General features: G+C 43.5%; 3 protein-coding genes across 11 annotated transcripts; all 3 read left to right on the forward strand.

Annotated features, from left to right (window-relative positions):
* The first annotated feature begins 387 nt into the window (after positions 1-387).
* Positions 388-31729, forward strand: syt3 (synaptotagmin III). 4 transcript variants are annotated; one of them, XM_035181876.2, is made up of 13 exons: positions 388-790; positions 5526-5675; positions 7467-7901; positions 13209-13613; positions 15163-15277; positions 15927-16103; positions 22102-22228; positions 25412-25630; positions 26661-26781; positions 28830-29001; positions 29712-29841; positions 30756-30849; positions 31304-31729. In XM_035181876.2, exons 3-12 carry the CDS (start codon positions 7754-7756, stop codon positions 30843-30845), a joined length of 1704 nt encoding a protein of 567 aa, XP_035037767.1. In that variant the 5' UTR covers positions 388-790; positions 5526-5675; positions 7467-7753; the 3' UTR covers positions 30846-30849; positions 31304-31729. The 4 variants fall into 4 exon arrangements, with proteins under 4 accessions (XP_035037767.1, XP_035037768.1, XP_035037769.1 ...); XM_035181877.2 differs by having other exon boundaries at positions 389-790; positions 15163-15271; XM_035181878.2 differs by having other exon boundaries at positions 389-790; positions 13209-13604.
* Positions 31730-39910: 8181 nt separating this feature from the next.
* Positions 39911-61055, forward strand: med25 (mediator complex subunit 25). Of its 5 annotated transcripts, none has more exons than XM_035181124.2 (20): positions 39911-40066; positions 41182-41331; positions 41424-41469; positions 41570-41694; positions 41807-41905; positions 42103-42223; positions 42393-42549; positions 45896-46020; positions 46170-46245; positions 46587-46849; positions 48618-48719; positions 51618-51703; positions 51789-51846; positions 51964-52071; positions 52696-52872; positions 57053-57166; positions 57385-57456; positions 59005-59175; positions 59288-59408; positions 60492-61055. In XM_035181124.2, exons 2-20 carry the CDS (start codon positions 41186-41188, stop codon positions 60593-60595), a joined length of 2271 nt encoding a protein of 756 aa, XP_035037015.1. In that variant the 5' UTR covers positions 39911-40066; positions 41182-41185; the 3' UTR covers positions 60596-61055. The 5 variants fall into 5 exon arrangements, with proteins under 5 accessions (XP_035037015.1, XP_035037016.1, XP_035037017.1 ...); XM_035181125.2 differs by having other exon boundaries at positions 57056-57166; XM_035181126.2 differs by having other exon boundaries at positions 51621-51703.
* An 8909-nt stretch (positions 61056-69964) lies between these two features.
* On the forward strand, positions 69965-105769 carry lrrc4ba (leucine rich repeat containing 4Ba). 2 transcript variants are annotated; one of them, XM_035179836.2, is made up of 4 exons: positions 69965-70177; positions 75223-75314; positions 98356-98900; positions 101592-105769. In XM_035179836.2, the coding sequence occupies exons 3-4, from the start codon at positions 98655-98657 to the stop codon at positions 103548-103550; spliced, it is 2205 nt and encodes a 734-aa protein (XP_035035727.1). In that variant the 5' UTR covers positions 69965-70177; positions 75223-75314; positions 98356-98654; the 3' UTR covers positions 103551-105769. The 2 variants fall into 2 exon arrangements, with proteins under 2 accessions (XP_035035727.1, XP_035035726.1); XM_035179835.2 differs by lacking the exon at positions 75223-75314.
* Positions 105770-119477: the final 13708 nt, after the last annotated feature.

Here is a 119477-nt window from a genome sequence, read left to right on the forward strand (position 1 = left end):
TAATCATTTTATGTGACCCCCCACCCCCAAAACCACCAACCCATTCCCAACAGCACCACCACCACCACCACCATCTCCCCAGGGGCATCTACAGAAGTATTATTATCTAATCAAAGCTCTAATAAGACCAAACAAGATCCTGGGGCCTTCTAACACACACACCCACCCTCCCAACCACCTACCCTCTGGGCTGAGAGTGGCCATTAAACATCCACCCCCTCCACCCCCTCCACCCCACCCCCCACCCCGGTTCCCAGTAACACACACACACACACTCCTTCCCTCTGCACGCCCCACATCAGTCTTCAGCACTGGCCGGGCTGTGGAGGCAGTGAGAGGAAAGACACAGTATTAGTATTCAGAGCACAGGGAGGAAAAATAGGAGAGAGAGAGAGAGAGAGAGAGAGAGAGAGAGAGAGAGGGAGAGAGGGAGGGGATAGTGAAATAGAGAGGAGGAAAAAACAGCAGGAGGGGGTAAAATATAAGAGAAGAACACAGGAAACGGGAGGGAGAAGAGGGGTGGGGAGAGATATCATATTGTTCATTTCTCCCTCCCAGTCTACACCATCTCCTTCTTCTTCTTCTTCCTCTTCTTCTCCTTCCTCTTCTTCTTCTTCTTCTTGCTCGGTGCGTCCTGGAGAGAGGAGCTCGAGAGGACGGCTGACAGAGGGACGGACAGGAGGAGGGCGGAATGCCCCTTTAACAAGCGTCGCATCTGACTAAAACAGCGGAGCAGCTCGTAAATCGGGAACCGGCCGGAGAGGGAGGCAGTGGTTTCTGCAGCGCCAAGGTAGGGAGACATTCCCCATGTTTTTTTGTTGTAGGCTCCTGCAGGCAGCGATGCGTCCGCGGCTCCGTGTTGCGATGCGCGTTCTTCGCGTCATCCATGTACCTGCTTCGATCCCGCAGATCCCGCAGATCCCGCACGGTGCACTGGCGCTGGATGTGCCCTGAATCCAGCAGCATGTGTGTGTTTTCCATCAATATTACATGTGTGTTAATTGTGCCTCCAACATTTTAGGATTCTGCCATTGGTGGCTACATGTCACGGGCACATATAGTGGACATGCATGTACAGTCAGTCCATATGGAAAGGGTGCACGAGCCTGTACAACACATAACATGTCTGCATTACAAGTGTATCAATGGCAGCTCTCCTCACTGGTGATGATGATGATTTAACTTTTCTTTTTTTTTCTTGATCCCACGCAAACGCTATTAGATGCATTCCGAACAGACAGTGGGGGGGGGTTGCGCGCACGAGCACGCGGAAAACACACAGAAGACAGGTTGACGTGCGTAAGACGTGCGTAATCCCCCATCCTACCTCCCCTCCCCATCCCCTGCACCCGCCTCTCCACCCACACCCCACCATCAGAGAGGCATCAGGTCCTCTGGTTCTCAAAAAGAGAAAAAAGACCCACTGAGACACACTGACTCACCGACTCTGACATAGCAGGAGGTGAAAAATGAAGTGAGGGCGGCCCGTTGTCTGTGTGTGTGTGTGTGTGTGTGTGTGTGTGTGTGTGTGTGTGTGTGTGTGTGTGTGTGTGTGTGTGTGTGTGTGTGATTACACTCCCTGTCTGTAAATAGGTCCCCCTCTGCAGCTCCATTGGCTGCGTGCAGGAGACAGGAAGAGCAGCACCAGTATCTCAGGGTTTTCCTGGCTGCACGGCCACTTGCTTTCTATTTCCGGTCTCATGTTATAGATAATTTAGACACTGGCAGCTCCAACAGGCCCAATGTGCTGAGAAGCTGTGAAAGCCTGAACAGCAACCTTTTTGAATGTGTGAATGGCTGTGCGATAGGAATAGGTGGAGATAAAAGATCTTGCTTGGATGTGAGTGCATGTCCGAATGCATGTTTATAGAGATATATGGTCTTAAACCGATATTACGGCCCCCTGTCTCCCATCTCATGTTATTTATTTGCCGAACGGGTGTCCAGGAGCTATTATAGGACAGGCTAAATTGGAACAACCTCGAGGCCGAGGCTCAGCAAAGCTATTACCTCTAGTCAATAGACATTAATATCCCCACGCTCAATCTTGGCCTCATACGGCGCCGTCTCTGTCCCGTCGAAACACAGCACTGCTCCACTGGAGTAACCAGAAGGATGGGTTGTAGTAGCCCGATCTGTTTACCCCTGTGCATCAATCCGTCACAGACGAATAAGCAGAGCGGAGCGATGATAGCATTGTGTCACGCAGACCTCGCTGTGGCCTCGAAAGGAAGTGATGCAAAACAAAAGGGAGGATATGTCAGAGCCGGTGGAGCGAGGTCATGACCTCCATGAATCAGGAGCCGTTCCGGAAAATGGCGGATGATCTAAGGGTACAAAAGTACATCGATTCGAGGTGGTACACAACATGATGCGGCTCAGCAGGGTGCAACAGAGCAGACAGCATCAAAGTCTGGAACAGAGAGGAGCGGGGTCACAGGGCCAAGTCGCCCGTCTGCGGCGTAGCAGCAGCACGGAACCGACGTGAATTTAAAGGGAAGACTGTTAATGTGAAAAATGTCGTGAAAGCACAGACATTGGAAGTGTAAAATTTGCTTAAACACTTAAGCACATTTGCAGACTTTATAAAAAATAACAAATAAAGCATTCGGGGCAAGGATGAGAGGTTCAATTAAAGATGACTTCTAGGTACAGATGGAAACAAAAGAGAAAGCGTGGCAGCAGATAAGAGGACTTGAAAGCAGGTTCAATGAGATCCGCTTGAAACATCCTATTAGGTATATCCAATGGATTAGTCTCCTTTGTCTACGGAAGCTTTATGTTCACACACAAAAACGAGTCTGACTGTTCTCAGTTAAATTTTGCAATTATGAAAGAGTTCTGTGTTCACAGACAAATTTGACTACGAACTAAAAGCCAGATGATGATATAGGGTTGCAATAGATCACAGGGCTGTGGTGAGCATCTTCTGCTTCTCATTCAGCAGACAGCAGCGTTTCAAATGCCTTATCACTGTAAATCCCAAACCAAGCTGAGGTGTGTGATTCATCCCTCGGAGACAGATTCCACCGACAGATTTCAGGTTTCCGGCGCGCTCTCTAACATGATCCTTGTTACTGAAAAAAAAAAAAGCAGCCCCTGTGATTTTTCCTTTTTTTTTAAATCGTATTCAGATTCGTGCCCGCTCGAGGATTTTTATTCTGTTGTGCCTGTTTTTGTTGGAATTTCGGAGCGAGGGAGAAAAACCAGTGGAATTCTTGTGTGAGGAATGCTGAGCCAAAATAGCCAAGAAATCCAATGCATCTACTCAAAGAAAGGGAGAGGGAGTGCATTCGATATTAGATAAATATTTATTGGTGTATGCCCAGGCAATAAGAATTAGGAGTACTGTGTCGAGTTTTTTCCTTTGCATTTTGGATGTGCTTCCTCACTCTAATTTGTATTGGATTTTGGGGATTTTATTTTCTCTGCTCTCCGTGCACCTGATGGCGGCTCCAAATCTCCCTGTCCTGTGCAAATACAAGAATGATCCCTTCATTATAAGGGAGAACAAACATAAACGCCTCATCTGCTTTATCGCCTGTAAACTAGATTGAGGATGTAACGGCTGGACAGAGCCATTAAAAATGAGATGTTTAGCTCATTCACTTATCTCTAAGTGATCAACAGGAGGGGCCGGCCAGGGGGCTCAGTGTCTTGCTCAAGGACACCTGTGAAGTGTTGAACTCGCGGCCGCTCTGACTTCTGAATTTTAGTTTTTCCATCCAGTGGGGCCTTGTTTCAGGTGTTTCCCTCAGATTTTTCGCTCGTGATCTGACCGACCAGCTTCTTTTCATAACACGACCTGCGAACACAGATTTGTCTTTCTCCGTCTTGTGATTACATGGTGACCTTGCACGTGGTCCTGTCTCATCTGCCCAATTGGACAGTGACCTTACTGGTCGACTGGTCTGTGTTGTGGCGTTATTTGTTCCCCGGGAGTATTGATCCCATCTGTGTATTGATGGGATCAATTATTGATCGAGTATTGATCCCATCTGTGGGAGGTTTAGTGTTGCTCTCAGCACTTCAGTTGAAAAGTGTGATTCTGGGCATGACGGTATCTAAGTGGAAAGTTTCGTCGACACGTGTGTCTGAAGACATATTTATCAGTAAATAACTAGCCAAGGGAAATATTTTGCCCATCGTAACTTGCATCCTCAAACCCCTGATTACCATTGTTGCTGTGTCACCCTCGCCGGCGGCTTCCTATTCAGTTTTTTTTCTGCCCATCTGTACTCCAATTTCTTTCCCTCCCTCTTTATCTGTCTCGCCACCAATTTAATGTCAGCATCTCTCTTATCCCTCCCTCCCCTTCTTTCTCGTCCTCTGTCTCTCTCCACACAATCTTTCTTTCTGTCCGTCTCGCGCATTTCTTCTTTTCCTCTCCCTCCCTTCGGATGCTCTCGCTGGCATTTGAGGCGGCCAGTTTTTGTGCCAGACAGCCATTCCTCAGATTGAGATATCCTGGGTTTTAAAGTCACTCAGACAGATTTAGTATCTTAATGGGGGGAGAGTGAAGGGTGGGGGGAGGGTTGCAGGGGGTTCAAGAGTAACGCCAGTGTGGGGATGTTGGGTGAGGATGGCATTTTTGATTCGCTTTTTTGGGATTCACTTCACTGCAGTAGGCTGTGCCGTGATGGACAGATAAACAGACCCTGCAATAAATTGAGTAAGACTGAGTTAGACTGACACACTATCCTAATGTGACAATCAGCCTCTCAAAAGAGACAAGGACGGAGCGGGAGACAAGAGAGGAGGAGTGTGTTTCTGTCCTCAGCAGGGGAGACAGAAAACTCTGAGGGGAGTGGAAGTATTTCTTGTTTCGGCTCTTGTTGGGAGTGAAATGTGTCTTTGCCTAATGTGGTGATTGATTGATGGCCGGAAGACAGATGGACACATAAGTTGGACATTGCTGGGGAGGAACTACTCAATGCACAAAGACTGACACTGACACCTCACAGAGCAACATACATCAAATGATCAATAGCCCTTCCCCTGTCGACCAGGCCCTTTGCTTGAGAAATAGGCCCGTCGCTTTACAAGGACAAAGCATCTCGGCGGAGAAGTGAGCTGACCTCTCACCATGAACATTGTTTTTTCCAGTGATTTATTCTCGATCCAGATCAGGGCATGTGCCAGACTCCTGGCAAGGCATATTCAATACAAGGATTTTTCTTTGCAACCAATCTGTATTATTAGACGCAACTTTGCATATACTCCCCTTAGACAAAGTCCCCCGAGCCTCACGGACTGTGAGAAACTGGAGTTTGGGCATTGACCCGCTTTTATTTTCGACAGAATGAGTTCAAAAATAAAGACAGTATGCTAAAGAAGTCTAGTTTCTCTTCGATGAAAGGACACGGATCACACACATTCAGACAGTCAGACTTAATGCGGTTAATTATTCCTTAATCTGATGTTTTAGAGGACTTTGTCGCTCTCAAAACGTCACTGTCCCTGCTGCTGTTTGTCTCTGCTGCACTTGTGTATCTTATTGATTCATTGATTTCCTTTTTTTCCAGGTGATGTTGGAGAGCTTCAAAAAAAGAGTCTCCACAATTCCACCGGTGACGCCAAATCCACGCTGATGAGACCGCAGAAAGCGACGAGTTCCGCAGTTTCCCGTTGGAGCTACACGACCAAGAGCTCGTCTGCGTCACCAACTTGTACAAGTGAGGAAAAACAAAAAGATCCTCTTGTCTGCAGGCGCCCGTTTCTGGACTGGGAAACATTTAGGAAAATAACAAGCTAAAGGTTATGCATGCACTGCAGGCATAACTCTCCATTCCGCAGCCAAATATATTTGGATAGAAAACGTTACATGTAGAGAGAGTCCCCGCTCCGGTTTGCAAAATCACCATTGCCCAGAACCTTGAGAGTCAAGCTCAATAAGGGTAAAACACACTAAATCTGGCTTTATAACAATATTTAAGCAAATCAAATGCTTTAAGTTGGATTTTTTTCCCCCTTTAGATCTACAGTAAATGGTGAAAATGTGGAGCTGAATCTGTGGTAGCTGGTGGTTCTTTCAGCCAAGACACTTAATCTGTTTCTTCTAATCTTTTGGATTTTGTTTGAGCAGCATGTGTCCCTCACTCTCACACGGTTTTGATTTGGTGCGTTAGAGACCGCTCAAAATGATCTAAATTACCCTGTAATTACAGTAAACAGTGCTTTGCGTGGAAATTTTACATAAAGTTTCAGGATGATCGACTCATTGGTCAGTTTTAGACACCAAACTCGTCACTGGTTCCACAGGAGGTCACTGCCAGTATGGCTCTGTGCAATTAAGTACCACACAGAGTGAGAACTGAATTATCTGCTGCTATTCAAAGTATGAAGTTTGACTTTTAATTATTAGTGAAAATGAGGCCTTTGCTATGAAATCTGTCCGTTAGTAAATTGGGAGAATAAATGATTAACTCAGTGTAATGTGTTTTAGGAAGGCTTGTGTTTGGAACGCTAGAAGAATCAATACACAACTGTGCATAACGGTGCAGCTTTCAGCCACTTTTAAATTCAGTTCGACTCAGAATACTTTATTTGTACCTCAAGGGGTAATTTAAGGCTCATTAGCTCATCGGTTTGGTTCTTCCAGCCACACAAAGACTGTATGGTGTCTTCATTTGCCCAAGAGCCTTATAACGCCAGCCCTGCACAGTGGAAAATGAAAATTCATTTTTGATTTGAAAAACGCAGAGGAGCAAAGCCGTGAGTGGTGTTTTGTTATTCAACAATCACTTAATCCATTACAACAAATCCACAGATCTCGTTGTCAATGTTGTTTAATCAGGTAGTATTTTCTACCAAATGTTTAACCACTGGTGTGACAAGTGGTTTGATAAGTTTCTTTGGATAAATTTGGGTGAACTGAACCAACCATTCATCCCTCCATTTTTTTATACAGCTTCTCCTTTTGAGGGTTGTGGGTGGAGCTCGAGCCAATCGCAGCTGACGTAGGGTGGAAGTGCAGGTCGCCAGTGTATCGCAGAGCTGACATACAGAGACAAACAGCCATTCACAGACCATTAAGAGTCTCCCATTAACATTAGCCCTGTCTTTGGACTGCGAGAGGAAGCTGGAGTACCTGGAGAACGCCCACGCAGGCACAGGGAGAACGTACCCCAACCCAAGCTGAACTGTAGCTTTACTGCAAATTTCAACAATCTCAGCAAACATCTCACTGACTTTCTCACACACCAGGAGACACGTGACTGCAACAAGATCAAATGTTCTCACCTTGTACTTGATGCCAGGCCCTGAGACGTACCACTCTTTATAGTGTATGCTAAAGCAATATTATGTAGCACTGAAGCCAATGATCTATCGGAGACACACCAATGGTTTTGGCATCAGTGTTCCCACTTTAATGGTTAAGGTGACCAATCTGCCAAAAAGTTGATTTGTACACTTTTATGTTCTTACACTCACGCTGCCAGTTTCTCTCCCTTTATCTTTTTCAGTGTGGGGGGTGGGTGTTGCTCAGTCATTCATGGGCACTTCAGTCTGGTGATTCTGTGATTCGGACCAAGACACCCTGCAGAGCTCCTCGTGTTCTTCCTCCATCGCTGCCGCCCTCCCTCAGCTTCCTCCTCCTCCTCCTCCTCCTCCTCCTCCTCCTCAGTGCACACATTGTAAAAGGTGGACGGGCCAATACTCCACTTACCCGAGCGCCGTCCGATAGGTGAGGGCGGCGAGGGCTGCGCTGTCATTGGCTGACTGCTGGTGAGAGTGCGATGCGGATTGGAGGATGTCGGGGGACTGGGATGAAGACCTGTGTAAGAAGGCGCTGGTGTTGGTGGAAGAGCTGTGCTTCAACTCCCCAAGGGGCTACAGCCAAAGCGAACGCTGCCAGGAGTTCAGCTACCTGCTGAGAGGTCGCAACAGACTGGACACAGGTAACTGCAAAGTACATCCACATACATAATAGTAAAGTTAAAGTGCAAACCCCCACCAGACATTCTAGTCCTCAACCAAACTTTCAAAATTACAAAGCTACAAAGTTAGTGGCACGGGGCCTCGTTAGGGGGTTTGTGACCATGGTGTTGTTCGAGTGTCCTGCATATGGCTAATAGATAGAATTCAAAGATGGGGTAAATGATTCAGGAGAATGACTGTTGATATTTGAACTGAAGACCAAAACAAATACACCCCTCTTTTCACTGCCTGGTCAGCCCCCCACATGCACTCTATTAACGTGCATCGCCAAGCCAATCACCGATCTCAAATAATTGGAATAAGCCACCACAAACCTTAGCAGATGGGAAAACACAATACTGAATCAAATTTAAGCAAATGAAAATGAATGTTACCGCCTGTCAAACAGAGACAGGAAACCTCTTCATTCACTGTTGATCGATGTTGTTGATGCAGCTTACAGATGTTCATGGAGGTCTTCATCCATTTGTTATTTCTTCTTTGGTTTAGCTGCAGTCTGTGGTGCTCGCACTTAGCATTTGGAGAAAAGCTGTGGAAATGACTGTGTGTATAACGTCTTGTGAGATAGCGGTGTTACGTAATCTGAAGCCACTTTTTCAGGTCGTCCTCCCATCCCCCAATAGTAGGAATGATGACATTCCTGTGTACGAGCACAAACATCTTTGTTGCTAATTGGCTGGAACATGTGTCATGCTGCTCGGGTATAGTCCAGCTTTCTTTGTTTTCGCAAAAACAGAGCTAGGGCTGTGTATTTAAACCAGATTTTTATTCCAGCGTACACACTGAATGTAGCTGGTGGGGAGATATTAGCAGACTTTGATAAATAAAGTATTAGAATAAAACTGCTAACCCCACCTTTCAGGTTCTCACAAAATTGTCATTGCTGTAGGTTTATCAGATTATCACAGAATATCAGCCCTTCCTGGGGCCCCCTCTTAGCTCAGGGCCCCAGGCAATTGCTTGTATGCGCATGTATCACAAATGTAAAAGGTGCTTTTATCGCATTTGTTTCGAAAGGATTCCACAGTTTGTCGATCTGGCCTCATCCTGCCTAAAGCAGTACCCCACTGTAGTAGTAAAGGGTCATCTCCTGCAGACTTGAAAGGTGGCTTATAAAAGTAAGTAGTTTCCTCCTTCACTCAGAACAGAGGCTGTGGTCAGCTGGATTCGTGTCAGTTGGATTGTCAGCTATAACAATGTAAGAGGTGTGAAAACGTCCAGAGGAGCTTGTCCAACATCAGTATGAGCTGCTCTGCGAGAAACAAAACCTTGAATTTAACAGACACCTTTCAAGCCTGCAGGGGGCGAATCTTTGATACCAAAAGATTTTGTGTATCGCTGTAACTGATCACTCAGGACTGTAGTCTGGGCTAGTTTCCCACCCTGATCTGAATTTAATGTGATTTTGTGGTGGAAACAATAACATTCAGAATACCCACACATAACGTGAACAGATCATTTTCAGGGTTGCCAGTTCTCTTGTGGAAACCCACTGCAACACGACTGTATGCTAGACTTTCAGGTATGAAAAGGAAAATGTTAAGGAGTGCTTATGTTTAAAGAGAGTTAGAAGAACTTTGCACTCAGAACAACAAACTATGAAATATTCATCTGTTAGATTGAAATGGCAACGGTACAAGTCCATCCCATTTCTTTTACGAGCCTCAAAAGAGTCTCAGTAGAACCCGGAGATTGTTATCATAGAGTTGGGTTACACACACATTTATCTACTGTAAATGTATGTATATATATATATTTATATATATATATATATATATTTATTTTTTTTAACCAAACTGAGCAGATGGATGTTGCTGCATTGTGAAGTGCACCGTGTGCAGGGTATTGTGTGGTTTCTCATTGAAGCATTTGGAAATGCAATGCACTGTTATGCAGATTAGCGTGGATATCTGTGGCTCAGTGTAGATTAGCCTGGATTGGCTGCGTGTTGCCTCTGGAGATTTGGATGGCTCTGTGAAGAAATGGCACACCGTGGTTTGAGGCGTTGCCCCCCTCGCTTGCCAGCTGTGATTTTTTTTCTTTTTCGGTGTTTGCTGACGGAAGTCTCTGAGCCCTCCGAGGACTGCGACCGCCGAAAGCTGTCAACGAATGGCTTGTGTAAGCAGCAGAGAAGTGTTTGATGTGGAGCAATGTAAAACTCCCAGTGGACTTGCATCAGTCGCTGATTGACAGGGAGTCTCGGTCGCTCTTCGCGGTGCTCTTCAGAGGCCTCCATCCCACCCACCTTCCCTCCCGCTGACTCGCTCTTTATGCTTTGTGGATTAGCAATGGATCTTTGGCAGGATCAGTGCTTGGGAAGGCACAGTGACTGCCCTAAAGAGCGACAAATGGAGGAGAGTGGTTTGGCCTCCCTGTGCACGTTTGATCACAGCCGCGTCTTATCAGCGAACCCTGATCTGCCAGCCGCATTCAACCTACTCCTCTGCCTCCTCGCTGTGTTTTACCCCCTCCAGATCAATACATTAACCTTTCTCATCCTTAAACCCCTCCCCTCTTTATGTTTTGCTCTAAATCACTGTCAAGTCTTTCGCACATGCTGTGGTAGTTGGATCGACTTTATCAGTCTTCCCCCCCTTCTTCCTCCACCTCTGAGGAAACAAGAAAAGGGAATAAACCCAGTCAGCTTATATGTCTGTTCCAACATGTGCACCAATCCATTTTCACCCCTCTTTTTCCGTCTATCCCAGCCCTGCAGGCCATTCTCTGCTTCGGATCGTTTTTTTTCTTTTCCTCCATTCCGATTCATCACTACTGTCCTTTCTTCCCTGATTGTTTTTCTACCTAGTCCCTACCTTCCTTTGCCCGCTTTTCCTTTCCTCGCGCTCCATCACTTCTCCCTCATCCTGTTTCCCGATCTCCATCGTCACGTACTGTCTTGCCTCGCTCTCGCTTCCCCTGTTCTCTCCTTTTCCATCTCTTGTTGTTCACTTCCCACCCCTCCTTGTTCTCCACCGCGACAGATCGATGTCCCCCATCGCCCATCCCCCACCTTCCCCCCCTTCCCCCAATCATATCTTTTGAACAAGTGCTGATTAATGACATACACAGACTGATGAATAATTCACACCAGACAGAGCGAAGAAAGGGAGGCAGCGGAGGTGGTGGAGAAGGTAAGGGTGACAAACAAAAGAGACGCCAGGAGAGGAATAAAGTCGGAGCGTGCAGAGGTAAAGAAATGACAGCGAGGAATGAGGGGTGTTTGAGGGGATTATATAGAGGAGAGTGTGAGAGAGAAAACAGGGAGGGAGGGACGTGTAAAGACGGAAGCGAACAAAATTCCAGAGGACATACCCAAGGGCCCGAGGGTTGACTGCTGCTGTTGTGTTTTTATTCTGTTACAGATACAACTTCATTCCCTTTGTGTATGATTTAACAATGTCGTTGTCATTCACTCTGAATTTGAGCAAACTGAAAAAAAAAGGGGTTCAAGAAAAGGAGGCATTTGTGTGAAACTGTCAAAGCGTGTTGTGGTGGTGGGAGGGAGGGGTCGGGAACCATTATCCTCTGATGTTAAGTACACTACAGCAATGATTGGCCTGCCCACAGACTGGAGGAATTGTTAATTAGTGGCCCCCTGGTCTGGTGGCGACAGGGAAAAATCCCCATTAGACGCTGTATCTGTATCTTGTCTTCCTGGTCTACTTACATAGAATATTCATGTTCAGGGCTATGTGTCTATAGTTCACTGGGGTCTATGATTGATTATTTTTGTAACATGCTATTCATAAAGAAAAAGGCTTCAGAATATTTATAAATATTTATAACTACTTTTGTTTGTAGTCGATTTATTTCTAAGCGTTCATGGAATGTTTTTCGAGTATTTACCAATTTATGAATTCATCATGCATTTACATATCACACGCTCCGACACATGCAGTCGTGTCCTTCTAAACCACAGAGGGAACTACAAAAAGTTCCCGAGCTCTGGCGCTGACGTGGACTCTCTTTCATTCCTGCTCCCTTTCTGACGGAGGCTGCTTCTGGAGCTGTCCGGCAGTCTGGTGCTGAAACGGCGCTTTTTTCTTTTTAGTAGCCTACTTTCTTTTTTTTTTGCCATTTGGATGAGTCATACTCCACCCTCACAAACACCCACATCACCACCCTCGCATCCACCCCCCCCCCGCCGCCCCACCCCACCCCTCAACCACAATCCTTGAGCCGTTACAGATTAAAATGCTCATAACCATGAGGAAATGCAGGCCGACATTGAATAGAGGCATCCCCGCGGGGTGTTAGTGTTTTTTTTCTCTTTATTTTAATTATTTGCAAAATCCCCCCCTCTGACTCACCCGCCTCACCTCCTCTCCTCCCCTAATAATATCCACTCCACCGACGTTTGCCCCCATTTTAAGCTCAGGATTTAAATGTGGGATATGAGCTCCTGGGGATGGTTGCATTATATGATTTTATACCCACTGCAGGCTCCCTCTCCTGCTCCACAATGTGTGATTTTTAGATCCAGTGGTTGTGGTGATGCGGCTGCGTGGTCTACAGTTGATTTGTCAGGCACATCATCTGCATAATGTTTAAATGTGTAAATACAGGACACATAGTCACTGGCAGCACAGCAGCATGGGTTGTGTTGTAACTCTGTCGACTGGTCAGTCCACCGCTTCGCTTCAGCTGGATGGATTGCCAGGAAATTTTAAACACTTATTCATGTTTCTGAGACGATGAAACTTGGTGATTTTCTTACTTTTTTCTTAACTCTGATCAGAAGTTTCACATTTGTGGTTTTTACACTGAACTCACACGTATGCGTTGCCTTGACGGTTGGCATTCCCGATGCTTGGTGCCAGTGGGATTGTCATAACAACAACTATCCCAGTCTAATGCTTGGGAAAAACCACAGCCAGGTTTCATGCTTACGTGCCATGCTAGCTATTAATGCTAAAGAGAAGTACACAGGAAATAAAATCCACAACTACAGCAGCTGCCTCTGCCTCCCCTTTCACAATAATGTACATTTTATTGGCTAGAAACTGTGTTTTGTTTGTTTAATATGGTTTGATTAGATGAGAGATAAATGAATATGTGAAACAAAAGCAACGCAGCCATTAGGGGATCAGACACCAACACAAGGCTCATTTGTGTGCATTGAAGGTGTGCACCTGAAATGCTGCTTATTCACTTGCCATCATGTTGCAGTTAGTTGCTGATCTGTTGCTGAGATTATTTTTCTGTGTGAAAATTTAATTTATTTTCTGTATTTCCTCTCCTTTATCTTCTTCACTGAACCTCTGCAGAAATCTCTGTCAGTCTGCTGTCGGTCATTGTGACATTCTGCGGCATCGTCCTCCTCTCCGTCTCCCTCTTCGTCTCTTGGAAGCTCTGCTGGCTGCCATGGCGGGACAAGGAGGGCGGAGGCCTGAGCCTGACGTCGGGGCTGCTGCCCGGAAGCGCCGGCGTCGGAAGCCTCGGAGGCAGCGGGGGGTCGTCGCTCTTGCCGCCTCTGCCGCAGAGGAAGGAGGGCCACTCCTCGTCCTCACTCTACCCCTCACTGGGCCAGCAGGGCCAGCACCACCCCCACTTCTCTGACCTGGTGGGGCTGGAGAGGGGGGAAGTTGGATGTGTGGCTGGTGGGCCACAAGAGACCCAGGAGCATTCCTACCTGGACATGGACTCCTACCCCAACAACGCTGGTGAGAAAGGTAGCTGACATTAGACACTATTAATCCCAGTCTGACTGTGAAGCTTTGGCAGATAACTTCTTGTTTTAATAAGCTCACAGCAGTGACTTCAGCACATTTATCCACATCCAGTAAAAGTAATTTATCTGTGCTGCACCACTGTGATGCATGCTGACCATTATTTTTCATATAAATGGGTTTTCTTTCAGTACATATACTTTCTTTCAGTACATATACATTCAAGTACTATCACTTTTGCATCTTACTGGTCTAGTTTCTCTTTACAGACACTTAGTTATGCAGAAGTAAAAAGTTTAAGCTACAACAAATATTGCCTACATTTCCATTGAAGGATGAATTTGTTTATTCCTTATAGCTGCATAATGAATTTTTGGAAATAAGGTGCAGCTACAGACTTACAGACTGATATATAATCGCCTCACAAGGTTGTTGGATAATGTGTTTGCAGCCAGAAGACGTGTGGACACCTGATGATTAGGGCCCCACCTTTCACTTTCCTTTCAGCTGTGCATTGATAAACTCCAGAGAAAATATGGCTCTTTAGCTACTAAACGTTTACCTTTCTTCACCATTTAGTTTTATCAGAGCTTGTTTGCAGAACACTGCTGCCTGCTGCCGCTGCTGGAAGCGAGGCTGATGTGAGCAGTGAAACTGAACCGAAGACTAAATGTGCCCGAACAATGAGCTCGCCAAAGCTGCAGCATTGGCCCATAATTCTGTGTGGGTTTGTTACTGCAAACAACCCCTCCACATTACACAAAGTCATTTGATGTAATCGTCAAACATGAGGAACACACACTCAGATTTATTGCTGCATTAGCTGGTGGACATCAAGCCGCTTCACGTCACTCATTCAACAGTTTGACCACATCTCAAATGGGAGAACTGGCTGCTTTCCCTTGTGTTACATGACTGTAAATTTTATATTATCTGTTTCTGAGCCGTTGTTTGGACAAAAACAAGACATATGATAATATCACCTTGGACTCTAGAAAACGTTTCACTGGCATTGTTCAGCCTTATAGACCAAATCCACAAAAGACCAAGCAATTAAATGAGTTAATAAGCATGTACATGTTGGCGTGCCACAAAAGTCCAACATCAACCACAATTACAGCAAAAGCAAATGTCACAGTAAAATGATGTTTTAAACAGATGGGCCCAGGCAGCAGCTCTGAGTTGATTCTGTTGTTGTATTTGTGCTGGCTGTCAACACCAGTGCAGGTTGTTTATCATCGCTCACAGTCAAATATTTGCTGGCTGTCTGTATTGCAGCTGGATGTTCGCTCTTTTCATGTCTCTGGGTTGTACTGCAGTCACGCTGGCTCATGTTCTGCTGCTGTAAATACGTCTGATCATTTCTCCCCTTCTCTGCGCTGTTAAATCAGTGTCTGTTAAATCAGTGTAATAAAATCAATGCGATCAATGATGCCGACCCCGGGTTACGAAAAGACACATTGCTTTTTCTGTTAGAGTCGCTGTAACAAGCGACTCCACAGCAGCGCTCACAAAAGAGGGCGATTTTATCTGTCTTTTTCCCCTGTGGTAGGAACTCTGAAGCTGAGTCAGACGTCTCCGGATGTGCCCAACACAGAGGGTGGAGCCCACCCACCAAAAGACCTGCCCAACGCTCATTCCCAGCAGCAGGTCACCCCACGGTCAGTGTATGTGTTTTAATCAAATCTAGCAGTTTCTAGTTGTTTGTTGTTTTTAAAGTCAGAGATGTAACAGCGAATAAAACCAGGGTTGGGCTTTAATCTCAGGCTCATGATCATTAAAGGGAAATCCATGGAAAAAGGCATGATTAAAAATAACATGAAGGAAAAATTACCTGGTAGTTGTTTTGTAATCATATTGCTTTTAGAAGATGCTGGCTTTAATCTTGCTTCCCTCTAATGAAGGCTTCTTTTTCAGGGTCTGTAAAAGCAAAACATCGCTTTTGTTTTGAGCTTCTCCAAATTGGTCTCATCTTGAACAACATATTATTTATATTTTCCGATTTGTTTTTAACCACAGCTTCAGATAATTCAACGAGGTCCATGCAGCACATTCTGCTGTTTTGTTCTGTGTTATTTGTGCTCAGAGCCAACATCATACAACTAACTCAAAGTTCAGTGCATGCAGGTGTAAAAATGGTGTGTCAACTCTTTTGCAAATGCAGTGTAAACAGTGGGTAAACTCATTTAGATGATTTTAGCCACTAGAGGATCTCTGATTAAGCTGCTGTATAACAGAGTACGTGTGTGTGTGTATGTGTGTTTGCTTTGCTCTTCATTTAATATTCACCCTCTGAGCTCTTATGTGTCTGTTTAGGCCCAAGCCCATGACTCACCAGCTCTCCAGTCCTGATTTCCACGGTGAGGAGAAGGAGCAGGTCACCAGTATTGGGCAAATCAAGCCGGAGCTCTACAGACCCAAGGGCGACACGGGCGAAGGCAAACAGGGCGACAACTGTGGCAAGATCAGCTTCCTCCTGCGCTACGCCTTTAAGTAGGTTTACACCCGAACAACCAACTACTCTGTAAAAATTGTAGGATTTGAACAAACATCAATAATAATAATAATAAATCATTGGCAGGAATAATTTTAAGATCTAAAGTTTTACCTGCAAAGATTGGGGCTGTTACAGCACCACCATGTTCGCCCAAAGGTGTGTGTAGTGAAAAAACCTTTCTGTGATGCTTATTCCCTTTTTCCCACAGGAGCTATATTGACAAAACAAGCTTTCATATATTTGAGGCCTGTAAATGTATTAGCCACCACAGAGTTACCAGACATCATGTTGTTGTCATTGCCAGGTATCCTCAGAGTTATAAATTGGAAGAATTATTTTGACTTGAACCGTTGCTGACTGTAGGCGACTTAAAAACACAACACCACTGCTGCTTTCCGATGTGCACTAATGTCCAGACATTTTCCTGTGATTTTCAGGAGGGGCTGTATGTGAAAACACAAATGTCTGAGTCAGTTGTTCTGGACATTTTGGGGAACTTTTCCTGCCAGCCCCCCTTGGTAAATTTCTGGAAATGTCACAGCGAGCAAGTGGGCGTGTTGATGACTTGTCCATCACACAACAGGTGCAAAACTAGAAGAAATAGCAAATATGTCGGGATGAAATGCACATATAAACTCAAAAGGAAGATGTCATCTTGGAAAGACAATGAGTTTCGAGAGCTTTTGGTGATAAGGTGATCGCCTGAATGTTCCAGAAGTTCTCCTACAATATGAACATGTCTGATCCAGATTATCTCCTGCTGTGTTCTTCATATGTAAAAGACAAAGTCAAAGTAGTTCATGTCTGGAAATGGCTTTAGTTTCATGCTGGAAGATACTCTTTTCAGCAGTTTGTCACTTTGGTGAAATACACTCCTGGGGTTACTAACTTTGCCACACATGAACAAATATGTGGTCGCCGTCAATCGATGTGTGATCTACGTTACTTGTTTGTTCTGGTTTTACTGAATAACACGAAGGCCATCCTGTACTTGTGGCAGATCCAATCAAGTTCGTTACATCTCTTTGGAATGACAGGAACAGAAAATGTCTGGAATATATGAAGCTGCAATTTACTGCAGTTTATGTCTGAAAAACTGCTTGGGAGTCTACAGGCGTGTTAGTGAGCTGTAGTGTGAAGCTGTGCAGCGGTGCTTTGAGCTAAATGCTCACATTAGCATGCAAACATAGAAACGACTCACTGGTTTCAGTATTAACAATTAATCATCTTTTAATAAAGAAACATGGGACCAATGTAATGACTCGATGGTATTATGTTCAGGCCACTAGTTTGAATTATTTCAATTAATTTTGGTACTACATTAGGATCTAATTATAATACTACCCACAAGCCTTTGCTGCCATTGCCATCGCAAAGAAGCCAGAAACTCGAATCCGAGCATTTGCAAATCTTAAAGACTCTGTTGTGAGGGTTGAGAAGGTAACATGGCACCAAGTTGAAGAATTCACCCACAAATGAGGCCAAATTAAAAAATTAACAGATTTAAGCAGCGTCAGTTTTCTCAGCAGAAGTCACATTCAGCTGTCGCTCGGCTTATCGGCTCATGTTGAAGAATTTTGAGCTCAGTGATGAGATGCACCTAGGGAGTCGCAGATAATGTTTACCTCTGTGTGTTTTTTATGTACACTCTAATGTACCTTTGACTTTTTATCACAGAGCCACATATATTCTATCGCCAATGCCTTCTGGCCGACACTGCCGTCCATGGAGTCGTAGCAGGCCGAGGAAAAAAAAAAAAAATCAACAAACAGATAGTCAGTATTGTGTGGGTTACAGTGATAGCAGAGCACTGTGAGGAGAATGTAAACCTTTAAACGAGACCTGAACACCGTTTGATGAATCCAACAATGGGTGTTACTGCCTACACTATAGCTCTGCACGTCTGCGGTGAATGTTGATGCATCTGTTTTTGCACCACTTTGATCACACTTCTTCAAGCGCTTAAATCAGAGGGTCTGCTAGCAGACACTGGTGTTGCTGTGTCTCTTTATGACGCACAACAGAGAGAGAGAGAGCAGGGTGCTTCTTGGGAAAATACCTTTCAGCGTGCTTATCCTCCGCACTTAGCTTTGGAGCGTTCCTCCTTACTCTGAAAAAGAGAACACAATGGTGGCATGAGATGTAGCTCAAATGGGATCTTGTGTGTTTGTGATATCAATGTAGAATTAGACAATCAATACAAGTATATTCAGATGAAAACGACTTAGAGCATGACAACAAAGAATTTGGAAAAAGGTTGTGGTGGATGTGCTGTAAACAAAACATGTCCTGTTTCATGTCCTGCCTCCTGCCTGCTCTACCCAGGCTCCACAACAATGTTCCTGATATTTTCCTGTTGAATGGCTGACCCGCACAATCTCCTGCTGCGTTCTTCATATGTGAAAGACAAAGTCTAAGTAGTTCATGTCTGAAAACGGCTTTTGTTTCATTTTGGAAGGTTATTTTTCACTGGTTCTTCACTCTGGTGAAATACACTCCTGGGGGTAGGTTTTGCAAAGTTTGCCACATCTGAACAAATGTGTTGCCTCCACTACCCATTGGCTTTTTCCTAGGAAATGTACACGTCAGATTTGATACAGCATGCCCTGCCTCTTGCATGCTCTACTTAGAAACCACCCCTCGCCTGAATGCTCCAGAAATGTCCCTGTCGTTGTGAACAGGTCTGACCAGGATAATCTCCTTCTGCATTATTCAATAGACACAAAACAAAGTTGAGTTTGTGGCACTGAGCATTGGATTCATAATCATTCTGAAAAACACATCTTAACGTGTTGATAGTATGAGACATGGCTCGAATGTGGTCTTGTGTGTGCTTGTGGTAATACAACTAAATGAATCAATGAATGTTTAAGTGTTGGAAAGTGGTTCTCTTAAATGTAAGTGACATGGCAGCGTTAATGTCTTTAATGTACTGTGTGGCACAGATTGCTGCAGTTCCTTTCATTTGGCTCCTTTGAGAATTCTCCGTTGAACATTCTCTGCTGGAGAATTTGGGTCCACGTAAGTAAGTAATTGGTTAGGTGCCACGCTGTGAGGACTGCGAGGATGTGTGTTCGCACTGTGAGCTGGGGCGGCTCGTGGGGAAGAGCGTGCAGCTCACTGTCTGCAGCTCAGCTGGCAGTCGGCCCTTTTTTGCCTGCCCCGACATGTAGAAACATTACAACAGGCGAAAGTGCTGATGGTCAGAAAAGAGAGGGAGCGAGAGGCCGTTTCAGTCATGAATTATAAATGGGGAGCCACTTTAAACAGCACCCCCTGTCAACACATAATAACAGCAGACTGTGTTATAGCCGGAGCTATACAGACACGGAGAATTAGCAGGAGGGTTGTATTGAGAGGGAGGGTAATGATGAAAACCATTCATGTGTCCTTTTTCTCCCCATTTATAAAGTCACAGGATAATTTATGTCGTGCTGTAGTTGCCTGCCATTACACTGGAGGGGAATCGTTTTAGTGAGAGGAGTAGGAGAGAGCGAGCGACTGAGGAATAAAGGAGAAAGGTTAGAGATGTAGCTGCAAGACGAGTGTGTGCTTATGTGTGCGGAGACACACGTGGAGGTGCGTTAGGGCCGGGACTGTGATAAGATTGGTATGCTAATGTGTGAAACCGCGCTATCGGGAGCAACAGTCACAACAACAGTGTCAATCTTCCTCAGCTCCTCAGGGAAAGGCATTTCTATTGACAATCCCATTAAAAGCTGACACATTTCCACCGTGGGAATAGCAGCTAGCTTCCGGGCATTGTCCACCAGGAATAAGGCCGTGAATTCCGCTCTGTGCTCGAGCAGTCACAGGTGTGTTCTGTGCAGCATGCCTCAGAGATTGTGTAAATACGTTGGCTTTGTTTCAGACTCCTTGTTCTGTAATGAGACACGTGAGTGCAGGGAAATCTGCAACCGTGTCTTTGTAAAAAAAACAACCAACAGCTGTAGGAAATTTCACAGTGATCAGGAGAGAGGTGTCTCTTTTTGTTGTGTACAAGCTTCCCGTCGTGTCGTGTTATTTTACATTGAGCACTGGTGACGGCTGAGTCTCCACAACCAACATGTCACGAAATTATACTGGATTAAATGATCATTAGACACGTAATTGAATTGGTCAGGGTTTTTTAAATAAAATATGTCTCTGGCTGAGCTGGAAATGTAATTTCCTGCTACAGTTTGCTCTGTACATCACCTCCCTGATTTGATGTGATTGCAGAGTGGGCATGTTTGTCTAATTGCCTTAATTGGATGTGATGCAGAGGTAAACGCGTGCCGCGATTGGCCGCGCTTGTTTTGTCAACAAGCATCTTATTTGTGGTCGGTGCTCGTGCACAGAAGACATTATCAGCGCCGGGGTCACTGTTGCTGTTTGCCCTGCTGATCCTTCCTCAGCCCCAACGTTCACGCGGCACTGCTGCAGCAGCTAATGAAGTGCTGACACACTGGTTAACACAGGGAGACACAGTCTAACGAGGTCTGATTAAAGGCCTCCGAGCCTTCTTCATCTTCATCTGGTAATTAAATACATAATAAATGGCGCGTGCGACACAGACATCAGTGTGGATGGAGCGGTCGAATGTAAACATGTGTGTGTCGGCCCGCTCGTGGGTGTATATGCAGGCAGACAGACTTGCAGTCCTGCTGCAGTGCCTATATGTGCTTTTGTGTATTTGCTTGTTGCTGTAAGGGACAATAATGCTGCTGTTATTTATTGGTAGTAAATGTTCACATTTTGCCCCTATATTTTCTATCTTATGGCAAAAATATGTACGTAATACTGTTGTAATGTTGGCTTATTTCTTGACAGTGAAACACGACATTTAGCATAAGAGAGAGTTTTGCTAATAATAGAAAATCTATTGGTTCTATCTTTAAAAAATGTAAATGCTTGATTTGATTTGCATATGATTCCAAACTGAATATCTCTGGGATTTGGACAAGTGTTTTGAGGATGTTGCCTTGAAAACTTCATTTACATTTGACATAGGTACAGTCGTGACATGTATGTTTACAATTAGAGTTTTGGTTCAGTCATATATAAGTACTTGGAGAACATACTAGACAAGGGATGAATGGTGTGTTGTACTGTAATTGGGTACATGAAATACTCATCAACATGCATATGAGATAGCAATAGTTCAAAATAAGTAAATATCAACAAGTAGAGCGCATAACTTAGCCAAGACCCAAGAGTCGCATTAAATTCAATCGAGCTGCACCAGATTCACACACTCATAGATATCAGTCCTCTAAATATGCCTGACTTTTTTTTCATCATGATCCATTTATTATGTTTTTATATCTAAAAAAAAAACTACTCCTTTGTGAAGGTACATGGCACTGATAATAAAAGGTAACTGGTAACCCACTTTTTACCCCTTTAATGACTTTCAGTCCTTTAACTACGTCTTCCACTTTCAGTCGAGCTGCTAGTTGCAAATAATGTCCTAATGAATCCTCCTTTTGTGATTCCCTTCTTCCTCGAGGCTCAAAATTAACCCACCATAATCAAATATTGATACCATTGATAATTAAATATTGGAAAAATAATTAACTGATGAACTTTCTTTTGAACGACTAATTAACTTCTTCTCATCTGCATTCTTACACGTTAACAGCTGTTTGCATGAGGTTCAAAGGGACGATAGAATAAGAGGTACCATGTTAAGGATTACTAATGAGCTCAGTTTCACCCAGACACTGTCTCACTGTCCGTACATCTATGCTTACATTATCATAGTGCAAGCATACAGCTGCAGGAATGACGCACACAATCACACAATAACTATTTTTGCTACTTCTTGGTCCAGAGACACAGCACCACCCACGCTATTATGTGTGCGTAAAGCCCTGCTCAGGTGTTTGTGAGTGTGGGTTGATCCTGTCTGGGTTGCATTTGTGTATTTTTGTAATTTTGTGCACCCCCTGCCTTTTTTTAGAAGCATGTGAGAGTCTGATAGAGTCTTCTATTTGTGTTTTTGCATCTCAGCACGGAGCAGTTGGTGGTGAAGATCCTCAAAGCTTTGGACCTGCCAGCGAAGGACGCCAACGGCTTCTCCGACCCGTACGTCAAGATCTACCTACTGCCAGACAGGAAGAAGAAATTCCAGACCAAGGTGCCTCCCACTCCCCAAACACTCACCTGTATCCTGGCTGTTAAACAAAAATAAAGAACCACACCTCTACATTCACATACTTTAACCGTGGTCAGCTGTGACTTGCTGTTTTCCTGTGGCATTGATGACCCGGCCTCCTCATGGAGGAATCATTACAGTTTCACCGGGGTAATCTAATATAATCTGGGGTATAATTTATTCAAGATAATGTGCTTCAGACTATAACAGGGCACTGATACTCAGCCCCACTGTGTTATTCTGGTGTTTGAGGACAGCTGAGTCAATATTTGAGTACTTTCTGGGATGTTCTGTACCAGGAAATGTACCCTTAGCCCTCAAAAAAAAAAAAAAACTCTCTCCAAATTTATTTTCTGCACAGAGGCTCAAGGCATATGAGCTCAGTGGCTTCTCAAATATGAGTTGTAGTGCTCTGCTGTATATCCATAAATAACATAGGGTGTTTTGTACAGCCTTCAAATAAGCCAGGGAGAAATCCTGAAGCTGAAAAGGGTCAGAATTGAACTGTAATGAAGGGAAGACTGTAAAGTGTCTTTCAGTGATAATGAAGCTGCACCAGTTTGAAATTCCTCCCTTTGGTTTTTATTTCCTCCTTTGTGCGACTGTCTCCTGTAAATCACAAAAGCCATTGAAAAGCATGAATGCCTCGCTCATTTGCATAACACGACTCTTTTTATTTTCGGAAATTTAGACGATTGTTTGACTTCAATCACGTCCTCATTAACATGGAATTCTTTCACCATTCATGCTTTTATCCATCAAAAGCGGCATAGACATCACCTACAAGTAGACGTTGGGGCTTTGTGTTTCTGGTTTCTAAAGGCGCCGCGTCTCCGTCAGCTGCTGTTTAATCCAAAGCTAACAAGTAATCATCAAGTGCTAATAAGCCAGAGTGACAGACCCACTTATGCAGCGACAAAAGTTGGATTTTGAATATCAAGTGTGTCACGCTTTAATTATCGCCAGCTTTATTGCATGACGGCATTTGCACCAAATGATTTCATGGCACCTTAATCCCACCAGTTAATCAGCAAATACGAAAAAAAAAAAATTGTGCAGGAGACTGAATGAGATTGAAGACAAATTTGCAAATGCTGTCCGCGACGTGCTTAAATATGATGAGTAGGAAATTATAGCAGCTTTCTTTCCATCAGGCTTATACCCTGATTTGAAATGATCCGTTTTATTTGACTTGTTATGGAGGCGACAGACGGAGAAGTCAGAAAAAAGGCACCACTGAGCCTCAATGAGGGGTAAACTCCTGTAGAGTAAACACAGTCACCCATTGGAAACATTGAGAAGAAAGAACGTCCTCACCTTGAACACGTCTAGGAAGGAAATATTGAGTTTTAAATTTACTTTCAGGTCTTTATTTCGTTCAAGCATGTTTGATTGGATATTTCGTCCCACACGAAAAGGTGAAATTTACTGTTCTCCCTGTGGCTGAGGAACAAGGTCAGCCCGTGCACTGAAGGTTAATTATGTTGCCCGAGGACATTTCAGTCGGCACGGCCGCGCTATTAATCAAAACCCTTTCCGGAATGTTCTGCATCTTGATATGTTTTGTCTCTGAAGGAAGGCTGCTCAGTCAATTTGAAATACACAGTCATGACATTTACATGTGATAATATCTCTCCTGCTGCTTCCAGCACAATGTGATTTATCCGGCAGTTAATCAAAGTTTTTATTTTCACATCGAGTGTGTGTTAAGGCTTTGGGATATGTGAGGAAGTGATGCCTTTCCATGTCCCCTATTTGTTTTGGATGGAACTGAAAAAGAGCTGGGTGGTTTACAGGAGCAGGAAACAGGAACAAATAAAAAACATCACTTGCAGCGATACAGATTCAGCAAGAGAAACATAACAGCAGAGAGAAAAGCATTTTGACCAACGACAGCTCTATTCTGTGATTCGCAGGTAAAGTGGTGTTTTCCCAAATGAGACTCTTGCATTGATAGCCGCAGACTTTAAAAAACTCCGGCAGCTCGTTTGACAGCCGTTACTGCGTTGGTGAAGACACGTCCAGGATCCTCAGCGACTCCTCGATTCTACTTCTATAAAAGCATCCTGTTTGTTTTGCTGAAGAAATGGAGACGAGAAATCTACTTAACTGCTCAGCAGATTAGGTTTTCTCCTCACACCAGCAAAATATCAACGTCTTTGAGGATCATGGAGTGTGTCTTCAAAACAGCATCGCTCACATGTGTCAATGCAAAAGTCCTGAATCTAAAAACAACAGTTTCACAAATAGGTGCTCGGCCATAAAATAAGAGTGGCAACTAATCGCTTTTGTAATTGTATAAAGAGTAACACAAAAATATTAATATCATATGTAAGTAGAAGGGAATAAGATACTGGTGTACAGTATAGATACTGGTGTATCCAAAGCAATGAATGATAGGAACGACTACAATTATAGAAGAATAAGATGATAAAAGAATGAAAATAAACAAATAAACAAAGAACAAGTTGTAAAAAGAAAAAATACTAATGATTGAAAAAGTGAGAGTATTTCATTTTATTTGATTCTTTTTTATTTTGTTTTATTAAGGACATAGTAATTACAAAGTGCATTAACAAGGCAGGAAAAACGTTTTTTGATGATATTGATTTTGCAAGTTTTTTAATATCGAGAATGTATTACCATTAATATAGCAGACATTATTGTTATTGCAGGTGCACAAATTCTGCAAGGAAGGGTTTATCTTTGTAGCTGTAGCTATGAACTGGTAATGTGTAAAAGGATGATAAAATAAAGTACCCTGAGCCAGCTTTAATGTTCTTTCTTATTATCGGATCATAAACAAGGGTCCACACATGCTAAAGATGAAGTTAAGTGGATAACATATGTTCATTAATTCAACAAATAAAATATTTATTTTCTTTTTGATTTACCAGTTTTTGAAACATATGTATGAGCAATTTCAGCTTAGGTAATACGCATTACTGTTTATTGACATAACTTCAGAGTCAAAAGAAACTGTTGTAGTATGCAGTGGGTGAGCTGTAAAGTGAAATTATGTCATTAACCTGCCCTTTCTCTGTAAAAATAATATTGCTGGTTGTTGCACCATGATTCCCTTTCCTAATGCCCCCATACCCACAAAGCATTACCCTGGTATGTTAGGTGTTATTTTAAATTGTCACCGTGTCCGTCTCCTCTCAGGTTCACAGAAAGACCTTAAACCCAGTGTTCAACGAGACATTTCAGTTCGGCGTGCCGCTGAATGAGCTACATTCCAGGAAGCTGCATTTCTCTGTGTACGACTTCGACCGCTTCTCCAGACACGACCTGATCGGCCAGGTGGTGGTGGACAACCTGCTGGACTTCAGCGAGGGCAGCGGGGACAAACCCGTCTGGAGGGACATCGTGGAGGGCACCGCGGTAAGGAGGAGATTCCCCGCTTTAGATTTGATTTGATCAAAAATGAATGAATGCTCAGATTGTTGAAGTTCAGCCACAAGATTAAACTGTCCTCACATTTTTAAACGGCAAAACTTAAAATGATTTTCCGGGGATTTTATGAAATATAGGCATTACTGTTTGTTGTGTTCAGATGGTGGATGTGCAAAGAGGATGCACATGATTTGTGCAGACTGGAAATTGCCTGCAGTGGCCAATGGATTAATTCAGCCTGCTTAGGTGAAAAACCAGCTCCGACAGATTAGTGGAAAGGCACTGCTGACCACGTTCAAACTTTATATCAAGCGTTGTCCAAGCAGATTTATATGAAATATTCATTGAAGGCTATTAGCAAATTAGATTAGAGGAGAGTCTTAAAATGTTTTGGCAATGGCGTTTCATTTATTAAATAAGTTTAAAACACTGGCGTCTCAGTGTATTTCAGTGTTGGGACATATTGATTAGTGAGGCTCAGAGCCACCGAGGAGTCATCACGCCGCAGTGTGACCCGAATATCACCGGTGTCATTACCGTGGTGGCACTGAGACCACAGGCGGGGGGGGAAGATCAGTAGATGGGAGCGGAGGGAGGGATATAAAAAGCCTGGAGAATCGTCACCTCTACTTAACACTTTCCTCCACTCGGGGCCATTGACAGATTGGCATATGATTCATTTACAGTGACGGCACCCCCCCCAAAAAAACACCCCCCTGCCCAAACACTGTGCCTGTCCACATTAGGATGCCTGCTGTCACTCAGCGTCAGTCACAGACGCACAGTAGCTCTTTTCAAGCAACACACAATCATTGAAAACCAAGGGATCTCTGCCCGTTAGCTTTTTATTTTTTTCAGCGTCTGTTTCTGATACTAAGTGTGTGTGTGATCGCAGTGTCCCTGCTCCATTTCTGAGCCCTAACTGTGTGTGTGTGTGTGTGTGTGTGTGTGTGTGTGTGTGTGTGTGTGTGTGTGTGTGTGTGTGTGTCTGTGTGTGTGTGTGCATGGTGACCCACAGGAGAAGGCTGATCTCGGGGAGCTTAATTTCTCGCTGTGTTACCTGCCCACTGCGGGCAGGCTCACGGCTACAATCATCAAGGCCACCAACCTCAAAGCCATGGACCTGACCGGCTTCTCAGGTAACGGATTAACACGCTCGTACACATCATGCTGCTGCCAGACCTTCAGCAAGTCATGACCAGAAAGTCATTTGAGGGTCAAATATGACAGAAAACAGCTTCAATGCTAATATCATATTCTGATTTATAACTGGACACATGCAGTAGAACATCTGGCATGAAGCTCTGCAGATATAGTTTTAAACATGTGTTATTATGGTGCCTGTTCCCTGGAATAAAGAAATACAACAAATAAAAAATTCACCATTCAACAACAAATAAAAAACCTTATTTTTCCCCCACCGAAAGCAGTCTCAATTAGAGTGACACTCAGTGAGCACACACCTCCGCCAAGGCCCTGTGCCCGAATGAAACCAAATTAAAAAAGGGATAGTTCACCCAAAGATGAAAATCCACTCATTATCTACTCACCACTCTGCTGATGGAAGGGTGGGTGAAGGGTTTGAGTCCACTTCAAATTTGACTTTGGAGCAGTATGGAGGCATTTTATGTTAATTTTTTTTTTACGTTTGAAAAATCGGTCACCATTTACTTCAATTGTATTTGGCTGCAACGGTGTTCACCCCTGAAAGTGTTTTGTGGACTCAAATACTTCACCCACCCCTCCATCAGGATAGTGGTGAGTAGATAATGAGTGAATTTTCCCTCATTCCCTTTAAATTCACTGGATCTGATTAAAAGTATTCCTGAATTTGTCCATTGACCCACATCTGCACCAAAATCTAATATCTTCTTCCTTGTGTCGTGCCCCACCCCTCCACACAATTTCATGGAAATATTTTGCGTAGTTTCTGAATAATCCTGCTAACAAACAAACAAACGCAGATGAAAACATAACTTCCGAGGCGGAGGTAATAAACCTGAATGCAAAGCAGATACAAGAAACCCAGCAAGTTGCTTTTGGCTTCAGGAATACATCCTCTCTTTTGTTGGAAGATTCATTTATATTTATTCTCATTATCATAACTGTTTCCTCCTTCCACGAGTAAAATCAACAAGTTTACAGACAAAACGAAAACTGAGAGCGATTCATCAAAACCTAATAAATCCCCAACTGAAGTAGAAGTAGACGAAGCATGATAAACAGAGGGGCAACAAAAAGAGTAAATTACTTTAAATCTTTGCTAAATAAATCCTGGAATGAACTGAGCATCAGAAGATTGATCATTTTGTAAGAGAATCTTGGGGTAGATTTTTCCTTCAAGAAATAGAAGTAGAGTTTATACATTATGAATGTATTACCCAAAGCTGTAAACTTCATTTGTTGTAAGAATGACATCCAGTAAAAATGTGCTCCCATATTTTGTTGCAAGCACAAGTAGGTGGAGCAGCAATTACTGCACGTCTGCAGAAATAGAGGGAGAAACATCGATAGTTCTACCCTTGAGACAGACACGGCTGCTAATGCTAATATTGAATTAACAATGTTGTTATATACAGGTTTTGTTCTTTAGTTACCTCTCACTTAAAGACTTGATGATTGCAACGGCAATGAATTCTCAGATGAAATTAGATCTCAAATGATGATGACCACACACTATTATTGCCACAGTGATCCCAGGATAATTGCAGCTGCTGAAAAATGCAGGATTGAAAATTGAGTCTATTGTGCGTGTGTGTGTGTGTGTGTGTGTGTGTGTGTGTGTGTGTGTGTGTGTGTGTGTGTTGTCACTGAGCTGCATATGTTGAATGGATAACTAAAGTGATTCAACCTGCGCTGCTTTTCTTCCTTTGTGCTCTTAATCCAGCTTTGCCAAGGTGACTTGATTTTCATGCCTTTTATGTTCCAGTCACAGAAACCTGTGAGCATGATAGTGAACAGTGTTTGCAGGAGCCCCCCCACCACCACCACCTTATCTTGTGCTCTGTCTCCCTCTCTTTTTCCTTCTCTTTCTTCTTCGTCGTCTCATATCCTATATCCCCTGTTCCATATTTTTTGCACACCACTCCCTTTTCTCTTCCATCCTCTTCATCCTTTTCTCTCTCTCTCTCTCTCTCTCTCTCTCTCTCTCTCTCTCTCTCTCTCTCTCTCTGTGCTTCTCCCTCAGACCCGTACGTGAAGGCCTCTCTGATCTGCGACGGGCGAAGGCTAAAAAAGCGGAAGACCTCCATTAAGAAAAACACGCTGAACCCCACGTACAACGAGGCGCTGGTGTTTGACATTCCCAATGAAAATATAGAAAGTGTATCCATCATCATTGCAGTGATGGACTACGACTGGTGAGTGTTATGATATTGTTGCATGCTCCGGGGACTGATCATTACTGTACGAGTGGGCTGTTTATTGAATGTGTGTTTGCACATGCAGCGTGATGTTTGCAATTGGATCATGCTCGTCAAATGTTGGTGGTGTTGCGGCAGTGTTGAACACTGCGAAGGGCCCCCCCTCATGAGTCAGCCTCCTGGTGGATCTTCCCTGTTTTACAAAGACGGGCACCTCATGAATAAGCATGGCTTATGCTAATGGTGTAAGAAGAAGATGTGTAACCCTGCCAGCGTTTGTCTGCCGCTCGCAGCAACACTTGGCTGGCTGATGTGTTTGTGTATAGATGCACCACCTCCCTATTATAGTCTGCCCTCCATTTGGCATCTCCATAGGTGTGTGCTTTTGTTATGTTTGTGCTTGTGCCGGCTCCCCCTGCTGACATCAAGCTCTTACACAGCGCTGTGTGTATTTGTGAGCTGCTATTCAATATCCTTCCTCAGCCGCTGTACTCTTTTCCTAATACTCAAGGTTGATAAATGAGATTCTCTATGCCTGTTTCTTACCAGCCCTGACTTCCTCTCTCTCTCTCTCTCTCTCTGCTTTTTTATATCCTCACTCCCTCTCCCTCTCCACCCCCTTCCCTCTCATACTCTCTGCTCTGGCCACTCTCTTTCTCTGTCTCTCTTGTCCATGCATCCATCCCTCATCCCTTGCTGCGTGTCAGTATTGGTCATAACGAGGTTATAGGGATGTGTCGTGTAGGCAGCGAAGCTGAAGGCCCAGGAAGAGAGCACTGGACAGCCATGCTGGCCAATCCACGCAAACCCATAGAGCACTGGCATCAGCTTGTGGAGGTAATCAGCATATTATCGTGTGTGTGTGTGCGTGCACCGCTCATGTGACATAAGTATGATCTCATACCACATATGTTATGAGGAGCTTGGTGCTGGCCATATAATCAAACTGATTTTATCATATGATTATCATTAGAAGTAGCAGCAGCAGTGATATTTGAAGAATAGCAGCAGTTGTAATGATTGTAGTATTGAAATATTGGAACAATGACATTAGCAGTGATGGATGAATTATTCACATGTTCACTTTATATAAGCATTACCAAAATCTTAAAATTTTTCACTAAGTAAAATTCTTGTGTTCATGTAAGGTAAAGGAAAATTACATCATATTAAAGGACCAGTGTGTACGATTTAGTGACATCTAGTGTTGAGGTTGCCAAATGCGACCAAGTGAATACCTCTCGCCTCACCCTATCCCACCGAGTGTGTAGGAATATCGAAGGTGGCCTTCAGGTAATTAAAAAAAAAGTGAAAAGCCCTTTGTAGAGCCAATGTTTGTTTTTTTCCAAAATGGGCTACTGGAGAAACATGGCGACATTGGGACGACCCAGTAGCTGAATGTTTGTACCACATAGGCCTATTCACCTTGAGCAGCAGGTCTTGGTTAGATTAACCATTTACTGCAGGTCATTCCCCTACTCTTTACTTTGCCAAGGAGGTTATGTTTTCATCTGTGTTTATTTGTCTGTTAGTTGTGTTTTCCGGGGGGCATTCTCGTTGTCATTGATTTCCCTCTGACTGTAAGCAGGATAATGCAAAATCTATAAATTAATATTATATTCCGTGTCTGATGAAAGATCCTACCTAATCCTACACACTGGTCCTTTATATTTGTCAGTGATTTCAGCCAAATAAATAAAAAGTGTTGTTGTTTGGAACTGACATTTATGAAATTTCTTCTTTCCCTGCAGGAAAAAGCGATTGGTACATTTGTGTCGAAGAGCACTACAGCGTCCTCGCCTAAGCCTCACATCGTCGTGGACAGTCCTCACTCCGATTAAAACTGTGAGCCTCCCCCCACTTTGGTGTTTTACAGCATTGGTTTTACACATTTCCAGTCGACAGTGTATCACCACTCTTCAAACGCTCCAATAGCGCCTTGATTTCTGCTATTAAAAAAAAAAGAGCAGTGTCTGAGTTGGAATCTGGAAGTACAGTAGGCATTCACGTAGTGAGCAGCAGATGCTCTCCGGTCAGATTGACATAAAAAAAAGTGGTGGAGCCTTTAAAAGCATGACCTGACTGTAAGTGTGTGATAAAGAGGAGGCTGTGGAGCTGTCAGATGTAGGAGCTCTAAGGCAGAAGCATCTGTATAATCTAGATATCATAGGTTACGTAATGCTTCGCCCCCTCCTCCCCCAAACTTACAGTGCTGCATACTGTTTATATATTCTCTCGCCCCCCTACTGTCTCTCTCTTGCTTAATCTGCCTCTTCTCCCTTATTCCCTCTTTCCTCAGGTCATTACCATCTCTCCAGCTCCAGACGTTTCTTTCTCTCCTCTCATCTGTGAATAATTCTCTCCATCAAAGAAAGAGAGACGTGGAGACACTGCTAGTGTCCGACTGCTAGTTGCTGTTTGCGCCTGCTAATGAATCCTCCACGTCCTGTGCCGGCTTTACCGAGGCGGAACACACATCTACCACAATCTACACTTTGCGCATCAGACTACACATTTACAAACACACACAGACCTTAAACGGAACATTGGGGCTGATATCAGGTGTAAATTTGGGATCTACCAAACACATAACTTACACACACACACACACACACACAAAAATTCAACACAGAGTTTGTAGTATGTGCGTAGTTCATGTGTGCTTCACATTAGTGTAGTTTTCATCTAGAAGGAGTGTGATGTGACAAACTGTTCTCTCTTCAAAGAAAAAAAGAAAAAAGAAAGCCATCATAGAATGGCCATTTCAACCAGGACCAAAGGTTCATGCCCTTGTACAGACTATAAAAGAAGAAAATCACTATGTCGATATTTTTCTTTGCAACATTGTTGTACAGTATATATGCCGTAATGTACAGGAAAGCAGACATTTTCCTGCACAGTACGGACAAAGCATCCATGGAGGATTCTCACGGCCATTTTGGACGCCTTCTCCAGGCTCCGTACCCTCTGGTTTTGGACTTATCTCGCTTATTTTCCCCAGAGGAAAGAAGACGAAGCATCCAGTGGTCTTTATTGATGTCAGAGGAGCGAAAAATGAGAACAGACTCATTGGTCTAAGCATGTTACACAACCTTGAAATGTGTCCCTCTTCGTCATGCGTTTTGTCCCGGCCCACATGGTGCTCATCGGCATCGACTTTTATTCTTTTGAATGATTTTGCTCCGTCTTTTGTGTCATAGAGAATAAATTCAACAGGAAAGGAGTTTCTTCATGTCATTTTTTAGTCATCCACTGAGGATGAGGTGGTGTAAGTGAGTGAGAGACATGGACTTATTTGATTCTGGCCAAAGTGGCTGACTTTTCCTAATGTAGATCTACACAGGTTGATCGCAGCCTGTGTTTAGCATCGGACCAGCATCTGTTTGGACTGCACTCGCTGGAGGGAAAAATCCCACAGGAAAGGATTTTCACCACTCTGTTTTATTTTTCTATCACTCCAGGACTTATCGATTTCTTTTCTCAAAAAGTCATCGTCCAGCTTCAACTGAGAAAATTGTAATCGTCGAGTCCACATCCTCATCATCATCTGACAAGACTTTAGAAGGAGACACACGTCTGTGTTGCTTTTATTAGTGTGTGTTTCCGTGTTTGTGAGCGTGTTTGTTTTGTATTTGTGTGTGTGTGCGTGTGCCTGGGTGTGTCACTGTGACCTTGTGTGTGACACGTTTCTGTGTTCCCCGCCTCCCTCGTCCGTTTTTCTGTCGTCGCCTCCCTCACTTCCCAAACTCTCCGGCATCCACAGACTGAAACGCTCGTCTCGGGGCCAAACGTGTCTCCTGTCCCGTGTCTTTACAAGGAGCCATTTTGTGTGTGCGTGTGCGTGAGTGTAAGTTTGGGAGAGAGAGCATGTGTGTGTGTGTGTATGTGTGTACTATACGTGCCTCATTGCACTAGGTGGGGGAACACTGTCTTTCATAGACATTAGTTTGTATTGTCTATGTCGTCTCAGCTGCCAATCATTCAACCCTCCTTTCCTCTCTTACCCTTTGCCTGATGTAAGTAACTGTGTTGACCGTGTACTTCTTTCAGTAATTTGTGTACTGTATGTGCGAGGGGAAAAAAAAAAACTGAAGGCACAGTTGGTTGAAAATTAAATTGTTGGGTGTGTTTTGATGAAAGAAGGAATGCAAAAAAAAGGAATATAAAAAAAAGCCTCATTTGTTGCGGCCTACAGATCATGACAAATTTAGTTCCCCTTAAAGCAAGACATCAGGGAGGAGGTGTTGTGAGAAAATAGGCGACTGGATCTTTCTGCACTTCCTGTGTGAACCGATACAGACTTATAAAGCCATGTCTGTCACTGCTACTACGACTACTACTGTAACCTCAGCAAAACAACAGTATAACACCTCACTACAGCTACTTGTATTGCTGTCGTTGCCCCTTCTCTCATCGTTTCACACGAAAACACACACCGTTTTTTTTTTTTTGTGTGTGTGTATGTGTGTTTGTGTGTGTGTTTGTTTCAGGGGAGGGATCCAGTTTATTTCTCTTTACCTTTGGAGGGTGAAAGTCCAGCGAGACTTACGGGGCGTGCTTGATCAGGTATTCGGGAGGTGACACGTCCCGCATAATACCCAGCAAGTATTCAGGGTGGGTTTGTCAGCTGTGGGGTTATTGATCTGCTTGTATAAGTAGATATGGTATTGATCCATCGGTCTCGAGGCCCCATAATTCTCTCTCTTTCCCCAGTCTCTCTCCGTCTCTGCTTTTGTCTACCCTATTTAGCCCGTGTGTTACTGCCTGGTGATAAATTACAGAACTCATAGTGGAACCAGCCCATTCCCTTATTCTCTCCCTCCCTCGGTCTGCCTCCCCCATCTCTTTTTCTGTCCGTCTGATTACTCTCTGATTACTCATTCTCTCCCCCAGCGATCCTTACCTTTCCTCCTCTCCCCTCACCTATTCCGTTCTCGCTCTATTTTTCCTCTCACCGCCATCCCCTCTCCCCCGCTCCCTCAACATCCCTCCATCTTGCCCTCTTTCTTTCTCTCGTTCGTTTCTCTGTGTCTCTCCCCTCCCTCTCTATTCTCTTTCTCTCGCTGTCTTCTCGTGTTAGTGCAGTTCCGAATGGTCATGGGGAAACATGTTTGCATGCTTATATTAACATGAATGATGTCAACTTGATGCAATGAAAAATTATATAAGTGATGCTTTAAGCAAAATCTGACAATGAACTTGATACTAATACTACTAATGACGACTCAATGGAGACCTAGCAATTGTTTATCTCTGTGGTCAAAAACAACAATGATGAAAAAACATTGTTTATGCTGTATTTATCTTTCTGGAATTGGTATTCTTTTTTGATCTTCAGTTGTTTTTTATATATGATTTATTCAAGAGGTTTACTTTTTTATTGGTTATTGCTGAGAATTTGAGTGAGGGGTTCAGTCGGGGGGGGATTGTTTCAGTCAGGACAGCTGTATCAGGTCGCAGGATGTTGGTGAATGTGTAAGTAACAGTGTGACTGAAGCAATGATAATGGAAATAAAGGATATGTATAATCCAGCCTTGTGTTTCTCGCTTCTTTTTTCGTCTGCTCGCTTTAGGAGGTAGAAAAGGTGGCGAGGCCTCTGTCACATGTGTCAGGTGGCGAGCTATATATATAATACAAAGCCGTGAGCGATTCAGACGCACATAGTCTATATGTGACTCAGGTATGGGAGGTAAGACACTCCTGGACAGAAATAGCATGAACTTGAAATTTCTTTTACCATCAAGCTCTGACTTTCTGCTGTGCATTAAGTCGTGGGTAATTATTCAGCCACTTCGTCATGAATTCTTTATTGTGGCCGCGTTTTTGCCTAAATGCAAAATGGAGCACGGAGGCCTGACCTGTGTGCTTTCCTCCAGCCCCCCCCCCCACACACACACACACGTGTTTCATCACCCTTTATTTTTAAACACTCTTATTATTATTATTATTTGTCATGTGGCTATTATCTCCTGTTTATGTGAGGAGGCCCAGTAGTAGCAATCCACACAGAGAGAGAGAGAGAGAGAGAAGAGGAAGACCAAGCTAAGATGTGCAGGGAAATGACAGAGGAGGAGGAGTGGGAGAGGATTAAACAAATGAAAGAGGATGAAGAGCAGGAGAATGCCAGTGAGGAGGTGGAGCAGGAGGAGGACACAAATGGGAAAACCTGGAGAGGAGAGGAGATGGCTGCATGCAGGATGTGAGTGGAGACTGGAGGTGGAGGAGGATAGGCTCTGTATATAGACACACTCATCATGGGGCACCTGCAGCATACTGACAGTGTTAACAGTTCAAGAAGAGGGAAACACACACACACACAAACAGTGATCACACACACACACACACACACACACACACACACACACACACACACGTGACAGCGCACCAGTTATTACAGCTTTAATGCTGTAGAGTGTTGAGAGAAAAATGGGAGGAGGGGCGGGGGAATGTTGTCTCCATGGCAACGTTCCCACCGTGCAAAAAAAAAAAAAATTCATTTAGTCGGAAAGACATTTCACTCAGTTCAGTGAGCTGAAAGAGGCAAAGAGGGAGGGAGGGGGAGCAAGTTAGAGACCAGGGGAGGTGTGTGTGTGTGTGTGTGTGTGTGTGTGTGTGTGTGTGTGTGTGTGTGTGTGTGTGTGTGTGTGTGTGTGTGTGTGTGTGCGTGTGTGTGTCTGTGTGCTATATAGAGCTGTTTGGATCACACTGGAGGGATTTATCTCAAGTGGGCAGACAGAGAGGCATTAGCTCTTATTGCTAATATACCTGATTAATATACAGTACATATTGATAATGAACTCCCTCGCATCATTAAAGATGGATGCAGTAGCTTTGGGTGATACTCGTGTTATTATATTTGCATGTATCTTTATGTTCAAATGTATTTAAAAGCATGAGATTGCACGCCATCAACCTTCCGTGACTGTAACGCCAAAGTTTGGTTTGCGTAACGGGACCCTGACCTCTTCATAAAACTCCTTATTATGCCATGCACACAGTTTTTAACATTTTATTCCATCACTATAAATAATACTCAAAACCTTTCAAAATAATGAATTCAATGAATGCATGCGAGTGGAAACCTCAGCCAGTATTAAAGTAGCTTGCCTCTGCAGGGGAACAGTGTATTAATACGGGAGCGGGGCCCCGGGATCTGACCTTCTCTATAAATTGCTTTCAAGGAAGAACTTAATGATCTTCACCTTACAAACAGAAACTTCTGTGAAACATCCTCTGACATCACATCTCAGGCGCCATGGCTTCGAATAAAAACTGCTCAAGAGAAATTTACGACTGTAGGATTTTTCATCAAATGAATTAAATATTTTATGCTATTTAAGAAACGGAGGCAAAGAAAAATCCATAGTTAAGTTCTGTTCATTACTCACTACCTGAACCGCACCGCCCCAGTGCCAGACGCGATAGAAAAAGCCCCAGAGACAGGCAGGGGAGGGTTACTATCCCTGCATCCCAAATGCTCTGGGTAGGTCTGGTAACCCATTTGTGTGGATGTCAGTGTATCAGCATGCTGGCTGTGATTACCTGTTGTGAGCGGACCATCTGGCCCTCAGCATCCCAGCTGGGTACCACGGTCAGGAGAATGATTGTCTTCACCGCACCACCTGGACCTTGCAGACATGCAGCACCGACCATATTCCTCATTCATATTTTATTATGTCACTTTCTGACCAAACAAAACAGAAATTGTGCAGTTTTCCGGAGGTACACCCGGAATGCCGGCTTTCTGTAATTGCTTGGCAACTGCCGGCACTGTGTGTGTTGAAGTTCAAAGCAGCGAGACACACAGTATATTCCTCTGAGCAGCATAAAGCATCAGAGTTGCAAAGTGAAGGGTTGCCTACGCAGGCACATTCACACACATAAACACACACACACACACACACACACACACACTGAGAAACATTCATGAGCCATTCTGTCAGTTTAATTTGGCCATGTTGCTCAGTCAGAATAAAAAGCTCTTTTGGGGCGAGGGCGAGGGGGGGGTGTCTTTGTTTGCATCCATGCAGGAGGTAGCCTGAAGCACAAACCCTCCTCAGATGAACTTTTCTCAGGTCACCTGTCCCTGCTCATTGACGCCTAAATGGAAAAGCTGCTTGAGCCCACAGCTTGTTGGCCTTCACGGGATTTGGGTTAAATTGACATGTAGCATTGTTTCTGTGGGAGGCTTTGAGTTTGATGAGCTCCGAAGCCCTTTGCTTTGCTGAGCAGATGAGCTGGCATTGCCACAGGGGAGATGATGCTATTGTTGGACCCACAGAAACAGTGCTACCAATGTGTTACAACCACAGGTTAAAGGCCCTGGTGTATTCCACTGATTTGACAGCGGGTTCACATGCTGTGAGCTGGTGCAGTAACTATCCACCTGTTTTTTGCACTGAAGCTTTAAGGGAGGTTTAGTGTTGTAGAGCAAATATTGTTTGGGATAGAAAAGCTAGAAAAGCTGCAAACCAGCAGCTTCAGCGTTTCTATCAAATCACAAAAAATTGTATTCATTTAAAAACAATTTAAAGAAGAATGAGATGAGATACCACCAAAGGATCAGGCTGTTGTTGTTTTTTGTCCCTGGAGCTTTTCCTTTACGTAACTTTACTTAGTCTAAACATAACACATACATTCTAAAGATAGATCCATCTCAAGGCTTTCCGGCTCTCGGGGAGAGCAAGGCCCTATATGAGTAACAATGTGTAACATCAAGAACCAGCATCTACTGTATTTACTGTAGATATTTGCTGACATCTCCTGGAGATCTGGCTCAACAGCATTTGGAAACCTCCAGTGTTTGTGCTGAGAACGTTGTTTCCAACATGAAGGAGGAAAACACACTCAACAGTATGACCTGTTATCCATAAAAGAGAACAATACAAATTTGATTTCACCAGCGAATGTCTCTCACGAGACTTAATGTTATGTTTGCTTTCAGTGAATCTTAAGCCGACACTTGTAGTTTTTTACATGTTTTGTCCAGAATATTTTTGTCTTTGAATGGTGCATAATTCCCACATCGCCCTGCTTTCTATGCAAGAAACATACTCAAGGTCAATCTTGAGCAGGGGCTGGGTATCCAGCAGGTCCTGTAGCAGCATCAATTCTGCTGCTGTTCACGTAATGCCAGCAACATGACAGGTTTCTCTCTCCCCTCCAGGCCGAGCATCACACCAGCCTCAATTAGATTTTTATATAACCACACATCTGTACATGATCTTCACTTGGTCAGCAGAGCAAAACTGAATTGAATATCATGTCTCTGTCATTGCCATAATTTAAAAGTCCAGTGGTTAATGCAATGCAATCTTTTCACAGTCATTCAGGATTTTAAATGTCTTGCACAGATTTCCAGTTTTACCCTTGTCGAAAGTCATCTGTTGGCCCTCTGCCCTGTCTGCCTCAGAATGGCCATTAGATGGATTTGAAGCAGATACGATAACAGATGACCTTTGTAATGACTAATGCCACCGGTGGAGCACTTACAAAGAGTGAGGTTTCAAGGTTTACTCCAAGATAATACTGTGTGAGTGATGACCTGGTGCTTCCAAGCTTCATTCAATGTCAGCATCTACATCTAAGGGCATTGGTTTGAAAGGAAAAATGCAAATAGACTTGAAATCAATTCAACCTCACTGGATGCACATGAATAAATAGCCCCCTATAATACAGAAAGGCTGCACATTACAGTTTACTGTTTAACTGCATTAATTTTCTGACCAAATTATATTCAAAGAGATTGTAGATATGGTCCCTTGTAAAAGCATACAAAATTTCAATCTCGAACATGCTTGGCTGCTCATTGTGTCTCTGGAGGTCTTTGCAAAAAGTCACTGACAATGAGCCTATTCAAGAAAGTGGAACACATCACACCACTTCTCAGACCTCTATGCATTTTCTCCCTGTTCATCAAGGACTTTAACAAAAAAACCTTTCTGTTGGATGGTTTGGGGCCAAAATAAAATGTCCTATTTTGTGAACTGTCCAGATGTCAGTTCTTCTGAGACAGTTGTGTTTACTGCCCAGAGGCAAAAAGCCCAACATGGGGCTGAAGTGTAGACTTTTATCCATTAAATATCTCGAACAACCTCCGAGCAGATTTCAAAGCTATTCTTTTGGAACACTGCCATATTTTTTACATCTGGAACGATTTATTTATATATACTGCACTGTCTCTGCTCATTATTTTGTTGGTATATCCTTGTGTATCATTTTTATTTTCTTATGTTTCAAAAAATATTTTTCCTTTACATTTTGTAAATCTCAATGTAATTAATTTTATGCATCATGGAAAGCACTTTGATTTCCCTTGGTATTTAAAAGTGCAAATAAATAAACTTGAGAGGGATGATAATTTGGCATTAACACAACCATGACACAGAGAGGCTTTAAATTGAATGGATGCTGCCGGCCAATAAAAGAGGATACTGGATGTCTGTGGCCTTCAGTAAAAAACATTTGGCCCCATGACAAAAACAAGTTTTCACTTTGATAGTTTGCATCATGATTTTTACACAGATTTTCCCAAGGTAGGAACTCTGTTAATCCCAATCAATATTACCCTGCAACATCTCGCATTTCTAGATGTAAATATTATCGTAGAATAATATTAAACTTTACTTATATAGCACATTTTCAAAACACGGTTACAAAGTGCCTCACAATAAGCAAGACAGCAAATCAGAGAAATCGACATTTAAATAATCAAACAACACAATGTATGTTATTATTATTGTTATAATCTTGTGATGAGCAGCATTTAACAAACATCTGTGAATCTGTGAGTCCTTTTGTTTTGCATCCATCTTGATTGCAGACTTTAAACAGTAGGTGGCAGCACTCCGCCCCGGTGCGTCTTATCTGCACAAGAGACGGAGAAGATGACCCCCAACGTCATATTTTGTGGGCGTGTCGTTGTGTCACTTCCGTCATAAATACAACAAATGGCTGATGCTAGCTGTTCCGCTTCGGTCTACTGTCGATTCAAGCTCGGCTTTTCCTTATTTGTGTGTGTTTTCTGAGCCCGAGTCTCCATTAGCAGCCGCTCACCATCAGGTCAGTGCACAGCATGTACCAGCCGGAGGCTAGCTGGCTAGCTCAGGCTGCTTTAGCTGAGTTAGTTCAAATCGTACCCTAACATTTACCCTCAAGCCACCGTTAAAACCCTGTTGTGGACGCGCAGTGTTCTTGTTTTCTTTCGTGTGCGCGTGAATAGATAGATAGTATAAGTCATAATGACATTAGTGCTTTGTCTTAGGTGCTAGGGTGGACGCTAGCTTGTTAGCATGCTAGCCCCAGTGCTCACTAACTTTTGGGAACAACAAATACGCACACACCTAATCCACACATTACACTAAGTAGGACCATATTCTCAGGAACAGGAAGCGGGGACAGTGCAAAAGTCAAACTTTGACTACACGTGTGATACTTTTGGTTTTATAGCCAACAGAGGAATAAAATGTCCCATAAGATGCTGTGGCTCAATTTTTCAACTTGTATCGCAAAGCATGTTGGGTAGTTCCATGTCAAATCATCAGGGCTCATTACTTCATTATAAACAATAATGTAAGTGTGTTGAATTAAATAACATTGATATGTAGCTTAAAGGTTATCATTCCCAGCCCATCAACTAATAAGCGCTTTGGTCTGACCATGCTGTGATGCAACTTGAGATAATCAGTGATATCCCAGCAACCAGTCTAAAACCAAAGACCTTCTGGATGTTCTGATGACTTTACAAATCAACCTGGTTGAAAATGTTACCAATTTCATTGAACTGCTGTTTTTTGTAATTCAACTTTTAAATGTTATAATCACTCATATGCTTTTATATTCAGGATAGTGCACTGTTAAGATAGATATGGAGCTGGAGTAGAGCTTTAAATAACATGAGAAATATTTCTCTATGACATGTCAAGGGAGATGTGACCAGTTTAAATCACTGAGTCCCCGCGAAAAGTGTATTCATCAAAATGAGCTTTTCCCTTAATTGAGACCTGAGACACATCCAATTGTGGTTTCAATGACCCAGTTTTTGCTGAAAAGATTTGATGCTGCTGCCCGTCTCTCCCAGTTTTTCCTTTTTCTTTGCCGATGATCAACATAACAGATGAATGAAATTTCTAGGGAGGCATCTCATTACTTGTCAAATCTGCTCCTTCTTTGTCCAGTTCCATGGTGGCAGGTTCGACACTCATGGAGCCATCAGCTAAGCCTGGGACCAACCAGGTGGCCGATGTGGTGTTTGTCATCGAAGGGACAGCGAACCTTGGACCCTACTTTGAATCTTTAAGGAAACATTACATTCTTCCAGCTATTGAGTAAGGACACAGCTGCACTCCTATTCTAAGGAATTATTTTTTTATTCATGTATTATTTATGTTTGTTTTATTTCTTATTTTCTTTTCCATAGATATTTCAATGGAGGGCCCCCAGCAGAAACAGATTTTGGTGGAGATGTGAGTGGTTTCTCCTTTTTATTATTAAACATTTTTTACTGGGTAGTTTAAAAAAGTGTTTTTTGAATGTTACTAATAAACTGATTTTCTGCTGCTCCAGTATGGAGGGACACAGTATGGCCTCGTGGTGTTCAACACAGTGGACTGCGCTCCTGAGTCATACGTCCAATGCCACGCACCAACAAGCTCTGCCTTTGAGTTTGTCTCATGGATTGACAGCATCCAGTAATACATCTATTATCTAATTAAATATTAAGAAGTGGATGTTCTTTTATCATAACACATTGAAAGCAAACATTATAAATGGTTAAATGTTATCCTGTTATTTTCCACACAGGTTCATGGGAGGTGGAGCAGAAAGTTGTAGTCTAATTGCAGAGGGCCTCTCTGTGGCCCTGCAGCTCTTTGATGATTTTAAGAAGATGAGGGAGCAAATGTAAGACAGTCTTTCTGTTACACACTCCTTACAAAGTTATCTTTCAACAACTATGCATCACTCAGCCTATTGCACTTTAGAAGTTTGTCCTGTTTGGTCATAATAAAGTAAAGTAATTATCATCATAACTTTTATAGGGACACTAGTCATGGGGAAAATCTCATCTATTTTGCCTTTTCTCTTTTTGCCTTTTCCAGAGGTCAAACCCACAAGGTGTGCGTGCTGCTGTGTAACTCTCCTCCTTATCTGCTCCCTGCTGTGGAGAGTGTCAGCTACACCGGCTGCACAGCAGACAACTTGGTCAAAATCATCAGAGATGTAAGTTATGAGTGATATTTTCTCCATTAGGCACTTTTGTATGCAAAATAAAATTAACTGCATCATTATGTTTCATTATATATATTCTTTTTTTTCGCTGTGTTAGCTTTTCATAGAACAACATTATTTCGTTTCATTGAATGTGTTTTTATTTTCATACTTTTTTTAGAAAGGAATTCACTTCTCAGTGGTGGCTCCTCGGAAGCTGCCGGCTCTCAGGTCGTTGTTTGAGCGGGCGTCTCCTGGAGGTGGCGTGGTCGAACCCCATCCAGACTACAGTCAGGACCCTTTCCACATGGTCCTAGTCAGAGGAATTTCACTTCCTGGTGAGAAACAATGATTAAAACCTCTATCAGTCTGTTTGTTCAATTGAAATGTGCTCTGAAAGGAACAGGATTGCATTAGACTGTGAGGACATGTTTAATAATATTCATTCACTGATTAGCCCTATTGCTTTTCGTTTGATTATTCAGTAAATTTGAATCGCATTTTTGATGGCTTGAACATACTCAAAAACTCACCAAACTTTGCAAGCGCTTCTGGCCTGATGAAAATTTATATATTCTAGAGTAATTGGAAATTTGAGTGGCAAAATATCTCAACAGCGTCCCCTAACACGAGGGCAATTCTGTCTGGTTTAACCGATCTTCACGAAATTCGGTACACGCGTGTATCATGACCGGACGGGAAAAAAAGTCTGTGCCACCAATTTGGTTAACGCAACAGGAAGTCTGCCATTTTGGATTTTGTGGCCATTTTGGACGTTTTACACGTTGTGTGTTTTAACAATCTCCTCCTAAAGCTTTCAGCAGTTCAACTTAAATTCGGTGAGTGTCATCTTGACTTCTTGGAGATTAAAACTAACTCAAATTGTGAGTTTATGTCACACGGTGTGACCGTGGCATGGCGTCAAATTTCAACGTGTCGCAGTGACGCACGGAATTGCTGTAACTTCGGTGTACTTTGTTCAATCTCCCTCAAATTACATGTGTGTAATAAAAGCCCCAACCCTGAAGACATTCATATGGTTTGAAGGAATGAGCGTGGCAAAATAGCTGAATAGCGCCCCCTAAAGAGCAGCCCTAGCACCACGATTGACCGACATGTACAAAAATCGGTAGTGACATGTGTTATTTCATTGCAAACAAAAAACCCTCTTGGATCGATATAATAGACCAAACAGGAAGTCAGCCATTTTTAATTAAGTGGGCATTTTTGACCATTTACACACGTTGTATTTTGACAAACTCCTCCTAGAGCTTTCATCCGATCAACTTTAAATTCAGTAAATGTCATCTCAACTCTATGGAAATTGAAAGTTATTAAAAGTTTTAGTGTACGTCACACGGTGTGACTGTGACCTGGTGTCAAAGATTGATGAGTCGCCAAAAAAGAGGGATTTATTATAACTCCTCAGTTCATTGTCCAATCAGCTTCAAAACTCTTTCACACGATCACAGTCCTGCCCTGACCAGATCCATATGTCAATATTGACTCATCGAACAGGGCCACCTGCTGGCGACAGGAAGAGACATGTTTCATACTTTGATGCACTGCTCCTGGCTGCTTTACAATATACAGCTCAATTGAGCTCAGACAATTCATACAACCATGGTCAGAATGGTGGGTTGATCCTTCGCCAAAGAAGACAAAGTTGTCATAACTCCACTGTGCATTGTCCAATCAACAACAAAATACTCACCTATGATCAGAGTCCTGGCCTTAACAGTTCCATATTTCAAAACTAACTCAGGGTCAAAGAGCCACCTACTGATTCACCATGAAACAGGAAGTATTTATTAACTTCAATGCACATTGTCCAATCGGCCCCAAATTGCTCAGGCTTCATCAGAGCCCCGACCTAAACAGATCTCTTTATGCAGTGATAGCGCCACCTACTGGCAACAGGAAGTAAGCCTTGTTTTACAACTTTAATTCGATTTACTGTGTGGTCTGCACTTGGACCGTAATAGTTTGTGTTTGTTTGATTCACTCTAGAGTTTATGTGACACATGTAACGTGACGCACAAAGTCAGGACCTCGTTTTAACTTCATTGTTGCAGAAGAAGCGACGCCCCGTTTATCCAGGAACATAAATATGAATTTATCAGCTTTTTTTAAAGATCAGTTCTAAGTGTGAGTGATTAGACAACATCATAGGAGCAGAGTCACTTGTTGACTTGCGAAGTAATGTGCCTCAGTGCTGTTGCACTGCTAAGGGGGGCCAGGTGGGGCCACCCGGATATACAGTAAAGGCTAGACTCAGAGTTTGTCCTTTAAGCAACACATAAGTCTAAACTGAGTGAATGTCGAACCAGTGTGGAGAGCGCTGACAACTGTCATAGACTTACTTGTCCGCTCCCCGTTTGCCCTCCCCGCGGCCGTATCAGGTCCCGAGATCACAAGTGCTCGGGCTTGCACAGTGCTGCTGGCAGCCCTCGTTGATGTAATGTAATTGTTTGACCCTCCAATTTCTATCAGTATCTATGAATAAGCAGTGTTTACATGTAAACTTAATTCCAACTACAGCTACAAGCGGCAATAAAAGCTGTTTACAACCTTCAACCTATGTACTAAGACCTGGTCCTCATAAGGCCTGTAGTCATTATTATAATAATCTCTATCTAAAAGCCTCTAATAAAATTGGTTTAAATATAGGCTGCCAAGCAATTAGCATCAACACAGTTAGCAGTTAATTTCACATCTTGTCAAAATGAAGTCTAATGTTGCCCTGTGAAGAGTATATGAATAGGAAATGATTTGCCAACACGTTAGCCATAAAGTTTATTAGGAGATAACATTTCAATTTTATGTGTCTGTCTGCTGGTTGTTCTTAATCTAGATAATGCTCATCACATATCACATGGCCTAATTCTTTATAAGTTTACTGTTATCTTATCTTTAGAAAATGCAGTGGTGTCTTAACTTGGTTATTATTTGTACTCTGAAATGGCCGCAATAAATGACAATTAACCAAAAATATTGGGAATTACTTTTTAACTTAACTCACGTACAGTCTAAACTTCTTAGATAGAGAGCGCATTTTTGAATTGATGATTCAGTTTAGTGTTTGATCGTGATGCACCGTTTTCTCTAGCAGTATGCAGAATAATGGAGTTTTATAGTTTTCCATTTTTCTTAGCACGGTACTCTGCTGTTTTCTACTTCTTCAGGCTGCAAATGAAATGAGTAAACCCGGCATTAATATTGTTAATCTCATTCTGTCCATCTTTTTTTTTTGTCTGTGCTTTTCAACTGAGGCTCTAAATTGCCCCTTTCTTTGTAATACCTCCTCTATCAGCATCAAACTCCTCCGACTTCCACTCTGATTTAGTTTTTAGTTTCATTCTTGCCAGTTTCCTTTAATCACATCCCCATAAAACATGATTTTACGTCACCAGTTGCTAATTTTACATCTGTTAATTGCTGCAGGAGATATAAAAAAATGTGTTAAGTCTGCGTTAGTTTCCATTGTTATAAATAAAACCATTTTGAGCTCTTCCCATTGGCTACTCCTACACTTCATTAGTGATGAATAGAGAATTCCCTGATAATTATGTGTTATTTTTTACCTATAACGAGGCACTGTTGTACTCTAACACTGTGAATTCTAAAAGTTTACCTTGCAAAACTGTGTGAAAACTCTAAGCATCTACTATTGACTGTCTCCAGTTTCCCCAGGTGGAGGACCCGGACCGCTCAAACCTGTCCTCCCTCCTCAGCCGCTCCCTGTCTCTCAGCCTCTCGTTGGACCCTCACAGCCCCCTCCACCCATAAACACACCCCACTCTTATCAGGTAATGGGCAAGAAGCCATACAGCGCAAGGCTGACTGGAGACTTCATTCCTGCCGCTTGCTTTTGGCTCAGTTTCAGACTGTGGTGTTTAAGTTCCTTCCCCAAAAGTTTCACCCTTCTTTGTCTTCCTTTTCATCTGCTTGCTGACAGAATTCGGCTGCCATGAGTGCAGCTCAGGTGGCTGCACAGATGGCTGTGGAGGCAGCCAACGTCCAGAAGAGTCGCTGTGAGTTACCAGTGGACTCTGTGGGCATCTGCGAACAATTCATGTTCGCCAACATTTTAGTTTCCTTGCCTCTGTGTTTACATACTTTTAGTGTGACTTAAAGTTTGTGCTTTTTACAGTATGGTCTCTTTTTCTGGACAATAGTTTTCTTAAAATAGTGTCAATGTATTAATACTATATTTAGATTATTCACTTGTTGCCCAGAATGACCTGCAATATTAAAAGAATGGACAGAATTGATTGTTTTGGGGCATCGTAGCTTTATTGTATCTTACCATCAATAATGCTCATGTTTTTAAATATGGCGTATGTTCTGACTTGTTTTCTCTCTCCTCCTCCAGTCCCAGGAATGGTCAATCAAGGTCCCCCGTTCAACAGTCAGCCAAACATCCCATCAGTCCCTGGGGTGAAGCTCAGTCAGCCCAGCATATCGACGGTCACTACGGCATCGCAGCCTATGATGCCACAGCAGCAAGTTCCTCCAAATCAGCAGCAGCCAGTCCCACCCCCAGGGCAGCCTGTACCCAATCAGCAACCACAGCAGCCACCTCAGCAGCCGCCCTCAGTGAATCAGCCCACAGCGCCTTCAGTGCAGCCCAACATGGTAAGTTCTGACAATAATCAATATTAAACTAATGAAATTATACCATTTGTTAAAACTTCCAGAACAGTAGCTTAACACCACCTAACTCAATATATAGCCATTGTCACATATTGTTTTATCACTTGAACTCCTGAACCTAAATTTACATATATCCAAAACATAACGAAAAGCAGAACCTAGAGCCAGAGCTTTAAAGTATATGTTAACACTTTTTACAGTTTCTCTTAGAATAATTGGCACGTACCCGTATCGGTGATTGGTTGCTGTAATCCTTCTTCCTGTCTATACTGGCCTTAAAGCAATCCCCTAATCTATTCAAGTGTCCAAGTACAGTAGAGCTAGACAAATGAAGAGGATACATTTCGACATGAGTCTTGCTTTGTGCCAGATTCCCTCTGTGCTTCCTCTCTGTGTTTCCTTGTGGAGCAGTAGTTGAGGGATCGTAACGCATTGCAGGAATTTGTACAAAAGACTCAGTAACTTGGAAGAAACCGGCTTGATTTGATTAGCTCAAACTGCTAAAACCACATGCTACCTTCAACTGAACCTGCACAGAACGAGGACTGTAAATTCTGTCCCCTGTGTCTTACATTGGAATTGTGCTTGGAAATAATCTAATCTTTGTTTTAATGTACAGAAGGAGCAATTTACATTGACCTAGAATTGTGCTTTAGTTACAGTTTAAAGTTGGAATAACATGCATTTTCAGTGTTGCTTTCCTCTAGTGTGGTGTACAGTTTTTTTGTGAATATAAAAGATCTACTAAGTAGAAACAAATTAAAATTCTATGTTAAAGGAAGCTCCTCTAACCCCATAGAAAACACTGAGGCTCCTGAAACACCTCGTCAGTCGTCTGGGCAATAGGTCCGCGTCATTGTGACGTCTTGTGACGACGATGTGCAGATGTATTGGTCGGACAACTGACAAGGCCAGATTCGCTCCAATTAGAACTGACTGGCAAACACCATATTGAATCTTGAGCCACAGAGTGTTTGAAAAATCTTTTTATCCCACTAAGTTTATGCCTCTCACCCTCTTAGGTTCACATGTACACATAATGCTGGTCATTGTCCGTATTTTGTACAGAGACATGAGTTGTACATGGGCTCTTAATATAAAAGCAGTATTCTGGATGTTTTCGATAGATCAGTCAACATTCAGTGGAGTTGTCTGTCTCGCAGCACTCAGTGGAAGAATTGCTTTGCTGTTTTCACCCCCTTGTAAACAATATTAATGCTAAATCATATTGATATATTTGAATGGAAATGGCCCAGCTTAAGTCTTGAGTCAGACAACCAAGACTTCACTGATCTGTGATGCTGTATCACCAGCAGCCGAGAGCGTTTTCTGCCGACGAACGCACTTGTCTGAAGTCTGATATCAAAATGAATTTTAAATGTTAGTACTACGATCAGATCAAAACCAGAACATGTTCCACTTTCACTAGAAAAGCACAGAGTGTACAGTCATTGTTTTTTTTCTGTTTTCAAATTCATTCATTGATTCTTCTTTCTAGTAGAAGAACATGAATTTTATTTTAATATTGATTAAACAGTCTAAAATGAGCCAAACCTAATATTGAATGATGTTCAACTTTAATCCACTCTACAGAATGACATGCTTTGTTTTATTAACTTAATGAGAAATATAATTTATTTTGTGTCTATGTGCTTCAACAAAAGTGTTTGACAGGTAGAGGTTCTGTTCTGTTCTTAAATTGCACTTGTTGACAACATGTAACCACCTCCTCTTCTATTTCATTTGACAGCCTGGTGTGTCAGGACCTCAAAGCAATGCAAATGCAATTGGACAGCAGCAAGGAGTAGCCAATAAGATTGTTGCATGGACTGGCGTTCTCGAGTGGCAAGAGGTAACACTCAATAAAGTCTAATTTTAAATGGATGTCTTGTTTAGCGAAAAACATGACTCCCGCTAACAGAATGTCTGATACCTTCAAAGAATGGCTGTAAATTAATGCTTTGTTGGGAACTGGATTTTAGCTGCACTGGCAGGCCGACTTTGTCACCTTCAGACAGGTTTTCAGTCTTAATGCTAAGCTAAGCTAACAAGCTTCTGGCTCCAGATTTATATTTAACAGACAGATAAGAGAGTGGTATTGATCCTCTCATCCTACTCTCGGCAGTAAAGTGAATATTTCCCCAAAACGTCAAACTGTTTATTTTTAATTAACTTTCCTGGCCTGATGTCCCAGCTGCCTGTAGTAGAAAGCTGAAATCAGAACTTGAGTTGGTATCGACTGCTCTGCCAACATACTGTGACCATCACCGCTGTGGTATGTCTTTAATAATCGTTTGTCATTGATTGTTATGCACTGTGATTAATTGCACATCATTATGCCATCCTATTTCTATTGGTTTAGCTCAAGGTCAAATTGATTTAGTTTACAGTTGCTGTGCTGATCTTGGAGAGTGGATGTTAAATGGCTTTTATGCGACACTCGTAAGGCCTTTAAGTGTTTTTGTTGGGTAGGACAGACTCAGATCAATCCCCTCTATCGACTACACCCTCATCCTCATCTTCTTTGTCAAAATTATTTAAGTCGGTTAAATGGACCGCAATAAGAGTGAAAAACTCAGAAAACTAAATCTTGCAAATTAGCCTGAGAGGGAAGAATAGGAGCATAAAAATGCTGCTCGTAATCTGCTGTTTCCTCGTCACTCCTGAAACTCATTTGGCTGGATCTTGTTCTCAGCACAGTGTTATCAATATGATGATGTTCTGGCTGAATTTCAATCTGTTTATTCTGGAAAGATTTTGCCGTGCAAAATGTGGGATAACAATTCAGAATGTGTTTTTGTTTTTTTTAAACCACCTATAACTGAAAGGAGATGTGTGTAGTCACTGTTCATCCTCCTCTAAATAAGTAACCCATGTGTCCGCAGAGAAATCCTAGCATAATGCATAGACAGCACAGGGCGTACAGTAGGTCTGACTCATATGTGATTGATTGATCATTGATCCTTTATTGATGCTCTGAAGATTAAGAGTGATGGAAAGATTCCCAGTAGGATTGCTGCATAGACGTGTTCTTTTGTGATTTTTGACATTTTGCTTTAGAACAGGTTATCTGCACGTCTGTAAAAGTCCATCCATACATCCTTATTTTAATTGCTTGTCCTAATTGAGGTCGCAGGGGCAGAAGGGTGAACAGTGCAGCTCATTTATGATAATTATCTGCTACATTCTCAAACTGCTCCTAGGCCAGTTGAAAAAATACTAAATATTCCCTCGGACAATCCCAGTGTCCTGGACACGTGTTTTTTTTTTTTTTTTTATCCCAGTGAAACAATTTGGAGGCATCCTTCGATTAATAGCTGTATTACACCAAGATTAGTGGGTATACAAATGTTTTTTAAACATGGGTGAACTAGCTAGAGAAGGAGATAAACTCCCTTCCCATTGCCAGTTGAGGAGTCTGCATTTCTGTTTACCCCGGTGACATCACAAATGCACTATAAACTGTGGCGCTGTCTCACCTCACTGTTTTGCCAAAGGAGCGTTCACCCGGGTGTCATGTTTCCATCTCTGCTGATCGGACCCTGAGCCGTTTATAATCAGTGTAGAGTCATTTGACCCGAGAGTGAACGCGGATTGAATCCATTCACATTTCAGACAAAAGCCAGATGTTTGTGGGTGTTGGTGGGTTTTTTAACCCGTGCGAAGGGGGCTATAGACAGAGAGCAGCCAGTCGAAGTGGGACTACCTGACTTTCCTCACTTGGGACAGGCTCTCCTCTCCCTTACCAGGACTGAGCAATCAAGCTTATTCCTGCAGAGAACCTTGATGTTTGATTCGCAGATGCCGTTCCTCATCCCGACCTCCCTCGAACATTGAATATCACGCTCGGACACACCCAATACAGCAACCTAATCCACAAATAGCAGAGGTGTTACTCCAGTGTCACCAGCAGCACATTGTGGCCCTGTCCATAAATATTACAAACAACAGAGGTGACACTCTTGCTGGAGAGATCACGTTGAAACAACATCTAGCGTGCTACAGACCACATCGTAATCCCCAAATCTCGAGCTTGATAACCCTGTCTTCTCGCATATTTTCTGCCAGAGGCTATAAACTAATGCAGTCCTTGTTTGGTGTTATATCATCACAGTAAAAACAATCTAAAGAGAGCTGCGGTGTCGCAGTGTTTTCTTGGTGTGTGTCCTGAACTTGCTACATGTTTGTCTTTTTTTCACTTTTTCCAAAACAAATGCACATGCTGTCTGGACCAAGTTTTTATGACAGGTGACAGTGGAAACAACACCGCTTTTGTCCACAGAGGCGCCAAAATCAACAAAATGGAAGTTCCTTGTAGGACCTTTAATGGATGTGGTATGGTTCAGGGAAGAATCAATTTAATTTCGGTGCATTTCTAGATCACGGGGCAGATCCAGGATTTTCTTTTTACTACTTATTTTAATTTTGCAGTGACTTTTTTGCATTACATTTCATTTAGCTGACGCTTTTATCCAAAGCGACTTACAAAAAGTGCATTCAACCATATTTGTTTTTATGCCATTATAACTTCCTGGTCTTTACTGTGCACAATAGTATCTTAGCAATGTGTCTATAATTTTTGTGAAGTAAATAAGTTCAAAGGGCTTTGTTTTGTTTTTGTCTCCAAACCCTGTGAGATACTTGTAAAGAAATGTTACCCATGTGCTCCTCCAGGTATTTGTTTTCAGACTCGCTAATTTTCAATTTATCTCATTCCGCACCCATTCCCCTCTGAATCAATTCCCTGCAGAAGCCTAAAGCCTCATCAATGGATTCAGCCACCAAACTAACACGATCTCTGCCATGTCAAGTGCACGTCAACCAGGGTGAAAATCTGTGAGTAGCCACTGAAAATTTTCGACCTGATCTGTATAAAAAGGATTTTTTTTTTAAACAACTCTTTTTTTGTGTCTCCGTACAGAAACACAGACCAGTGGCCCCAGAAGCTTATTATGCAGCTGATTCCACAGCAGTTACTGGTGAGACCTTTTTTTTTTCTTAAGTGTGTGAAAGTGCTGTTCCGACTCTTGTTTGCAGCAGTGATTTCTTTATGAATGATGCATAACTAAGTCCTTTCTCGCCTGCTTTCTTTGTAGACAACCTTAGGTCACCTCTTCAGGAACTCTCGAATGGTTCAGTTTCTCTTTACTAACAAGGACTTGGAGTCGCTGAAAGGCCTCTACCGCATTATGGCCAGTGGTTTCGTAAGTTTTTAATCACGTGTCCTCTTTCTGAACCTCAAATGTGCATTTTCTCCATGTCCCTCATCTTATGCATCATTCAGTGTGCCTCAATACATTTTCCATGAGTGACAAATGAGTGCAGCTCCCACCTCTGTCCAGTAGAAGGGCTGAACATGAAGGTTTGTTGCAGTGTTGTGTTCCAGACTCTAGAGGGGGTTCCAGGCCATACGTTCAGTCACATTCAGGCTAGATAATAGGATTTGAAATATGCTTTGCCATCAGTTCAGACAAAAAAAAAGCTTTAATTGTTTAGTTCTGATTCAGTTCCAGAAGGCTAGCATAATGATAGGGGTTTTGTCAGTGCGGTGCATTGTTAATAAGGTAACACCATTGAGAAATAGCATTAATAGTATTCAGTCCAGCTGAGCTCTGCCTCTTTGCCTCAATTTGATTTACGGCCTAGGGAAAGCACTGTATGAATTAAGTTAATACCATTTCCATTCAATTTATAAAACCGATATGTTTGATTGAGCAAAGGAGCTCAGGAGGAGGTTATGTCCCCAAGCTCGACCCCATCCCATAATTACGCAGGCGTCCCATGTCAAGGTCTTAATCTGCCCTGTGACCCTCCTCCCCCCCCGGCAGGCTGGCTGCGTCCACTTCCCCCACACTACGTCGCCCTGTGAGGTGCGGGTGCTGATGCTGCTCTATTCATCCAAGAAGAGAATATTCATGGGCCTCATTCCCAACGACCAGGGCGGTTTCGTCAACGGCATCCGGCAAGTCATCACCAACCACAAGCAGGTCCAGCAGCACAGAGCGGTGAGTGGTGATGGGAGGAGAAAGTGGAGCGGGAGGTGGTGGGAAGAGGGGAAGGTTTCAGTGCGGGGGAGAATATGTGGTGTGTGGAGACCAAAAGGAAGTGATAATGAGGAGGCATTATAGAGCAGCACCAGGGAATTGAGGTGCAATGTTTAAGGCATTAAAGTGCATTGTTATTGACATTTCATTTAGTGAATCCAGTATCTTCACAGCAGCCACTAACTTCTCTCACTCTAGTGGAGGCTAATGGGGTTAGCATTAGCTGCAGCTGCAACATTAGCTGACTGTTGCACTCTCACCTCATTACCTGTGCTTAGGTGACAGAAATATAGATGCAATCGACTGTGCATTTTTTTGTAATTAATATCATAATCCAATTGGATTTAAAAATGTTTACCTGAGCTGAATACTAAAATATTGCACCCTTAAGAAATGGACGTAGCCACAATATTTTTAGTTTAACAAGTATCTTTATCAGCATTTAGATGTCAGCTGAAGAGCAAAGCTATTGTCACCATCAACAACCATTCTATTACTGTGGCAGATACGAGCTGATGAGCACTGCTGTGAAAACTGTTGAAACTAAATTCAAGCTAAAGCCAAAAGCAGCTAAACCCTTCCCACATTTATCTTCTGTAGTGTTTTGTAGCTAACTGAGAGTGGAACTTACCTCCAAGTGTTTTTAAAGTCAAAGCGATGGTGATGTTGTCAGGAATGGACATTTATTTTGGCCGGGCTGCTGCAATAACACAGTTGTTGTTTTTTGCCTGTTCACACAATGGAGCACTTTTCTAAGAAACCCCCATGTGCCAACACACAATAACATCATCATCATAAATCAGCATTAGTTTAGGTTTTATTTAAAAGAAAAATAATGATTGAAAGAAAAAAGACAAGGACTTTTATTAAGCTGCTTTCAGATATGCACTGGACTCCAGATAATCTCCTGACGTGCTGTGGAGGTTGTTAGGGTTAACCCTCTATGTGAGAACACAGCAGGAGATTCTCCGGAGGATTCACAGCGAGTGGGTGGGTGCGTTAATGATGCAGACGCAGAAGTTCACATCTAAAAATGGCTGTCACCTAACATACTGGGATTTTTTGGGACAAATTCATAAACCAAACATTATTTAAAAAATGATCAGCAGATTAATCAGTAACTAAATTAGTTGCAAGCCCAGCCCTCTTGACCTGTCTTGTTTTACAATACCAGTTCAGTGTAATGTCATTACAGTAACACAATTTAGAAAATACATCGTATATCAACAATAAGGCAAAAGCACTTTGAGATTCAGTTTTAAATACATTTAAATGTAGTAAAAATGTTGCTTTGCCAGGCCCTCAAGATGTAATTGTACATTAGATGCTATCAGCAAAGCGATGGAGTGGCAGCGGTTTGTGCCCGTCTTAAGGGACAGGATAAGGAAATCTCAAATCCAGGCCCGTCCTTTCAGCCCCCACGGACCAGGTGAACCAGTTCCTGTTGCCGAGTTCATCACAGGTTACAAACTGCTGCCTCGTCCACGTGGCAGAAAAACTTCACTTTCCCTCCCTGCTCATCTTCATCCCTGGAGACGGGATGATTTAAAATGTGTCCTCTGGATTAGCCGCCTGCTCCGCTCCAGCTTATTGCATAGTTGCATGTGAGACAATGCAGCATCCAGTCACACAGAAGAAGCATTCCTCTGTTTAAAAAAGAATGAGGCTTTCTGTTGGGTTAACACGAGTTAAATTACGTTTCTTGCCGCAGTCCGCTCTCATCAGTGGTGATAGCATTTGTTTACTCACCCTGCTAATTTTACGTCATTGCAAAAGCGCGTCGGCCCTATATGTAACTTGAATCTTTGTGTATGAGCATCGCGGCATTTAGAGAAGCCAGAAGACATAAAATTATAATGAAGACATTTTTTTTTCCTACCTCTTGTGTATCATCACATATTCAGTGCTGCATCGCTAATAGGGAAGCGCTACAGCAATCTTAACGTAATTAAAATTTCAATTTGGACCAGTAGTTAAGGTTTCTCTGTGCAAAGCCCTGGAGTGGCATTCTTCAGGAAGGAGATTGTAGTTTGTTCTGTTCACAGCAAGGATAAATTGAATAATTTCACCCTGAAAAGTGATGTAGGCTTTAAATTGTGATCCAGGATGTTACAGGTTACTGGGTTAAAGACGGGAGATAAATCACAGACAGCACAAGAGAAGAAGAAGCAGATGTTATTGTCGGTCAGAAAAAGCACCATGCATTACCACGTTCCCTGGGTGACTTTTTCAGATTCAGCTCGATGAATCTCCTTTTTTTCTGAGTCTGTAGTTAATAATTTGTGGTTCAGAGGAGGAACGAAAAACCCTTTTCCCTCTGTCTCCCCCTCTGTGTGGAAACACACAAACCACCACTGCACCTGCAGAGCACAGCTAATGGCATCACACTTTTCAGATCTCCTTTAATCCTTTTTAAGTCCAGGACCGTCCAAGTAAAATGTGCATACATATTTGTTTTAAATATAAATCTGGAATGTCAGGACCTACTTCCAGGTGTGTGTTGGTGGCAGTTAGAGCAACAGGTCGCCTCCTTTCTCCTTACTTTGCCTTCCACTGTGGATGGATATGATTTTGTTACACTCCAGACAGCAGATAGCTGAAGTCGTAAATCATCAATTTGTTTTCAAAATCGTGAAATCCAAAATAGCAAACACCTCAGCAGGAGGTGCTTAAAGTAGAATCTCCACTGGTGCATCATCATCCTCCACGTTTCTTTTTGCTTTCCGTCTGTACGCCCACCGACAAAAGGAGTGGACATGCAGATTTAGAGCAACACTTTCAATGTTGTCAACACAGAAAACATCAGAAACATGCTGCAAATGTGTAGAATTTACTTTGCTCTTTAAAATGGGTGTGATTTTTCAAGTCTTGCTTAAAGCAATGCTGCTCATTATGTTGAAAGGATTATTGGTCACTGTAATTCTCCTCGCTGTCCATTCTGGCCACAAAGGAAACCATCCTCAAGTAATATTAATTTAAGTATTGGTTACAGAATCAACAGCTCTTGTTTCTATCCCAAAAATACATTAACACAAATTTCTGTAAAAGACACATGATGTAGGTATCTTTCATTTTATATTTTCATGTTTATTTTTATATTCATATATTTTTCTGAGATATTTACAAAGAACATCAGAAATAAGTTATCCTCAGAATGTGTAAATTTGACTGAATCTAAATGAATATGTGAATCATGTCTGTATCTGTCGATTTCACTGAAAAAGGATGATTTCTGATGCAAATTGCAGCAGTTAGACAATAAGGCAATTCCAGCTGCTGACTGTTGATTCACCTGTTTGTACACTTCATATATTATCATTTCTCACCTCTGTGCAGAGGCACATCTCACCGTTAAAAAAATCCTCGAGCTTCATACATCTGTATAAAGAAAAGATCTGCTCTGTTTTAAAAGTTCTTCATATGTTTGATTTTTTTGTGCCAGAGTTAATGGTTCATTTATTTTGCTACCGTACAAATCTGTGTATTTGAATGTTTATGGAGGTGTGAAAAACACATAGGTCACCCAGGCCTTGATACTCTCCTGTCCTACGAGTACTGATGTGATGTGCTGGAGCAAAGTAGTGAGACACCATCACTTTTAGCCCCGAGTGCAGGAAAATAAAGACATATTTGAAATGGGCACCTTAAAGATATCAATGGTGATAGAGGTAAGGCAGAGTAGAACTTGAGAAGAGTATGCATACTGAGTAGAGCGTGGCCGGTTAGGATGCTGATACTCACTGAGAGGAAAAAACTTCCAATATAGATATATACAAATTTGCAATGATTCCTAAAATGTCATAATCAAACCCTTACACCACAGAAATGTAGTATTGATATTTTACAGTTTAACCATAAACTTTATTATGAATAAGAAATAAACGTTTTTCGACATAAAATGTAAACATAAATGCACATCTTTTCTGCATTGATTATGCTGTAGAATAAAAGTTTTCATATTGGCAAACATAAACGAAGATACAGATTTGTCTGTGAAAAGCTCATATTGGCACATCCATTAATCAGGTGGGCTCAACTACTGAGTTGATAAATAAAGGTGATCAAATGTTACATGTTTCCATGTGACGCTGTTAGAAAAACTTCTATCCTCCTGTTTCACATTCTCTCTGTTTCCATGCAGCAGCTGGGCGGTGCAGGTGGTCCAATGCAACCTGGTCAGGTCCCACCGAACCAGAACTTCCTCAACAGGCCCTCTGGTCCCATCCCTGTCTCCCATGGCAACGTCCAGCAGCAGGTATGTGAGCCCACTCTGTGCTGGCATGGGTGCCTGTGCTCCCACATCAGTTCCCCCTCTCACACTGCCTATTGTTGACACCTTTACTACCCCCGGTGCTTGCTGGTTTTCCGCATGTCTTACTATTAACACTCTCCTCCGCTGTGCTCCCTTTTTTCCCCCCACACTTCCACCACTCTCCCCCATTCCTCCTTCTCTCTGATCCGTCCTGTGACCAGTCTGTGGTGGTGGGCATGCCTCCTGTTAGTCAGGTTTCTATGATGGAGGAGCAGCAGAGGCAGAACAACATGGTGAGACCATCAGGAGCCTCTTATCATACAATGTGGTCAGGAACTCAGGTTTTTTTCTACTATGCATTAGCAGGTTTTATTGAACCACATAGATTCATCGATACATCACAGTCCTTCCGTCCTATTTGTCTTTTTTTCTCTATGATGCTCATACAGTATATATAACTCGAAATAACCATACATACCTAGTAAGCTGCTTTTAAAATTATATTAAAACCTGTTTAGAGCTGGGTAACAATAATAGTGATGAATAATAAACAATAACAATCACTGCAATTTAATTTTATCCATAGCAATATAACAAAGTGCAATATAGAGATATATTGCTGAGACATTGTGCAAGCATAAAATACGTACTTTTAAAAATGTCAAGATTTGTAAAATGTTTGTTTCACTGTTTAATTGCAAGTGTTTGTAAAAAGATTAAAACCACAACTTTCAATTAAGAGCAAAAATCTGTCTTTAAACTTAAAACAAAGAGATTTTTCATAATAAGTATCGATTTGATATGAAAACTGATATTGAAAACTGATATATTTATATATCCTTCATATTTTTGGACATATTGCCCAGCCCTAAACCAGTTCCAGTTTTTCTTAAGTTTGTGGACATGTTGTTTTTTTGTTCCATGTACAATCAAAGTCTGTCACAGCATTAAAACCGGTAACTGTTTTTAATGCTGTAGCAGATCGCTGTATTCTAAACCGTCAGTATTGTGCTTTACAACATATTCTGTAGTTTCAGTTTTATTACATGACTCCATTGTCTGAGTCAAAAATAAACTGATCAACCATAACATTAAAACCTTTTACCTGCATTAATGTTGTGGCTGATTGAAAAACCCACTGCTCAACATCATGCTGGTGTACAGCTAATTTCCTATTAGCATGTGTTGACTCGAATGCTCTGCTTGTAGCATGTCTCTGAACAAAATATATGAATTGATAACATGCATGCAGGAGTTTGTGTTATTGAAGAGCAAGTGTGTGTTGGTGAGCATGAGGTGACAGGCAACACAAAACCAACCGGATACACAGACCCGGTCAAGACATCTGACCTGTTTGTGCACAAAGGTTGTGTCACACATTAGTTTCATCCTTCCAACTGAATGCAGCACTAACATTCAAATGTGTAAAAGCTGATCACATCTAGCCAAAATCTGTAGATTTTTTTTAAACAACTCAGTCACTGTGTATTCTTGTATCGCCTGATAGATTTTAGCTGATAGGTGCAGTCTTGTTACATTTCCTTCCATCGGATATTTGCTCCATCGCCTCTTCTATTCATTTGAAGCTCAAACACAAGCATGTATTTCCTGTTCTGATGTGATGTTCAAGCTGGTTTTGGTGAATTCACAGGTCAGGTCTGCCATTAGAGGCACTTTTGGGCTGTGCTTGGAAATGTAGGAGTTAGGATTTCATTTAGTTTCACTGGCATATTTACTAAATGATCACAAGATAGTCTGTAAACACACTGGTTAGTGTCTGGGTTGCGTGTTCTGTAAATTAATTGAGAGGAAATGTAATGTGACCTTGTGGCTTTCTTCAGATGACGATGAGAGCAACCGGACCAGCTAACCAGCAGCCGCCGGTCAGTGGTGTTCCATCCAACCAGGTGGCACAGGGCGGACAAGCCCCGCCCCAGGCCCCCATACTGCGGCTCTCGAACCCAGGAGCCAATCCACAGCTTCGCAGTCTTCTCCTCAGCCAACAGCAGCCAGTAAGAATGCAGCGAGCGGCTTTTTATTAGTGAATTTCTCATACTGTTAATGACTGTTCCAGAGGAGTTTCAGCACAGCTAACGTTGCTCTTCTGTCTCTGTGTCCTCGCAGCAGGGCGGCGTGTCTCACATGCCGGGCATAATGTCTCACCAGGGTTTAGGGCAGCAGTTGGTCCACTCTGCACCAGGAGGGGGGGCTCAAATGCAGAGCCAGTGGAGACAACCCCTGGCAGGTCAGCATGCACCCCCCACAGCTTTTGAAGGAGTTCTCAGACATTTGATTCAAGTTGACATGAAATAATTAGAATGTAGGACTGGAAATGTCCTCAATGAAAGGTCATAAGGTTGATATCTAAAAGGATATAAACACATATGAGATTAGTCATTTTTGACTCAACACAACTACATGTATCGCATCAGTCACCCAAAGTTACATGTGGAAAAGCTCTTTTTATATCTTATTACCTACACTGCTGTCATATTTACATTACGCTAATATATAATTTACCAATTTTATCTTCTAATTTCACACTGTATCTGTAACACATATCAACCCACAGAGACTTGCTTGAGTTGGATGTTCCATTCCAGTGTGCATACTGCCGGATTTATATTTGTCAAATTTAATTTGTCAATTATTTTTCTTCTCATTGATTGAACAAGTTGGTAGAACTTAAGGTCCGTTTAAATATTGATTTTGAGATCGAAATGTTTTTTTTTCCGGTACCATGGTCCCACTCAGACAAACAAAGATGCACTGAAGATGAGATACAACTAGTGACAGGGCACTGATTGGTTTCCTCAGGCCTCGTGTCAGTCAGTGGTCGTCCTATGTGGTTTGACAGGTTCTTCACATTTGATCTCCTCAAACCCTTTTCACTAAGTTCTGCCTAACAAAGGCCTCTGTGCAGTTATCCCAGTTTTTCCATGTGGCATCTTTTGACTGTAATGCATGAAGTTTGTTTGTGTTTATTTTAAGATATATTTGTGGGAACCTAACTAATATAACATCACCTGTGTAGTTCTTGTCCGTATTCGCTCATTGTTAGTTCTTCGGGTTTGTTTTTCTGACTAAATATTACACAAATATGTTAAATTCATTGTTGATTGTCCTGGATTTTCGACAACATAAAAAAAGCACTAATCCTTAAAAAGCAGCACATAAGAACCATCACAGAAACAGAATTAAACAGGATGGAGCTTTCATCGGGTGGACGATCATGCTTGAAGTCTCTTTGTTCATTTACTTTAGTTTGATGCCCTGAAATCATAAATTCCTCTTCTTTTCTTTACCCCCCTCTCAAATCCACATGCAGGTCCCGTGCTGATGTCCGGGGGTCAGAGAGGAGCGGTACCGCAGCCCGGGATGCCCATAGTCTCAAGCGCCATGGAAGATGAAATCCTCATGGACCTTATCTGACCGAACGTGGTGGACTCAGGGTTTTTAGTGAACACCCATTTGCCAGTTTTGACACATACATCCACTCTGTTGCTTTATTGCTACAAATGTTCAACATAATTAAGGAACAAGTCATGAGTAGTTTCTTCTGTTTTTTTCAAGAGACTGGAGCATCTGAAGTTAATTAGGGGCAGACAATGCGAGCATTAGTTTTTCTTGTAAATGGTCAAACCGACGGGACGCTAATCCTCCACGTTACACACTGGATGGAGCCAAACCAGTGGAAACGGTGAACTGTGTTATGCTTCAGAAAAAATTTTACTATCTTAAGATTTCTACATTTTGTCAAGGAAATCTGAAAAGTAGTATTAGTTTTTTTTATTGAAATTTTACTTTTCTGTTTTTTCCTCTGTTTATTATTCATGAAGTTGTTTTCTGAGGGTTAAATAAAACTAAGGAGCATAGATCTCTGAAGAAGTCATGTATGATTGTGAGGAGGTTTTGCTGTTGGTGCACATGCACATGATGTCGTGCCTTTGATAGAGGGCCAGAGACTCCAGAGTCCTGCCTCCCCCTGCGTGAATGCTGCGTGGACCCTTAAGGTGAGAGAGACTGATTTAGACACGGTAAGAGATAGTACAGTGTCTTTTTCTGCCAAATAGTGTCACAGTGTTAATTTTAACTTCTACAATATGTCACGGAACCACAGAGTCCCCTTGTGCCAAGTAGTCCTACCAGATGGCATCAGTTGGCCATGTTTCCTTTGGCATAACATACTGTCAGTGACCGCATGCGCACATGGCACAGACTCCACATATATGCCCACAGTCTGCTTTTCCGAAAACGCGCTCCCTCGCATTGCACACGCCACGCATGCAAGTCAAACCCTGCACGCCAACAAACGCCATCCCGTCGTGGTGTGGTGACTCGGGTGCTGAAACTGCCGACTGCGCGGGGGAGAGAGAGAGGAGCCCATGAACTTTGCACAGCTTCACACGTACGTTCATGACACATTCACGTATCAGTTTGTGCCGGGTCTTTTTTTTCTCCCTTATTCCCCCCCACACTTGGACACTGTGTATACACACTCTCACCAACAGGAAGTGATGTCAGTCCCTGTCACCTGGGAGACAGAGACGGTTGCTAAGATACCGTGACAGTGGGTTCTTGTTTCCGAGCTTTTCCTCAGCCCTGCTTTCACATTGACTCACACAGATAGACACTAGTCCCTCAGTGGCTGGTGTTCATCCCCCCCATCCCTTAATCACTGGCTGGCCCTCGGAGCCCGGCTTAGCTTCACTTTCTCTCTCTCTCTCTCTCTCTCTCTCTCTTCCCCCCCCCCCATCTCAATCTATCTGCCTCCATCTCACTATCACGCCATTAGCGCCTGTCTGAGCTCATAAGTTTTTCAGTATTTCTTTTATTAACAGTGAAAATGTTCACAAGTTCACATGATGAGTAAAATGGAGGCTAACTGGCCTTGATTTATCACGGTTATTTGGCAAGCGTCCAGCATGTGAGTTTAAAAACTCAATACAGATCACACTTAAAAGAAAATCATTATTATGTTATTCCTTTTACTTTATCAGCTTGATGTTTTCTTTTGTATAGTGAGTATGTCCCTCAAAGAAAACTCTGGCTCCATGATTCCATTATATTTCTCCACCATGTCACATAGTGTCATCGTGTCATCATGTTAACTGTAGGACAGTTTTTCTGCTTTTTTTTATCCTCAGCAACGTAACATTACGCTTTAGTGTAATGATGCTCTGACCTGTGGTTCCATTAAAGAACCGCCACCGACATGTAACACCATTCTTCCAAAATACACTCCCTCATTGTGCTCCACAGATGATTCAAATCTTGTTCATGCACATTTAACCACAGTCATTTAGTTACAGTGGCTTCAGAATACATTCCCTTTGTTGTGTTGTAGACTTAAAGGCCCCATATTTTACACCTTTCTGGGACTTAATTTGAGGTATTGATATATCAGTGGTTTAAAGTCATAAAAAACTGCTGCAAAGTGTATTTCCATGTCCTCTCTTCTGCCTCTCTCTGGAACCTCAGACAGAACAGGCTGTTTTCACCTGCCTCTTGAGCCCCTCCTCTGATTGGCTGACTGCACTTTGAGTGACATGCGACCAGGCCTATCACCGGTCTCATTCTGGCGCATTGACTCTCTGGTAAACACAGCTGAAAGTCACGTTATGTTTGGATACCAGCCACATATTTACAGTTGGTTAAAACAGGATGGTAATGAACGGTAAGTTACACCGTCCTCATATTTGTTCAAGTTTTAGCAGGACAGTCGGCTTGAGTTACAGTATGGAGTTTCAATACGGAGTAACGTCTACGTGGGTTTGGAGGCTGGACTGGTACCGGCTGGGTGGGGCTGAGAGACGAGTGCGATCCCATATGACTCATACGGGGGCGGAAGTACGAAAAGGGACGTTTCGATAAAATATTTCTTAGAATGGACTGATTGAAAAAGTCTGCGGAGTGACTGTTTTCATACTTTGAGGGTCCCTACTGACCCCCTTCAAGTAATTATGTATAGTAAAAGCCCAGATAATGTATTTTACACAATATGGGCCCTTTAAATAAAGTTTCCATCAATGAGCATCAGTCTAGCCTCAATTACACTTAATTCAATTAATTTTACAAATCTATTAAACGTCAAGCCACTGTATTTTGATCAGCAAAAAATATTTTATAGTTTTTTCAAGCTAAACTCCCCGACATCTTTTGATTACACTTTTTAAATTACATTTGGAGTTTTACTTGGTCTGACTAATCTAAACATCTAAAGATGTTAAACTGTGACTAGAAATAGGTATTCCTCCCTTGATGAATACATTTAATAATCAAGAAAATAATCAACTCATCAATCTTTGCAGCCCTACAGTGACCTCTTGTGCCTTGTGTGGAAGCACTTGTGAGTTTTCCCTTTAATTTGTCAGCATCCGTCCTTAAAATCCCAACCAAGTACTCAGTGCACCAGATGATTGATACTATGTTCCATATTGCCTCTTGTGCACAGTGCAATGTTATTGTGCAAATGAAGATAACATTATGTTAAATGAAATGGAGATAAATAACACAGAACTGTTCTACCATTAAAACATCTTGGTTATAAAGTGTGATTTCAGTTCAACTTTAATATCTCCTCCGCTTGCAGTTTCTCCAGCTGTGAACTGCAAGTGTTCAGATTCTCTTCCAACAGCAGCTGACATCCAAACAGCGCTGCTTGTAGAAATATGGATGTGCCATTGATTTATTTTTGCAGCAGACACATTAAAGTGGATTCATCGGTCAGTGAAACAGATGAAAAAACAACAAAAAAGGGTGAAGAAATAGTCATTTAGAAAATGTAACACTCAATAACAAAAAGTAGAAATGGTAAGTAATAACAAATGAGTAAAAATAGAATTACAACAAGTAAAACCATACATTAGGTTTTATAACCTGCATTAAGCTCACAGTCCTTTAACATGTGAACCAAACCCTGCTATAGTCAACGTCCTTCCCCGTCCCACTCACTCCAACGGGACAATCAAACATTTTCTGGGGGACTCTGGTGGCAACAGGAATCGTGTTGAAAGACTCATCCTCTGCTGTTTTCAACTTTTCCAACAATGTAAAAGCTGCGTCTGTCCACTGAGATAAAGACTGTGCAGATTCATATGGGAGGAAGCCGTTTACCAAAGACTACAGTTCTTTCTGAGGGGACATCTCACTGGGTGCAACACTGGACCACTCTTAAGGCCAAGAACGACGTAGAAGGATCTCCAAAGTGATGCTTTAGTTTAGTTTTGGATCTGGCACCATCACCTTTAGCCGGAGATCTGTATAGAAGAGCTATCTGATCTGCTTCAACGTGTCTCGGCCATTCGCATGAACAAAGCCGCAGACCTGACACCTGCTCGGCACCTGTTGATGAGTCGCATCAGGTCTAACTGGCAGACCTGTGAGGGTGAACTGGGAACGCCTGGAACTGAGGGGGTTTCCTACTTGTTGAGAAATGTTTCTGCCCTTCTTGGAAGAGGCTTGAGAAACTGAAACCGAGTGGACCGTGTTACAGAGGCTGCCATCTACACAGCTTTGTGGTTTTGAAGATCTCGCCCCCAGGGCTACTGTGGGAATATGGAGAGGTGGGGCTGTTAGAAGGAGTCATAAAAGCCATCTGGGCTTTGTACACCCGGAGAGAGAGCCATGGCATGTTCTCTGTGGGTGGTGGGCTTTATCAAGTAATATGAGACTTGTACTGTAAGAATATTTTTTTTCAAGTTAGAGTCATGAGAATGTTTAGATTTCAGTCAAATCTTCTTGTGCTGCAGGTGCTGCTTTCCCTCTGATGGGAACCTGTTTGTGTGGCAGCAGAATTTCCTAATTCTAAGACGAATAACACACACACACACACACACACACACACACACACACACACACACACACAAACTATATCAAACCTCAGTTTTCTACTGAGGCAACTTTAGGGCAAAACAACTTTTTTAGATTTTTCTGAAGAACATCAGACATTGCTCAGCTCTCTATGGACACTCACGTGTGCCACAAATGTTTAGACTCACTAAAGGAAACTGCACTTCATTGAATCAAACTCTTCAGCCCACAGTCTCAGGCTACCAGAGATTTTCATTAATTAGAGATCATTTTTCAGAAGGTCACTTTAAAATTCATTCTCATCGTAATGCATCAAATAGTTAATATTCATTTTTACAGATCACGAGAGACATGATTTAACACAGTAAACTAAATCACCCAGGTCTCAACATCTGATTGGTGAACTGTGTAATATGACAAAATAGGTGATAAAATAAACTTAAATGCAGTCTGGTGTTCGAATGGAGACTATTTTCTCTGCGTTTGACTGTTAGGTTGAATTTTTTTATTTTCTTTTATCTAACTTCTAAATTCCCCACAGTGACCTATTTTACCTCCACATCCCGATGGCTTCATCTCTGCGGACCAAAATGCAATGCAACAGCACTCGCTCTGCTGCTGTAACTGTCCGTTTCCACAGCTAGTGTTCGCTCCACGTACACCTGCACCCTGCAGCTGAATGCAACATGTCCTGGCAGTTACTTGTGAAGGACGATCTAAGAAATCAAGCTCTGTTCAACATGTATCAAATATTTCCACCTACACACGGTAGTATGTAGAATGTGGATGTTGCTGCCCTCTTTCCAGGAAGGCAAACCAGATCTATCTCACGAAGAAACGCACTGTGGAAATCATGGAGCTACTTTAAGGTGAAATAAATTATGGATGACGGTGTAATAGCATTGATAATCGCTTATAATAAAAATAAATTGACAAACATTTATTTTATGTATTTTTTGGGTATACAAAATGCCAAAGCCAATTTAAGGTAATGTGTGTTATTGGGGTATTACAAAAATAGGACAAAGTGGTGGAAATCTCTCAACTGTAAACCGGAAGATATTAAACGCCTCAATAAATAATGTGAGTAGGGGGATTTCCTTTAACATGCCTCATATGGATTTATAACATAACTTAAATATGTAATTAAAAGCATTGAATGCACTTAAACCTTCGTCATTACATCCCTGAACACATCTTTACATATGACCGTAGCCTGGTCTGCTCTTTACTGCAAAGTGGTTTGGGTCAGAGCAACATTGGCCTGAATAAAAAAAAGCCCCTGCTACGTGTTGATCGTGTGGCATTTTGGTTGTTGTCTGTCCCTGTCGTCACCGCGAGGAAAAGGCAGAGGACCAGTTTAAAGGCCAGTTAGGGGAGGCTGTGGGCGAGAGATGAAGATTATACAGCCTGGTGGCAGGAGTGCTGCTCAGCATAATGGGGTTTATAGGCCTGGGGGCAGAGTTTGTTTTACGCCCTGCCGGAGGAGGTGATGACAGGAGCGAGCGATGGAGGAGCAGGAGAGACAGCCTGATTATTAAACCTTGCCACATGGAGAGTGGATGTGTTGTGAAGGTCCTGGTGGTGGATGAGTTCAGCCGGCACATGAGGAGGAGGTGGAGGAAGGTGGCGGGCGGAGGAGCACAAAACACCAAAAATTGGATTTGTCTTCAGGTGGTTGAGGTCCCCTTGGCCTGGGTGTGGGAAGATCAATGTCACTATCGGCCCTAATGGATGCGGTTGCCAGATAGGGCTGTTTCTGATAAGGGATGAGTATTGGCTTTAGTGGTGGAGACACAAGCTTGGTTAACGCTGTGTTTAAAAGAGCTTCTCCTTTCTCTGTGGGAGAAAACTTTGTGTTTCGGGGTGTACACAGGCATAAGCGTTCAAGCATTCAACCCTTGCTCGCTAGTCACGACAGCCCAAATGTTCAGTTTGGTATCACACAGGTTGGGATCCCTGCAGCCGGTGGCGTGCTGTTTCACCATCAGATACGGATCAGGGCTCAGTTAGGGCCTCGGAGGCTGTGGAGAGTTCGGTCTTGAGATAGCGTGTGAGGTGGGAGGAGGGAGGACAAGATGCAGAAAGGGCAGGAGGAGAAAGACAGGCGGTGTGTTCTCAACCCCAGCGGCGTATCTGCCCCACTTCCTCTCGCCACGCCATTCCAGCACAGCGATGGCAGAGGTTTCACCCCAGGGCAGCAACTGCCGCTGAGGGCCCGGGACCTGAACATAACTCAGGGCAAAGACAGCGGCCGCGTGTCTCTCCAACCAAAATGCCAGCACAGCACAACACACAGCAACACAAGGCTGAGGCACGGGAGGCGTGAGCAGCCTCATCCATGGAGCAGCGGCAGAAATACTAGGTGGCAAGCTTTCCGTCTTCATATGAGGCGCATTAATCCTCACAGTGGCTCCCATCTTTATTCATTTATCGGCCTGTGGTGTCCACTCAATCAGTGAGTTAAAGGCTGGCCTGATGGAGCGAGCCCTGCACACCCACCGGAGAGAGGAGGAGGAGAAGGAGGGGAGGTTGTACTCCACAGCCTGAGCAGACACTGCAGTACAGAGATACAAACAGAGTGGGTTGGGGAGGAAGAGGAGGAAATGTGAGGGGGCTCGTTTAAATAATGAGGCAAGGGGAGTGTGTGTGTGTGTGTGTGTGGGGGGACAACTGGAGGTGAAAAGAGAACAGCCTTGCATCAAGAGTGAGCGAGATTGAGAGGTTCAAAGTAAAAAGGGGGGGGAGCAGTCAATATGAAGAGCGAGTGGTGGGGAGAGATCCAGGACGACACCTCCACAGACTACTGAGGTATGTATGTGTGAGGGAGAGGGAGGGAGACGAGGAGGAGAGGGATGTGGTGGTGGTGGTGGAGAGTGTGTGAGAGTTAGAGAGAGGGAGGGATATCCACTGCACTGTTGTGTGACTTGAAATTTAATAGAGAGAGAGAGGGAGGGAGGCAGGAAGGCAGCAGGGGAGGGGGAGAGAGACGAGAGAGAGGAAGGAGCGACGCAATGCAAAAGCAGCGAGCGGGAGCCGTTGTTGTTGGAATTACAGAGGACTGGGACGGGCTGTGGGCGCTGCTAGACCCTCACTGCAGAGCGTGGAGCTGTGGGGAGGGGGTGGGGGTCAAGTGAGCGAGAACATATTGTGCATAAAGTGGAAAAGGGCAACCAAGGCCATGTGGCGTGTCTGTGTGTGTCTGTGTGTGTGCAATGTTTAATAAGAGAAACAGGTTGGCCACCCTGTTGCTGCAACCTGACTAAATATGTTAGGGTCAGTCATTACCTTGTTCCCCATCTACATCATGCTTCTCTGAGTGTGTGTGTGTGTGTGTGTGCGTGCGCGTGCGTGTGTGTGTGTAATAGAGCAGTGCTGGAAGCAGGACACGTGCATGTGTGAGGAGTGTGTGTGTGTGAGAACACGTGCCCGTGATGGAGAGCTGGCGTTGAGGTGCAAGGATGTGAGAAAGAGTGATCCTCCGAGTCTCGATATAGAACGTTATCAATCCAGCACTAATCACCCGTCTGAACACCCCCACCACCACCACCACCACCACCGCTCCCCCCAACGTTCACCCATCGCTCTCCACCTCCCTCCTTCTTTCCCTCTGCTATCTGATGGACGCACTCAACCACCCACCCACCCGCCACTCTCGCATCCTCGTGATGATGTCCCGCTGAGGTGATTGACAACTCAACCCTGACCAGATCTGTGACCTTAACCTGACCTTAACCCCCACACACAACACACGCACACACACACACACACACACACACACACACACGCACACACACACACACACACACACACACACACAATCTTAGCTTTCCTCTCTAACTTTACATGAATGACATAATTTCACGCTTTCTTTGAATAGGAAATCTAGTTTCTGTAAAAAGAACTCAGACACACCAGCATATACATGCTGTATCGATATATATATATATATATATATATATATATATATATATATATTTATTTATATTTATTTGATGGGAGCTGCAATGGCAGGCAGGACACAAATCCAATGAGACGGTGCTGTACAGGTGTATGTGTGTGCTTGAGCGTTGCCAAGGGAACCGGCCAAGCAGCAAATGTCCCTTGTAACAAGCTGTAAACACCACCATCATCGTATTATAGAGACATGAGCGCATGGACACATGTCAGGAATCAAATACTACATAAAACAAAATGAGACAAAATGTGCAGTTTAACACTGGAGAGGAGAATTGTGGGGTTCATACAGCTAATTGTAATTCTAATCATTATGAGCATTATTATCGCCATTACAGTTGATGCTTGTGTCGTATGTCATCTAATTTTGGCTTGTTCATATTTAAACCTGCGCCATGGGCTGTGTGCAGGTCTGGTGCAACGTGCATGGTCTGCAGAGAGCAATATAGACACTGTGATGTTTGTTTGTTTATTTGCATGTAAAACAAAAGAGGACGATGCAGTAAATAAACATATTAAGTTTCATTTTCACTGTACCAGCAGCAGCAGCAGCAGCAGCAGCAGCAGCGGCGGTGCAGTCCGACATCCCCGCACCGTCCTGCAGCAGTGGTTCCATCCACCTGAAGATCTCTGAGACAATTCTCATTACCAGCGGTGGCAGCAGCACCTGGAGAGGGTGAATCAATCTGAGAGAGAGAGAGAGAGAGGAGGGAAACAGTGAGGGAGACGGAGAGAGAGGAGAGAGATAAATAGAGGAGGGAAACAGTGAGGGAGAGAGAGAGAGAAAGAGAGAGAGGAGGCAAACAGTGAGGGAGAGAGCGAAAGAGAGAGAGAAAGAGAGAAAGAGGAGGGAAACAGTGAGAGAGGGAGAGAGAGAGAGGAGGAGAGAGAGAGAGAAGGGAGAGAGAGAGAAAGAGATAGAAACAGTGAGACAGAGAGAGAGAGAGGAGAGAAAGAGAGGAGAGAGAGAGAGGGAGAGAGAGAGAGAGAAGGGAGAGAGAGGAGAGAGAGAGAGAGAGGAGAGATAGAAACAGTGAGGGAGACAGAGAGAGAGAAAGAGAGGAGGGAACAGTGAGGGAGACGGAGAGAGAGAGAGAGGAGAGATAGAAACAGGAGGGAGAGAGGGAGAGAGAGAGGAGAGAGACTCGGCTCTGCAGTGGAATACTCGCTGGTTTGAGGGAAGGCGAAGCTCTCGGAGTTATCGGAGCTCAGATGCGTTTCAGGAGCGGATCGTGAAATAAAAAGGTAAGAGAGACGATGACATCCACACAGACGTGGTGCACACGCATGTGCGCGCATTCTCCTGTTGGTCACGCGTGTGTGTGCGTGCGTGCATGTGTGCGTAACCGGGCAGTTTGTGCATTTGCAACAAAACTACTAATTAGAAATCCTTGTCCACGATGTGATGTGTGCGTGCGTGTGTGTAGGCCCCCCCCCACCGCGGCTCAGGATTGACATGTTTGACGCGTGAGATAATTATTTCGGGGGGTGGACAACAATTAAATAGATCAATACATTTCCAATTTCTGATTGCTTCATCAATACGCACGATTTCAAACTTTTTCTACACCCTCACCATTGTATACTTGAGTCTCTTTCTATTGTATTTCCAAATGTGCTCGTGAATGCAAGTTGATAATACTAATCTAACCTTGGCGGTGGCAGGAGCCTCCACCGGAGCACACGCTGTTGACAGGGTTTAATGTGTGATCCGGTTTGCGCGCAGCTCTCACTCACACACACTCACCCAAACCTGCCTAATCGCACCAGTTTACAGTGTTAATTTGTGCGTCGGGGGCCGTGGCCCCTGCTCGATGACCCCAGATTTGGAGGAAAAATGCGCAGCCACCTTGCGGCTTATGCGCGGTGGGTTAAGCTCTGAGTCAGAGCCCGGGATCCCTCAGGCTGGAGAACAAGGAGCAGATAGATTAGGACTGATGAATGAAGATCTACTGCCTCTATCTGCAACACAATGATACGGTTATGAGAGGATTTAAATGCTAATGTGCGGTGTTTCAGGGAAATCCGAGCAGGCTGGGAACTGGCGGGAGGAGGTGTGTGTGTGTGTGTGTGTGCGTGCGTGTGTGTGTGTGTCTGATGTGGACGAGCCGGATGATCTCCTGAGTTTTATGATAGACAGAATAAGTTATTAATGGTGGGAGGTGAAGTGGGGCACTGGGGCAGGATTTGACAAGAGAGGGGTGTGGGCTCCAACATGGAGGGACATGGGGATGATGTCCCCCCCCCATCCTCCTCACTCTGCAAGTTTTTCCATCTGAAGGAAATTGTGGTGCTGAGCTTTAAAGCATCTCTGCCGGACACATTACTGGACAATGGATGTGGTGTCATTTTTGATGTTCTTTCATCCCCCACGGGACGATTATTCTCTTCTGTTTTGCTGCTTGTATTTTACGACCTGTGTATTTTATTCATGCACCCGTATTAGATTTTATGCCTGTTCCAGTACCTGTAAACTCCTACACCGTCGTAGCCCAGCCGTCAAATGAGAGACCACGACACATGCCATTTACGAGCCCCTGCTTCACGACATATTCTCTCCATTAGATCCAAAATAGACCCAGTGATGTAAAACTTTAAGAGGACGGTATACTTTTATGTAGCCTGTGAAAGTATGTATTTTATCCACTCATATTGTGGTGGCTCTGAGTTCATATAGTGAGGAAGTAGGGCTTCATCCTCAGCTGATCATGACCTGTGTGCAACAGCACCAGTCACCACAAGGCCTGGGCTTCATGACAGGCTTGTCACATGGTATCACATTTAAAAGGCAAGGCTGGGCTCAGGGAAGTGCTTCAAATGTCAAGACGCACGAGCGAGGCCTAAATATCAGTGGAATTTGTTCATCCCGAACTTGGGACGCTGAACTTTTTCAACTCGTCGACACCAACGCGTTGCCAAATGAATTCAAAACTTTGCTCAGGTTACATAAAGCCAGTCATTTATGAGAACCCAGCCACTCGTCAGGGAAACAAGGAAGCATTTATTTAAATTCTGTCATGTGGTTTTAACGTTGGAGGGATTTAAACTCCTGCAAGCCTCATTCGGGAAATTGGTGGCAGGGAAATTCGAGAGCACGCTGTCCTGAATAAGTAAAGGTCCGGAAGTGGAGGGAATCTATTGCACGATTTAGATCCATCCAGCTTTTCAAATCCTGAAGGTGCAGAGTCACGCCACCTCTTGACCTAATATGCATGTTATTAAAATTGAACAATGTCATGATTCACAAGGAAAGGTTAACATGGATTAGTTAATGGGATGCAGGTGGAATGTTTTATTCAGTTTTATTCCTCCTTAAAGGATTCTGCACCTGTAACAGGCTCCACATTCAGACACCTCCACCGGAGGCTTCATTCTCCTCATCGTGGTGGACAAGTGAGAAAAGTGTAACCATCAAACATACTTTTAATAACTGATACAGCAGGTCCACTTTTACTCCTCTGCAGCGGTTGGAGGAAAACACTTTTTTTACTTTTCCACCAGCCTGATGACTTCCTGTGGTCATCTTGCTAATTTTAACATAGGTGCAAATCCGATCGCAGAGTCCTTCCCGTGTCACAAAGTAAACAGCGGCTGAGTGATTTCAGTCATCTGAGGAATCAGGCCAGGCCCTGCTTTAATTTTCCGAGGCTCCCAACTTACACATGGCCGATGAGCTTGATGAAAACAAGCAAGCAGGTTAACAGGGACATGGTAAATTACACCTGCACACCTGGCCTAGAGGGAAGGTGTGACTTTGAGATAATGCTCGGCCCTCCGCTCCTCCGCCGCCGTTGGATTTGTGGAGCCAATGCGATTTATTTCCGGAGGAGATGTGGAGAAGTCGCAGCAAATCCTCCGAAACCAAACACGCGAGGTGGGAAAGGTCACGGGAGGAGTCCAGCATATAAATGATTACCCCCCAAAACACAGCCCAATGTCAATGATTTGTGTGTCTCTCAAAAGACGCCCGGGATGCTTTCAATCTGGTTTGTCTAGTTTGCCTTTCCTCGTCCCCGTACTGTACTCAAAAGGACAAAGGACTGCATTAATTCCGAGGGACGTCTCTGCTGCTACATTAAAATGCAAAGAGTGAAACTGTTGCCCTAAATTTGGAGTCTGTGTGCGCGTGCGTTCGGGCATGCACGTGTTTTAATGCACATTTCTGTGTGTGTGGCAGAGGGCCAGAGAGAGACAGATTATAGATGACACTAAAACTGCTCTAATCAGGGCAAGCTGGTCGCTGATCTCTTCATAGGGCGAGGGTGTCATTGATTGATGGCTGCACGACTTGCTGATGTACACAGGTTGAAGGGTGAGGAGAGACTCGCTGATCAGCAGGAGAGGCTGAGAATTGAAGGAACAACCTCCGGCTGTCCCTTAATAATGCAGCACGACGAGGCCCCCCCCCGATCGGAGACACTGGGATCATATCACACATGTCGCTGCCGGCCGCCACGTGCTCAAGCCATGCCTGAACCCGCAGACAGAGATCTGAGATTCTGTTTTTTCGCATGATATGGCACAATTTGAATCTCGGTAACCGGGGGGGCGGGAGTGCATCAGCACTGACCCATCCGCTGCAGAAATGCTAAGCTGCCTATGATGGCGGGGGGGTATAATTAGCCAAGATTGGTTGATTGAGTTTCCCCATCCAGACCTGGGTGTTGGCCCTTCGGGGATCATGATGTCTGCCCGGGTATTAATTATTGAATAATAGTTGGGAGAACGGCAATGGTTAATGACACAAAATGAATGCAATAATCCATTGAATTGACATAATTAGAAACGGTGAGATTTCCCCAGAGGAAAATATCCTCATCATGACCTGAAGTGGAGAGGGAAGCCTGGAAAGTGGACCGGAGCGATTCATCTGCCTTCCCTCCTCGTGCCCTGTGCGTCAGTGCTCTGCCAAATATCCGATCATCTGTTTAGGGAAGATGGTCAAAAAGTGGCCGTTCGCTCGCGTGTCATCGCAGTAACTCCACAGGCTGAGACAGTCCGGACGCAGTTGGGTGCATGCCGTTTGAAATGGGCTGGCCGGGGAGAGAGAGCGGTCAGCCCTGCGTGTCTGATATTGAATTTGGCAAAGAGAAGAGATATTATCTTCTCCTGGTTAGATTAAGTATTAGTAAATGTGATTGGGTAATGAAGGCGGTCAGGCCTCGGTGACCACCGCGCTTTGCGGCTACTGCCAGCTTGGCTGCGTCTCGGCACAGAGTCTTGAGGGAGTTTGTTTCGGGTCAGTGACAGCATAAGAGCTCAATACAGCATTGCAGAGTCAGGCTGGGGCCTTTCCTCTGTCTGCCTCACTGACTGGCTGCGCTGGCTGGAGGCACAACGGTAGTGGCATACTGATGCTGCTCATGATGACAGTATAAATATTGATGATGTAGATGGCAAGAAACGGATAGTGCATGAGAGCAGTAAACATAAAATTATAACTCTGATGACCAAAGTGTGATGCTTAACAGGTTTTTTCCCCTCCTTGTTGTTGTTATTTTCCGTGCTGTGATTCAATCCTGACACAGACAGGTTTGGTTTCCACGGCGCTCTGAGAGATCACGACGAGGCTCCCGGAGAGAAGCGTGGGCGCTCTGTCGCACCAGAACCAGACGTCCTTTTTGGATCTGGTTGGATGTTGTCGTATTTTCAGGGGCGGCAATTTGGTGATGTCACAATGGGATGGTGGCGATGAGACATGCCAGCAGAGGTCCCGGGAGGCTGCTGAGGGCCACGGAGGAGGTAGTTAGGGAGGCTACGCCCCATCGACGTGATAAATCACAGATTGGGCCGTGCGGTTGGGACGATTACTCTCGGTGCCATCACGTGAACCCGTACATGCCTTCACTATTTGTTTTCCCAGGTCCCTGGACTCTCCGCGATATATGTAGAGTGTTGACTCAGTTGTACGAGTTTATTTATATATTTTGCCCTTCTTGCACTTTTCTGTCGTCATATTGGATTGGGTGGTGCAGTGGCGAGGCATTCAGGCTCAAATTTCACTGTGTGGACTTTTGAAACTTTGGTCGATAATTGGTGAGGTAAGGTGCTCGATGTGCCATATAAAGCCCAAGTGAGTCCTAATTTGGACATTTTATTAAAAGTTGGAAGCCATAACAGCCTATCAGGAGAATTGAGAGCCAATTTTCCTCTCAGCTGTGTGCCTCTGGTGACCCCTGTCTAATGATATAGCAAACTAACCTGCAGATAACTATAGTCATCAGTCACTGACCTCTTCAGAAGCATGGTCGTCTGGAAGTTTACAGAAAGACTTTTCCATCACATTGCAGGGTTTACTGAAGTGACGCCCCGCTTTGGGAGCTGCAGATCAGGGCCGCGGACACCCCGAGCCCCCGCCAACGTGACGGAGACACGCAAGACGGTGAGTGGTTACTATGGCAGGTTACTATGGCAACCTCAGGTCTCTGTGAGAGCTTCCATTTCGCACAGCGTGGGAGAGAGAGGGAGAGAGAGAGAGAGGGGTGGAGAGAAGAACCCGCAGAGAGGGGAAGGGTGGAGAAATCGGCAGAGGAGGTGAGGTGTGGAAATAAACATGCCGTAGGTGAGGGAAAGGGAAGGGGGCGCAGAGAGGAGCAGATGCGGAGGTTGTAAGAGAAGAAAAAGTGATGGAGAGGTGTGAGTGATGGGGTGAGACTGAGGTGTGAGAGGAGCTGATCGGAGGGCAAGGAGGACGATCACATGGCCCGCTAGACCAGATCTGCACCGCATCCACGCATATGCTGGAATATTTCAACGGTGCTCTGTAATCATTCTGCTGCTGCACAGTGTGTTTCCACTCTTTATCTCTCCTTCTCTCCCCCTTCCTTCTCGTTCCTCTCCCTCACCTCACTGATTTGGTTGGCAAGGCGCTCGGCTGCGAGAGACATTGTGTCAGTCTTGGTGACTGGTCTCCATGGAGACGTCCATCAGTCAGTCCGTGTCAGAGTTTCGTGGGCAAAGCCTTATCGTGTTTGTCAGTGTGAGTGTTTATCTGTCTGTGTATTAGTCGGTGTGTCACTCATACAGAAGGCTGGGGCGAGGCCTGGATCGATGGGAGCCAACACAGTGTTGCTTATCATGCATGCACGCACACGCTGTTTGTTTGTTTGTTTGTTTGTTTGTTTGTAAAAAGGCAGTCATCTATACAGGAAACTGTAAGGTCTGGTGGACGGTCAAGGTGCAGGAGATGCACTGACAGATGGACCCATAATTAAAGCGTATCCACCTCTGCTCCACATGTTGCACCACACTGTCTGAATGTTTATTTCCCTTTTTTTTCTCCCCTCTGAAATTCTAATTAGGCACCGAGCCCCCCGCTACACTCTAAAATCTGTTGCCGTACACCGCAGACGTCGGCTAATGTTACACAACCTGCTTTTTTCATGTAATTTGATGTTGTTAACTTGTGTGGTTCAGCAACAAGACACTGTGGTTGTATCTTATTTCTGATTCATTATAGTTAATAATGCAATGTGTTTTAGCATTAGCCCTCTTTTTTGACACTTACATACAGATGCGTGCAAATGCTGCCATGTCGCCATATTTGTGTATAATATATTGTTAACCTTGACTTATATTTATAGAAAACTGCACTACTTTCTTTTGGACCCATTTCTTATTATTCATATTTTAAGTTAGGATTGTTAATCTTTCTTCTATTCTGATTTTCTTTCTAAGATATGTGGCATGAGGGGAGGCAACAACTCCATTTGTAGAATCTTGTACTGATGACCTTGACCTTGAGTAGTAAGGGAACTTGTAATACTTGAAACGAATTTGCTTATTTTGATTAGAGGCTCCTGTGTTTGCATGTTTAACACGCTCGGGTGGAGCAGCTGGGTGGAGTGTGTGCATGATGGGAGAATTCAAGGGGGTTCTTTTGAACTTAACCAAATCCACCTCTTAACAGGAGCACCGCATGAAGAGGAAAAGTTAGGGCCGTTCAAAAAGGCCTGTGACTGAGGCTACTTTTGTTGCCTTTTACATTAGTTACTTAAAAATATAATGTGTAACAATTCTTCATTAAAATGTATATTATATATTTTGTTGGCTTGTGTAATTACAGTCATCCAAAAAGTTTCCAACTATGTTCATACCCAGATAATTCCCCAGTTTCATTCAAGGTAATGGGATGTTTTTTTTTGGTCGTCTATTAATTGCATCATATCAGCTTCCTCCCTTTGTCCGTATCTGCTATAACTTCAAATGATCTATGATGAAGGAAACACACGCTGCTGCTAGCCAGTTAGCCACTCAGCTGTTTTCCCTTCCACTGTTTGTATTGATCACTTGTAATGAATCGCAGAAACAAATTGCTGCGTCACATGAATAAAACCTAAATACATGACCTCATCTGGGAACATGATTTGCATCAGGTAGATTGTGATCTGCAGTGGTGGTGAGGACAACTGCCATGATCCCACACTGCTTCACAATGTCATTAAACTATTTTTTTGAAGTTGCATATTGTTTGTTTAATATCGTCACAAAAAAGGATACGTTTTAATAATCATCATCAATTAGAATAACTTATTAATGACCAAACAGTAAAATTCTTCAGTGCAGCCTGATAAAGACACATCACAATGACATCGACATAGACAGGGATGACACTGGACAATACCTGGACAGGACCACATCACATAGAGTAGAGTAAAGTGCAAAGTGTTTACAGTGCATGTCCATCATGGTTGTTGCAAGGAGTTCAGAGTCCTTCACGGTTGTGGGGAAGAACGTTTTGAAACGCGATCATTTGGTGGATAAAGATCTGTTGCGCCTCTTCGGTCGTAACGGTGAAAACAGATGGTGAGCAGAATGGGAGGGATCAGAGAACTTTTGTGCCCTTGTGATGGTGCGTTTGTGGTGCAGAGATTCAATGGATGGGAGGGGGGTGCCAGTGATCTTTGATGATTTGTCGACCATGCATTGCATTTTTTGACGTGATTGACTGTTGAGGCTGCCGCACCAGACTGTTATGGAGGAGGTGAGTGCCTTCATTGATGCTCGTGTAGAACTGGAGGAGGAGGTTCTGTTTGATTTTGAACATTTCGCTCCTCTTTTAGCCAAACGTTGAATCATTGCAGAAGTTTGAGAAATGACTAAATCACTTGTCCCTGTCTGGTGCCCGGCCCAACTGAGCCCTCTTCCCAACCCACATGCCCCAACCAATGAAGCAGCTGCACTCCCAACTGAAGAGGGAAGTGGGCAGCTTTGAGCTGAATCATGTGTCAGTTGCTAACTTTAACTTTATTATAATAAAAATTACTAATGGTCAAATCCTTATCAAAAAGAAGAATTCATTCACAGGAATTTCTCACACAATTATATTCGTCCTTTGGCGCCACCATCCCCCCCCCTCTTTTCTTTTACATTTTACAGCTGCTTATTTTCTACTTGAGAATATTTATGCTCACTTTCTTCTTTTCTTTGTTATTCTGTAGAAGATGTAAAGTTAGCAGAGGTTAATTTACAATTCAGTTGTATTTATTATAGCTTCCATTAATAATTCAATGTTTGCCCTAAAAGATGCCTGAAGCACATTTCTTATAGAGTTTGTCAGTTCTGCATTAAATGGTGCACGCATGTCTGCACACAGTTTTCAGAGCTGGTGGGGCCCCACTGTAACATTTGTTTGTGGGCCTCCAAATCCCTGGCAGCGCCCCTGCCTGGTACCTCTGCAACTCCACTTTGAGAATCAGGGAGCTGTGTCTTGGTATGTGGTTGGTCAGTACACCTGTCTCTGACCATTAGATTCATATTTAATAACAAGAGTGCACCCTGTGGGGAACTGCACCACCTAAATGGTGCAAAATATAAATCCCCTCAGAGTGCGTTACACACAAATTACTGGAAAAAATGCAGAGGATGACACTTACTGTACGTGCTGCTCCAGAGAAGCTAAAAAAGGAAACTGCATTGTAAAAATAATTGAAGTTAAATTAAGCATTGCACAGACAATGTGTTTAATCCAATATTTTTTATTTTCAAAACATATAGTGTTTGTACTTGCTAAAAATGTCAAACCACATAATTTGCAAAATAAAATCAATCTCCGCAAATTTCTATAATGTACCATGGGGAATCCATTACAGATAGAGGTCTGGTACAATTTAGGAGGATCTTTGGAAATGGAAATGGAAAATAATATTCACAATTATGTTTGTATCAGTGTATAATCACCTAAAACTAATCATTGTTTTCATTACCTTTGAATGATCAGCAGCCGGTCCTCTTGCATGGAGTCTGCCATGTTGCACCTCCATGTTTCTACAGAAGCTCAGAATGGACAAACCTAACACTGGCTTTAAACATTGTCCTTTGCGTTCTTACTTTACCAAAAGGCCACCACAGTTTCTACACCCTTGGACGGGGAGGCTGAGGTGAAGGGTTGCTCACTTAGTTGCAAAATTCACCTTCACCACTAGATGCCACTAAATCCCACACAATGAATCTTTAATACGTATTGTCGCCTTATCAGCTGTGTATTCAGGCTGCATCCTTCGTAGGATGCGGTCTACCCATCCCATAAAGACCGCCTCCCTTTTACCATGTGTAACGTTAGCTGTTCAGTTCAGTTGACATTGGATGTCTCACTGCTTGTCGGCGCCATTCCCTCTTTGAAAAATGTTTTGTCATTGGGGTGCAATGAATCCCAGGATTCATAGGTTGGTCCGGGAATGATCCACCAGTTGAAGTCATCGTTTCTCTGGGATGTATGGACACATTTGTCAGCCGCGTTTGAAGGAGCCTTAGAAATGGGACAGTCTAGTCATGTTGCTGTTGTGCAATCTGTCTTCAAATGCAGCCTCCGAAGGATGTGGCCCCTGAAATGAGACACAGCTATTGTTTTACGATGATGCATTAAGTGTAAACTCTTTTAAAGCATGTATCACCAGCTTGATGATGCGTTCACATGCGGGTTAAATGAGATGTGAGATGCAAAAGTTTACTGCAGAATAACGCTGGATTCCAATCCAAAAGAAGCAATATAAATATATTTATACTTATAAAAGAGGAATGTGAATTTGACAGCCAACAGCTGTAATGTTTCAATCATAAGTGATTGTAGAACAATCATCTTAATGCATCAATAATCCAAGTAGCGTCAGTGAAAGGAAACAAACACTCCTCTCCAGTTTGATCTAAGTAAGAGCAGCTTTTTTGGTTCAGTAAATGCTCCCAGTTATTGTTGCCCAAAAGACAAAAATCAATGGATTCAGTGGAGGAAATAAAGACAATTCTATACACATATATTACACCACCTAAGCATACCATATTCAAATTTTTTTTAACTTTATTATTATTATCTTTGATGAGCTTTGTCTTGGACCCCAACATGAATCTGCAATTCTCTTAGTCTGTTCTATTGATCACAAATTGAACTGAATATGATTTTAAAGTAACACAACTCTGCTCATGCACATGGTACACAGGTATAAAAGATTCTTGCACGTTCACACATGTTCCATTAACTTTATCTTAACACAAAATACTCCCTGAATGCAGCATCGACTGACCCCATCACAGAAATATCACCAAGCACACAGAGACGGTCACATGGAGTCAGAGTTGACACGCCACAGTTTGACCTCCTGAAAGAAATCACGCACACATTCACATGCTTCCTCCTGAGCACAGAGGGAAAAACTGCAAAAGGCGAGGGCAGCGTGAAACACAGAAATGCTGAACCTAGTCGTCCTCGCCAAAAACAGCTGGGAGCAACAAACGCTCGGCTCAGAAACACCAGCAAACTGTTTCACAGCAACCCCCCAAAAATTGTGCAGTTTACATTGCTCTGTAAATGTCTGAGAGACATTTTGATTAGCTGCTGGCTCTGGCTTCCCCCCTCAGCGCACAGGAATTGAGTGTATCAACACACTTAACAACCTTAAATACGGATTAATTGTTCACGAAATCGGCGCCCCGACCAGGCGGCGCCACAGAACGGACAGTAATAACTGGATTTCATTTGAAGTTGAGAGCTGGTGTAGTGAATGTGAAAATGTTAACATTAAAAAGACTTTTATCCCAGCATGTAATGACAAGTGGTACGAAGCCCCCAGTTAGGGATTTGAACATGCGGGGTAGGTAATGTAATGTCTGTTAATGGGAGTGCTTTAGCAGGGTGATGCACACAGTGACTTTTAATCTGCAGCTCTTGGCCCCCTCGGAAAGGGGAGGAGGTCCCCGCTCCTGTAGGAGCAATTCTGAATAGATCAGGGCTCCTCGCCGCATCCAGCATCCTAATGAGAGCAACGGCGCGTCTTTGGACATGTTGAGTGGGAGGGCGAGGTAGGAGACGGATACAGTGCAGAGGGGGCTGCAGTATATCCCATTTGACAAGGATGAGTGGTGATTAAAACGTGGAACACCGAATGCTCCGGTTTATGAAACCTCATCAGGCTGTTGTGCTGTTTTCCAAAAATAAGCGTTTATTGTAATATCGCTCCAATAAAGCAGCTAAACAAAATGTGAGCGTGACGGCGTCGGAGGCTGCACGTCCTGCCATGAGATCACATGAAGAATCTCAATAAGTAAACAAGGAGGAGTTCAGTGTAATTAATAGTTTATTGTACAATCATAAGCTCAATTGACCTTCTGTGCATTCAGCTTCACAGGGCATGAGGAGACATCAAAAGTGCATTCACTACGTTATAAATATGTCACATTCATTACAACAGGGCCATGATATAATAAAGAGGATAAAATAAATGAATGTTTGTCCTGTAAGGATTTAAACTGAGACTGCAGTCTCCATCTTATGATGATTTAATTTGAAGGAAATATTGATGAGTTTGTAATTTTCTTGTCATCCATTCAAATGCAGTGTAATACAGGTTTAGAGGAATTCCTAAATATATCTGACTTTCGGAGAATCCTCATTTGACACATTTGCATTAAATATTGATTGTCAATACTAGAATATCTCACAGTAGAGTGTGGACCTCAAACCGTTCCCTTATGAAACCACATTTAAATTCACTAGATCAGGATTTTTGCTTGGATCTGGATCAAATTTGCACACACTCATAAATATCAGTCCCCGAAATGTGCCTGATTTTTTTTTCATCAAGATTTATGAATTACATTTGAGAACTACTGAATTATTACTTGAAAAACTCTTTATCTCCCTCTGATCTGGATCCGCACCAAAATTGAATGGGCCCTTCCATGAGTCATGCCCCACCCCTCTGCAAAATGTCCTGTAAAATCTGTTGAGTAGTTTTTGTGTTATTCTGCAACACTCAAACAAAAAAACATGACCCCCTTGGTGGAGTTACTAAATATGTATTAAAGGTGACGGAATAAGAATGAAGTTCGTAGTACACCTAGTAACTCACTGTAGAGCACTCACCTCTTTCAAGGCTGCACAGTCACTTTAATAACAGAAAATATGTATCACATTTAAGCCGTTTTCAGTCATGACCTCCGGGTAAAATCCGGAGAATTGGCTACGGAGTTTACCCAGAGTTTTCCTTTCACACATGCACAAACACAGCGGGAGGTTTTCTGCACAGACGCGTTCACAACAGCATCAAATCCTTTGCATTATTCAGGCGAGAGGTGGAGCAGCCGGGTGCAGCAGACAGAGGCAGGAAGTGACGTATAAACTCTGCTGCAAAGATCACGTGATTTTCTTTATAGCAACCAGCAACATCTCCTGGATTTCTACGGACATTATAATAGGAGGCCAGGCGGATAAAGTCCGTAGAAGCTGCAGAGCGTCTCACTCAGACATTTGCGTTCACACATGCAAATGTGTCAAATCTGTAAATGTAATAACCTAACCTTTTTTTCCTCCTACCTGCAGCTCCTACAGCTCTAGAATTAAAAGTGAATACTTTCGGTGGTGCGTTCTTCTTCTGCTGCTCGGGTGCAGGAAGGTGATTCAGGATGAACAGGGCGTAAAATGTGCAGTAGAGTGAGATAGGAAAGGAAGAAATTGGATGATGTTCCTGTTAGAAAAAAATCCAAACACTATCTGATTCCTTCTGCTGTTATTACCATCAGCAAACATGTAGACCAACTGTTAAGTTTCTGTGTTAGTCTCCTCATTTTCATCAGGGATAGTGTCGGGGTGCAGGATGGAGAATTAGTCACAGTTATTGCTTAATCACGTCACTTTCATCTCGTCTTCGTCATGGGAGAAAAGGTCACTGATGAACGTATTTAATCTCAACTTTCATTAACAAACGTTTATGCCTGAGTCTTATTGTAAACAAGAAATAAATCCATGAATGTGGTGCAATTTCTTCCGTGTAACATTTGCAGATGCACATCTTCGTGATGCACCAGATCTTTACGAGCATTATTACCATGGTGATGATGATACAAATAATAACAGTTAACCACGCTTGAAACCACATTCACCACCTGCTCCCCTTCTCCCTGCTGCCCCGTTGCAACATACCAGTCACTTAATGATACCAACGATCAAACACAGACTGAGTCAATAGGTGGACAGACTCAAATATGTTTCTTCATGAACTTATACTTATGGGGAAATCACTGTGCAATATCAGGGAGAATAAAAATCTATATCAAGTACAATAGCGGTGTGTTTGGCATAACAGAGCGCCATCCTTAAATGCCTGTTGGGGGCTTATTGACTGGCATCATTGATTCACCTGTAAGAACATCTGACGTCTCTGAATATTTCAGCAACCTTGGGGGCTTCTTCCCCTGGGAGCCAGATATGAATCAGGTATAACTGAGGCAACACAAAGGACGTAAGTACACTATTAGTCACACTGCTTACAGTGTGTGTGCGTGTGCGTGTGTGTGGGCAAATGACGTCAGGGCTTCATTCACCAGCAAGGCCAGTGCTCGTCCAGCTTCCTTTCAGTGCCATGGGGTGGGAGGGTAAACACAGCGGAGGAGGCCGACAGAGGATTCATAGGGAAGGAAGTGGGCGAGTGTGAGGGGCTTCCTCTGCTGCATCCAGCACAATATGACCCAGTCCCTCCCACCCCACCGCACCCCTTGTGAATAAGAACTATTCACAAGCACCTTCTGTCAAAGTCCCATATTCCAAACCCCACCCCCACCCACCCGCTATCATTAAAAAGAGAAAGCCCTGTGCGTGACTCGGCTTTTTCTGCAGGACAAAACGGCTTTTTTTGTTTTCCATTAAATCAGGGCTTCTGTGTCCTGATGCAGAATTTCCCTTTTCATTTTTTTAAAAGCCCCCTGGTCTTTCATCCCAAAGTCAATTTTGTCTGGCAGTTAGTCAAATGCTTTAAATGTTTATAAGGGCCTGTGAAGACTGTAAGCTTTAAGTGTGATAGACTACCCTGGGACCAGGAAGGGGCTGAGCGCGAAGGAAAAATGAGGCTAGATGAGCAGACTGGGCTAAAAAGTAATGGTGGTTAGTAGCAGACTGTGGATGGTCTGGATGGGTTTATAATGGGCTGGTTATGGTGAAACTGTCTCCACAGCAGGATTATCATCTGACACGACTATGAGAGGCTGAAACAAACGAATGTTAAAAATTTTACATTTCTGAATAAGTTTTTTTTAACTTAGGTGGCACGATTTATATTTAGTTTGGCCTCTGCATACTGTATGTTATTCTGCATGAGCTGCTTTTTCCCCCCCTGGCTGGGACAAACAAGATATTGCAGGCTGAGTGAGGAACGCCTGCTAAGTGAAAATTTAGTGTTTTTTTTATGTTAACCAGCAGACACTGAGGGTAATCATATTAGCGCTGATTTATCATATCCTAAATTTGTCTGCTTCTTATGAGCTGTGCAGCACCGAGATCACACTTGTGATAGAGCAGTGCCGCCTCGGCCCGGGAAGGCCTGGAGAAATTAACGTCTGGGAAAGTGAAAGACCTCTCTGCATCCTCCTGCTTGATTGTATTGTGGCCGGTCATATTCCCTTCTAATAAGAAGCAGTGAGATGAAACTGATTTGGTTTGGATCCTTGTGTTCAGATGGAGTTCACTGGAGGAGCGAGTCTTTTTGGAAACCTGAATTATGACTGAGCTGCTCTGCTGGTATTCGGAGAAACTGCCACGTCTCCCTGGTAGTCACTTGAATATTGCATGCAAATAATTACACTGGTTCACTGGTTTTAAAACAACCTGTCAACATTGAGCTTTGACTAGCAGTTGATTAGCTGCTAATTCACAACTTTTACGTGGCATTCCCAAAAGACCTGTCCTGGTGGTTTTGAAGACACCTGTAGTTACAGATCTCAGAATTCTGATTCTATGCTGCACATGACATTAGTGTGTAAACAGCAGGGCCCGGAGAGAGGAGCTGGTTACCTGGCTGAGATGTTGGAGGTGCGTTTATCTAACAGCTCTCACTGTGGCTGCTCCTGTCTCTTCCATCACCCCCTGCAAAACTTCAAACTGATCCGCTGTCAGAAAATGCAGGAAATTACGGTTATCTTGTTTCATAGATGCATTTTTGTTGAGCGATAGCGATGTGACAACTTCATTGACCTGTGTTTTTCCAGTTAAATGATTTTAATGTAAATCTGCAGGAATAGGACATGTTCGGTTTGCATTAGCACCAATTTTGTTTTTTGTAGGAATGCTGCCACACAGTTTGTAATACTGCTAAGATATAAATATTGAAATACTTTCAAAAGTGTGAACCTATGTATAATTATCATCTGACTCTGCAGAGACCCCCAGCTAAACAAACCTTAAAAGTGAGACTATGAAACTTTTTTCAGGAGAAATAACTCATTCTTCCTCTTGCAAATAAAAATGTAATTCATGAGCAATAAAACGCACCATTGCTCAATTCACTACACTCAAGGATTTTACAGCTATAGCTTATACTTTTGCTTTGGTATGACTAATAGCTTATGGCGGCTGATGTTAGCCAATTTTAGCTAAGTGTTGCTGTAGAACACATCACTAAGTCAGCTGATGACCTTTTTGACTGGTCTACAATAGTTTTGCATTTTGACTCAGTGCTGCAAGTAGTACCTTTTCCGATGCAGTAGCTGTGCATTTTCTGTCCCAAAACGTTGCTGTTTTGGTTATTTCTCTCTGCTCTCCGAGCATTTATTGGTTTTGGCCACCGTAGGCTGCTGTTGTCTGCAAAAAAGCTTTGAAAATGTATCTGTAGACTAACTGCTCAGCACCACACAGAAGATAGAAACTATCTCATGAACATAGCCCAGCATTTAGCATCAAAAGAGACAGGAAGGCCCTCAGGAGTTGGTGGAGATTAAAGAGTAAATATTGGACAGAAACGTGAATCCAAAAGACCTTATCTTATGTATATAAGATTTCTGCTCGCTAACATGTTTACCCTATCAGTTTAAAATGGGGGGGACAATATTGTGTTCAAGGCTAAATTACTAAGTGCTCAGGTGGCCAAAAAGATCTGTCATTGTAGTCTAACGTGTTGGTTAAATGTGATAGTTGATCACTCTTGATATAAAGAAACAGCAGGATGGAGACGGATAACTTTTTTTAACGGCAATTTACTGATTCACCCCCGCTCAGACAACATATCCTCATTCTGAGTCACATGTGGCTGAACTAACCAATCAGAAACTAGATGTGGTCAGACTGAGGGTGTGACGGAATCACAGACGGAGATTCAACGGAATACAAAGAAGTAGGAATACACTTTTAAAGAAGCAGTAAATATACATATGTAAATATACAGCTATGCAAACATCATAAACATACTTTAGTAAATAAAATAATTAGCTTACTAAATGGAAAATGTTTGGCTTGTAATCCCTTAAAATACAAATATATGAACTTCAATGTTTTCATTGATGTTCTATCCTCAGTGGAGATATTAGAATGCTTCACTTGAAGGATTTTGTAGAAGGTGTATTATCAAGTATGAAAAAAGTATGATCTTTTTTGTATCCCACTGATTCATGTCAAAATATAATTTCTTAAAACAAGTGAAAAAATCCTCATTGTGCTTTGATACTGTGACACTCAGTCTGTTTTCAACAGAAACACATTCAGTTCAGTAATTTGTAGAAGAAATTGAGCAAAATGACAAAAAAGTTAGGTTGATGTTCAAGAATAAAGTAAAATTAAATTCGATTTTATAAAAATACTCAAATAAACTGTTATGTGTGTAAAAAATTCAGTGTTGCTGAAATTAAGAATTCATTTTTTAAGATACTCCACTTCTATCACGAAGCCTGAGTGATAGAAGGTATAAAAACTGGATCTGACAGAGACACAGTCAGTGACCCAGTGAGATGACCATCCGCATGAGCACCCAAAAGTGTGACATAGTCCTGGAAATGGAGCTCAAAAGAATCTCCTCAAAGGTGGGAGAGCGGCGACAATCCTCTATTCGACACACGGACCTCACATTTCCCCTGAGACTTTGCCCCCTAGCGATGCCTCAAGGTGCCAAGCCTCTGTCAGTTTGTGAGGAAACATCCACTCGCTGCTGCTGGCACTCAACCTGAAACAGGAGACGGAGGGTTGGAGGGGGCGAGGCAGGGGGTGGATCTGGGTTCTCACTTTTGCCCTGTTCATCACCCTCTGCCAGTCGTGAGCAATTAGACCTCGAGAATTGTCCCTGTTTACTCGTGTGCTGCAAATTCTGCAGAAGATAGTTTCAGAATCGTTTTTTAGTGCGATCTGTTATGTGGGCTGTTAAGGCCGATATTGATGCTGTTTAGATCAAAGGAGCCAATTTCCCCTCAGAATTTTATTTTTTTTGTGGGTGGTAAAGCCTCTGAAACAGTTGTTACTGCAGAACGTGCGGCACTAAAGGTCTGCACTGAGACACCAGATTTACGTAAATGTAGCCGCTCCCAAAGGAATCTGATCCCTGAATTCTGTTCTGATTAAGAGGCTCAGACAGTGTTGTCGATCAATATTGATATTGATCAGAAAAGCATTATCATATTCATCATTTCAGACATGGGCCAGCGCTAACTGAATTTTAATAAAAAGTAAATTGGGTAAATTGACTGAATCATCAGCTGCCGTGAAATGTGCCATCCCTCATATAACAGAAGTATCAGCAGCTGTGGCACAGTAGGTAAACTTGTTATCTGCTGTTTGGGATAAAATCTGTTTTACGTTATTATTTTAAATGACTCCCTTGTCCCAGGAACTGAGGTGTGTGAGAACAAGTTTTCCACTGTCTTTAAGCGTCACACGGAACAACACTGTGACCAGGAGAGATCCCAGCTCTAGTCCCACCGCACAAGCATTATTCGCTCCTTTTTTTTCTTCTTCCTGTGGCTGAATGAGCTGCCATCTTTGTGCGTGCGAATTGGCAACCCACCATGACGTCACTTATTGGTTAGTGCGCTTCCGTTTTGGAGCCTAGAGTTTGGCATTTTGTTCAGCGCCATCTTGGTTTTTTGAAACTTGCACCCATTGGGCGGTACTATCTCTCAATCTCACAGTATCCAATCCTAAAGGCATACTGTGCTTTGTAGTCTATTTGACTTTAAATGGAACCAAAATTTACTCAATGAAGTGATCAAGTGAGAAGTAAGAGTTATTTTACTTCTATAGAAACTGACTTCATTTTACAACCCCAACCCTAACGCCCGGGCTGTGTGAACACCTTGCTTTTCCTTTCGGCGCCCATTTGATCAGGTTAGAGCCGCCACACTGCCCACGAAATCTGCATGTCTCCGGTGCGTCTCCTGCCTGTGAGCCGCGCTGCTCTTCTAGAGTCGGGCTCTCACCTGTTTTCTCCACGTGCTGCATGTGGTTCACAGCACAATAGACAGTGAGAATGGTCTTTCACCACAGTTTCAATGTTTTTTTGTCGAACATGTCGCAAACGTAAATATTCGCAACACTTCCTGTACCCGTTTCAAAGTAAAAGCATCCAGTGTTTTTGTTAACGGAATCAATTCATTTGTTTTAACCCGTTTTTTATTGTTATTATCGCAGAGGTTTCAGGCTCTTCCACGTTGGCGTCCCTTTCTAGACCCAGAGTCCATATGTCCATTTTTATATCAAGTCATTATTGGTGGGCCTCCATGCTGATGTGCAGACAGAACACTTGAGAGAGCAGCTCAACAACCATGTGCTGCACAGCCCATTCATGATCATTGTACCCTGCTGACGATCCCTCACTCAGCGCAAGGAGCAAAATCCTGCGCTGCTGATACTTCCCCCTGACATTATGGTTCTGTGGTCACAGGCAGAGTTGTAGTGGAGGGTAAAATTATACAAACTCAATTACCCAACCTTAAGAGGCTGACATAAATCTTTATGAAATAAACTTAGCAGGATACAACATTGCAGCTAGGATCAAAAACATGAAGATAGGGGTCTTTTAACCTTTTAGACCCTACGGGGCCTGTGGCGAATCAGGCATAAAAAATTCATATTGCGCAACCAAGCATTTGCTCAGATGCACAAAATGTTGTTTTAAATTCCTGTCAAGATCCTAAAGATGTCAAATGAGTCAGACTGAATTAGAGGGAAGTACTGTATCAGTAGAAAAATGCAGAGGACATCTGGAATCTTTCATTTGATGGACTCCTTCAGCTTTCGAAAATGGTCTTAAATTTGAATATTTCGTCGAGCAGAGATTATGTTGTATGTGTAATGTTGTCTAACAGCGTGGGGAGACGTTTTTAATTTAACTTTGAAGCTACTCTCTGAAGCTCAAGGGAAACTTAAAAAGGAATACTGGGAACATTCTGGGCCATCAGCTTCTGACCATTTTGCAGAGCATTCAACTGTGTTTTAGGAATTTGAGTGAATTTAATCTTCTGTTCCAAGAATGTGCTGGTTGTATTCATTTCCCTTTCAGAGAAAAATCTACACGCTTTAAACTTCAATGTGTGGTTGTCACCACTTCAGTTCTGAATTAACTTCCACATGCAGACTCTTAACTCTACTACTGTACGTTATCATGTAATGATATTGTAGTTGACTATGCAACAACAGCAAGTATCAATCTGATTTTTAGTTTTTGAACAGAAATGAATGACAACAGCAGCTGCCTGAAACTGTAGAGGAAAGGTTTTACACTGCATTATAATACCTGGTTCCATGTGAATGTAAGTCCAATATTTACTCTACTTTTAGCTCTGTCTTTGACTTTACTTACTCCTGATGGAAATCTCTGGATCTTTATCTTTTAAATGCTCTTGCATGTTCAACAGCGTATAGTTTGTAACTTTCATGTGTTTGCAGATTGTTTGTAGGCAGGTGGTGAACAGTTGGTTTAACAGAACGTTTCCCCTGAAAAAAGCAGCCGACTGCAGCTGAAAGAGTGTGAACCAAAACAATGAGCTGAAAGAAGCTCAAATAGCTCCGGTGAGCTCTGATGTTCTGTGATGAATCTCTGTGGGTTCGTCTTTACTAATAACCACTTTCATATGAAAGTGATCCATTGTTGATAAGAAATTATGGATTATAGTTTTCAATAGAATTAAATGTATTTAAATAAGCAACAATCAAGTTAAAATTCAGAATTAATAACATTTCTACTGACTGTGTATTAAAGGAGACATATTAAGCCCATATTCAGGTCCACAATTACCTCCACCAAGAAGGTTCTGTTTTCACCGCTGTCCGTTTGTCGGTTGGTTGGTAGGAATGTTTGTTTATCAGCAAGATTACACCAAAAACTACAGGACGGATTTCCATATAACTTAGGATGCAGTGTAGGTCAGAGAAGACATTAAAGTTGGCCACAGATCCAGATCGGAGGGCAGATCCAAGAATATTTTTTTTTACTTCTCAACATTTTTTAAAGTTTTTCAGAATTTATTCTGAAAATGACCATAAATGGGAGAGAGAGAGAGAGAGAGAGAGAGAGAGAGAGACTACAGCCCATCACCTGAAGGTTTCCGTTATAACTACAGTAGTCCTGTGTATTTGAGTACACAGGACTACTCAAATAAATACCAGTACTATACAGTATGAAGCTGAGCATCCTCCGCGCCTGCAAATATTTCAAAATAAAACTCTTTTGAAAACAAATGAATGTATTCAGTCAACAGAAGCACTGGAGTGCTTTTAATTTGGAAAGGGTAGCCTATAGGAAGTGTTAGGGTGCGAGAAGAGCACCACTGAACAGCAGCTGTTCCTCAGCCTGTGCTCCGGGCCTGAGAGTTTAAACTTGAGCCGTATATTTCCTGTGTGTGCAACGCTTTGCTTTCACTCAATCCATGTAACCTGCAGTGCCTCCCCGTAGACATGCGTCTTTTCTCTCACTGCAGCAGCTCTCACATATACATCTATAATAAGAAATTATTAAAGTTAACAACATCTTGATCTTTACAATGATCCAAATTATATATAGCCTTCATGCATGAATACAAACAAACAAGAAAACACTGAACAGATAAACAAATGTATTAAGCATGGCAATAATGAGCATAGATAACATTTTAAGTCTGGCATTTCATGGAAGCCCAAACCCAGGATTAGCCTGCACACTGCTGTAGCCTCACAAAATAATTAAACCCTCAGCTATGACAAATTTATCACCATAATGTTTCTAACCAATTTTTTTTTTACTACAGAAGTCTGGCTCATCTAGAGCCAATCTCTTTTTTTTTTTACCATAAGTATCTAAAAAGTATCGTTATCTATATTCATGACTTGGTATCGGTATTGAAACCAATTTTTCTTTATAGTGACATCACTACACTGCCCATTGCTGGAGCTCCTCTTTTCAGCCTCTGTCTGTAACACTTGGTTATAGCCCCTGTCTTTTTAAGGCCCCCCTCTTGCTGCAGCCCAGTTTGCTCTGATTGGCCAGCTGTCCCACTCTGTTGTGATTGGTCAACCGCTTCCAGCTCGTGTAGGAAATGACTTTACTTGGCTTTGTTGCAGGGCGTATCAGACTAGCTGCTGGATTTGCATTATTTATGTTTCATTTTGTCCCGATTCCTGGTAAGTATCAAGACGGACGACTGTCGTGTTGAAGGAGCTTCAATGTTTTTATTTTTTAACCTTGAAAAAGTTTTACACACTAGAGGAGAGAAACACTGAAAAAGCATAATTTGTCTCCTTTAAAGAGTTGACAGGAATGCAGAATGCAGCAGCTCGACTGGTCTTCAACCTACCTTAGTTTACTAACACTACACGCTCCTCCGCTCCCTACCTTGGCTAAGAAGATGGTCTAAGTCAAGTTGCACTTATATGTAGCACTTGGTAGTTTGTCTTTTTTAGATTTTTCATGATTCTTGCTGTTCTGGGTTTGTACCCTCATGGTTGAATGCACTTACTGCAAGGCGTAGTCGTTGTCGGCTAAATGATATGTAATGTAACAGGATAGCAGCATGTGGAAAAAGAACAACTGTCATCATGTTGTGATTGGTTCTAGGTAACATGTGATGAAATATGGAAATATTTCCTGCCATAACCAAAACAGTTTTTGACTTGGGCAGAAAATTATATGTGTTTTCACGTCAAGGCCCAGCGCTCATATTGAGAAACTGATTTAGGGCCTTAAGGTGCTAAAAGCTGCCCTTTCATTTGATTATTTCTATGTCCATTTAATTTCTTTTAAGTCGCCAGAATGTCAGTTTGCTTACCTTTTAATCTGTCACTGCATCATCACTCACAGGAAGAGTGACCCTGACCTTTGCGTGTGTGTGATTTATGGCTGTTTGTCATTTGGGCCGACACTCTGGACAAATTAAAATGATCGGTGCTAAAAACCTGAATGCGGCCCGCTGTAACGCAGACTTAATGGTCTTTCAGAGAGTCGATGTCATTCACACTCGTGTTCGCTCTGTGCCTTTTCTATATGAATGTGTATAGGGTGCTAATGAGGGGGGAGGAGGAGCGGGGTGGAAGTGGAATTGGTGGGATACAGCTGGACAGAGTGTGAGACTGTGGTGAATAGGTAACCATGGTAACTCTGTTGGCTAAGATTTGAATGCAGCGAGAGAGAGCAAAAGGGGGGAAAGGAAGCTGCAGTGTGTTTGTGTGTGTGCATCTGTCTGTGTGTGTGTGGTGGAAGGAGAATCGGGGGTTGTGATGAGGAATGTGTGTGTGTGTGTGTGTGTGTGTTTTGGGGTTAAGGATTAATATGCATCATTGTAGCAGATTGATCTTTCATCAAACTGCGAGGTCAGTGTGGCGTTAACCCCCCTGATAGTGGACACTACAGTGGGTCATACAGGTGGGTAGGTGGGCGGAGGGAGGTCCAGGAAATACAGTCTGTTGCACTAGGGACGAAGGAAGTGTGAGGGGAGGAAACAAGGGGGGGAGGGGGAGAAGGGTGAATGAGTTTGCAAAAGTGTTCACAGAGAAGATGAAGAAGAAGACAAAGTGAGTGTTCCTCGTTTTATAGAAGGAGATGGGAGATATCAGGGGAGATGGAGAGAGGAAGAGGAGGGAGGAGTGCAGGTGGAGACTATTGTATCATGTGGGAAGTGACAGCAGCGAGGCAGAGCACAATCAAACAGCCTCTAACCAGCTGTCAGCTCCAACTAGTCTCCGTCTTCTCAGCCACCACAACCCCACCCACCCAACATCTGAGCGACCATCTTAACCCCAGCCTCCACTTTCTCTTTTTCTCGCACTTTTCAACTACGCTCAGACGCCGTCTACCTGAAATAGCTCTGCAACGTAGTTCTCGCTGGTAGAAGGAAGGAAAAGGTGACTGGAAATTTTAAAAAAAACGTTTAAAAAAAAAAAAAAAGTGAGAGCCGAGCCAAAAATAACGCTTGAGTGCCTCTTTATCCGTCGCTGCTGGCACCGCTGTGTGTCGTGATGGAGGCGAAGGGCAGTTGCAGGGCAGCGAGAGCCGGCGTCCCCCAGGTGACGGCTGCATCCCCGCCGCCGTCCGTGTGTTGCAGTTGCTGCAGTTGTCGTCCCACCGTCGCTGCCGTCGTCCTGTTCTGTCTGAGCGGAGATGATGCTGCTGATATGATTTATCATATCGTCCTTGTGTGTGTGTTTTAATGTCATTGAACTATACTGCGTACACATTATTGATTAATCTCACCCCCACCTCTCCTCCCACACATCCAGCACTCAGGAGAAACCTCTCTCTCTCTCTCTCTCTCTCTCTCTGTCTCTCTCTCCGTCTCTGTGTCTCCACCTGTTTCATATTCATCCCCTCATATTGTCTCTTGCCTCCATCTCTCCGTTGCTCTCTGTTTTATATGCGTCTCTGTGTTGTCATTCCCCTCCCTCCATCTCTCTCTATTTTATATTCATCTCTCTATTGAGACCCCCTCTCTCTCTCTCTCTCTCACTGAGCAAGAGATGATTAATATTAATGTGTCTTCTTCCTCTCTCCCTCCTTATTTTCCCTCTTCCACTTTTTTTATCTTTCTTTTTACTGATCTCTTTTTTGCTCTTCTCACTATTTATACCTCTCCCTGGGTCTTTATCCCTCATCATCCCTCTCACTCAACCTTTCCTCCATCTGTCTCCATCTCTATCTCTTTATTTCTCTCTCTCTCCCTCTCTCTTTCTCCGGCCCGCTCTCTGCAGCTGTTCAGTATTCATCTATTACTGTAGTGTTGATAATTCCCTTCTCCGCCTGCAGCCATACAGTCATCTATCAGATTAATAATCCTTCTTTCCTTCTCATTCTCTCTCTCTCTTACCCCCGTCTCCTTTCTTACTTTGCCAAGTGAGGATGCTCAGCGTTTCAAATGAGTTTGCGTGTCAAAGTTCCGTCATTACAACCATCATCATTGATAACCATATCCATATTGCTGGATGCCCTTAGTTGAGGATATTCAGGTCTAAATAACCTGTAGAGGGGGATTTGCTCTCCCTGCTGGTGGAGCCGGACTGAATCTGGCCATACATTAGTGTTGATGTAGACTGCAGCATTCGCTACCATTCTCCAGCCCCTGGAGCACACAATACTGTTCTTATACAGGAGCGGAATTTGCATTTTAGTCTATGCTGCTGTTGCTGCAAAAAACATTACACTTTTCCTACTTGGATTCAGCCTAGTGATGTTTTCCAGAGCTGCAACCTGCTTTGATAAGTATGAGTTTAAATAACGGGATAGTTCAACCAAAAATGAAAATGCACTCTATCTACTCACCATTGTGCTGATGGAGGGGTGGGTGATGTGTTTGACTCCGCAAAACACTTCTGGAGTTTCAGGGGTAAACAGTGTTGCAGCCAAATCCAATACAATTGAAGTTAATGGCGACCATTCCTTCAAACGCTAAAATAACAACAGGAAAAAAAACATAAAATCCCTCCATACTGCTCCTGTTGTGTCATCAAAGTGTCCGTAAGTCCAGATATTAAAAATCCACTCGAAACGGCTTAATTTACACCATGTTTTTAGCCTAAATGTTCGCTGTCGGGGCGGCATATAGCTCACCTGGTAGAGCCAATGAACCCGCAGAGGCCTGGGTTCAATTCCGACCCACAGCCATGTATGCATGTCCTCCCCATTCTCTCTCTATCCCCCTTTCACAAGCTTACTCTGTCCTATCCATTAAAGGCGATAAAAAAGCCCCCCCAGAAAATAAATAAATAAATGTTTGCTGTTATCCTCCTCCTAATTACTGCTGCAGTAACTGCAGCTATCACGAGTTCTTGCAAGAACTGCACCAGTAACCAGGAGGCATAGTGTTGAGTATATAGAGTGAATTAACATTTTTGGGTGAACTATCCCTTTAAAGGTGGTTGCACATTCAAACATCAATATGTCATTGTCTTGTTAATTGCTGTACCGTGGTATAATTAGCGTTAACAAATGAAACTGTGGCTGTGATGATTGGAAGCCTCGATCTCACACCAGTAGTGTTATTAATGGTCCTCCCCATAAACCCTGTTGCTTTCACAAAGTGGATGTTTTTTTACTTGAAGAGATTGTTAGGATTACCACAACCACAAAAATCATTCTGCCAACGATCAGCGATTAATTTTGTTTACCACAGAGCAACCACGATGTCCCTTTCTAAGCATGCTGTGGTTTTCTTCTACCACTTTTTCACCAAAATTAGGGGTTATATGCAGGTTATTTAAATGTGTGTAAAACCACTAAAAAGGCGAGTGACTCCTTTCCCATCATCGGAGGAGTGTTCCCCCCCACCCCCTGGTGCCTCATGTTCGATGTCACAAACCCCCCAAAAACTGAGGCGCTCTCTCCTCGCTGTCTTGCCAAATTGGTGCGTTCACCTGGGTGTCATGTTTCCATCACTGCCGATCAGAGCCGAAGCGATTAAAACCCATGTCTACTGCAGAGTAATCTGCCCGGGGAGTGAATTTAGACAAAAGCCAGATGTAAGTAGGTTTTTTTGACCAGAGGAAAAGGGGGTTTAGATAGTAGGTCATGTACTGGAGTGTAGTGTTAGTGAGGGCCAGCATATTGGTTCACATTGGCTGTGTAGTTCCCTTCCCACTCTTAAAATAATTATGTACACAGTCTTGTACCTTTGCCTTTTTCCAATATTTTTTTCTTTTTTTGAATCAAATATGTTATGGTCACGATTCAGCTGGTAGCTGGTCGGCTAAAACTCTTTTCATAAGGATTTTCTCAAACGTCTGAAATGGAGAAGATGAACGTGAAAGTTACTTACTCACTTTTTACACATTTTGTTCTACAGATTAAAAATCATACATGGTTTTATTCTTTTTTTAAATTTGTCATTATTATTATTATTATGTGCTAATATCATCATTTTGCCTCTGTTAGATGCAGAAAACATTATCTAATCTACAATTTTCATAATTAATTAACAATCAGAATCATTAATCAAGTGAAGCTTTAAAAAGATGAACAAATGATGTAAATTGCGAACTTTTTGTTTTTCTTTTGTGATTGTCGACCTGAAAAAAGAAACACTTTGGCATCACTTCATGCTCAGGTAACTTCTGATGGACAAGTGTCAACATTTGTGGATATTTTATTGCATCCAAGTAATATATAAGAGAGCCCACAAATTACCAACATGGTAAATCTTTTCAATAGTTAACTGAAATCTTGTTTTCTAGGGTTATATTGCCCCTTGAAACAGAGTTACAAGGAGTAGTGGTTGAAATCTTCCCCTACGATTTGGGACGCGCTTCAAGAAGCCATTACATCATCAGAAGTCGTCGGGGGAACTTGACACGTCATCAGTAGTTGTCGATGTAAATAGACGCAACTAAAACATTTTGCCGGGAATGTCATTGTAATAACATTGTTGAGATATTTAATAAACCAATGCTATTGTTTGCAGTTACTAAAGTGGCAAACCTATAATATACAAATAACATCTCTGCTAATGCAAGTGAATGTTTTCCTGCTCTCCCTCCGTACTATGACAATACTGGTACAGCACAATGACATTTACCATTCATCCAACGGAAATTGAAAAGCTTCGATGCGCTGCATTATTTCACGTATAAATCGTATATAAAGCACACTTCTTCAGGCTACGAGCTGTGGTCTGTAGGCAACCCTGCCAGGATGCATTGTTATTTGAGGAGCAGTTAATTCCAGTAACCTCGCTGCTATACGCTAGTTAAATTAAATACATGGAATTATGTCAAAATACGGGATTATAGTGCATAAATCAGCAATAACAATGTAACATTAGCATGCTAGCTACAGAGACATCTGCAGGTGTAAAGAATGACCATAATACATTGAAACGATATTAAACTAACATATTACGATTATTATCGTCATTTTTAAATCCCTGTTAATGGAGACAATGCTACATTTGTGGGTCTCTCGAATGGCTTTTGCAGCTATCTTGCCAGTGATTCGCAAGGCATTCTGGGAAATCTGTAAAGACCTAACACTTGCCCCTAACCCTCCATCCCAACAAGAAGTGGGACACCCTACCCCTCCGTTTGGCACGTTCACATGTAGGGTGAAGAGGTGAAATGGGATAGGCCCTAATATCCTTCACAACACATCTGAAATCTTCCACGATCATTTTTCCTGTAAACATTTTAGCGAATATATTACATTTATTAATTAAATGCATCATGAAAATAATTGCAGTACTTTCTGCTCTGAAACTAAACATTTCCACAGAAAATCGGCCTTGGGAACTCCAAGTGGAAATTATGGTAAAACCACAATTGCTTTACTGTTTCAGTGTGATGGTGTGTGATGCAGCTCATCTGTTTACAATCATACAAATGATTCAAAAATGTATGTCGTTCTGATTTATTCATGTTTACATGCTGAATGCCGTCCTGTAAAGAGAGAACATACCCTGCTGTCCTACTTATGATTGCATGTTTTCCATATTTCCGTTCCAGCACCTTGAACCATTAATTACAGAAATCGGCTTCCACCTGCCCTGGGTGTAAGGATTTGATTTCTGACAAAATGTCTGCTCAGGGATTATGTGGGATTTGATATGAGCAGAGACAAAGAAGTTCTAATGCTTCTCACAGATTTTTAGACAGTCTGTCCCATGATAAGCTACACTGTAGATGTCTACCTATTATTTGTTCTATTCATTCTCTGTTGGTGAACACGGCACGCTGTCTGTGTTCTTGCTTTAATATCTGCTCTGTCTTTGTCTCTCTCTCTTTTGTTCTTCCACAGTAACTCCTGGGTTCTTCTCACTTCACAAAAAGCCTCAGTCGAATCCCCAGACAACACACGGGAGGAAAAAAAAGGGAATAACATCTGTTTATCTGCATATTTCTATGTGCAAAAAAACAAGAGGAAAAAGCACAGAGATCGACAGAGGACACAAAACATCTCAAAGGATGTGGAATTAGAAAGAACAAATTGCCACTGGAGAACCAAAGGGAAAATAAACCTTTTCTCGCAAATCCACCAGAGTGGAGTCACCTCACCTGTACCTTCGGATTAAAGAGCAGGGTCATGTCCCAGTTGCCATGCGCATCGCCACGCTGACCTGCCTTCCCGGCCCCTCCCCCTTCCTCTTTCTATTGGCCCAGCTGCTACTGCGGCTCCTCCTCCCTGGGCCGGAGTTGGTAGGAGCCGCTTCCTCCTGCCCCTCCCTCTGCACCTGCTCCAACCAGGCCAGCCGAGTCATCTGCACCAGGCAAAACCTGGAGCAGGTGCCCGAGAGCATATCTGTCAACACGCGATACCTCAATCTGCAGGAGAACTCAATACAGGTAAATACTCGCTCGTCAGGTCAAAGCATGTCTTGTCAATGGTTACTTTCACATGTACCTTGTTTGGTCCGGACCTCTGGACGTTTCAGTAAAGTCCGAACCAAATTAACTGGTGTGAAAGTTGCCTCGGACCAGAGTCCAGAACAACTAACTATCCAACTAACTCATTTTGTCCAACACAATACCCAATGTGGTTTGTGTTGTGCACCGATATACACAGCAAAAAGTTTACAACACAAATATGGCAGAGATGCACATATAGAGATGATAAATAATTGTCTTTTAATTTAAAATAAATTCATATTTTATTGCTCCAACTCGCATCAAGCACAGTAATTTAATGCTTGTCTGAAAGTATTATTGATTTCTTTTGACTGCCGGTTGTTTCTCGAATAGCGACGACCGACTGGAGGTCATGGTTCACTCTCATTTTTATTTACAACTGCATCACAACATAAATCACACGTAGAATACACACATTCTATCATTTCATACATGCCACTGTGTCTAGTTTTCACAGTCTTTCCAGCTCACGGCCTGTCGACACATCCTAACACAGTTATTGATTTCATTTATTGTAAGTGTAGCCATTTATACAAGTTATTGATAGAAGAGACATATCCCGTGTGACAGACTGAGGATTTTCTCCTTCAGAGTGCTCAAATAAATCCACACAGACCTGATTATACTTATGTGTCTTTTTATACTTATATATGCATTATTTTATTTATTCATTTTCTACCCATTATCATAAGAACCTTAGGCAGGAGCGGATGTTAGGATTAACTTGTTGATACAGGTTTTCTCTCAGAAACTTAAGTTCAGAGAATAGACAGAAAAGTAAGCGGTGATAATGGTAGAAAAAGTGCACTAAAGCCTCGACTGAACTGAGGGAATATTTTATGAATTGAAAGCAAGGCATATTTCTATGACATAGTGCTGCCTTTTGTATGCATTACCAATTTATCTAGAGTCCCTAGACAGTGTTTTGTGGCTTTACAGCTGCAAGGGAAGATCATTTAACCACAGACCATCGATACAAAGCACACGAGTCTCTACATTTATAAACACAGTGGTTGGAGTTTACTCTTTGCAGCAGCATTTGAAGTAATTGGATTCCTCCTCATGTTGCTGACAGTGCTTTGTTCTTTTGTGATTTAAAAATTCATTTCCACTACATTAATGAAAAGCAACGAGTATCCTAGACATTGTTAAAATTGTCTAGTGCATCTCTAATCATGTCAGACTGCTCTGTACATCAGGCAGAGCAGCCTGATATCCTCTATTCCTCAGAGGAAACATCTTATTAAACGTTATGTGACGGTAACGGAGCATAAATGGGACATCATGCCGCATGATTGTGTGTGTGACGGTTAAAGCGATGCTGCTCACATTGAAGAAAAGAGTAAAGAACTAATAACAACATTTGTTGTGTTTCATTTTTAGCCTTCAAATTTCGATTTGGTTTGTCATATCCTGCAGGCCCATTTGAAATGATTAAAAATCTAAAAATGCTTTAACACCTGAAGGCATCCTAGATTCTCTGGCTTATTTTTTCCTACACTGAGTACCCTGAGAGTAAAGCCTTGACAGCTCCCACCTCCTCTTAACATCCCCACTCCTCTCTCTCTCTCTCTGGCCCCTCTTTGCCTAACCCCCCCTCCTGCTCTACATACAGAAGAGGCAATGGCCTGACTCCAGGAGTCTCTGTGTGTCTCACAGAGGGCTTTGGCCACACATATCTCAAACAGTCACAGATTTAAGGGGCTTTTGGTCGCGCTCACGTGCTGTCTGTCTTTGACTTCTCGCCAAATGAGCTTGAGTTGGACGGACGGCAGCGATGCTAGTATGTAGCGCCCAGGGCCTGCAGCTCCCATGTTTCACAGAATCGTGTCCTCCAGGAGAAAAAGATCGATTTCAGTTGTTCATTTGTAAAATGGGTTAAAGAAAAGAGTCACACAGAATATTTTGACTGTTTTCTTTAATTAAATTGGTTTCTTAGCTTTGTCTCTGTGGTGATTTGTGCCGACACCTCTTGTGAATAGTCCAACACTGATAATCAGTTTGTTATCAAGGGATTATAATGTGTCATTACAAAATCCCCAGAGTCTCATTGAATCAACAGTGTGAAAAGAACGTCAGTGTCTGAAGCCTGCACTGAAATAAGGTCAGTGTTAGGAATAGGAATGGGCTCACAGTAGGTTTACCATAGTCCTTATTAGCAATGCAACCAAAAGTTTATTTTCTATTTTCGCTTATTCTTGCCTTTTTTTAATCTCACAACTTCTGCTGGCCTGTGTGTATTCTTTGTCAACCTATTGTTATGTGAAGGGAAACAAAAGAAATCAAAACAAGATAACTATGCTTATTAGCTGGTCAGGATTATGGTTTGGGGTTTTACTGTACAACCGCTATTTTAGTGGATCAGGGCATTCAGTAAAACTCTCAGTCCGTTACCTGATGCATATTGTTTTTCAACAACATGGCTTAGTCGCTGGGAAGAATGTTTAACTGGCTCGTGTCACTATCAGCAGTCAGAGTCAGTCTGTCTGAAAGCCCACTTTCCCCTGCAGGTATCAACAATAGCCACTAGGATGGAGAGATTCGCTTTTACCATTATGAGCAGAGAAATTAACTATTTACATCTGCAGAGTTTGTTTATTATAACCTCATCCTCATCTGTCTTTCCAGATTATCAAGTCTGACACCTTCAAGCACTTGAGGCACCTCGAGATCCTCCAACTCTCCAAGAATCAGATCCGTCAGATTGAAGTCGGAGCATTCAATGGCCTCCCCAACCTCAACACGCTGGAGCTCTTCGACAACCGCCTCACACTGGTGCCATCACATGCCTTTGAGTACCTCAGCAAGCTGCGGGAGCTGTGGCTGCGCAACAATCCCATTGAGACTCTGCCAGGCTATGCCTTCCACCGTGTGCCCTCGCTTCGACGCCTGGACCTGGGTGAGCTCAAGAAGTTGGATTTCATCTCTGACGCAGCATTCGTGGGCCTCATCAATCTACGGTACCTGAACCTGGGCATGTGTGGACTGAAGGACATTCCCAAATTGACAGCCCTTTTGCGTTTGGAGGAGCTGGAGCTGTCTGGAAACCGACTGGAGATCATCCGACCCGGCTCCTTCCAGGGCTTAGAGTCTCTCCGCAAGCTCTGGCTCATGCACTCACAGGTATCGGTCATTGAGCGTAATGCCTTCGATGACCTGAAAAGCCTGGAGGAGCTTAACCTGTCCCATAACTCCCTGCACTCCTTGCCCCATGACCTCTTCACGCCCCTTCACCAGCTGGAGAGGGTACACCTTAACCACAACCCCTGGGTCTGCAACTGTGATGTGCTTTGGCTTAGTTGGTGGTTGAAAGAAACGGTGCCCAGCAACACCACCTGCTGTGCCCGCTGCCATGCGCCGCCATTCTTAAAGGGCAAGTACATTGGAGAGCTTGACCAAAGCCACTTCACCTGCTATGCGCCTGTCATTGTTGAACCACCGACAGACCTCAATGTCACAGAGGGTATGGCCGCTGAACTGAAGTGTCGCACAAGCACCTCCACGACATCTGTTAACTGGATAACCCCTAATGGCACTCTAATGACACACGGCTCTTACCGGGTGCGGATATCAGTCCTGCATGATGGCACGCTCAACTTTACAAATGTCACCCTGCGAGACACAGGCCAGTACACCTGCATGGTCACCAATGCTGCTGGCAACACCACAGCAACTGCTGTGCTCAATGTCACTGCTGCTGACGCCAGTGTCAACTACACCTACTTTACAACAGTCACTGTGGAAACAGTGGAGACTCCAGGAGATGAGGATTCTGCGCTGGTTGCCACCAATGAGACCTTCATTCGTATTCACTCTGGCCCCACTCCCTCGGGTCACTTGTGGCCAGATGGTGTTTCCACCACAGCTTCTACTTTGTCAACTAGCTGGTCCTCTCCCTCTCCCCGCACCACCCGACCCACCTTCACTGCGCCCATCACGGAGCCGGGCTTCTCAGGTCTAGATGATGTGATGAAGACCACCAAGATCATCATTGGCTGCTTTGTAGCCATTACCTTCATGGCAGCAGTGATGCTGGTGGTGTTCTACAAGTTGAGGAAGCAGCACCAGCTGCATAAACACCATGGCCCTGCTCGTGCCATTGAGATCATCAATGTGGAGGATGAGCTTGGGGCCGGGGCGAGTGGCAGAGGCAGCGGCATCTCAGGAGGCTCCACCGTTACGCAGAGCGGAAGCAGTGGAATTGGAGGGGGCCAGAGCCTCCGGCTGCACCATCCGGAGATGGTCAACCTGCCAAACCTGGCTCGGTCAGAGCACCTCAACCACTACTACAAAACCCATCACTTCAACAACAACATGATGGGCCTGGGCATGGGCACAGTCTCCGGTATGGGCCTCAACAACAACAACAACCCCTCATCCTGCTCTCAGAACACATCCTTATCCTGTTCCCAGGTTCCAACTTCCACATGTGGGGGAAATACCACAGGTGGCACCTTACCCTCCCCTGTACCCCTTCCCCAGCTGGGTCTCCACAGTTCTCTGAAAGGCCTCATGGGGAAAGGCCAGAATGAGCCACTGCTTTTTAAGAGTGGCTCCAAAGAAAATGTGCAAGAGACTCAAATCTGAGTAAAAGTGAGAGTGGAAGTAAGAGTTAAGGAGAAAGGGATGCTGGATAGAGACAATGACACAGAAAGTGTCTGTGAGTATATGAGACTGATTGTAGCCTTCTGTCCTCATGGACAGGTTCCAGCAGACATGAAATTTCACATAGTCACTGCTTTGTGGGTGAGAAGCAGATAGAAAGACTGAAGGAGACAGAGGACAATATCTGATCACTAGGCCCAGAATAGCTTCTGCACATAATTTTTAACGAAACAAACATTTATAAAATACAACAGACACATCAGAATCATTCAGTTACCTGTGCAACCTGCTAAAGTCTTTGCCAAAGTCTAAGATCAAGCCAACTATTTCCATATGCGTCCACAATCAGAGTGGAAAGCTACAATGTGCACATGTGCAGTGATCCTCTAGGTTTTATACAGATTCGTATATTTCCAGACATATTCAGTGTATGTATTTGGAGGGCGATGTGATAATGGCCATTGACCATGTTGTTAGATTATTGTTTGGCAGAGAAACTGAATACCAAGCGAATGGTTTGGATGAACGGTATGGGCCCCAGGTTTCCAGGAAGCAAAATTAGAGCAGTGCAGCGATTCTGTCCAGGACACACGTATCAGACCTGGAGTTTGCAGGGAGACAGATCAACAACAGTGGTTTCACTCTCCCTTTCTCCCTTTTTTCCCGTTCACACCTTACTGGCTACTGTCTTCTCTGGTGGGTTTATCGTGGGAGGAGAAAAAATCCCATCGCAAAAAGGACAATGAGCGATAAAAGAGATAAAAAGTGACTGAAAGTACATATTATATATACCGTAAATATATTTTCATTCAAAGAAATAAATTATAAAGAGACCTTATCAAGCTTCAGACTGAAAACTACAACGTCTGAAGAATATATATTAAAAAAAACAAAAAAAGACACAGATGTTGTAGTGGCCCTCCCACAACTACTCTCAAGTTGGGACAAGATGACCGCCCAGACTGTACTGCTAAAGGACACACGTGGGACAGAGGTATTTCAAGAGATGGAGGCAAACTAAAAACCTTGCAAAGTAAATTTGAGTGAAATTATTTTGGTCTCAACTGTTTTTGTAGCTGCACAAAGTGTCCACCCCCCCACCCGAGGCATTTACATTAAAAGGGTCATTGGTGGATATAGGATCTTTGTGATACTACCACGAAAATATGAACTACAACTATAGCTCCTCATCATTTGGTATCCAGCTCAGCTGCAGTATTAATAATAATGATCATCATGGAAATAATGATAACAAGCTTGAGCTTTGTTTTGTTATTTAAAGATCGACACAACACAACGATCAACAGTATGTTACGTATATTACTAAAAACTTGCACATGCTACTTAAGCATGCGCTCGAAAAACTAATTCTAGATTTGATCAGCATTCGGTTTCAACATATACGATCCATCACTACGGCACATGACATATTATTGTTGTGTTATCATTATTAGCGTCCACATGACTATTATTATTATTACTACTTGTTCATACAAATAGCTGAGTACATTTTTTTCATTTGTATTTGACACTGAAGTTGTGTTATGACTGATGCTGTTGGACTTCAGCTGGTGACCAGCAGTGGGGCGGACTCATCGTGCCACTAAGTGAACTCCACATGCATCTGCAGGAAATAACCTGGCCCTCAAAATGGCTCCCTCCATCCAGCCCCCACTGACTTGTCTGCTCCGATGTCTCAAGCAGTCAGGACCCCTCATGTCACCACGCATTACAGACAGGACATGAACCTTTTGATGAAGACTGCTCCTTTGCAGAGGATAATTTCACAACTGTATCTCAGTGTTATCGTGTGTGAGTGGATTTCATGGCAACAGGGAGCTAAATGGACAACAGGCATTGCCAAGCATTTTTAAAGGTAAGCGCAGCTCGTTGGGTGAAGGAGAAGGTGACATAAAGTACAGTATACAGTGGTGGGTGAATTTTTTTCTAAAGAAAAAGACAATTAAATGAAAAAATATAGAACCTTATAGATCTCTTTTAAAAAAACAAACTATTATAAGTGTTTTTCATTTTGGGTTTTTATCTAGTTTTGATTATTTTCTGTTTTTTTAAATCGAGTGTTACCTTTATTGTAATATTGTTATTGTTATTATAATTAGCTAATTACACTGGTTATAATTATGAGAGATGTTCTGTTAGCAGAGGTCACTTTGAAAATTAAAAAAACCTGGCACATAAAATAGCAGTTGAAGTCTGTGAAATTTGGTGGCTATTTTTTATTTTATTTTTGTTCTAATCAACTTTAATTGTAGTAATGTATCCCTTTGGCTCTGCTCGAGAGGAGGAATAGCGAATGTGACATGGTCGGCACTGGGTCCTTTTTTGTCTGCACAGGGGGATAGGAAAGACCCTGCTCTGGTTTACAAGCTCACGCACACTCGCTCTATGTTTTCCTGAATGTCATCGCCATCACAGTGCTCGGAGTGCGATTGCGCTATGTCAACACCTCGTTGCCATGACTACAAACTCAGACTAATGCGCCAAACGGCATTACCATCGGCGCAACGTAAGGCACCTCGTTGCACCTTGTCAGTCACGTTCCTTTGAGGTGCCGTATCTCGACGAGTCGGCCAGTGTCCCTTCAGTGGTAGCAAATCAACCTGAGCATTGTACCCGTGTCCTCACATAAAACGCCCCCCATCTCTACTCCTCCAGCACCAACCCTCAGCATCCTGCCATCAGGTTTCCCTGGCAACTGTTGCCGCTGCAACAGCCCTTATCACAGCGTCTTGGTTTGAGTTTCGAATGTTAAACAGACAAGAGCAGAACGGTATAGAATTTCATCCACGTGCACAAGCATCCAAAGATTTTTTTTGCCAGGTAATTCGCCCCATAATGTTCCTCGTTAATATATTTGATTTGTTTACACCAACAACTATATTTCTTGCACCGCTGACTTCCTGTCACTGAGTCATGCGATTTACATGCCTCTGTCCCCCATGCATTTAATTTGCATAGGCCCCACACCATTGCTAAACGCATCTATGCACCCTACACTTGTGATTAACACTCATACCCTGCATCGGTCATTAACATATTCCTTTCCCAGCACAGGGGATCCATATTCCCCTCTCGAGTTATTTACATATTCATCTGCCTCTCTGTGTGCAAATGACAGGGAAATTATCATGTGGGCATGCTTATGGGTACGAGTGTGTGCGTGTGTCAGTTTTGTGTACATCGGCGGCTGAAAGCAAGGACTGTTACAAAAGCTATTTACCCCTAATTCCTTGGATACTGCGTGCCCTGCCTATTGCCTGTAGTAGCTCATCACTTTGGAAAGCATTGTGTAGCCCCTATAGCTCCTGTGAAGTGGCACAAACCAGAGGCCATGTTATTGATGCTCGGTGTTAGAGAGAGCATCGGTTGAGCCGGAGACACACAGTCACAGCGCTGCAGTGTCTGAGTCACAGAGCACTGAACACACTCCCAACTCTCTAATGGAAATGCTGTGTTTACTGTGCAGGAAGGGACCCGCTCGTTCACCCATTCAGGGAATAGGTAAAAAAACACCAGTGTGTGTGTGTGTGTGCGTGCGTGTGTGTGTGTATGTGTGTGTGTCTGCACCTCTGGATTCTAAAATGCCTGTTGTAGTGTTGTATAAAGCAAAGAAATCAGGACTTTTGAAGCGCTACGCTGTTTATGGCAAAAGGATGTTACACCATTGTTGATGCAATACTGCTCGGCGTGTGCGTGTGCATGTTCAGGTGGGCTTACGCTGGCTAGGTTGTGTAAGGAGGGGAGGAGGGAGGATGGGCGGTCAGACCTCCATTTTAAATCCCCAGTTAAAACGAGCTCTGTGTGTCTCCCTCTGCTTCAGGCCATTTTTATGATCCTCTCACTGACACTTCAAGTAAAAACAGGATTTTTTTTAGCTTTAAGCAACCCCCCCACCTCCTCTTCTCCAGCTCCCTCTCTCCATGTTGGGATAAGCCCAACTGATGAAAGGTCTGTTCAATCAGGCCGACCTCTCCCTTCGACAGAACATCCCCAGCCTCTTTTAGCTCATTGTCAATCTGACACTTCTAGCCGCGGAGGGTTAAAGGTCAAGGCCGGTGGCAGCTCTTCTTTACCTCATATCTTTAGCCAACTAATCGAGGTTAGTGTTCCCTTTTCGGATTGTGCGGTTTGTTGTTAATTATCTTGCCCTGGCTTGGCTGTACACGAGAGCAACACCTGTTGGTGCAGCCTAAGTGATTTTTAATGTGTCATTTCAGTGGCTGTGTTTGTGGTTAATCTCTTTGATTGTGAATTTGACTTTTTCGTCATAATCGTAACGATGCACATTAAATGGTTTGAGGCTGCTCTCTTGCAGTGGGGGAGGTCTGTGTAATCACAGATATGAGGGTGTTCCAGGTTCAGTGTGATGTTCTCTGTGGCCGGCGGTGTTAGATACCCCCGGCCTCACTTGCGCCAGTCCCCAAGGGCGGTGTTGCACACGTGTTAACCTCGGCACTACAAGCCCTGTGTGAGCTCCAGACTGCTGAATTTCTTTTCTGTCACCCCTCCCTTTAAGAATTGCAGTGAAGCGACAGCAGAGCTCAATGCATTATTGATACGCATGGTGTCATTGATGCATGTGCTGAGGCACCAGTGCTAATTTTCACCCCGTTTTAGAGGCCAAAAGCATCATGGCGCTGTAAGTTATATGCATCGTTATTGCAATTATTTTTCACCCGGCCATCAAGACGCTCTGTGAGAGAGGAGCCAGGCGCTGCAGCTTGTCTACTCACATGATGGCGGCTGTGATTCCGTAAAGTGCAGCAGTGTTTGTGTGCCACTGTGTCACCGAGGCCCTCTCCCACCGGCAGCCCTGCCTCGCCACGCTCCGCTGTGTCTCTGCTGTGGGATGTTTGGCAGTAAGGAGCCAGTTTCATCACCATCACGCTGGTGTGAGGTCGATTTGATGGCACCAGTTCTTAGATGCCCGGGTCAATCTGTTCAGTCACGTTAGGAGAGAGTGGACAGTTGTTGGCTTTTTTTGTTGTTGATTTTTGTCACTGCCACGTTGCTCATGCTGGAGCTGGAGATGAGATGTGCACAGACATTTTTCCGTGTCATCACTGTGAAAACCTTACCCTGCAGCCACTTATCAAATCTGACCAAACACACTGACATGCACACATACACAAAACACCCCAAAACACTCACACACGCACACACAAACACACACACTGTCACTGACTGAGTGATTTATCGATTGAGGTGGAGCTTTCTCAAACTATTTGCAGCTGAGTGCAGTGAAGGTTGACACCAACCTCTCAACCGCTGCCATTCACACGTGTGTGTGCTTTATATCCTGTGAAGGTGTCCTTAATTTGAGAATGGCCGGTTCATTAGCACATGGCTTATTTCCCTGTTGCCTTGGTAACCACGTCGTGGTCACAAGATGTCCGTTTCAGTCGTCTTGCGGGCTTTGAGCTGTGTGGAGTCGGAGTGGGGCTTGTCAGTATGTGTGGGCTGTGATGTGAGAGTGATGAGTGGTGTCTCATCCCAGATGACTATCTCCTCTGTGTCACTCAGCTGTGGGTCAGCGAACCTCTGAGCTGCAGCTCAGAAGAAAACTGACAAAAATCCACACAGTCACTGAAATACTGAAATGGGACATGCTCACAGCCCATGTAAGTGTAGAGCACCGATTAATGGAAATAGTAAAGCTGGAGCACTGCTTTACACAGAGCTTCTCAAGCTTTATAAAGTAGAATGTCATGTGAAAACCTTGTAACTCCAATTTCGAACATCAGTGGATTGGTTCCATTTTTCTATACGTGCTGAGAAAGCCTTTCAGTAAAAAAAATGTGTGGCATGCAAGTTCAAAAGAAGTCTGTTGTTGTTAGATCCTGAAAAGCTGACATTTGAGTCAATGGGTTTTCACCACAGCGTCAAACAATCTGGGATGTTGTGGCTCGTGTTGGGATTTGGAAACATTATTCTGGAGCAACTTCATGCCCCGGAGCACTGTGGAAAACCAGTTTTGTGAAGTGTGCAGAATCGGGGACTTGTATTGGACTGTCCTGAACTACATGTAACTATTAGAGGATGTGCTGACCCAGCAGCTGTGCTCCTCTCCGAGGACAGGCTCACTGTTAAGTTTCCAAAAGCACATTCTCCTCCATCCACAGTAGCCTGACTCCCAGATTTACTGTTTATGGGCACCTTGGCTCAGCATCATAATCACACTCTGCTGTGTCTGATATTTGTTTGAAGCTGGGCGGGGGCCATAGAGTACATTTCGATGCTTTGAAGTGTAAATTCAGGTCTGGTGTGGAGCAACATGAGGAGACAGCAGCGGCCATATGGATATAAGCTGGTGATTTGATAATAGAGCTGTCAACTGCCTCTCTGTCTGCTGTGGTGGCAGAGGCCCAGGAGGACATGAGGTCAAACCAGTCGTCGACAGGGAGGCTGAGGAGCTTGTTGGACTTAGAGAGGTGAAGCCAGAGCTGAAATCAGCTCTGACCCAGATAAGCCTCCCCAGCTGAGCTTTGCATCAGACCTGAAACATCCTCCCAGTGAAAGAAGTAAAAAAAAAAAGAAAAAGGAAACAGTTGTAAACAGTCATCAATATGAAATAAACTTTTACTGGAGATATTGATTTTGCTTTACCCTTTTTTGTCTCCACCCCCACATGTCAGCCAGCGAGGCATGCTGCTTTTCTCATTGGTGCTGATTTATTTATCCAGTCTGGCCCTCGGTACCCTCATTTCATGTCTGCTCTCATTTCTGCTCACGGTCTATGTGACACCAACCTCACAAGTTATATTTTTACCCCTGATGTCCATGAACAGCTACGAGCGACAATCAGCAGGCGTGACGGCGGCCCCGCATTGTGCTCAAGCTGCGGCGTTTCTGTGTGGCCCGTCGTCGCTGTGCCACATTTCCCAGGCGCAGCCGGCAGTGGAGCCCGCTTACCTCGCAACAGCTTCTGTCGCCTCAGGCCTCCCCACCCTCTGAGCCCAAAGGAAATAGAGTGACAGGGGAGAGTGGGGCAGACAGAAATAGAGAAAGGGAAAGGAGAGATGGATTGAGAGGAGACGAGGATGACAGGAGGAATTAAAGATGACACTGAGAGACATCTTGTCATTCCACATCTATGTAGGGTTTAGTCTATACGTGGGAGTGCGTTCGCATGTGTGTATGGATGTAATATGTCATACCCGCAGAGACACCCCAACTGTGTGTGTGTGTGTGTGTGTGTGTGTGTGTAATATCCGCATGAGTTGCATAAGTATGCATATTTATGCATACGTCCGAGTTGGTTGCGTGTGTACATGTGTGCACTCGGGTGCGCACGGTATCCGTGTTTGTGTATCTGTGTGCAGCACAGATAAAGACATGAAGGAGGAAGGGCCACCGTGGTGCTTATATGTCACCCAGCGCCGGAGGGGAAATGACTCCTCTCTGTCCCCAACCCAGGGGAGGCAGAGGAGGAGCACGGCTGACTTCCCCTGCTACTCTGCCTTTTTCTCACCCTCTCCTTCAGAAATGTAGCTAAAGCCTCAGTCACGGCCTCTCTCTCTCTGTGTCCCCCACACACACACCTGTGCTCGCTCTCTCTCAGAAGAAGTACGTCTCATTATCCCCCTTTCCTCCTCTCGTGTCTCTCACCCCCTTAACCCCCCTGTTCCCCTCCGCTCTTCTCAATCTACCTCATGCTTCCTATTCCACCCCTCCATCCTCTCCTTCGGCCATTTTTCACGCCTCCCCCCTCTCCTGCAGTTAGATGTCAATTTGAGATTCTGCATTAACCCCTTGATCCAACACACACACACACACACACACACACACTCTCATGCACCTGTTCGCCCCCTGCACCACTCCAATTCTCTCTCAGGAAAATGGAAAACAAACCCAGCAACAAACCAAGGCTTCTGATATTTCCTTCCCTCTGTTCAATTAAACATGGCCTCCATCTGCTTCTTTGTTTCGCTTCAACTTTTCTTCTGCAATATTGACTATGGTTGTTCTTGTGATTGTTTCTTAAAGACTGTGTTTTAACCTGTTATAACCACAGATGTGAATATTAACACTGGAGAAACATGTCGTGTGTGTGTGTGTGTGTGTGTGTGTGTGTGTGTGTGTGTGTGTGTGTGTGTGTGTGTGTGTGTTCGGTAGCGAATGTGAGTGTGCGAGCAGGAGGGTGGGTTTGTTCTGCTTCAAGGTTCTGTGCCAAATCTTTTTCAGAACATTCAATCTCTGTTCATGTGCCATACCGAGAAATTTATGAAATAAAAATAACGTTTTTTCACAAAATTCAAAGTGCAATTGTGGTGCTTATTTTTCACTGTAGGTTCTGTTAACTGAAACCATAGAGGCAGAAATCAAGCGGACTGCCATGTGTGCCACATCACTAGAGCACAGCAGCAAGAAAAAAGTGTTTGTTTGTCTGCAGGTTATTTCACCTGCATGTGTGTATGTGACTGAATTTCATATTAATCATGTTTTTCCTAATACTTATTAATGTGCATGATCTTCCATGTCTGTTATTTATCCAAAGCTCCTCTTCCTTCTGTCGACATAATTTGTGCTGCAGCACTGATGCAGTGTGTGTGTGTGTGTGTGTGTGTGTTTCGAAGGCCTCGTGTCAGTGTGTTAAAGCTGATTTGAGACTGAGGCTGTGGACCGGCTGGCTGCAGGGTGTGTATTGTGACCCAAGCTGCTGACCTACGCCTGCGACTCACGTCTGCCTGTATGTGTGCGTTTGTATTCATGTGGGTGCAGGGGTGTGAGTGTGTGTCTGTTTGTGTGAAAACGTTGTTCGTGGGATGTTTAGCCGGCAGTGAACACTTAGCTCGTGCTGGCTGGGGGTTTGCCAAGAGGTCAGCTTCTGAATGCTACCGAGTGAGGGTTACAATTATTGGCTTACAGTGTATGTTTGTGTGTGTGTGTGTTTACCTGTGTGTGTGTGGGGGTGCAGGGATAGGGGGTGTTTGGGTGGGTTCACATTGATTTGCCACATTTTAACAGAGCTTCTCCTGTTTCGTTTGAGGTAGAAATTGTTTCATTCACCTATTTTAATATCAGAGCTCTGGCGGTTAACTGGCTGTCGATCGACAACAAAGGCGCAGAGTTCGGAAAGTGTTAGATGTGATTTCAGTGAAGTTCCTTTCCAAACCTATCACTAAAGTTTGCTGCTGACAGCTGAGCACAACTAGTGATGGATAACAGATATACTGTGTGTTTGTTTGTGTGTGTGTGTGTGTGTGTGTGTTTGGCCTCACATGCAGCGCCCAATGGCTTAACTGGGACAACGCAGGTCTACAATGTTATTAATGGTTTAACCAGTTTTCAATAGGATAATATAATATAAATATAACACTTGGACAGAGCTGTGGGCTTAATCTGGTCTTGAATGCTTTGACTCTTGATTCTAATGTGTTGACTTTTTGACGGCCGTGCTAGTTTCTCTGTCGGGCTCTGCTCAGGCAAACATGCACACGTCAGAGACTGTAAATAAAGATGGGGGTTGCATCTGCACTTCCTCCGACTATCCAGAAATGAAGGCAAAAAAAACCCTGCATACGAACGTCATTTGGAGCCACAGTCTGCACAGCACAGGGTGACAGAGCCGCGGACTCAAGGTCGTGACGATACACAATCTCGACCAATCGCGAGTCAGTCTCAGCTGGCAATCATAATGTTTCACACAATTTTGATACCATCAAATTACTAATTAAAACCAAACTTATCAGAAAAACGAAAACTTGAATATACATCAGTGTGATAAGAACCACCTAAGATGAAAAACCATCTTTACGAAAAATGTATTTAACATGTAGGCCTACTTTGACTTTTGAGTTGGACCATGTCCTGTCTGTTAACATGGAAGAGGTGGGGAGTATGACCTATACTGCATCCAGCCACTAGAGGGTGATCGCAATGCTTTGGCTTCACTTTTGGGGATGTCGTCCATGCTTATTTATAGGCTATGGCTCCTGTTAACAAAGCTAGCATGCTATTTATAGTATTGATACTTACTCTGACACTTACATTTGTTTTAAAAGACTTAAAAACAGCTCAGCTCTTACATTTCATCTTGGTTACTTTGCGTGTATGTAGTCACAGCACTCTGAAACGTCACACGCCAAAAATATGCATAATTTATTCAGTTATCCAAGGCATGACGTTTTATCACATTTAATCCAATTATAAATGTACTGAAATGTGTTACCTGCAACTATTTAAAATCCTGCATATTGTCTGGATACACTGTCTCTCCCCTCAAACAGCTTTAACATGTAAACTAGAAAGCATTTATTCGTCTTCTTAAAGCTGGTAATCTAGCAACTTAGCTTTTCTATTTTTTCTCTCCAAAGATTCCGAAAATTCTGTAATCAGATTATTGTAATCCAGTTACACATGTATTACTCCTCCAGCCTTTGTGTGGGTGTGTGCATGAGGAGCAGCAGCAGCTAAAAAAAAAAAATGCAAACAAGCTCTGTCCTCTTTTGCATGACGTCTCAGCACAATCCACGTTAAAGCACACAGGTTTGAATTGCGTGACCGTCATGTGATTGGTAATAACATTTAAAAAAGAGCGTGACATGCTGTTTACATGGGTACATGCACAGTAGAAGGTTGTTGGTCGTGCGTCGGAAGTTCAAAATGCTGATGCGACACCACCCTGTGTTCGCACAACATGCTATCCAGGATGCAGTCCATGGTGCCACTGAGTCGATTATGCGAAACAGCCCTCAAATTCTCATTTTCCCCTCAGCGACACCAGTATCTACATGACCTAAGGGTAGACTAGCAAGTACGCACTTAGGATTAGAACAGACTGCATGAAATCCAGAGCGATTTATAGGTGACAGAGAAGTAAGGCAACTCAATCACGAGGCTCGATTTCTCCTTTAGCTCTTAGTAACATTGAAGTAGTTGTGATTGAAGGGGGCAAAGGGGGAGCGAGGTCGGCTGGGGGAACTGTGAAGGAAAAACAGAAGTTGATAGAAGGACAGGGACGGAGGTTTGAGAATCAGGAGGAGGAAGAGGGGGAAAAGAGAAGGGGAGGGTAGTCCTAATGATGAGCTGCAAACAAGTTTCCGTTTTCTGCCTCTCCTTCTCATGAAAAGGCCAATTCTTGCAGTTGGCTGGAATCTAAGTGATTTGTCCCCCTTCCTCTCCCCTTCTGGGGCCTGTGGCATGTCACTCTCCTCCCCGCTGCCATTTGTCTCTGGTTTTCTGCTCTGGTGCTCATGCTGTGTTGGCGTTGGCAGCGTCGTCGTCAGTGTAGTTACTCCGGGCAGGCATTGGGGGGGAGTGTGCATGCATCGTCTGGAGGTCAGGGCTGGCATTAGTCCTGAATTGTGAAGGTCAGAGCCGGAAAAAGGTGCCTCTGTCTTCTTTGATTCAGTCTCGTGTGATGAACGGTCCGAGCCGCCCTCCCTCAGCCCCCGCCTGCTCGCTCTTCCTCTACATCGCCACTCTCCCACTCTGCGGTGATACAGTCGTAAAGTGTAACCTTGGAGACAGGGGCTAATCATCCATCCCAGCTACCCTTTCAATCCTTCTCCCTCCAGCTCGTCCCCCCGACCTCCTCGCCACATCTCCCTTCCTCTTCTCCGCAACAGGCGACTTCGGCATTTCATTGGGTTTTACAGTATTTTCTCAATTATCTGCCTACCTCTTTACCTCCCCTCCCTCCTCCCCTCCCCTCTCTTTGTTTGTCCTGTGGAAGGACGTTTGTTTTCCTGTGGGGGTAGAGGGGAATCGACATCGAGAGATGAGTTATTGATTAGAAAGCAGGTTGCAGGGGAGAGGTAATGCAACGCGGAGAGAGAGAGAGGGAGAGAGCGAGGACCCGGATAACACGTACCACTAATGACACATCCTGCATACTGTATCAAGGCGGCGTGCCGATTTAACATACTTGCAATGTGGTGTGTACATGTTGTTACATGCTCACACTTAAAGGTGACACCAAGGATCACTGCTGTGTGAAAATCTTTGCAATTCAGATTTGAACGGATTCGTGGATGCATGCTGCGGAAAAATCTACCCTCTGCTACAGGCTCGTAAAAACAGATTTTGCCTCACTTATACTGATTTAATTATATTTTTGATTAGCTTTTTTCAGTGGCATTATCAGCAGGTGATTAACCCTTCCAAAATGAATCTAAAAAGAAAGTTGGGATCAACACACCCCTTTTTTTTTAATAAATTTAGGAAACTGAAATCATCACAGCTGGTTTTACAATGTTGGCAAATCTCACCTAAACCAACCTTCAAAATAATTTCTGAAAAGATTTGAGAAGACCCAGCTGTGTATCGCAGCTGTAGCTTGAAGTAGTATACTGCAATGGCCGTTCTATAAACCTGCCTGTTTGGAATGGATTGTTTCCTTAGCCTGTGTTAGTGCTGGTTGCGGCTTTCTTTCTGAAACTGTAAAAGTGACCTGCAGTAATTGAACTGCAGCAAGTAAAGCTCAGCTGCAGCACTCTGTCCACAAAGAGCTGTTCACCTGTTTATTCAAAGTTCAGTGAAGCTCGACTCAGTACGCAGAACATCGAACTGGACAATTAGTCTTTCCGTGGTCATCTCTTAATTCTAGGTTTATAAATACTGAATCTTATCGCATGTCCAAAGTGCACCAAATTCAACGCTGCATTTCCCTGGGCCCTTAAAAATATAAACATGCCAAGTGTGAAGGGGAAAGATGTACAGTTCTCGGGATATGTGTTCTACAGACAGAGATTTCTGAAATTGGTAGGTTGATGTTCATGTGTTTGGAAGTTGAGATACGTCCAGTTGGCCCTCAAACTTTAAATCCACTGCTGCTGGTGGTTGTTATCATATAAAACACTTTACATAATTTGCTAATTTGTTTCGGTCTAAGCTGCCGAGCTCAATCGATTCCCAGAGGACTTTTTTCAGACATAAATCTTGTTGCAAAAACTGAGATCAAAGTTTTGGATTGGCTTTTGGAGGCTATGCATGTTGGTCAAGCTGAAAACAATGCCCTTTATTTTAGTCCCAGAAAGGCAGCACATGGGAGACACAATTTTCCACCTGACAGTGACACATTTTTACCGCACTGTTAAGCACAATGGAGTATAATGGAAAAACCTACACACTTTGGGCCACATGTGGCTCACGTACAAGGGCAGGTATGACACCAGCAGTTTGCAATGAGACCAAGCAGAGAATGTCATCCCAGGAGAAGGTAAAAAAAAAATCCAGCAAACAACACAAGATGTAATTTATAACAAGGATTTACCCAGGGACACTATTTCATGCACAGCTATCCATGAAGAGATGTCTTTTTTTTTTCCTGAGAGCGAGCATATGTTCTGTGAGACACCGGTGGAGGCATCAATGTAACACCAGTCCACCAGCCAACATGTGTGCGTGGTAAAAACAGCTCTTTAAGGAGGTGCCAGAGCCTCCTCTGTGATGCGTAGTGTCTTTTTCAGCGTGTTGACTTGTGATATGACGCTATCATTGGCTCCAGGACTACTGGACTCCAGGAGTCAGACGTATGAGTTGAGAGGGTTTCGGGCGGTCGGATTGCCGCCCTCTATCTCGGATAATTATCTGTGATATTCAGCATTCCGTACTGGAGCAGAACAACCAGGGGACAATCTGTACAAACAAGCACGATGTGATTATGAATGCATTACCATCCAGCAGACAGGCAATCAACACGCAATGACTTGTCGTGCAACCCTGCGGAATTAGGAGTCCTCTCAGGTTTCTTACACATTGGAGATGATTGACATGCAAACAGCAGCAGCTTGTGTAGAGTCAGCCTCACATCAACCCTCCCATCCTCACCCCCAACTAGCTCTTAATCTTCTCTCTGTGTCTGCTGGTTACATAAAGGTGCTGTGTTCGCTTTTCCAATGTGACTTGACGGGCTTGATGGTGTGTACCCGGGATGTGATTGCGCACTTGTAGTACATTTTAAAAGCCATGTACTGTATGGCGTGCAACCTTCACTTGTGCACATGGCCACTGCTGCCACCACTTACTTCCATCCCTATGCTGCAGTGCTAAACGATTCAAGTAGTTGCGGTAATGACTTGAGGCAGAGAGGCGATGGTTGAGGTGAATCTCTCTCTCTCTCTCTCTCTCTTTCTCTCTCAGTCTCATCAGCGTCTTCAATCCATCGATTAGCTACAGGGGAGCACTGACAGGCAGCAGCCACTGCGGTCCTGCAGGATTGCCTGTGTGTGTGTGTCTGTGTGTGTTATCCTGCAAGTGTGAACAAGAAATGGGGATAGAGACAGCAGACACGGGGGCAGAGCCTGTAGTCGTGCACACCTTTGCGAGGGAGTGCGAGAGCCTTATTTACTCCAGTACCTGGTTTATTGAGTCAACCCCTGCAGTCAGGCTCCAATGCAGCTGCCTGGCCCCTCAGCTCGGCTGCCTCCACCAAGTCACCGGACCTTAGCCGCATTCATGCCCCTGGCGAGTGAACACGGCCACAAAGGCGCACTCTTGTGCACGTGCAAACATCATTGACCACGCAGGGGGGCGCCTCACCTCTGCGCCCACACACCACACACATCAGACCTATTCATGCATGGAGCAGTGGCAGTGGTGCCTAATGAGACAACATTATTTATAGTCCGGTGTGAAGGCAGCGGCTTCGCCATTAGACTGATAATGAGTCATTGGGATATTGATGGATGCTTGTCTGTATTGGTATTCACCAAGGAACCAGTGACACTACTCTAGGTTGCCGTGGATACCAACGTTGCCAGCTAAATGATACAGTAATAATAATGATAACAATGACAGCACTATGTGGAGAATGACTTTTAAAACCACAGGGAGAAGGACGCAGTCTGGAGCGTGCGAGTAATGAGGATGGAAGGAGAGCGATACAATTGAAAAGAGGGATATAACTGTTGGCGGGAGGAGGGACGGGGGGGTTGTTGTGTCGGGGGGTTGGTTTGGGTGTGGGTGGGTGAGGGGGTGAGGGTAGGATGGCGAGGGGTGACACACACACACACACACACAACCGATGATCAGTAAAGTAGCATTAGCATTGTTCACACATCCCCAGCCTCGCCTCCACCCCTACACCCAACCACCCCCGCGTCCCCACCACCCCCTTCCTCTTGCGGCCTCTTTCTTTCTTGCTGCAGCGTTGCCATGGTGACCGAGAAATGTGGGAATACCTCTGTCCTTCAGAGAGAGAGGGAGAGTAAAAGAGAGAGAAGGAATAGGAATAGGTGGTATGAGATGAAGGAAGGAAGGAAGGTGGGGGGCAAAAGATGCAGGAGAAGGGGAGCACACATAAGGAAGGAAGGAAGGAAGGAAGGGAGGGAGGAATGAAGGAAGGAAGGAAGGGAGGGAGGGAGGGAGGGAGGGAGGAAGTATAGGTGGACAGAAGATGCAGAGGGAAGGGGAGCAGACATAAGGAAGGAAGGGAGGGAGGGAGGGAGGAAGGGAGGAAGGAAGAGCGGGGGACAGAAGATGCAGGGGGTACAGGGGAAGGGGTGCAGACATCACTCACTGGCTGAGCGCACATTAAAAGCCTTGTTTAGCCCTTGAAGGAGCGACTAAAGTATGAAACATTGTGATCTTACACACTTGTGTACACACATAAACAAATGTGCGTCAGAGTCGGCCCCCCCACCCCACCTCTAATGCATTCATCTCCCTTCACCGGCTCCGCTTCCATGAAAGAGAGTTAGTGTAAAGTGTTTTGAGTGAGTTTGTGCGTGCAGACACACAAACACACAAACACACTCTCAATGCACAAGCTTGCTGAGACTCTTCTTCACCTTCATTCTCTCTAACACACACACACACACATACACACGGTTGTGATTGCACACATGTTAATCAGTGACCAGCCAGGCTCCTATGTATTTACCTGCTCCCTGTGTTGTGAGGCCATGGTTACTATGGCAACCCATCCAGACTGAAATAGTCTCT

Source organism: Hippoglossus stenolepis, chromosome 16 (genome assembly GCF_022539355.2).
Source record: "Hippoglossus stenolepis isolate QCI-W04-F060 chromosome 16, HSTE1.2, whole genome shotgun sequence".
NCBI classification, from domain to species: domain Eukaryota; kingdom Metazoa; phylum Chordata; class Actinopteri; order Pleuronectiformes; family Pleuronectidae; genus Hippoglossus; species Hippoglossus stenolepis.

Bases quoted from the DNA above. Each gene is read 5' to 3' on its own strand.
- med25 (XM_035181124.2), top strand. From the start codon at position 41,186: ATGGTGGCAGGTTCGACACTCATGGAGCCATCAGCTAAGCCTGGGACC. The intron at 41,332-41,423 runs GTAAGGACACAG...TCTTTTCCATAG, and splicing joins TACATTCTTCCAGCTATTGA to ATATTTCAATGGAGGGCCCC. The intron at 42,550-45,895 runs GTGAGAAACAAT...GACTGTCTCCAG, and splicing joins CAGAGGAATTTCACTTCCTG to TTTCCCCAGGTGGAGGACCC.
- syt3 (XM_035181876.2), top strand. From the start codon at position 7,754: ATGTCGGGGGACTGGGATGAAGACCTGTGTAAGAAGGCGCTGGTGTTG. The intron at 13,614-15,162 runs GTAGCTGACATT...CCCCTGTGGTAG, and splicing joins CAACAACGCTGGTGAGAAAG to GAACTCTGAAGCTGAGTCAG. The intron at 29,842-30,755 runs GTAATCAGCATA...CTTTCCCTGCAG, and splicing joins ACTGGCATCAGCTTGTGGAG to GAAAAAGCGATTGGTACATT.
- lrrc4ba (XM_035179836.2), top strand. From the start codon at position 98,655: ATGCGCATCGCCACGCTGACCTGCCTTCCCGGCCCCTCCCCCTTCCTC. The intron at 98,901-101,591 runs GTAAATACTCGC...CTGTCTTTCCAG, and splicing joins TGCAGGAGAACTCAATACAG to ATTATCAAGTCTGACACCTT.